This window comes from Vicugna pacos, chromosome 16 (genome assembly GCF_048564905.1).
Source record: "Vicugna pacos chromosome 16, VicPac4, whole genome shotgun sequence".
NCBI lineage: Eukaryota > Metazoa > Chordata > Mammalia > Artiodactyla > Camelidae > Vicugna > Vicugna pacos.
The window spans coordinates 62,499,564-62,629,530 of record NC_133002.1 but is presented as its reverse complement, the minus strand read 5'-3'; the positions used below and the strand labels follow the sequence as shown (position 1 = coordinate 62,629,530).

Here is a 129,967-nt window from a genome sequence, read left to right as displayed (position 1 = left end):
CTGAGCCCCCAACCCCCAGCTCCCCCGGGAGCTTCAGTCCACTTTCCAGGACCAGGAGCCCAGAGCATAGCGGGAAGGAGTGGGTGCAATTCCTCGGAGCAGGGGAGGGGCGAGGAAGACCAGGGGCACCCACCCTGGATCTGATTCCGATGCCTGGTCCCCCATGGTGGCCCTGGGCCAGTCCCCCAACGCGGGCTGCCCTTTTCTGAAAGGGAAGAGGATGGGTGGCCCAGGGGGGTGTAGCCATCCCAGGGGAGGTAGAACCAGACACTCTCCCTTGTGACCCAACCTGCTCCTGGCCCCACACTCCCCCGAGGCCCACCACACCCCTGCCAGGTGCCCCCACCTGTCCCGTCCTCCCTTCCATCTCCTGAACTCCCATTCCTCCAGTTGTTCCAAGCCACAGCTGCAGGTCCCACCAGGCCCTGGAACGTGCTCCCCGTCCCCAGCCAGCACAGCTCCTGGGGAGGGGCCTGGGCTCCGCCCTTCCCAAGAGGAGAGGATGGGTGTGGAGCCAGGATGTCCACCTGTCCCGCCACCTGTCCACATCCAATCTCCATTTTCCACCCAGACGGAGGATGGGAGCCAGGCTCCTCTGCTACCTCTGAAAATGTTCTTGGAAACCTGGAGAGACTTCTGAGGGTCTCGGCAGCAGCCCCCTCAGGGCGGGTCGGGGGACAGGTCTCCTGCTCCTACTCAGGACCAGATCTCGGGCGCCAGGGGACCTCCGGGGGCCTGATGAAGCCAGGCAGAGGCCCCACCCAGGAGCCATGGACACCGCCCCACTGGAGTCCAGGCCCCAGCCAGGGTATCCATCCTACCGTAGGCTGCCTGTGCCACCCAGCCAGGGCTGCCACCACCCCAGGCTCAGAATCGGGGTCCGCACGGGCCAGATTGCTTGAAGAAAGTCAAGTCAGGATGGACATTCTGGCCCTGCCAGGGCCGCTTGCCCTGGGGTCCTGGCTCCTGCCCCTGCCCTCCTTAGTGACCTGGAGGCGGGACTGTCACAGCCATACCTGGGGCCACACCACAGACTCAGGGTGGGGAGGCTGTCTTTCCAGATGACTGAGGCCAGCGGGACACAGGCCCCTCCCCCAACTAGGCCACTCTCCCTCCCCTCCCCTCCGCCCCCCTCCCCCTCAGCTTTTCCTTTTCCTCGAATCAGCTCGGGCTCCAGAAAAACAAACACATTAACCACTTGATTGGCCCAGGCTGTGAGCAGAGGCAGACGCAGGCTGCAGAGCCCAGACCCCTGCCCGGCCCAGCTGGACTCACCGGCCCTCGACCCCCAGGGCTGGTGCTGGGCACGGGGGTGAGGGTGTGGGTGGGGCCGGGGTGTTGGTGGGGGTTGGGGTGACTTGGGGGGAGTGTGAGCTGGGGCCTGGCTTGGGCCCTGGGAGGCGATCTCCCTGATGGCCGTTGTTTTTCCCCTAGGGACCCTGGCTGGCCTCGGCTCCTCAGGCCAAGGCTGGTCACAGAGGGCCTGGCCCAGCTGTCCACGCCTCCTGACCCTGCAGCTGCGCTGGAGGGAGGGGCCCACCTGGGAGCTTAGGAGCCCCGGCCCAGCATGGGGGACTGGGGCCGGCGGGGGGCAGCCCCCCTGGGTGCCGAGCAACCGCACCCGTGGCTCTGAGAGACAGAACTGAGCAGGGTCGCTACTGCCGCCAGAACGTTCAGAGCCCGAGGTCAGTGGGGCCGGCTGGGCAGATGTGCAAATGGTCAAGGTGGGTGAAGGAGCCCAGTAGAGAGGGAGACGTGCAGGCTGCCCTGCCCCACCCTGAGATCTCTAACCTCTGTCTCCTGTCTGTGAAGTGGGCACCGACGCCCTCCTGACCGCCCTGGGGAGGGTTGGAAAGCTCACCTGTTGGGGGCGTCCCCCTCCCACCCCATCATCCTGCCAGATGGGTCAGGCCCAGGCCGGGGCTCCCATGTGGATGCACCCACCCACCCCTCCTGCACCCATATCCATCCGCCCAGCTTCAGCCCGAAGCTGCCCTTCACCTCACCCACCCCTGTCCTCAGCTGAGCGCTGCTTGGATGGGCAGGGAGGGTGTTGAGGGTGGGGCACCTGCAGGACCAGTGAGGAACATCTTAGGACACAGGCTCTGAGGACAGGCAGCCTCGCCCTGGGGCACTACTTCCCCCACCATGATGCCCTCGGGAGCTTTTTGCCTCCCTACCTGCCTCAGGTGAGGAAATGGGCCTGGGGGGGAGGGGAAGGGGGCAGGCAGGACTCAAGCTGAGATGTGGGGAGGCACAGGGCAAGGTGGGCAGAGGCGGGATGTGGGGCGCAGGGAGGAGCCGCTGGCCTGGCCAAGTGTGGACTGCACTGCTGGGGGAGGTGGAGACCTGGGTGCGGGCCCAGGCCGAGAGGCTCCTGAGACTCTCCTGTCTGCTCTTCTCCAGGCCTCCGTGCCTTTGCACGTCCTGTGCCCTGTTCCCAGGAGAGGCCAGGGAGCCCGTGTGAGGATCCCAGGCGTGGTGCCCAGTACTTAGCCCTGACTTCCCTCCTGCAGGCCTCTGTCGAAACCCTGGTGTTGGAATATCCTGCCCCTCCCCATCTGTGGGTGTGGAGCCTCGGCTCTGGGAGAGGCCCCAACATAAGATAAGGTGCCTGGTGTTGGGTCCCCCCTCAGCCCCAGGACAAAAGCTGCATGTGTTCTCTATTGCTGCATAAGAAATCACCCCCAAAACCTAGCAGCGTAAAAAACAAGCGTTTATTATCTGCTGAGGTCTGAGCGTCAGGCGTCTGGGGGTGGCTGAGCTAGGCAGTCGGGGTCCTGGGAGAACCCTGCTTCTAGGACGGCTCCCTCCCTTGGCTGTGGGTGGGGGCCTCAGTTCCTCTGCTCGGAGGCCTCTCGGTCGGCCTGCTGCGTGCCCTCGCACTCGGCAGCTGGCCTCCCCAGAGTGACGGACCAAGACAGCCAGGGAGCCTTCGCAGACCCAGTCCCAGAAGTCCAGCTTCATCAGGCCGGTGGCTTCCTACTGGTTAAAGGCACTCTGTCCAGCCCACACGCGAGAAGTAGGGAATTTGGCTCCACCTTTGGAAGGAAGATGAAAGGATTTGGAGGCCCCTGAGGCTGCAGACCCTAGACCCTGGAAGGAAGGGGACGGGGCTGGCCGGCTGGAGGCAGACCAGAATTGATGTCAGGGCCACAACCACCCACCCCTCTGGTGGGCCAGTGGGCCGGTGTGGGCCGGGGTGGGGGTGGCCACTCCTCCCTCCCCACCCCCAGCCCGCAAGTCTCCAGGCGGTGCCCTTTCCAGGTGTGTCTCAGTGGGTGAGTGGACTCGATGCTGTGGCCTGAGGGCTGTGCAGGCACCCGCAGCCCCGCCGGCCGGCTGCTCAGCCCTGATGTTGAGCTGTAGGATGCAGCCACAGGGCTGACCCTTCACCCCTTCTCCTGGCCTGTCCGCGGTCCCTTCACTGGGCCCTGGGGCTTCAGATGTGACAGTTCTGCTAACTTTGGCCACTGAGGTCAGCCAGAAGGATGGAGGATGCTGCGGTCCCCCTCGGTTCACCCAGCCAGTCGTGCTTCTGAAGGAGTGGAAAGCACTGTGCAGAGTCGAGTCAAAGTAGCTCACATTTTTGCTTTTAGAAATAGACACAGGGCTCTGGAGAGACAGAGGCACACGCCCCAGGAGGGATCGGGGAGGGCTATATTCACTTTCCCCGTCACGCTTTTCCAGAATTTCCCAGTTTCCTGCAGGGAACATCTATTTGTCGACTCGTTTCTTCCCCTAGTTGAGATGATATTCACGTAACATACAAGAAGCACATAAAGTATACAACTCAGTTGCATTCAGCATACTCACAATGTTGTGCAAATTGCGAAAACTTTTCATCACCTACAAAACCAGCCCGTGCTCACTGAGTCATCACTCCCCATTTCCCGTGCCCCTCCCTCCGGGGACCGCTAACCTGTACCACGGCGACGGAGCTGCCCATCCCTGGTACACCCCACAAGGGGAGCCACAGCGGACGTGGCCTTGTGTCTGTCTGCTTTCACTCAGCCAACGTTTCCGAGGTTCATCCCCGCTGTGGCCCGTATCCCGTCACCCTGCTTTATGACCGAGTAGCGTCTGACCTGTGGTCGCCTGCTCTTCTGCCTTGGACATTTGGGTCCTCTCACCTCTTGGAGGCTGCGGGTCGTGCTGCTGTCTGGGAACACTCCTGTGCAGTGTCTGTGGGGACAGACGTCTTCACTTCTCTTGGGTTTACACCTGGGAGTGGAATTGCTGGGTCACGTGAGAATTCTGTATGCTGAACTTTTTGAGGAACCGCCGAACTTCCGTTTTCCAGCGGCACCATGTTCTCCCTTCCCACCAGTGATGTGGGAGCGGTCCCGTCCCTCCACGCCCTTGCCAGCCCTTGCTGGTTTCCGTTTTGCGAAACTCGGAGCCACCCAGTAGGTGTGAGGTGGTATCTTTCTGTGGTTCTGTCTGCATGTCCCTTCCTTTTTAAAACTTTCAGTTTTTATTTCTTTATTTATTTTGGAGGGGAGATACTTTTTGATTATTTTTTCTACTTATTTATTTTTAATGGAGGTGCTGGGGTTTGAACCCAAGACCTTGTGCACGTTAGGCAAGCACTCTCCCATGAGCTGTACCCTCCCCGCTGCATTTCCCTTCAGACTGCGGACAATGAACATCTTCTCATGAGCTGATTGGCCAGTTGTCCATCTTCTTCGGGAGAATGTGCGTTCAAGCCCCATAGCATTTTTTAAATGGGACTGTCTGTTTTGCTTGAGTTTTTAGAACTCTTTATATATTCTGGACCCTTGTCAGATACACGCTCCTCCTGTTTCGAGAGCTACCTTTGCACTCTCTTACACTGTCCTTTAATGCGGGGAAGTTACCTCTTCGCTTCTTGGTTGCTGTGCTTTTGGTATTGCATCTAATAATCCATTGCCGTGGAGGTCTAGCCCTGTGTCTGCCTCTAAGAACTTTCTGGCTTTGGCTCTTTGTGTTGGTGGCTGAGTTTCGAGTTGGGTTCTGTGCACGTGTGAGAGGGAACCAGGCTTCGCTCTTTGCACGTGGGGGTCCTGTTGTCAGAGAGCATCGCCTGCTGGGCTGTTACTTCCATAATTACAAAAACGAGTGACAAATAAGCCTGCTCTGGAGTTTAAACTGGAGTAGGCACTGCTGGGAAGGGGCCTCCCTTTGGGTCCAGAGGCTGCCCTGGCTCTCTTCTTCCTATTCCTGGGGGGGCAGCAGAGCCCCGCCCCAGCCCCTTGTCCCCAGCAGCACACTCGCCTCCGTGGGCAGATCACTGGCCAGGGCCTCGTGGTGGGTGTGGAGCCGGGGGCAGGCTTGCCTGGGTGCCGGTGCAGGAGCAGCCTCCCCGGCACAAAGGGCATGGGGTGTCTGGAGCCTGGGTTGCAGTGAAGGCCACTGGCTCTGTGGGGCTGGCCCTGCCATCAGAGGAACTCCTCTCTCCCAAGGAGAGGGCTGGGCAGGTGGGCTGGTGGATGGGAGGCACCGCCCTTCCCTCTCAGCTCAGCCTTTTGGCCTGGAGGCTGGATAGGGCTGGTCCCTAGGGTTTGGGCTCTCCCTGCCCCCACCTGCACCTGCTGCCCTTTGGCTCCAGTTCCCCCTCATCCTTTCTCTCTCCCTCACTCCAGTTCACCTGTGCTTGGCCGCACAGGCGGCCTCCTCAGACTGGTGCCTGGAACAGAGCTGGCGACTGCATGACCTCTGCTGGCAGTGGCCTGTTCCCCTGGCGGCCTGGGGGCAGCCGAGCTGCGCCTGCACCCGCACCCACTATCGGGTGAGGCGCAGCTCCCCATCACAGTCGGGGACCACGGAGGAGGCTGGCTGAACCGATGCTGCCCAGGTTCCTGCTCGCTGCCCCACGCCTCTGTCCAGGCCTCTGGCCCCAGTGCCCAAATGCAGTGGCCATTTCTCAGACCCCGGGCCTCCAGGACCCCTCTTCTCCTCTCCGTCCGTTCTGTCTGGGGAGTGGCCTCGTCCACTCTCAGGGTCCTTAAGACCATCCTCATGTGGGTGACCCCAAGACACCTTGCAGCTCAGGCTCCCTGAGGATCCCTCAATGCCCTGGCCCACGCAGCACTCTCAACCGCGGGCCCCCTCCGGGTCCTCTCCTTTCCTCGCTCCACATCCAGGCCCCGGCAGCTCCTGCAGTTTGTCATGCCCTGGGTGGTGGACCCCCAAGCCTGGGAGAGCCTTTGCCCACCTGGGTGCCTGGAACAGAGCAGGCACTCCGTGAATGCAAGTGAGGGAGAAATGATGGGGAAAGCGGCACCTCCGCACACTGTCCAGCCTCCTCCCCGCCCCCGTGGCCCGTCCCCAGAGGGGGCCTCCCAAACCAGCCCTGGTACGGGTCTCTGCCTGTCCTCCTCGGCCGCCGCACAGGTCTCACCCGCTCGGGCGGGCTGCCTGATGCCCAGGTAACTTAGTCCTACCCACATACTCTGCACCTGACTTTGCTTCAGCTGCCTCTCCTGACCTTACACCCCGGGTCCCTGCGTACCTGTGAGGGGTGACCCAGGTGGGGCCCACCATGTTACCTGATTTTGCTCTCCAAGGACCAAGCTCGGCTCATTTGGGCCGCCCCCCCGGGAGGTCCCCGTAGTCACAGCTCCCCACCAACCCTCCCTGCAGTCTCAACTTGGAGCATCCGGCCCAGGGGACAGAGGTCATAACCCAGCCCTGCCTGGCACAGGGTGCCCCGGAAAGTCCTCCTGAGGTGGAGGATGGGTGTCTCTGGCCACCTTGCCCGTGGCCTTCGCTAGGCCAGAATGGATGGCTGGAGGCTGCAGCCAGGCCTTGGCAAGGGGCCAGTGAAGGGGTCGAGGGAGTGGGGCGGGCTGCGAGCCCAGCTCTGAGCTTCCCTGTAGCCCACAGGGAGGGAGGGCGAGGCTTGCCCAACCTTCCCGCCCCGACCACAGGCCTCCTCCTCCCAGTGACTCAGCACAGTGAGCTCCCGGGTGCTCGGGGGAGCTCAGGGAGGGATGGGGGATGCCGCCCATGGCCCGCTGACAGCCTGGAGCCAGTCCCTGGCCCCAGCGGCGACACCAGCTTGCGGGTGGTCTCCAGGGAGGTGGGCGGGCGGGCCCTGTCCCTGCTCTGCTTGGCCACTCGAGCGACTGCGGGGGTTACAGTACGAGCTCCCCAGAAGTCCCGCAGCCCCCGGGACCCCTCACAGGCTGCAGTGCGCAGCAAAGTGAGGTGGACACCAGCCTCCTGCTCAAGTCGGCTGTGAGGGCCAGTTGGCCTGGCGAGGCGCACCCCGTCTTGGTGCCCCTGCCCCGCTGGGTAGCTCAACACTAGCCTCTCAGGGAGCACCCGTCTGTGTCCTGCCTGCACCCATCGCCCTGCCTCCGCCTCCAGGCCTTGACTGCTGGGAAATGGCCACAATGGGCCCCTGGTTCTCTTGTCCCCTCCAGGAGCCCTGTCCTTCCCACCAGAGTCCCTTCCTGGTTGCCGCCTGCTGCCTGGTTCACAGGGCACCCCTTGTTCTGGAGTGGCAGGGACCATCCAGCTGGCTGTCCGTGGCCTGGAATACACGGTGAGGGATGAAAGACATCTCCAACTGAAGCCCCTCATCAGGTCCCCGTTTCCTCAGGACCCCCCCACCCAGCGTATGTGCCCGTCCCCTTCTGGAGGTCCAGAGGCCCAGGCAGAGGGTGGCAGCTAGCCTCTCCTGCCCCGGGCCTGTGAGCAAGTGGACAGGTCACTGCAGCCCCACACAGACGTCTTCCTGATCCGGGGGCAGTGACTTGCTCAGGACCACGCAGGTCAGCGCTCAGGCCGGCCCCACCTAGATCCCTGTGCTTTGGGGAACTCATGCGAAGCCTGCATAGTTAAGGGGCCGAGCTCCAAAGCCCGAGTGACGAGACTGCAGACCTTAGGGGGCCATTGGGGTCCACCAGGAGTGCCGAGGCTCCTCCCAGGATGGTGAGCCCCTGTCTTGGCAGGGCCCGCCGCTGGCTTCCATCATTCTGTGGGCTGTGTGAGGTGCAGGAGCAGAAGCCTTAGCTGGGGCTCAGGGGAGGGGATCAGAAATTCCGGGGCTGTTGGGCCACTGGAGCGGAAGAGCTCATCCTGCCACGGGGATCAAGGCTGCGCTGTGCCTGAGCCACCGCAGGGTTAATGCCAGGGTCAGGGTCGGGGTAGGGGTGGGGGCAGGTTAGGGTTAGTGTGGGGTCAGGGTCAAGGCTGAGGGAACTGCAGGGGCAGGGTTAGAGGCCATGGGTGGTGAGGGGCAGGGCTCATACCCCTTGTGAGGAGTTGTCTCCCTTTCAAGGGGCGTATTCTCTTGGCCCTTTTGGTTTACACAGACACCCCAGAGTCCCTTCATGGGTGTGAACCAGCACCCCCGTTGTTCACGCGTCGTTTCTGACCCTCAAATCTGCGGGGAATGGAGGGTGCCAGCCCTACTTCATGGAGAAGCAGGGTCCCAGGAAGCTGTATCAAGGCAGGAGCAGAGCTGGGATTTGAACCTGGACTGTCAAGCAGGCCATCCTGGTCTGGAGGCAGTGAGGGTGCCCAAGGCCTGTGGGATGTAGGTGAAAGGTCATGGGGACCCCGTGGCTTCTCTAGGCAGGCAGGGCTGTTTTCACTGCACTGGTAGGATCACATCTTCCATGAGGCTTGAATTATTGATCTGCCTGGTATTTAATAACCCCTGGACCTCTTGCCAAGAGCTCCCTCCTAGAGCAGTCTTTCTTACGGCTAACTGAGTTGAGTTTGTGCACTATGGGCAGGGCCAGCTAGGGGACTGAATGCCATCAGGGTGGAGAAAACACAGAAGAGAGGAGGGGCTGGACCAAAGACTGTGCCCACCGCTGCCTGGAGCCACAGCAGTGCCACCGGCCAGCAGGGTGGGCATGGGTATCTCCACTTGTTGGGATAACTGGATCCTCTTCAGCCTCAGTGGACCCTCAGATGTTGGGGAAGGGTGTTTCTAAGCCTGGGATGGGGGTCTCGGCATAAAGGTTTGCCTTTGGCCTCTGTGAGGTAGTTTTGCTTCTTTATTTCAGCTTAAAATTGAACACACAAACACCAGAGCACACAGGTTGTGAGCGCACACAAACTGATGAATTTTCACCAAGCAAGCACACCAGGCAACAGTACCCAGAACGAAAGACCACTCCAGCGTCCTGCGCCCCCAACTCCCGGCAGAGCCTCAGTGCTTGCCTGGCCCCCTGCACCAGTGGAGTCGCCCGGCGCCCCCGTCGTGTCCGCTTCTTCACTGCTGGAGGAGCCACGCGTGACGCGGCATCACTCGCGGCCTCCCGCTTTTGCCCCGCGTCACCTGCGCTCCAGCCCCACGGGCAGCCCGGGCCCCTCCCCTCCTGGGTACAGTCCAGCCCCCGCTCCGTGCAGCCCCGACCCCGCCCGGTCGGAGTCGCCATCACCTTCGGGGCTACGAGACCGGCGGCATCACAGAGCCCGGCGGGGCGAGCGCCCCACCCGCTCCTCCGCACCTGCGCGCGGGCGGGGTGGGAGGGGCCCGGAACCCGGCTCCTCGGGGCCCGTGTTTCCGGCCGACGGACGCGAGCGCTGCACGGAGCGCGCCCGGACGGCGACCGACGGACTGAGGTCACCATGGCAACGCGGCGGGACCGGAGGCCGCTCGCGGCGGGCGTTCCGGGTGAGGCGCGGGCGCGGGGGGCGCCGCGGGGCGCGCAGCGCGGGGGGCGCGGCTTGTCACAGGCGTCGTCGCTTTCCTCGGAAAAACCCGAGGCGTCCGAGCCCCGCTAGACGCCGCCGCTCCCGCGGGGACCCGGCCGGGCCGACCCCGCGGGGCTGCGGGGCGCGAGCGGTGTCCGGCCCGCGAGCCCGCCCGAGCCGCGGCTCTTCCCTGCTCGTCTGTTCCCTGCAGCGCCCGCCCCGCCGGCGGGGTGGGGGCCGGAGACGTTCGCGGCGCCCCGCCCTGTCCGAGGGCTCTACGGCCCTCCCAGCGCCGGATGAGGTGGGCGCTGCAGAGCTGCGTTTGCCCAGGCTCCGCGCGGGTGAGGATGGGTTCAAACCCAGGCAGTCCGGTCCAGGGCGATTTTTTTTTTTTTAATTAACCGAGACATAAAAAAGTTGCGAAAGGGGTACGAAGATTTCCTCTGTCCCTTTTGCCGGGATTCCCCCAGATGGTAACCTCTTACGTTACCATGGTTCATTTAGCAAACTGAGGGAATTAACACTAATACAAAACCATGATCTAATACACAGGATTTATTCAGACTCAGCAGTTATCTTACGGATGACTTTACCCTTCTGTAGGGTCCAATCCAGGACCATCCTTGTTTTCTTATTCTTTAATCTGGAGCAGTTCCTCAGTCTTTCCTTGACTTTTATGAGTCAGTTGTTACGTAGAAGGCTCCTCGGTCTGGGTTTATCTGATGTTCCCTTAGGATTACTTCCAAGTTATGCACTTCTGGTAAGAAAAACCTCACCAGTGAAATTGTGTTTTCTTCTACGCATCTCATTAGGAGACACCTGATGCCAATTTGTCCCATTACTGCTGATGCTGATTTTGGTCGTGTGCTTTAGGTGATGTCTACAAGGTGTCTCCATCACAAATTCACCATTTTCCTTTCATAAGTAATATCATGGGGAGATGTTTTGGAACCATGCAAACACCTTGTTTCTAACCACACTGCCACTAATTTTAGCATCCAGAAGGGAGCATTTTCTGAAACAGTTATGAATGTTGTATTTGCCAAATGATAGTTTTTTTCCATTTCCATTATTTCTTCTACTTTTATTAGTTGGAATTCTACTGTAAGGAAGAACCTTCCATTTTTTTCTACTTAATTATTTATGTTGGTACAGACATTTCGATTTCATTTTTATTTCATAGGTTATAATCCATTTCTGTCATCTATTTTGTTGCTCTTTTGCCCAGATTTGGCCATGAGGAGTCCATTTAAGTTGGCTTCCGTGTCCTTTTAGCCTGTCCCCAACATTTTTGAGCACTTCCTTATTTCCAGACGCATCCTGTGCTTTCCTTGACCTACCCTGGACTCAGTTATTTCTCTAAGGAGTGTTGGTTCCTTTTAGTTTAGAAGGTTTTATTTAAGAAATCATAATCTGGGGGAGGTATGTCATTGCTTTTTGTGTTTCTCAGTGGGCAGAGGTAGGGAACATATTTGTATATACCATATAATCCATGCCTATTTCTATATTCATGTATCTGTGTGGATCTTAAAAACTGAGTTTATATTCATACTTCCAGTTCCCATCCATCACCACAGGTTCATTCCACATTCCTTTTCCTCTCTCAGTCTGGCTCCTGTTGTCCTCAATTTGCACAGTCCTCAATTTACTCATCTGCTCAGGCCTAGACTACGTGTAGTGTCAGAATTGCCAGCCCATATTTCTGTGAAAACCAAATTTATTCACCAGAGCACAATACTTGCCTGTGGCTGTTTTTGTTTCTGTTTTTAGAATATAGAGTCAAAGACTGTTTCATAAAGCTGCTTTAGTGCACTGCATCTGTTACTCATTTGTAATAAATTTAGTTTCACTTGTTTCTGATTATATTTCAGCTTGAGTCCTTGATTTTGAGTTGTTGTATGTGAAACATTTACGTGGTTCTAAAAGTGAGCAGAGTAACAGCTCTTAACTACAAAATTATTTAACTTCTCTTCCATCTTATCTCTCATTTATTCACTTTATGGGGATCAGGGGGCAAGAGAATTTGGCGGCTGTAAATTCAAAGAAAAAAAAGCACCATGTTCCCCTCACTGTAGTGGTGTCCCTCCCCCCGCAGGTTCCAGGGATGGGATCAGGTTCTGTCTGCTGCTCACCTCTCGTTTCAGGTTCTCCAAGTGGTCATGAGTGCTATGTGGCAGTCAGTGTAGGACAGGGAAAGGCTTGGGGTCCCAGGCCCATAACACTCATCCCCCGGAGCCCCTCAAGATGACCTGTACTGAGCGTCGCTCGCACGGTCCGTGTTGGGATTCAGACGGTGCCCGCAGTGGGCCCCCTGTTCTGGGTGTGGAGATGAGCCACCTCTGGGCTTCCCTTCGGGGCCCACAACACTGGTTTGTGAATTAAGCGTACTAAATGCATTCACAGAGCAACAACTAGACAGCAGTCCTGCTGAAGTAGATTTGGATCCTCTGCACGGGACTGGCGGCTGAGCGGGGCGCCCAGCGCACCTGGGGCCGCGGTCCGTCAGAGGAAGATGTAAAGGAAACCCCTCCTCTGGAGGCCTCTGCGCAGCCAGTGTGCCCAAGCGTCTGGGGACTGACTTTTAGCCTTTACAAACATCCTTCTGTGTCAATGTTGGCGTTTGCAACAGCTTTTGTTTCATTTAGGTCATACGGCGCTTTTCTAAGCCCTTACCAAGCGTCAGTCTAAAACAGTTGCTCTGCATTCTTGGTCGGCTGGACACAAAGGTGATTATTTCCACTGTCTCATCTGCAGTAGAGGAGCGGAGCCTTCCTCTCGGACTCTAGCGTGTGGCGCTTCGATGATCGGGTCGTCTCGGCGAGGGGTGAGGCTGGCCCGGACAGAGGCGTCCTCTCAGCCTCCTCCTGAGGCCCCGCTGGGACGTGATCTGTGAGTAGGTGCCGCAGGGTCTTTCACTACCCAGGAGTGCGACTTCGGAGCCTCCTTCTCGCCGCTGCCTTTGATCTGAGAAGGCTGGGCCGGCACGGGTGGGTTCTGGGGGCAAGTGCCCTGGGTGCCCCACTCTCCACTGTGTCGTGTGCGGGGGCGCGTTCAAACTCACTGGTGACGGAGGCTGTCAGTCGGGGGCCTCTGCTGCTGTGTCTGTTTGCAGACAAGGAGTTGTTTCCATCTTCCCATGACCCAGCGATTTCCAAGTGCCTTTCAGACCTGACACGTGAACATCTGCCTTAGATTTAAAAAGGAAAAAAAAAAGGTTAGAAAACTCAGATTTTGCAGGTGAGAAAGTCAGAGTGTTGGCATGGCGTAGCTCAGTCCTGATCCATCCCCGCTGACCCTGGAAGACTGAACGACATGGGCAAAGCTGGCTGACAGTGCTCTGCCTCCTGGAGATTTCCATGGTTTCCCCAAAAGTTCTGTGTGGTCCCTCCTGAAAATTGGGTGCTTGCTGGGGACTTCTGCTGGATGACAGATTGGGTCCAGATTTTGAATCTGAGATGTTTAGTGAAAGCCAGTTAGTCTCAGCCTTGGGGCTTTCAGGGTTTGTGAGATTTTTATGGAAGCAGGGCATGCTGTCTGTGTCTGGAAGGACAGGAGCCTGAGCCCTGGGCACATAGCCTTTGTGTGTCAGGGTACAGTGGGGCGGACGTGGTGGAAGCTGGTTTCTCTCTTCGTGGGGGGCAGCTGGAGGTCCAGAGGGAGCAGTAGAGGGCGTGGGGGCTCTGTACACGTCGCCAAACAGGTTGGGGTTTATGTTGAAAGGGGCCACAAGCCCCAGGCACAGCACGCTCGGGGCAGCTGTGGGACTGGTGCATTTAAGGGGCGCGCCGCGGGCAGGGCGCCCAGCGGGGACAGGGTGCTGACGAACGGTCCTCAGAGGCAGGGGCCTGCTGGCCCCACAGACACAGATGTGGGCACTCCCTCTGTAAAGACTGCAGTGGTGGTTCACAGGCACCCCATCCGAGATCACAGTAACGTCGGCATCACGGAAGGCTGTGGATCTGCCTGAATCCTGACTTTGCTGTGAGTGTGCACCACCCCGTGGGGCCTGTGTGGGCGTCAGCTCCTGCTGACAAGACCGTGCGGGACCCCAGAACGCACTCATGCAGCGCCACTGCAGTTGGCCGGGTTTGTGTGTGGCTGGGGCTTGGGGGACAGCCGTCAGACGTCCTGTTATCCTGGGTGAGCCTCCAGCCGTGGAGGCCCAGTCGCCTCGTTATTCCGCACCAGCCTTGCCCTGAGCTTGGTGGCGGCCTGACCTGCTGGAACCCTGGTTTCCCAGTGGTCCTGGCCGCCAGCGCAGGGCCAAGGGCTGAGCAGGATGTGAGCCTCCGAAGGCCGAGCAGAGCCCATCACAAACCCCTTCCCTGTGGGTGGGGCCTCCCTGACCCGGGCCCCCGAAGCCCTGGGCCCCGGCCGCTCCGGCCACATAGGAGCTGCCTCCTCGGTGCCCTCTGCATCCCAGCAGGGGTGCCGGCCTGTCGGTGCAGGGCCTTGGCCCCACTGTCTCCAGCAGGGGAGACAGCACCTGGCACGCAGGAAGTGCTGAGCAAACACTTGTTAAGTGAATGAATGAATGGGTTTAAGGAAGTTTGCTGTGCCGGGGGAATTTACATGGCCACAGTGACGTCGCACTAGATGAAGTGGCAGCAGACGTCTGCTGTGTCCTTCACTGTGCCGGGGCGGGGGGCCAGGACTGAGTGAGGGGACCGCAGGGCATCCCCGGGGAGTCCCCTTAGCTGTCTTCTTGGGGGAAATGCCACGCAACTGACTGAACTTGAAGTCGATAACCCTAATTTTCACTGAATTCAAAACTTGTTAAAGTAAATGTACTTAGTTTTCCTGTAATTCATCGATACATCCATTCACACACCTGAAGAGCGAGGTGTCAGAGATCAAGAGTGACTGAAGCCGGAGGGCTGCCGGCCAGAGCGCGTGGGTATTTTGGAGCCAGAGAAACCACGGTTGGGGCAGCTGAGGCGGCCGGCGCTCTGTCGGGGAGCCTCCCAGGGCTGAGCGGTGGGCTCTGAAGGCAGTGCGTAGGGAAGCCAAGGCCGAGGCTTCGGTGGGGGGAGGGGAGTGGAAGGAGGGGCCAGGGGTGGCCGGCAGAGACGCATGCCTGCCTCGCCTGCTCCTCTGCTGGAGCCCTGGAGCTCATGCTGTGTTGGCCTGTGGTAGTTTCTCCGTTTAGCTGCTTAGTGCTGAGCAGCTCCTGTGTCCTGGGGCTCCAGGGCGTGCTGGGAGGAAGGAGACTCAAGCAGTAAGCCGCCCCCAGGGAACTGGAGTCCGGTGGTGGCTGCTCGGTTCTGGAAGGAAGGTTAGGGGGAGTTCCTGGAGGGACCCTCTAGGTGGTCTAGTGACAGAAGGGGCCTGCATGCCGGTTGGGAGGAGCATTCCAGGCGGGGGCAGCTGGGTCGCAGACGGACAGCGTGGTGGCCCAGGCCCAGGCGTTGCAGTGGACAGAGGGGCAGGAAGCCCGGGGTGGGGGAAGGCTTTTTTTTTTTAAAGATCCCTTTGTTGGCCATAGAAGGGCAAGGGCAGAGCAGAGGGGCCAGCTCAGGCCGCCAGATGACCCCTTCCAGTCACCAGTTGCAAGTCCAGGTTGTCGCCTGTCTCTGCCCAAGTGCTGTAAATCGAGGCTCCCCCCACCAACTCTCCTCGGTTCAGAGCCGCTGGAGCAGCTCCCAGCACTCAGGAGAGCGCTTTCCCTGCTGGATCACTAGGTTATTTCCTGCGGATATGACCCAGAGCCGCCCAAGGGAGGAGCGGCGCAGGCCCCGTGCTCGCCAGCCCGCAGCCCGGGCCTCTGCAGACCTGGGAGTTCACGGGTCTCTGGACGCTTCTGAAGCCTCGCAGGATGGTTAGTCAAACCCATCCAGCTGCCTTCACTAATCAGGGTCGTGTGAGACGGGCCTGCCCCCAGGCTGCAGGCCGCCTAAACCGTGAGGGGTTTGCCTGGCTGGTTCCCAGGGGCTTGGAGGCACCTGCATCTGCTTCCAGCTGAGCCAGTTAACATTGGGTGGGCCATGGACCCTCCCACTGGGCTCCAAGGAGGGGGACTGGCCGCTTGGTGACCTTTTCACATTGGAGAGTCGGAGACACCACCCTCAAAACACGCAGAAGCCCGGACAGGTCTGCGCAGAGCGGTTACCACGCCTTTTCCCAGTTACCTTTCCGCGCGCCCCCGTCTTGGACGCCCTGCTTCTTTAGTCCGGATCCTACAAATACCCGAGCCCCTTGCCTCCAGGGAGGTGGGACTTGAGATCCATTCTCCTTGCTTGGCTACAGACCTCGGGGGCTCAGCGGTTTGGCTTGCTGTGTGGGAGCAGAACGAACCTGCTGGGTAACATTTGGTGGTAAGTCAGAGAGACCTGCTGCCCGAGGCTTGCTGGCCCCTTGCCGGAGCTGGGGGCCTGTGGTGGGTCTGAACAGCCGGCTGGTCCGTTTGTTCCAGGGACCGTCCCCTACATTTCCCCAGCCGGGTGCCGCCAACCTTTGGCCCTTAGTTTCATTTTGCAGCAAAGAAATGGGTCTTGGGGTTTGGGAGACATCTTAGGTGAGTGATCTTGTTAAAGAAATGCCCCTCTGCTAGATTGGCAGTCCTGTCCAGATTGTGGGTTGGAGGCCCACCTGGCAGGATCTGGGCAGTCCCGACCAGATCACACAGGCATAGTTGATTAAACTGTCGGCTATTGGTGATTGATTCAGCCTCCAGCTCCTCCCCTCCCCCTGAAAGGTGGGCAGTGGGGTTGAAGGTTCCAACCCTCTAACCACGTGGTTGGGTCCCCTGGCAATAGCCCCTATCCTGGGTCATCCAGGATCTTTCCAGAACCACCACGTTAACAGAAACTCGGGTGTGGTTGGAAGAGGTTTGTTACCAGTACAAGGAGACACCCTTTCACCTGGAGTCATTTCAAAGCCAGAGATAACTACAGAAGCCCCGTAGCTGCTGCCACTGAGGAAGGTTTCAGGAGCTTCGGGCTGGCAGCCATGGCTGAAGGGCAGTGTGGCATCTCCCACTGTCACAGCACACGGGGCCCTGCGGGCTCCCCCCGCCCTCTCAGCCTCGGTGCCCGTGGCCCCTCCTCCGGGACGTGCGCCCCCTCTCAGGTGCAGTCGCCCCAGACGGGCTGGGCTGCAAGTGCGTGCCCCCCGCCCGAGCAGGCCTGCGGCCCGGGGATGCAGAGAAGAGCTGTGGGCAGGTGCTTGTGCCGGGTGAGCTTGGGGTGGGCCCCTGAGGACTGGGGCTGCAGGGACCAGCCTCGAGACACAAGAGCCCTGTCACGGGTGCTGACAGCGGCTTCCCCTCCACGGGGCCTGGGCGGCCACATGCCTCCGCCCTCTGGCTGCTTTCACACGGGGGCCCTGTGGCCTGCCAGCCCCACGTGCTTACCGGCTGGCCCTGCACGGAGAGAGCCTGTCAGGCCCTGCCCTCCACGGCTCGTTGCCCTTAAAGCAAAGCTACACGAGGAGTTCGTGTGGCTCTAAGTGCAGTGGCTTCGCCCGAGGAGCCGCCTGCCCGTTTCCTCGCAGAGGGCGCCCGCCCTGCGGCAGCTCGGTTTCCGGGCGCCCCGCGCCCCAGCGGGCCCTCCGCCCTAGGCGCCTTGAAGGCCCAGTCCTGCTGCTGGTCAGGGCCCGCCTTCTCATCATCCTGTCTGCGTGCTGAGCACCGCTGTGCTGCGCTCAGAGGCAACGAGTGTCAAAAGCTTCTTTCGTGTTTCCAGCGCGTACGTAACACACGCCTTCTCCCAGAAGACATACACTGTTGTTTAGTCCTGACGGAATATTTTGAGAGTCTCCGAATTCTAGCCCAGACCTTTCTGACAATTTCTCCTTTACTTGCTGTTGTTGCTGTTGTTACCAAGATCTTAACAGTAATAGTTCTGGTTACACAGATAACCTTCTGGTGGGGTGTGCGCGTGTTTTTCCCTTCCTCCAGGGCTTTGTGTGCTCTGCTGTTGGTGAGCACCTTAGGCAGGGCCGGGTGTTCAAGCTCGTACACTGAGCAAGGACTTGGTTGTGGACAAGGGTGCTGGTGGCAGCAGCTCCGAGCAGAGGGCTGACTTGAGGTCCCACAAAGAGTTCAGTCACCATAAATCTGATGCCATCGAAGCGTTGTGTAAAATGAAGAAATTGTCCGTTTGTTATGTCCACTGGGCTCTAAAAAGCAGTGTTTCATTGTAGAGCTGTTGTTGGTATTTGTCGTCAGTGATCTCAGGAGTGAAATGGTCTTCACGTCTCTAAAGAGTAGTGTTCTTCCTGATTTAGAGAGTGTTTGCAGGCTTAAGCATTCCAAGAGTTAATGTTTAAAAAGAAGAAAAGAAAAACCCCTCAGGCTGTCCTGTTCCATCTGCATTTGTCTGTGGACATTTGCTTTGCATTGACCAAAGGGGACCAGTATGGATACTGTTAGTGTCCGCTCAGGAGGGGGCTGCGTGGAACCTCTACAACGTGCAGGGCGTCTTCAGAGGCCCTGACATCTTGCTCCTGTTAGAGATCTCCGTCGGCCCCGGAGGGCTTCCGTGACTGCTGACCCTGTGAGTTGAGAGGACCTGGAACAGGGTGTGTGTCTCTTCTTGAAAAAGACCTACTTAAAATTAATCAGACATTTTAGATCCTTTGGGGACAAAGATACACAAAAGCCACTGCCAGACGCCAGCCTCAGACCCCATGCAGCCCTTCGGGAACGCGTTCAGAGCAGGTATCGTTCGTTCACACGCCACCCTCTGCCCGGAGATGCCAGCCTGAACACCCTCTGGGCTGTTGCGACGCAGGCGGGGCCTGACCCATGGCCTGGGCCCATCGCAAAGGTCAGGCCTGGGAGAACCCCCCAGGTGGTCTTACGCTTCCAAATCCACTCCTCCCCTGCCAGGTGACAGAATGGGGCCTGTCGTGGGGGTGCCCTGCTGGGGAGCAACCATCAGCAGCCCCGCCCCTAGGGACCAGCCTTGGCAGATGTGGGGAGCAGGTCTTGAGACACTTGTTGAGAATTTGATGAAGTTTTATGCTGTTGAATCTAACTTAAATTAGAGTTGTATATTATATATCTTTGTGTTTTTAGTTTTGTTTTTCCTAGGACGTTATTGTGTTTTACGAAAGTATCCATCCACGATGGTCAGGAGCAAAGGTGCCTGCTCCTGGGGGTGAGCCTCCCAGGAGCCAGAGGGCAGCTCCGGGGGTGAGCGAGGGGCGGGACAGGGCAGCGGCCTTGGGTGTTATTTGCAAAATGGAGAGAGCTTTGGGAAACCATTTGAAAGAGCCTAGCTCTCGTTGTTGAGCAAACACCGTCTCCTGTCTTTCCTTCCTCTCTTCCCCCTGTGATCCTGTACTGACTGCCCTGTTCCCTCTGCTTTCGGGTCAGGATAGGTAGAGAGAGCCTTTGGGACTGGGCTTGGTGTGCCCCTGGCCTGCTGGGCCCTCGGGTGCTGCCTGTGACTCTCCAGAACTCAGGCTGTGACCAGACGGCTGGTACCCCGCCCAGAGCACCCTCCTGCTTCCGTGACAGTGGTCACCTAGATGGGGACCTGTAGTGGGCATCGTGGGAAGATAGCCTCCCTCCCGGTGAACCTGATGCCTGTCTTCTCTTTGCTGTAGCTGCCGAAATGCGGCCCCCGCCCTCGGAACAGGCCCTGGACGCCCTACTGGCTCACAAGGAGGAGGAGTGGAGGGCGCTGCAGGCCCACCGCTCCCAGATGCAGGAGGCGGCCCTGAAGGACGCGCAGGGCCGGCTGGAGGAGGCGCAGGGGAGGCTGCAGTGCCTGCAGGAGGACTTTGTCTACAACCTGCAGGTGCTGGAGGAGCGGGACCGGGAGCTGGAGCGCTACGATGCCGCCTTCGCCCAGGCCCGCGGGCTGGAGGAGGCCAGGCAGGCTGAGGCAAGCCAGCTCAAGATCGAGGTAGCCAAGCTGAGAAAGGCACTCGCCAGTGAGGCCCAGCGGCTCAGGGACCTGCAGCAGCAGTACCAGCGGAAGCTGCAGGAGCACCACCTGGAGCTGGAGCGGACCCACAGGTGAGTAGGGCGCCGCTCCCCGGCCTGCGCACCGCCCCAGCTTGTGGCCCGAAGGCCGACGAGCCCACACCTGGGTGTCTCTCTGGGTCCCGGTGCAACTGAAGTTCGTGGAGATGGATTTAAGTATTTGTATTTTCCCATAAATTTCAGATCTATATCATTTTCACAAAACATATATGAGTTTATTACTTTAATGATGTGAATATGTGTTAAATTTGAAAGTGAGTGAGCTGACTTGAGGCTCTGCTCAGGGTAAGAAAGAAGACAGGCCTCACCTACGGGATCTGCTGCCGCCTTCCCCTGACTTCAGGGCGCGTGTTCCTGGTACCACGTTCCCGAGTGGGGCCACCTTTGCCTGCAAGCCCCTGACCTGTAACAACACAGGGTCCCTGCAGCGGACACTCCTGTGCCAGGAGCCATGGTCCTCAGGGAGGCTCGAGGTGCTCCCGGCTCCCCTGCAGGCTCCTGGTCCTTGTGGGAAGTGTCATTTATCTAAGTGGTGTGGCTTGGCCCTCCACCAGGCTCCAGGAAAGCGCTCGAGTCCAACCCACGTCAGCCGGTCCTGAGTGGAGCGGGGCCGGTTCCTAGCTGCTGGGGCCCAGGCCATCCCGCCCGCACTGTCCGGGCACGCGGGGCGCACGGGGAGGATCAGAGGCAGGTGTGGTCGATGCTGCGACCTGTGCGGCCGCGTCGCCCTCCATGGGGACTGCTTTCTCCCTCTTGGCTGTTGGAGCGGTTTCAGTGTTCTTCAGGTGCTTTACATTATTCCGAGAAGTGCCTCCTGGAGTATTTTACTCATTCTTTTCCACCAAATTTAGGGCATTTTCAAGCATTATTTCTTCACATGAGTTTCTATCTCCAGGCTCTGTTTTGTGCTGTTCCGGGGTCCCAGTGACGGCGATGTGAATGCTTGCTCTTTTGTTGCCCCTCAGGTCCCTGAGGCGCTGTTCATTTTTTCTCAGCCTGTGTCTTCCTGTGGTTCAAGTCGGGTGACTTCTGCTGCCCTGTCTTCAGGCTTCGTGACTCTCCCCTCCGCCGTTTCCTCTGCCCCTGAGCCCGCCCAGCATGTGCTCTGTTTCAGTTTTGTACTCCTCAGCTCTCACATTTCCATTTGACTCTTTGTTATATTTCCTCTCGGCTCAGAGTCCTGTTTCCCATGTGTCTCATGTGTGTGAAATTGCTTGCTGAAGCGCTTCTCTGGTGGCTGCTCTCAAGCCCTGTGAGGATCCCAGCATCTGTGTCATCGTCACTGGCAGCGGCCGATGGTCTGTTCTCATTCACGTGGAGACTTTCCTGGTCCTTGTCCGCCCGGTGACTTTGATTGTATCCTAGGCACTTCGGGAATCCTGTTGTGAGACTCCGGATCCTGTGTCATGTTCTCGTTTGCAGGAGTCACCCGTCACCTCATGTCTGCAGGGATGGTCTGGCAACTGTGTAGTTTGGAGAATGTTGAGTGTGACCCTTCTTAATGCTGCGTTTTCCACATAGTGACAAGAATGGTGAGATGGACCAGCAGCGGGAGCTGTACGAAAACCTCAAGTGGAAGCTGGAGCGGAAACTCCAGGAGCTCGACGGCGAACTTGCTCTGCAGCGGCAGGTAGGGTGCAGGGTCTTGTCCCTTCTCAGGTGCCCTCCCTCTGGCCCTGAAACCAGTGTTGTACCAGGTGAAGGTGGGCACCTTGTGGTGTCCTGGGATCACAGCAGATTTCCGCTTGGTGCTGACCTGTAGGGAAATGCGATGGGGTGTCTGAATCTTCCTCAGTGGTGACCCCCTCCAGGGTTCCTTTCCTCCCTTGTTTTAGAAAGAAGTATTATGAAGCTAGAGTTATTTACTGTAGAAAAGAGCCGACGTCCACGTCTGGCAGAGCTGTGTGTTTGCAGGGGATGGGCCCCCGGCCCCTCTCCTGCAGGGCTGCCCGAGCGCTCGCCACAGCAGGGGCCGGTGTGCGTGGACTCTGCCTGCACGGAGCTCCTCGGGCGCGTGTGACTGTGTCCGCTCAGCACGACACACACAGGTTGGATCCATGTCTGACAGGCGGGGCTGAGGTCCAGGGATGTTAAGTGACCTGCCCAAGGTGCCCCAGGAGAAGCAACAGAACCATAACTTGACTCCAAGACGTCTTTGGCGGGTGAACTCTCGGGCCCCAGGGCAACCGCTCACGTCTTATTTTTAGACTTGTGTCTGTGATGCTGGAGAGGGAGCTGGTCTTGGGCTGGCCCCCACTTCTTCCTGGAGCGATGCTGGGTGGGCCGCCGAACTCGGAGCTTGCCCCCATCTCCCAGTGGGGACCTGCCTGTGCTGGCGCCGCTCCAGGCCCCAGGGTCGGCAGTTCTCAAGGACAGACCTGTGCCAGTGGTTTCGGTGGCCAGGACAGGGCAGCGTCCCAAGAGGTGCTGCTCCAGTGGGGGCGGAAAGGCACCTGTGGGCCTCCCGGTCCCTCCAACTGCGCTCACGCATGCTCACACCTGCTGGCCATGGCCCTGGCCTTCCGGCCCCTCTGGAAGCTCAAGTCCGCTGTCCGAGCCGCCTCTGTTGCTCAGAGTGTCCTTCTGTGCTCTTGAAATTTCCTGCAGGGGACTTTCTCTTGGAGTTCTCAGGGACCAAAGAACTTTATGTGTTAGGGGCTAACTTGGAAACAGCTGGAGGTCACTGGGGCCTGAGCTGGGCAACCAAGAAAGAGCACCTGGGACCATCCGAGGCATGAGGAGTCTTCCTCAGGTGACGCTAGAGCCCCTTCCAAAGAAGGGGTGTCAGGAAGGCTGTGGGCAGTGGGGTCCGTCCCAGGCGGCAGGGCGGGCAGGGCCCTTGGAGGCACCGGGCCCCTGGGGCAGGGGGGTGGTGTCGCCGGGCTGGGTCTCAGGGTGTCTCCCCAGCCTGTCCAGCCCCACCCCCCGCGTCCATGAGCGCCCTGCAGGCGTGGGTGTTTACCAGCCGTGCGCCTGGAAAGAAGGAGCCTGGATGTCCGTCCCTCTGGCCGTGGGCTCTGTGCAGGGCCGGGCAGCTTGTCTAGTGCGGTTCCGGGACAGCCGGGCCTTGCCGGGCTCGGGGTGCCGCGCGCCGTCCGCTCCGCGGCAGCCTTCACGCCTTCATAAAAGAAACACAAGACAACAGGAACTGAGTTAGTCTGTGTGATGCTGATTGTGTCTGCTGGTTGTGGACAGTGGACTTGAGGAAGGGTCTTCACTGTCAGTCAGCAGTCACAGGACCAGAAGCCACTGGAGGAGAAGCAGAATGTTTCACTGACTCGCTCACTCATTTGACAAGCAGTTTCTGTCAGGCGCCCTCCTGGGCTGTGGCGTTAGGGCTGCCCCGGGAGCGCACTGGCCTTCGGGGGCTGCATGGACGCCTGAACCACGGTCTGGCTGGAGCTCACCTCCCCTGCGTGACCGTGAGGAGGGGCGCACTGCGGAGAGTCCTTGTGAGCCCGAGTCTGCGGGTGGCGAGGGTGTGCAGAGGGCGGCAGGTGCCCACGCATCTAGGGTGTCTCTGGGCCAGGTCTCCGGTTCAAGGGGCTGACGTGGGGCGGCGTAGGCCTCCCAGCCCTTGGGAGGATGGCCTTTGCTCCAGGTGAGGTGAGGATGCCTTGGAGGCTCATGAGGTTTTGAAAGGTCACCTGCTGTTGGACTGGGGACAGACCGTGCAGCCAGGGAAGCAGGGGACGGCGAGGGGGCTGCTGCAGCCCCAGTGGGAGGCGGGGGCTTGACCACTGGCCTGGCCAGGCCAGCGGACACACTGGTCTCTCAGGTGGTGTGAGCGGCGCGCACGAGGACGCCCCGGGGGGGCAGGTTGCTGTGTGTGGAGCTGGGCCGTGTGGGGAGGGTGGGGGGACGCCTGGGGGCTGCCAGGGAGGTGGCTCCTGGGCTCCCGCGGGTGTGTTGGGAGATCGGGTCACAGGGTGCGTCCCCACAGGGTGAGTGGAGACAGGGGCTATCGAGCTGAGCCTTGCACGCGAGGACAGGAAGGTGTGGGGGCGTTGGCACAGGGCGGGGGTTGCTGGGGGAGGGGAGACGGGAGCTGCGTGTCCCCGGGAGGGGAGGGGCGGAGTGGGCCTGAACGCCGCAGGGCGAAGCGCGGCCGGGCTTTCGTTGCCGAGGGCTCCCTGCCCCCTGGTGGCTGCCACCTGTAGACCCTGGAGCGGAAACCAAACACTTGCTTGCTTTGTAAAGTGTGGGGGGAGTGAATCTCCACGATTTTCACTGTCTGATCCCCGTAAGGGTTACTCGTATGGCTCCTCACACTTCTCCCTGCTTCTCGGAGGATAAGGAACGTGCAATGTATGTGTTCAGTTGTCCTTGAGCACAGGATCTCTGTGGCCCCTTCGACCCTTGGAGACAGGGAGGGAGCCCGCCGCGTGTGTCCCAGGAGGAGGCGGTCGCGCTCCGCTGGGCCTCTCCTCCCCCAGGTCCCGCCTTCAGGTGACTGAGTCTGTCCAGTCCCCTTTGAAGCAGGAGCCCCAGTACTTGGGCAGAAATCTCGAATCCTGCTGACATGCTGTGCTTTCCGCGTGCTGGGCGGGGCCCTGGGTGGTCTCTAAGCCTGTCCCCACCAGCCCCTCTGTGGATGGCTTCCCGCACTGGCCACTGCCTCGCAGGCAGGTGTGGTTGTCACCTGTGCCCTGCTGCAGCCACAAGTGCCAAGTCAAGTCGCTGTTTCATTGAGATCGTGTCTCTCACTGTGAGTTCTGCGTCTCCATCCTTCATGTGTGGACCTGGCTGATGAATAAGCCTACCCAGACCTCCAGTCCCAAGGCCAGGTCAACCACGCACGACTCCTGCTCCGGCACCACTGGGAACAGGAACTGGGAGAACCCACAGCAGTGATGGGAGCGAGAGAACGGCCTCGGCCTGTGGATGCCTGAGCTTCTGCCTCCCCCAGAAGCGGGCGGGGGCTGTGGGCCTGCAGACCCCGAGAGCTTAGGACTCAGGGCGCCAGGGGCTCCCACGTGCAGGACATCAGGTGGCAGTCTGTGTTTGGGGCAGTGACCTCCACCCCACCCTGCCCCATGTGCGGATGAAGGACCCAGAAGCCGGGAGCCCCTTCCTCAGACAGGAGCTTGGCAGTTTTCCTTCAAGAAATGGAATTACCTTCCCAGGGCAAAGGAAGGCCGCCGTGTGGGCCCTGGTGTCTGCAGCGCAGATCTGACATTAGAGGGTCAATGCCCTCGGGCAGCTCTGAAGAGCCAGCCTTGCTGAGCTGTGATTTACCTGCAGTCTGCACACCCGTTGTTAAGTGTCCGTTCAACAAGTGCTCGCCGTGTGACAACCAGGACAGGACTTCCCTGTTGCCCAGGGTCCCCCGTGCCTCTTCGCAGGCAGGGAGCACCCCCCAGCCCGGCCACCGGCCGTCTGCTCTCTGCTGCCTGCGGGGAGGTTGGTCTTTCTGAGCTGTGTGTGTGTGGTGAGCCTCGCGGCAGCGCTCTTTCTGGTCCGGCTGCTCTCCTCATGTCCCCGAGGCTCTTCGTGTCGTGGGGTCCGGAGCTGGTTCCTTCCCGCCAGTGCTGCCATTCCCCGGTGCACATCCCGGACTCGCGGGTTGCTTCCAGTTTGGGACTTCTCTCTGGGTTGCGACCAGGGGCGGGGTTTCTGGCTATAAACCACGTGCCCCTTTCTCCACTGGCTGTCTTGGTTCCAGGAGCTGCTGCAGGAGTTTGCGTCAGAAATGCAGAAGCGGGAGCACGAGTTCCGCCTGCAGGCCGACAGCATGAGCAGCGCGGTGCTGGCGCAGGAGCTCAAGGTAGCGGGCACCCTCGGGCCGTGACGGCGTCCGTGTCTGCAGGGAGGCGGCCTGCAAGTTAGGGTTCACGCGAAGGCCTGCTCCTTCCTGCATGGGCCGGGGTCTCTGCCACGTGGAGCCGGGGTGACGTGCAGGTGACACACTTGCCACTCTGCCCGCCAGGAGGGCGCTGGTGCCACCCGTCTGCAGCCAGTTAGCCCGACCTTGGGAGGGTGCCTCCCCGGGAAAAACTGCCCCTCTGACCCCAGCTGATGCCCGGGACCCTGCAAAGCCTGTCCGTAGCCTGTGTCCTCCCGTGACGCCCCGAATGGGCCTGTGAGGAGGTGCCACTGGTCCCGGAGGAGTAACATGGGAGGGCCTCCTGGTTTCTCAGTTGGTGCTTGGGCTGTGGTGCCAGCCGCCTCTCCTTGAACACGGCTCTAGAGCCCTGCCGGGCTCCCGTGAGGAACATGTAGGCCTGACCTTTGGCCCTGAGACAAGGCCCGGCCTCAAGGGGAAGGGGGCCTGTGCAGGAGGATGGGGAGTGGCGGTGACACTTGCCGGGCCCTGCTGGCCCCAGCTGGTTACACCTGGCAGCATCCAGCCAGATGTTTGCAAGCTAGACACTCAGCCCTTGTGATCAGCAAGGGCCCCTCCGCCAGGCCACCTGAATCCCCCCAGGGGGGCTGCTCCCCCAACCCCGACCCCAGGGCCAGCAGGACCTTGAGGCTGGAGCTGCCCCACAGTGCCCCCTTGAGGCCACTTCGGGGACTACTGACCACCACAGCCTAGGGCACCCCTTTCAGAGGAGGGGAGGAGTGGCCAGGCCCCCCATCCGCTCTGGGTCGGCTTCGGTGCCCTGAGCACTGCCCCTCGAGGGCATCACGTGCAGGTGACACACTTGCCACTCAGTCAGCCCCAGGAGGGCTGACTTGGCGCTGCGGCCTGTGTTCCCAGGAGACAGAGGCCCAGAGCAGCGGCTGGGGTGTGAGCTGCGTTCTTCCAGCCTCACCTGTAGGTGTGGGCTGGTGTTTGTGTGAACCTTGGACGCCCAGGGGCTCACACGCCCTGTTATTTTGTGCGGCCACAGGAGTCCGAGTCCAGTCTCACTGCTTTATTGCTTCTTGTTTTTTTTAATTGGAGCACAGTCGCTTACAACGTGTCAGTTTCTGGTGTGCAGCGCAGTGTCCCCGTCATGCACATACAGACATACCTTCGTTTTCATGTCTTACTGCTTCTTGAATCACAGCTTTTATTGTCTCAATCCTGGTAAAACGGTAAAGCTTACTTCTGACGGCTCCTCTTGTACCACTTACATCTGGTTTGAACCCTTTCCCTCTCAAAGGTTAAACTGTTGAACAAAGAGCTCGTGGCCCTGAGAGAGGCTGGCGCGAAGGCCGCGGAGTCCCTGCTGGGCGCTGAGGCGGCCAACTCGGGGCTGGAGGAGCAGCTGCGGCGCAGAGACTGGGCGCTCAGGGACCTGGCCGCCGTGAAGGACGCCCGGTGCGCAGCCCGCCCAGGCTGGGGGCCGTGTGGTGTGGTCTGGACGCTGGCCCACTTTGCTCTCGGCCGGCTTAGCCACTCTCGTCTTTCCCCTAACACTGGACTCTTTTCAGGATAAAAGAGCTGGAGGGTGAACTTCACTCTGTGCAGCTTACCAGGAGAAGAGAAGAGGAAGCACTGAGGAGGAAGTGAGTCTCTCTGGCGCCCGCTTCGGCCTGGGGAAAACACCCCTGGTTCACCTCGGGGGCAGGGCCCAGCCTTTCTGCAGAGCCACTGCTGGATCAGGCCTGCTCCCTGGGAGTCTGCCTCCACCTTCCAGCTCAGATGAGCCTGCTTGTGTGTGTGTAGAGGGGGACGCCACTTCCCTGAGGGTCACAGAAGACGCCTTGTGAGTGAATCAGGGAAGCCCCCTGGGCTAAGAGCGTTCAGTGCCAATGCTCTCCTGTGTTGCAGCAGGGCGCCTAGGGCAGGGGCGCGCACAGGCGCCCGGCCCCCGCGCACAGCCGCTTGCAGCCTGAGCGGCGTTGTTCACGGAGCCCCGGCGACCCGGGGCCTGCGCCCCTTGGCACGAGGAGGGCGCTTGCGCCCTGCGGCCTGGCTGTTTGCCTGCTGAAAACAACCAGCCGGCAGTCAGGACCCGCGTGGTTCAGAAATGACTCCCTTACCGCCCTCGTCTTCATGACCCAACCTTTCTTGAGATTTGGTGAAAAAAGTATATCCTGCTGGAAACTAGCGGGTACAGCACCTGGCGTGTGTGTCCTTTTTTGCTAACAGAAGGTGGAAAATACTGAACAAGACGAGGACTGGTTGTAACTGGGATGCGGGGTACGTGGCGTGGCTGGGTGAGCAACGCTGCTGGGACTGGAGAGAAGTCACATAGCAGTGTCTTCTTAATGGCTTTTTCTTCTTAGTGAACCAAACAGAGTAAAAGCATAGAAAGCCACAAGCGTTGTCAGTCAGTTGCCAGCAACACCTAGCAGCTCGGTGTGTCATCCAGGTGGCCGTCGGCTCTGGTGACAGAGTTCCAATGGGTTTGGCAGCTCCTGCAAGACAGACACGCAGCCAGCGGACTGCGTGGTGGAACGCTCGGAGTCTGGGGGGAGCGGCTGAGAGGAAGGGCCGTCTACCCTGTGTTTTGCCCCTGCTGTTGGGGAGGCTGCTGGTGGCATTTCAGCAGAGCACCTGTTCGGGGGTCCATCTCCTGTGGGATGTGCTCCGGGGGCTGGCAGGGCCTGGTGTTTGCGGCTGCGCGGTGTCTGTGGAGAGAACGGGCCCACAGAGTGCGACCGGTGGAGAGTGCGACCGGTGGAGGGTGCGCCCCTGCAGGGGCCTGGTGGTCGGGGGTCCCTAGCCGGGCCTGCTTGCTGCCCCGGGACCATGTGTGTTTCAGGCACAAGGAGCTGGACCGTCTGGCGAGGGAGAAGGACACGGTGCTGGCGGCGGCCAAGGGTGCCCACGTGGAGCAGCTGCAGGCGCTGGAGGCCAAGGTCCTGGAGCTGCAGTCTCACAGCGACAACCTGGAGGTGCAGCTCCGCAGGGCCGAGTGGAGGCAGGCAGACGTCGCCAAGGAGAAGGACGCCGCCATTGACAAGTGAGCCCTGGTGTTTCCGCCATGGGGAAGTGGGCCCTGGGCAGCCGCTTTCCTTAACCATTCCTGTTTTCTTTTCTTTTTCTGAAACTGCGTAGCTGGTATGTGTGGACGTGTTTATTTGTAGTAAAATACACGGAGTGTAAAAGTGGCCATCTTAACCCTTGTCGGGTTCAGTGACATTAAGTACATTCACACTGGTGAGCAACCGTCACCCCATTCACCCCAGAACTCTTTTCTTTGTAAAACTGAAACTGTGCCCACTAAACAGTAACTTCCCGTCCCCTCCCCTGGCCCCCGGCACCCTCCTTTCTGTCTCTGAATTTGACTCCTGTAAGGACCTTGTGCAGGTGGAGTCCTACACTCTGTCCTTCTGCGACTGGCTTGTTCCACTTGAAGTGGCGTCTTCAAGGTTCATCCCTGCTGATGCCGGTTTTTAAGGCTCGATAATATTCCGTTGTTTGTATGTAACTACATTGTGTCTCAGTGGCTCATCTGTTGGTGGATTTCGGTTGTTTCCACCTTTTGGCTGCCGTGCACAGTGTTGCTGTGCATGTGGGTGTGAGATATCTGTTTAGGCCTCTCTCTGGTTCTTTTGGACGTACACCCAGACGTGGAGCTGCTGGATCACGTGGTGATTCTGTGCTTAACTTTCTCAGGAGCTGCCGGACTGTTTTCCACAGTGGATGTACCATTTTGCCTTTTTTCAGAAGGGTTCCAGTTTCTCCATAAACTAGTTTCTTTTTAAACCCAGTTTTCTTTAGGCATCTAAGCCAGGCCACAATGCATAAGCAGCCCTGTCCTGCTGCCTGGTGTCCGGGGAGGGGCCAACACGCGGGGGCCTTGTGTCGGGGGGGGGGTGACACGCAGGACCTCGTGTCCGGGGGGAGGGGCCGACACGCAGGGCCTCGTGTCCTGGCGGGGACCGACACGCGGGGGCCTTGTGTTGAGGGGAGGGCCAACACGCGGGGCCTCGTGTCCAGGGGGGAGCAACACGCAGGACCTCGTGTCCGGGGGGAGGGGCCGACACGCGGGGCCGCTGTGCCTGAAGCTCTAGTTGAAGCCCGTCTCTTGGCTGCCGTTAGGGGTGGATCCTTAGAGAAGCTGGTTCGCTGAAGAGTTAGGACAGTTAAGTCATTTGTAGAGTCTGCTGTGTTTAGCAGCTGGCTTTTCCCTTTTGTTGGGGAAATATTTCTGTCTCTTCTTCGCAGAGAATTCTCTGCCAAGTTGTATTTCTCGTTAAGGGGGAAATAGCTCTTACAACTGTGAAACACCAGGAGATTCAGGCTTACCAGGGGTGGCTTCCCCAGACGGCCTGTCTGTAGTTCGACCTGTGAAACGCAGGCAGCAGCGCTGGAGGAGCGGAGGCGACCGAAGCCTGATGGGCGTGTCTCCCGGCCCTTCCTCCTGCTGGGAAGGCTCTGTCTCTGGGCCCCGCTCCTGGGCAGCGGCTCAGAGGCCAGCGTCGGGGTGCACAGACCGCCCTCATGTGGAGGCCTCTGTCCCTCTGCCCTCGCCTCGTGGTGTGTCCGTCCTCGGGTTCCTTCCCGCCCCTCCACGCACCCGGTCAAGGGGCTGTGACGTGCAGCATCGGGGCCCGTTAGGCCAGGGTGCTGGGGCCCTGGGAGGGAGCATCGGGGTCTGTACCCCACGGGGACATCGTCGTCAGCAGGCAGCATCGGAGCAGCCCGTGCTGTGAGCCGGCTGTCTCTTTGGGCCCGTTTGTGATGGTTTTCCTGGGCGTTCATTCCTGAATGGTGAAGAGAGAAGCATGACCCGAGACAGCACTGTGGCAGCCAGGTCACCTGTCACGCAGACTGTGGTGGGGCCCCACGGCACTGTGACTTCCTGGGACGCACAGCTGAGACACAGAAAGAAATAGGGGAAATTAACTTTAGTGACACTTTATTTAACCCAGTATATCCAGAATGTCACGTTGCATATTCCTAAGTCATCAACGTGAAACGACTGAGGAAAAAGGGTAACTGAACTTGTATGGAGGAATGAGGATTGGGATATTTTGCATTTCTTGGCTTTAAGTTTTGAAGCCGCAGCTCAGTGCAGGCTGGCCTTTGCCGAGGGCATCTCAGCAGGGGCTCCAGCCTCGCAGTGGAGGCTGCTGCAGCTGGGGTGCCTGAGAGCGTCTCCCCCGAGGCGGACCGCTCCCTGCTGTCGCCCACCCGTCCCTGCCCGCGTGTGGGTGAGTTCTCAGGCTCTGGCAGCTGCGCTGGGCTCTGTCGGCTGGCGGTCCTTTGCCTTCCCACGGCCCAGTCACTTCCATGCGGCACTCTGTGGCCTGCCCATGGGACGTGGCTCTGGAGTGGCTGACACCTGAGCACAGCGTCCACCCTGTGGCACGCCGAGTGCGGCTGAGGAGGGAGATGGCCCGGCTGCAGACACGGTGAGCCCCACGAGCTTTGTGTGGTTGGCATCGTGGCTACTCAAGTCAGCACCTTTAGGGTCTCCTGTAGAGTTTTTCTTTTTGAGAGGTTCATCCAGTTTTTGGTGACTCTCCCAGGGAGTATAAGGGTTCCTGCAGAACCTCGTCTTACTACTCAATTTGAAAATGTGTGTTGAACGTCTCTGTACGGCAGCGCTGTGCCCGGCATGGCGGGGGTGTCAGGGTGAGTCAGGAGGCGCTGCCTCAGGACTGGAGGCTCCGAGAGGCGCGGCCCGCCCTTCCCCACGCGCCTGGTGCGGGCCTGGCACGGGCTCGGCGTGCCGCGGCGGCGGGCGCCCGGGCCAGTGAGGTGGGCGGGTGGGTGTTTCTTCTTAGGGGATTTTCTAGTCTGAGCAGGAAGCCTCTGCCCTGAGGTGGGGACACGAGCATGGCAGCGACACTGGGCTCCGGCTTCTCCTTGGAGGGCTGCGCACACGTGTGTTGTGGAGGAGGGAGTGGGGGAGAACCACAGCCGCGTTCACGGGGCGCCCCTTCTTTGCTTAGACTTCGGGAAGATGCAGCAGCTCTCAGATCCGGCTGGGACGCCCAGATCGCCCAGCTGTCCAAGGAGATGACCTCCAAAGACCTTCAGGTCCAGTCACTCCGGGAAGAGGAGATGAAGCTGAAGGCACAGGTGGCCAGATGCCAGCAGGACATCGGAAGGTACCAGGTGGTGGGGGCGGGAGGCCTCTCCCCCGGAGCAGGGTCCTCCGTCTGCACCACGGCCGTGAGAGCCAGTGTGCCATTCAGTCCGGGTCAGGAATCACCCCTGAGGCCTTTCGTCTGATTGTCGACGTCTCAGTGTCTTTTCCTGTCCGTTGGAACGAACTCTTGAGTGAAGAGAATGCTCTGCTGTCTTCCTTGAGGATCACTGAAGTACAGCCAGCGTCCTCGCTGACACTGTGCACTTGCTGAATGTTGACAAACGGGTGCGCCGGTCGGCAGTCTAACCGCAACGCCGTTGGGGCGCAGAACCCTTGCGACGCCAAAGCCCCTCGCGCCTCCGCCAGCCTGCCCTGTCGCTGGCGCCTCCTGATCTGGGCTTCGACCCGCCTGGGGCCCGGCGCTCGACACGCTCTCGTGTCTGGCTTCTCTGGATGTTTACTTGAATATTTGTGTCAGGTTTTCTGTGTTCCTTTTTTTTCCCTGTCACCTTTGGTAATTTGTGTCTTTCGATGAGTTTGTCCATTTTACCTGACTGTTGACTTTCTTGGCGTAAAATCGCTGTGGTATTTCTTTGTCCTCTCTCTCCGGTGTGTGCGTCTGTAGCAGTGTCCTCTCTCCCTCTTGATGTTGGTGATTTGTGTGTGCTTTCTTTCTCCGTCAGTCTAACTAGAGACCTGCCGGTTTTACACATCTTCCCGAAGAGCCAGCATTTGGTTCCTCTGAGTTTTCCTGGTTGCTTCTCTGCCTTCAGTTTCACTGCCACCTGCTCTCACGCTTGGTGTTGCCTTTCGTCTGTTTCCTCTGGTGCTGATCTGATGTCGTTTCGGCAGCTTCTAACGCTGGAATCTCAGATGATTAATTTTGGACCGTTCCTCTTTTCTGAGAAATACAAGTATTTCCTTTCAAGCGCTGCTTAGCCACATCCCACAAATCTTGATATTACTCAGTTAAAAATGTTTCCTAATTTCCCTGTGACTCCTCTGGTCTGTGGATTTAGACACATGGTGCTTAACTTCCCATTGTTGAGAGATGCCCAGATGCCACTTTGTTGCCGCCTGGTCTGATTCTGTTGTGACAGCGAACACGGTCTGTGTAGCTTTGGAATGTGTCCTGTCTCGGTGACTGAGGAGGACCTGAAGGATGTGCTCCTGTCAGTTCCAGGGCTGGAAAGGGCATGGGGCCAGGCTGGCGTGTTCTCGCCACCCGTGTCCTCCTGTGGGCTCGTCTGCCTGCTACTTGGGAAGCTGAAGTCTGCACCTGTGGAGGCTGGTTGTGGCTTTCAGTTCTAATGGATGTGACTTCACATGTCGGGAGGTCTTTTAAAAGGCGCTTCTGCATTAAGGATCGCTGTAGCCTCCTGTCGGATGACTGCTCATTGTAAGCAGCAGCACCCCACGCGTGGGCCCACACCTCGGTCCTTGGGGTCCTGGTCTCCCGTGCGCTCGCCGGGGCTTCGTGGTGAGTTTCCCCCTTTCCCTGCCTGCTCCTGCTCTGGGGGCCTTGCTCTGTGAGCTCCTGTGACGTTGCTGCCTGTTCACTGGAGCGTTGAGATAATCTGATGCTGTTCCTGCTACGTCTGGGTTTAAATATCCAGTGTGCTGTTTGTTTGCTGTTTTCCTCGAGGTTTTTGTGTCTTGCTTTTTCTGCCTTCTAAAAAGTCAGCTGAGTATTTCTAGGAGTCCATCTTCTTCCCGCCTTGTCTTCTATAAACCTCTTTATTTGGTGACTGCCCTGAGTGCAGGGCGCACGGCCTAGCTCTAAGTCATGCTGCCTGTTTCCTCGCGCTTCTGGCCTCTCCCTGCTGCCGCCTGTGTGGAAACTGCACCTGTAGTCACAGGTCACTGTTATTTCCACTTTGGTCAAACAACTGTCCTTTAAAATTTTTTAAATAAACAAGAAGGTTCTGCTGTGTCACACACGGAACTACATTCAATGTCTTATAATAGCCTATGATGAAGAAGAACAGGGAGAAGAATCCGTGTGTGTGTGTGTGTGTGTGTGTGTAAAACTGCACCGCCATGCTGTGTACCAGTAACACTGCAAATCGCCAATGCTTCAATTAAAAATCACCTTAAAAATAGGAATAAGAGCCTTGTATTTTCCCCAACATTTATTTCTATTGTTCTTCATTAAAAAGTTAAAAGGGAAAATCAAGCCCAGGTCTCCACTGGGCGCCCAGCTCTGCAGCCCGGATGGCTCCGCGGCGGCGTTCGCGGGCTCTGCTGCCCTGTCGCTCTGAAGCCGCCCCGCCAGCGGGAGCGCCCAGGCTGCTGCTTCCCCTCCAGCCCTGGAGGTGGGTCTGCGTCCCGGCCCTGTTTCTCTTGTGCGTTTCCCGTTCCCCCGTGTGCCACGGTCCTCCTTCCTCCAGGCCCACGGGTTTCTCTGTGTCGCTGGTGTGCGGTCAGCCGGCTGTCCAGCGTCTGGGGCAGGGGCGGACGTGCTCATCTGCCCCCCACCCCGGCTCGCGCACCCCGGGTTGCTGGCACCCAGCTGGGCTGTCTCCCCGAGTCCCCTCTGCCAGGTGGGCAGGGCTTCCGTCTCTCCTCCCTGTGCGGCGGCCTGTGCTCTCCCGGCACGTCTGTCTGCAGTCACTGCTGTACAGAGTCCCTCCGTTCCAGGTCTGTCCCCGCGGCCAGAGGCCACGTCTCGCAAGTGTCCGGGGGTCCAGCACGTGACCACCGGCCCCAGACCTGGTCCTCCTCCTCTCACAGGCACCTGCTGCTCGGCTGTGATTAGCTAACTGGTCAGCTGTACCTGCTGAGCAGAGGCGTCCTTTGAGGTGTGAAGTCTCTGTTAGGGAGGCTCCAGGGCCTTCTCCTCACCAGGCCAGTTTAGCCCTGTTGCTGCCGCGTTGGCCCGGGGTCTCCCCGGGCGCCCTGGTCATCCCCTGCTGACCCCCAGGACCCGCACGCCCAGCCTTTCTCAGCCCCACAGGCCTACAGCACGTGTCCGCTGAGTTTCAGGGGGGCCCCAAGCAGATTCGGGAGCTCCCTCCTCTGCCTCGGGAAGTCCCAGAGCTGTTTCATCCTCCCAGCTCTAAACACAGCCAGGCCGCTACGCAGCACTGGGGCCTGCACGCCCCCCACCCCCGTGTGGGACTCATCCCCGGAGGTCTGTCTCTAGGGGCCCCGGGCCTACCCTGCCTGCCGCCTGGTAACTGGAGCCGTTCGGGGTCTTCATCTGAGTCCTGGATGTCCCTGTGAGAGGCGGGGCTGGTGGCAGGTGCTCTGACAGCCCAGTGCTACTCCAGAGGCTTGCTCACACCTCACACCTACGCTGCCTGTGATCCCGGTGGGTCTTTGTCTGCTCTGTTACTCTCTGTTGCACTCAGGTCTCTCCCCACTCCTGGCCCGGCTTTGAATGCTGGCCTCAATCGGGGCCCCTAGGCCTGCGTCCTTCCCTCTCAGCCTGGGGAGGGCGCAGGGCACCCTGCACAGCGTGGACAAGGCCAGCACTTGTGGTTGGTGAACCCACAGCACACGAGGGCCTGGACCGGAACTGGGAGGGGGCCCTGGAGCCTGGACCTGCCCGGCCGGTCTCTGGACAAGCCCGCGTGTCTGTGACAGAGGTTTTCTCCCTTGCAAAGCCAACAGTGACCAACGTGATTTGTCTGGGAGAGTAGCTTCTATTAAGTACTTCCTGCTCGTGGGAGTGAGGCCCTGTTTCAGACACTGGTGCAGAGTCCACGAATGGCGTCCCCTCCCTTGGGGCCCCCGCAGCCTCCGCTCTGGGTGGGCTGGCTGAAGCTCTGGTCCTCAGTGGCCTGGGTTCAGAACTCAGGACCTGGCCCTTCCCCACAGTGTGACACGTTCTGCTCTACTGTGTCCTCTGGTAACTGCCTCTCTGGAGGGCTCTGTCTAGCTTTGAGCCTTTGTGTTTTAAAATGTCTTTATTTTTGCCTTGCTGTGTGAGTCTCATTTCACTGGGTCAGGACACTAGATTCTAAACCCTTTTCCCTCCGGGTTTTAAATCCCCCGAGAGCTGTGTGACTGTTGCCCTGTGACCGAGGGCCACCAGTGGAGCGGCTGCCCTCAATGCCCGCCCCCTCCCGGCTCTCCGTGGTCGGCGGGGAGGGTCACGGGGCTGCCTCTCTCCCAGGGCTCGGGCTCCCCTGCGAGGCCCATGGCCAGGGTCGGTGTAAGTCCAGTCCATTCCAGGGCTGGGGGGCGTGGTCTCCGTCGCCTTGCTGGCTGTCAGCCGCTCGTCCTGGCCACATGGCCCCCACGGCCCAGCCGGCAGGAGAATCTTGTTTCTCCCACGGAGCCGTTTTCTGCTTGTCCGGGTTCGTTGTCATTCTCCTCCCCTCCCCTTGCTAGGTGCCCTTCTCTTTCTCAAGCTTGAGCCCTTCTCCCGGCGCTGGGTTTTCCCTGCTCCCCTTGGGACCTGAGCTGCGCACAGGTGCTCCTCCGGTGGGTGCAGCCCTGCCATCACGCACATGGGGACCTCGGGACACTTGACGTTCGGCGGCTTCCCACCCTTAGGTACAAACAGCAGCTGTTGCTGGCAGCCGAGAGGGAGCAGAGCCTGGAGCGGGACAAGGTGCAGCTGGAGCTGGACTGGCAGCGCCGCTGCGAGGGGCTGGAGCGGGAGCAGTACCAGAGGTCCGAGGACCTGATCCAGGCGCTGACCGCGGCCCGAGACCAGGTCTGCGCCCCTGCCCGGCCCACTGCCCTGTCCCGCCTCCTTCCGCGGGAGGGCGGGCTGGGAGCGTCCGTGGCAGCGTGCAGGGGCTGGCCCAGGCCCTCCCAGGTCACCTTCTACCTCTGAAAACACTCAGCCTCACCGAGCAGTTCCACTTGTAATAAGATTACAGGCCACCGGCCAGGGCAGCAGGGAGGGCACCCTGGGCAGGGGCGGCCCCAACGCCTGCTGTGCTCCGCCGGCTCCGAGGGCCACGTGTCTCCGGGGTGCCTCGCCTGCATGTCTGCTGTCTGCTTCCCAGGAGGGTGGGGACCCTGGCCGGGACCCTGAAGGCTGGCACTGCTCCCTCGTAACCCTCCCATGCCCCAGATGGACTGAGTCAACCTTTTTCCCAGGAGGCAGCCAAGCTCCAGGAGACAGAGCTGGTGCTGCGTGAGCAGGAGGCAGCGCTGAAGGCTATGACCCGAGAGAGAGACCAGGCAGTGCAGGCGCTGAGGGCACGCGGGCTCCACCCCAAGGAGGAGGCACAGGTGAGGGCCCCTCTCCTCCAAGCCCCCCCAGGAGGAGGGCTCTCTGAACCCGCTCTGGGTGGCAGCTGTGGGAGTCGGCCCAAGGAGAGCCAGCGCTGGAGGCAGGTCTCTGTGGCCCCTTGGGACCCTGCACAGCGAGGGCGAGTCTGCACCTCAGCCAGTCAGGGTGACTCTGTGCTCCATCTGCTTGATACCTTGAGCCTCTGAAGCCTCAGCCCTGAGTACACGTGCTACTTGGGGCCGGCAGTTAATGTGCGTCATGGCGAGAGCTGTCTCCCGGCGCTGTCCCTGACCCCAGGCTGGTTCTGGGCGGGCGGCGTCTGCAGTCCGCGGGTTCACAGTGCTCATCTGGTCCCTGCGCCTCTGCAGCCAGGGGCAGGTCCCCGTCCACGGCTCCCTCGCGCTCCAGGGCAGGAGTCTGTCCTGCGTCTCTTCCAAGGGCTGCTCGCTCGGGCTGGACCCGCAGAGACAGGGTTGCACTGTTCCAGCATCTTCCAGGGCTCACCGTGAGAACGGGCCAGGCTCTCGCTTGCCCTCTGCTCGTGACGTAGCACGTGGGAGGGTCTCCTTTGTCGTGGTTTTCCAGCAGCGTGGCTGCGATAGACCCTTTGGGGTGACCTTCTTTGTGTTCATCTTGCTTCAGGTTTGTCAACCTTCTTGGATCTGTGGACCTAGGTTTTCATCAGGTTTGACACTTTTTTTGCCGACGAGTTTCTGGTGCTTTTCTGTCCCCTCGGTGCCCGGGTCACGAGGGCTCTGCTGCCCCGGTCCTCCTGGGCTCCTTCACGCTGCTCTGCACACCCGCCTTCTCCCGCCTTTTCTCCTGTGGTGTCCGATCTGCTCTCAGTCCCATCCTGTGCAGGGAAGTTTCTCTCAGATAATGTGTTTTCATCCCTGAAGATGCTTTTTGCTTCTTTTTTTCTGTTTGGTTTGATTTTTTGTTTTTGTTTCGGGGAGGGGGGCAGACGATTAGGTTTCTTTATTTCTGGAGGAGGTGCTGGGGATTGAACCCAGGACCTCGTGCCTGCTGAGCACACACTCTCCCACTTGAGCTAGACCCTCCCCCGATTCTTTTTGTCTCTTCCATTTCTCTTCTTTTTACGTTCATGTTTCTCTTTAAGTCCTTGAGCATATTTACGGGAGCTGCCTTGAAGCCCTCGCCTGTACTGGGCGCGTGGCATGTGTCATAGCGCCCTTCCTCTCCCTGGCTGAAGAACACTCCTTTGTGTCACGGTTTACTGATCGTTTGCATGTTGGCGGGCGCCCAAGTGTTCCCACGTTTTGGCTGCTCTGAACACGTGCACAGTCATCGGCTCTCTGAGGTCTGCCCCTGGGCGAGGACCTGCTGGCGCTCTTGGCTCTGTGGACCGTGTGGGGACCGGGGCCGCCTTCTGCAACAGCCGCACCACGTCTCACTTTACCACCCGCACCCTGGGCAGCTGCAACCTTTACTGTCTACGGTGCGCAAGGCCACGTTTCCCCCTCCCCCTCGCCCACGCCTGGCCGTGTCTTTTTATCATAGCCTCCCTAGTGGATGAATAATGGCTTCTTGACCAAAAAGGAAGGGCCCCCAAAACCCCAATAAAAGTTGTTTTGAAAAGCAGTGGTCTAGAGTCTTTACAAAACCTAGAATAAAAAGAGTTTTCTTGTAGTTCTGTCAACCTGCCCCACGTCGAGGACAGAAGGGGGGCAGGGGCGGAGGAGCGGGAAGACACAGCTGGCCTCAGACGCATGGGGAACCATTGGTCCTTGGTTGTAACTTTGTGCTTTCTTTCTCTTTTCTTCTCTTTCTTTTTCCTCTTGTATTTGACAGATGTTTCCAAGGCATTGTGAAGAAGACACAAGTGCAAGTTTTCCATCTAGTGAGATCCAGCGACTGCAGGAGCAGAACAGAAGCTTGCGGAACGCTATTGCGCAGATGAGGAAAGAAATGGAAGCTCTAAGTGATCAGGTTCTTCCTTCTGCCCGGTTAGGAGGGGAGACCTCAGGAGCAGACCCACCTGGCCCACAGGCAGCAGCTGACGCCCCCATTCCCGGTGAGCAGAAGGGGGACGGGGAGGGTGAGGGCCAGGCTCCTCGGGGTCGAAAACAGGCTTCGTGTGGTGTTTTGTCGAGAACATCCCCTGTAATAAATTCCTGCAACGTCTGACGGCTGCCTTTCCTCCCAGGGAAGGGGTCTGAAGTCAGGTGTTAATATGCAAGACTTTTTATCGATAAGTGGAAGGAGCAGCGAGGGGGCACGGCGCCTGCTAGGACGGCTGCGCTCGGGACACAGCTGCTGTGTCCCGAGGGACTGGGGAGCAGGAGGCGCCCCCTGCTCGTGCTTGGGCCTCCCTGGGGAGCCCGGCCAGCATGACTCTGGACCCTGCGCTCTGTCTGGGGGCAGCAGGGCGGCCTGAGGGGCGGGCGGGGAGGGCGCAGATTGAGGGTGAAGGGCGAGGGTGTAAACACATGCGCCCTGTGTTTACTGGTTTTTTTGGAAGGTTACGTTCTGGCCCTTGAAGCAGAAATGCAGAATCTAAAGCATAAATTCAAAACACTGGAAGCACAACTGGAGGACGTAACAGACCCTTCGAGGACGTCCGTGCCCTGTGCTGGCCTCCAGCCCAGTGTCCCGGCCCCCGCAGACCCCACCGGTGAGAGTTCTTGTCTCGACGTGCTGTGCCGCTGCCCCAGGGCCGGCAGCCAGGGCCCGGTGCCCCTCGGCCCACCGTCCCGACCCCTCACCCTGTCTCCACGTAAATGGTGGGCTCCATCGCCGAAGGCCTTAATTTACAACAAGCTTACTGGTCGGTCACTTGCTCCGTGGTCAGGCCAGCACCACAGGGCCCGTTCTGGCCTCCTTCCTCCTTGCTCTTGGTTTCCTCCTCTAACAGCCGAAGCCTGGCTCCCAACTCCGTCCGCTTCCGGTGCCTAGGTGCGCACGGCCCCCCGTGGAGGCCCTTCTGCCGCCCAGGGGCCCCGCCCTCCGTGCCAGGCCCCCCGAACGCCAACGGCCCCACCAGGCAGCCCGGTGCCCCGCGTGGTTTGTGGGCCAGGACGGAGAGGCGGGCGAGCGGGGCGTCCAGCTTCCTCGTCGTCTTGTCCTAAGTTCTGGAAGCCCCCTCCGCCCCGACGCTGGTGTCTCCTGCTTCTCTCTCTGGTGTTACTTCCCCTGGTGGAGTCTCCAGCGAGACGCTGATCACAGCTGGCTTGCTTCCCGATTCTGAGGAAAACGTTCAACATTTCACTGTTAGATTTAATACTAACTTTTTTAAAATCAGTCAGATTAAGGATATCCGTCTCAGCTCCTGTTGTAACACAGACCTCTGCTCGCTCTCACGACTCTGTCGGGCTCTGCTCTGTGTGTTTGGAAGCTTTGCCGTTAGGCGTGTGCTTGTCTAGAGCCGTTGCGTTTCCTGGGCGAGCCGACCTTCACGTGCGTTTGTGACGCTCTGCTTCCTCCCAGGTCCTCCTCTCGGGCCGGCCCCCCCACCCTGCGCTGTTCTGACAGGCGTTTGCCTGTGTGTCATCATCCGCCACTGACCTTTAACCCACCTCCCTCTCACACTCGAAGGGAGTTTCTCGTAGGCAGCAACTAGTTAGGCCAGTTTTTAAACCCATCTTGCTGACACCTCGACGAACCGCCGGGACCGTCTGCACCCGGAGGCTGGTGCTGCGTCGTGAGCCTAGTCTGCCGTTTCCTCTTTGCTCCCTGCCAGGCGCTTGGGTGTGCTTTAGCGTTCCACTTTAATTCATCTGCGGTTTTGAGTGTGTCTCCCTGGGTGCTTTGCAAACAGTGTCTGCTCCAGAGACCACAGTATACTTATCACAGTCAGCTGGTGTCAGCATGTTGCAGTTTGAGGGGGAGCGTGGGGGCACCACCAGGCAGGCCGCCCCGCCCTTATTGCCGCAACTGCTGCGTCTCCGCACGTGGCAAAATCAGGCAGGGTTTCCATTTTTGCTTTCGATGTCCAGCATGATTTTAAACCTCAAGAGGAAAAGTACGGTCCGTTCTCTTACCCAGATCCTTCTCCTCGACTCTTTCCTGATTCCAGGCTGCCAGATGGCCTTGTGTCTGAAGTTCTGTGGTTAGCAGTTCCTTCCAGCAGGGCTGCCGTGACAAACTCCCTTGGTTTTTCCTTCATCTGAGACTTCTTCACCTTCACCCCCGAAGGGTGCAGTCACTGGTGTAAAATGATGAGTTGACAGTTCTTTGCTCTCAGCACTTAAACTGCACCGTTTTCTTCGGGCGACGGTTCCTTCTGAGAAGCCCATGCCGCTGGGGTCCTTGTCCCCACAGATCCAGCGTCACTTAGCTCTGCTGCTCTCGAGAGTTTGTCTGTGGTTTCAGAATCGGCTGATGGCGGTCTGGGCGTAGGTTCCTTGGCTCATCCGTTTGGACATTGACTCTGAAGGTGTTTGTCTTTGGCCAGGTTTGAGAAGGTCTCAAGCATCACTTCTTCAGGTATTTTTACAGCTCCTCTCTTTCCTTTTGGAGCTCGAATGGCGAGAGCGTTGGACCCCGGTGTCTGTCCCGGTGTTCTCTCCGTTCTCAGGCTAGAGAATGTCTGTATCTTCAGGTTCTCCTACTGAGCCCATCCAGTGAGATTTTTACAACATTTCAGGTTTAAAATTTCCATTTTTTCCCTTTGTATCTTGCATTCCTTTGCTGAAACTTCTGTTTTTACCACTTGCCCTAAGGGTGTGTCAGATTGCCTGTTGGGGCAGCTTTAATTCCACAGTCACCTTGCTGTTGTCTCTTCATTCAAGGGGAGATTTTCCTTGCTGTTGATCCACTGAGGAGCTTGGATTCTGCCATGGACGTCGAGGATCACGTCGTGGGGCCCCGGCCCTCGCTGAGCCTTTTGCAGCTCTGCTTCTGTCCCGCCGGCAGCTGCGGGGCTCCCTTTTCCTGGTCTCAGCTCAGTGGTGTCTTTGGCCTGTGCAGGAAGACGGGCCGGGGGGGACTCCCTGCGGCCCGGCCCCTGAAGCCCGAGCTCCCAGCCTCCCTGCCTGCTTTCCCTCACCATCCGGAACCTCCTCCCGGAGCAGAGCGTGTGGTGTCTGGGGCTCCCGCTGTCTTAGGGGAGGGCGGGTGGGGCACACTCACCTCGTCCGGAATGAGAGGCTTAAACTGGCCTGCGATGTGAAAGCAGCGCTGTGTTTCCGGAGTAAACTCAGAGAGGTGTGCTCCGCGAGCGCTTCGCTGGGAACGAGCGCATCCATGTTCACATGTGAGGCTGGCCTGCGCCTCCGCTTCCTCGCGGCGTCCACATCGGGGCTCGGAGTCGGGGTTGTTCTGGCCTCGCAGACCTGTTGGGAGAGGCCCCTCTTTCTCTGCTTTCTGGAAAAGCTCGTGTTAGACCTAACGTTAATTTTTCCATAACCAGTGGACAGACTTCAACCGTGAAACCAGCTGGGCAGAGAATTCTCCTTGTGGGAAGATTTTAAACTGAGTTCGGGCTTTTCACAGGTTTAGGGCTGTCTAGACCTGCCTTTCTGTGTCATTTTTTGATGTTGTGTTTTGCTAGAAAGTTGTCTGTTTCACTTAAACTTCCAAAACCTCGGCGTAAAGTTGCTTATGGGAGTGTGTTCTCCGCAGGGCTTCAGAGCCTCCGGGCTCTAGAGCTACAGCCCTTCCGTTTGCTGCGCTGTCTCTGTCCCTGTTTCTTGGCCGGCCTCTCCCGGGACCTGGCTTTTGCGAAGAACCGCCGCTGGTCTTGCCGCCTGCCGCACTCAGCTTCCCGTTTCCGCAGCATTCAGCGTCGGCTTTGTCCCGTCCTTCCTTCTACTCTGGTTGTCTTTTCCCCCTCACTTTTGACATGAATGTTCAGCTCATTTGTCTTCTTTTCTAAAATAAGCTTCTACGCCTAAATAAGTAATAAGTAGTTTTGAAAGGACGCTTTAGATGCATTCCTCAAGTTTTAATAGTCATGATTTTGCAATAATTCGGGTCGAAATTTCTGACGGCCTCTGTGATTCCTTCTTTGAGCCGTGGGCCACACGAGCCCTGTGACCCCAGCCAGCCAAGCGACTGGCGGTCGTGCAGACTTGCCCCTGCTGGACACCAGCTGGGCAGGCTGGGGTTTCTCTCTGCAGAGTCCCGCTTTCCCAGCGCAGGGAGCACTCTTCACGGGCAGCACCTCTCAGTCTTCGTTGGGACCCCACCATGCCCGCGAGGCCTGGGGGACAGTGAGCCAAGAGGCCACGCCTGCACCCTGGTGACAGGATGCCCAGCTCCGCGGAGGTTGGTGGGGAGGCCCTGGGCTCGGGGAGATGTGTCTGACTCATCTGCTGTTCCTGCAGGAGGGGCTGCGTTGGGCCATGGTGCATCCACGGGGCTGGCGCTCAGGCGGCTTCGAGACAGGGCACATCTCTTGAACTTCCTGGTGGCGCGACTCAGACAGAAGGTACGGCCACCCTGATGCTCAAGCTGGGGGTCTCCTGACCAGAGAGGGACCTGGCCATGACCTCTCTGTGCCTCAGGGTCCCTCCCAGGAAGGGGTCATGGTAGGGGCAGCCGCTTCCCCTCCTGTGTGTTCCTGGAGGGCACGCGGTGAGGCTAGGGAGCCTGGGGGACACCGGGGCAGCGCCTGTGGTCGAGCACTCGGAGCCCGGTCTCTGCCTGCCCTGGCGGGTCCCCGGGCCCGAGCCCTGCGGGAGCCCACGGCATGAGTGCCGAGCGCAGTCCCCGCTGCCGTCTGGAGCCCTCGGCGGACGCTGCCTTTCTGCTTCCGGTGCAGACGGGCCAGCGGGACAGGCTCCAGCGGGCGCCACAGCCCGCGCCTTGCTGCTGCTAATTCACGGTAGCGCTTACTTCAGTGGGGTTTTTAGCTGTGGCAGAACGTCCACAACAGAGGTCACCATTTTCACACGTACAGTTCAGTGATGGCGAGTGTAGTCACTGCTGTGTTCCCAGAGCTTTTCATCACTTGCACAGAAACCCTGTCCACGCTCAACGCCGACGCCCCGCTCCCCCCGCCAGCCCCGGCCCCTCTGCTCGTTCTGTCTCTGCACCTGCTCCTCCGGGAGCCTCCACGTGGAGTCATGCAGAATCTGTCCGCCTGTGACCTGCTCACTTCACCCAGCGTCCGGTCCTTGAGGCTCATCCACGTGTAGCCCGTGTCCCAGCCTCTTCCCTCTGGAGAAAGGAGGACACCCCGCGCTGTCATTCCCCCAAACTGCTGGGCCCTGGGGCACCATGGACGGGCTGCGCAGGTGTCCGGGTGCACACGTGGGTGGAGCTGCCGGGTTGCAGGGTAGTTCTGTCATTAACTTCTGAGGACCCGCCAAGGGTTTCTGCAGCGCTCCGCCCCCAGCTGCGCGTGGGGAGCTTCCAGCGAGTGGTCCTCACCTGCGCCGGCCCCTGGGTCCTCCGGACTGCAGCTGTCCCCGCAGGCCCGAGGTGGACCTTGACGCGGTGAGATTTGCATTTTCCTGGTGGAAAATGACGTTGAGCATCTTCTCACGTGCTTATTGGCCATTCATCTGTCATCTTTGGAGAAACGTCCGTGAATGTCCTCTGCCCGCTTCTGACCGGGTTGTCTGTCTTTTTATTGTTCAGTTGCCAGAGTTCTTGGCATGTCCTGGACACAAGGCCCTTGGCACGTGCGCTTTGCAGAATCCCTCTCCTGGTCCCTGGCTCGTCCTCACAGTCTCGACAGAGCCCTTGGAAGCGCAGTTCTCACTGCTGGTGCTGCGGGATCACACGTCCTGCCGCCTTTGCACCTGTGTTTCCCGTGAGGCAATTTTCACATGTCCTTTTAAGTCCACGAGTACATGAAACACCATCCCGTAGGCCCTGCGTCTTCCGTGACACAGCTCCTGGCTGGTGCAGACCACACTGAGCTCTCCATCCCCTGCAGGGAGCAGGCCGTGCGCGGAAGTCAGACGCCCTGTCGTGGTTCATGAAGCACGTTTGTGCTGCTGTGACGGAGGCGAGTGCGCCCCCTTTCCTGCTGCTGTCTGTAGGGCTGCAGACCTCCGTCACCCGCCACACGTGAGGGGAGGGTGGTCTTCAGGTCTGTGGCCTTTCCCAGCTCTGCCCCACCGTCGCCAAACAGGAAGTCAACGGTGAAACGAGAGCTGTGACTTTCTCTTGGTGCCCATGAAGGTTACCTGAGAAACACGGCCCGCCTAGAAGTGCCACTTGTTTCTTACTTGCCAGTGTCTGTGTATCAGATGGTCACCTTTTCCGGTGTGTCTGTGACAAAGAACGAGACACTCACCGCGAGTCCTGTGTAGGAGTCCCCGGAGCAGGAAGGTCACGTTTCTCTCCCTGAGAATCGAACGGGCCCGTCGAGGGTGCGGAAAGGTGTTCCTGTGCCCCTGCCCGTCCTTCCCCCCGTCGTCGGGAGAGGCGCTGCAGGCAGGGATGGCCGGGCTCTGGCCGGGCCCCTGCGTCGGGGTCTCCTGGCCACCCTGCAGCCCCCAGCTCGTGCCCCCGGCCAGGCTTCTCCTGCCCCTTCGGTCTACCTCGGCCTTCTGTCTGCTCACCGGTCGTCCTCTCCCTTGGGACAGGCTTAGGACTTCGTCTGTCCATGCCTCCCGGGACTGGAGCCCAGGAAAAGGGTTTTGAGGCCTCTGTCCAGACCCGTCCGTGCACAGACCCTCCCCGACCAGCCTTGGGGTCCAGTGTGTGGGCGCTGCTGCAGGTGCCCACGTCCCCATGTGTCCACTCTGGGGGCGTGAGTGGAGCTGCCTCGGGGCCTGGCCCAGTGGGGCCAGAAGAACAGCGGCTTTGGTGGTGGGGGTGTGGGTCTGCGGGTGGTGGAATTAAGCCAGAGAGGAGACTGACGGGCCTGTGTCCTTCTGGTTTTCCTGTCCTCCCCAAAGATCTGCTCCAGAGCCGACGTCCTCCTTCCTAACTCTGACTCTAAAACGGTCTCCCAGGTGCTGCGGGGGCCCCTGGACATGGACGCCATCCAGCGAGAGCTTCCCCACGAGCTGGACCAGGTGCACCTGGAGGTTTTGCAGCTGCAGAAGCAGGTGGCCAAGCTTGAGAAGCATCTCGGGTCAGCCTGGAAGGAAGGCGGGGGCGCATCCAGCAGGCAGCAGCCGCCCGCCTCAGACACCATGGCCCTCGGGGGAGAGGTAGGTGCCCTGCCGGCTGTGCCCGCGTTCCCGCCGGCCGGCCGGGGTTCTCCCCTGTGGGCTCACTGCGTCCCGAGCGGGGCTGGTCTCGAGGACAGGTCGGCCGGCGGTGGGCCTGCCCCGCTCTCCCTCTCCTTCCCCACCTGGCTCTGCGTGGGGGCGGACAGACACGCTTGCCCTCCAGTCTCGGAAGTCTCTCCATTTAAAGCCAGGCAGGAAGCCTGCACGTGTGAACGGGGCTCTTCTGTTTCCTCTGACACAAGAGTCCTCGACTGTGCACTTCGAGGGCCTGTGAAGCCCTGAGACGGATGCCAGGCTGTGGCTCTCGCTTCCAGAGGCTCCTCGTGGGTGGGCTCCAAGGTGAGCTTCTGCCTGGAGCAGGGGAGGCCCGGCCCCCTGGCATGGGCGCCCCGGACTCTCCTGTCCTGGGCCCGCACCTAGTGCCAGGGCAGCCTCGTGGCTGGGGTGAGCCAGGGTCCCTGGAGGGAACATCATGGTCGCACATATACCTGGGCCACCTTCCCGCCCAGCGTGCACCGGGTGGAAATGCTGTGAAGACCGGCATCCGGACCCGCCCCCTGAGACAATCAGACACCTGCGGTCACCTGCATGTCTGCCCCCTGCGACTGCATGTGCCACCTGGGCTGACCCACAGCTGCCTGTGATCACCCGCGTTACCTGTGTTACCTTGGGCTTGCAGACAGTGACCTGCTCATGACGGAAGGTTTCAGGGCAGTAAAGTGACGTCTGGAAGATGCTGGGAGTCCTCAGGCAGAAGCAGCTTGGGTCACGTGTGTCCCAGGGGCTCTCGGCCCACAGGCCAGGCTTTGAGAGCGATACTTAGGGACACAGGAGCGCCAGGGCTCCGGGACCTACTGTCAGGGGCTGGGAGGACTTGGATGGGAGAGGCAGCCGACAGCCCTCTCTGGCTCAAGGAACACAAGGGGGCCAGCCGAGCCGTGGTGGGGTGCACGTGTGAGGAGTGCCTGCTGCGGGGGACAGGCAGGCGTTGGGGAGGGGGCACCAAACCCTCTGTACTGTCTCCCAGGACCCCAGACCTCCCTGTCACTCAGGGTAAGTCCAGGGGCCCTGGGCCCGGCTGGGCAGCAGGTGCCAGCAGCGATGCCGCCGCTTCTCCCGGTGCCACCGGGGCCCTCCCGTAACTCACCAGTCCCGAAGAGGGACGAGACCGTGCACGTGAGAGGAAGTTAAACCCCAGGTGTTGAATCCCAGGGCAGCAGGGCTGGGAGCTGAAGCAGCGTGAGGCCGCATTGCTGTCCCAGGGTGGGTGGAAGAGCGAGCTCTGGGGCCTTAGTTTCTGCACGACTACCAGGGTCCCACGCCCCTTCCAGGTCTCACCATCCTGTGATTTTAGTGGGTCTCTCCTGGGTGAGAAACTGGAGGCACAGAAAACCTTCCACTTGGCCCAGACCCACCCCTGCTCCCAGCCATCACAGCCCAGCGGGTGTGGTGCCCGGAGCAGAGGGTGCGGGCTCTGGGCTTCCAGGGCCGGGCGAGGCGGTCAGGAGGGCCAGGATGCCCCGTGGGCTGGGGTTGGAGTCTCCAGAGTGAAAGCTGGGGTTAAGAAAGAAGGAGGTGTTCACACACCCGGCTCTGCCCACTGGCGCCCGAGGGGCTGTCTGTGCCGGCGGTGAGCACTCCCTGGGCCCGGAGCAGGATCCTGAACTTCTGGCTCTGCTGAGAGTAACCAGGGTACATGGCTGATTCCACCATGGAGACATGACAAGGAGGCAGGAACCAGCCTGCAGGGGTAGAGGGCTCCCACTGACCTGTTCCAGGACCATCAGTCCCAGAGCCAGGGTCACAGTGCATTGAGTAAGACAGGGAATCAGTCACGCCGGTGCAGGTGTGCGGACAAGGAAGGAAAGGAGGACAGAAAGCCCTTCCTCACTGACCAGGTCGACTGCAGATGGGCAATGGGAAGGCCTCAGTGGATGCTGGACAAGCTGTTTGAGTGGTGGCACCCGCACATTTGTTTTCACGGAGGTGCTGGGGATGCACCAAGGACCTCGTGCATGCTCAGCACACGCTCTGCCCCAATCTGCACCCACCCCTACCCCCAAATTCTCAGTCGCGAAAGGAAAACAGTGCCTTTCCAGTAGGGTAGCCTGTGGACCACCCCCAACCAAGGAATCCGCTTCCACTGCCAGTGCAGGACAGACGGACACAGCCTCACTCCAGAGTCTAAGCACAAAGCTTCAGACAGGCCCAGACCCAGGACACACTGAAACCCACAGACCGTCCTGCTGGGGGACTGAGGGCACCAGGAAGGATGCTTGCTGGACTGCTGGGCAGGTGCCCGTGGGCTTTGCTTTAAGATCACACCACCACGTCCCTGGGAAGCTTCTGGTTCGGGTCAAAGGTTACTGTGAAGATGTGCTTGCTTTTGGGTGGCGCACGTGGACGTGCTCAGGTGTAAAGGCGCACGATGCCTCCAGCTTACCCTCCAGTGTCTCAGGGAGGAATGTACGTGGCGGGGTGCGGCTTCTCTGCGGGCCTGAGACCCTGCCCCACGAGGCCCGTCCCCCACCGAGAAAGTCAGGGACCTGCTGACCCCAGGAGCTCCCCATAGTCACAGGAGACCTTGGTGGGCAGGCGGCTGCAGCCTCCTGTTTCTCAGCCCGGTGTCCCTCGGCCTGGTGCGCACTCAGGCCCCGCCCTCCTGCGGGCCGCGCTGCCAGGTCCCCGGGCCTCCCCCACCACTGGGGGGCAGTATTGGCTGGCGAGCCCTCCCGCTGGCTCTGCCTGGAAGCTCGGGACCTGCTGCCTCTCCCCAGGCCTTGGCCTGGCCTCCCGCCTCTCTTCTCCCTGGAGCCCACTCCCTCCGCACCTCCCTTTGGGAACAGAATCATCGTTAGGACCCCTCAGCTTTTCCTCCGCCTCGCAGACGTTTCCCTCTGGCTGAGATGCGGGACCAGCGCTCAGCGCAGGGGAGGGAGGGAGGGAGGGCGGGAGGGCGGGCGGACAGGGTGGGACCCCAGACCCTAAACACAGCGGTTCAGAAGCTCCTGGGTGTCTCAGGCCATCATGAGCATCTTGTCCATGCCGGGGAGCTTCTGGAGTCATCAGAACAGGTTTCATCTTGCCAGGAACTGAGCTGGAGAGAGGTGGATCCCCTGCCTGCAGCCCCCGCCCCCGTGTGGCCACGGTGATCAGAACCTGAGCCGTCAAGACCAGGGCTCAGCCCCCAGCCCAGCCCCGTCCTGGACAGTCCCAGCTCCTTGGCTCTGTCCGGGCTGACTCTGGGGTGGGGGCAGGGGCGCCTGCTTTTGGGATTTTCCAATCTCTGGGTGTTCTGAGGTTTGCAGAGTTTCTGTTTTCAGTATTGCCCTTTCTTGACTTAAAATAACACGAGACCCCAACAGCGTGTCCTTGTAGAGGATCAGCCCTGGAGAGAGGGTGTCCTGGCCAGTCCCCCAGAGCCAGGCTACACACCTGGAAGCTGGGAGGCGTTCCCGGGGGATCAGCTCAGCCACCGGGGCTTGTGCAGCCCTGTATGTGAACCCACACCTCCGAGACGCTGCCAGCCTGCGGCCCAGCTCACGTCCTGTTCCCTGGACCCCCTGAGCCAGCCGGCCCGGGGCTGCGGGCGGAGGACTTCCTCTGAGCCCCCGCCGTGCAGTGTCACCTCCACGCCCTTCATGCCGCAGTCAGGCACGTGGGAAGCAGCGTCATGCTGTCACTTTGGCTCCCAGGCCACCCGAGGGCACATGCGCCTGCCAGCCCTGGAAGGGACACCAGGAAGCGGGGCCGGGACAGGGCGTGCTGGCCTGTTCCAAGGGCACAGAGCCGGTTCCTCGTTAGGCGCCAGCTTGCGGGCCGGATCTGCGCAGTGTGGCTTTTCACAGGTGTCGGAGTGGCCAAGCCTAAGTAGGCCACCTTCTTCCCTCGGGGCCCTGGGCCTCGGACACCAGGCTCTCTTGGGCCCCCGCCCAGCCCAGAGGCTGCCACACAAAGTCTCCTTTTCCCTGTCTCCCCGACACCCCACCCCGTTCCAAAGGCCCCTCACACCTGCGGGTGTGACCTCGCATCTGCGTAGGAGCCACACGGTTGGACCTCAGGTCCAGGCTGGGGTAGTGGGGGCACTAGTGGGACAGGGGGCCGCACAGTGCTGCCCAGCGAGGGGGCTCAGGCCTCCGTGTTGGCCCAGGGCAGCCCCAGGCCTAGAAGCTAAGGCCCCAGGAGACTGCCGCTCCCTCCCTCAGCCTCCTTTGCTTTCTCTCTACACCTTTGTCAGGGTCAGGGTGGTGGGAACCCTGGGCGGGCCTGCAGCTGGGGACGGTGATAGAGACATGGAGCCGAGAGAAGGCAGGGCGCTGAGTGAGCAAGGCCAGAAGGACCCGGGGCGGGAAGAGGAGAGGGAGGCTGGGGTCCCAGCACAGGCCTCCTGCAGGGTCTCTGTCAGCCCCCTTCCACACCAGGAAGGCAGCACACGGGTGGCTGGTGACCACGGGGCCCCGCGAAGGGGTCCGATCATGTGTGTAGCTCCCACGGTCCGAGGGCACCACTGGAGGCCAGGCCCGGGTGCCCACTGGCTCCTCTTCGCTGGAGCAGGGCACACGGAGTGACTGAGGGCAACAGGCCTTGGCCTGGGAGACTCCAGGGCCTTCCTCACCCCCGTGAGAGAGACGGCCCCAGATGCCTGGCGGGTCTCTGTCTCGCTGCTGGAGCGGGAAACCCTCGTCCCTCTTGTCTGTCGTGCTGGAGGGGCGTCCCCCGTGGTGCCAGTTCCGGGACAGCAGTCAGGCGGCAGCCCCACCGTCTGCAGGCCACACTCGTGTCCCCTTTTCCAGCTGAGGGCTTGTCCGACACTGACTGATGCAGGGGTTTGTTCACAGGGCAGAGACGCAGGACCCACGGGGACCGAGGACCAGGGGGCGCAGACCCCGAAGGCCGTTTTCCTGCAGAGGAAACTCAAGGAGGCAGCCAGGAAAATCCTGCGGCTGCGCCAGGAGAAGGAGCAGCTCCTGGAGATGGGGAACCGGCTCCGCGCGGAGCTTGGCCACCTCGCCAGTGAGTCCCGCCCAGAGTGCTGCCTGCCCCGCCGGGTTCCCGCACGGTGGATGCAGAGCGCCCAGAGGTGCCCTGGGGAGGGGGTGCCCAGCGGAGGTGGGGGCCTGACCCAGACCCCCCGAGAGCCGGAGGGGGAGCAGAAGTGCAGCCAGGCGAGGCCCCACGCAGAGCCCCGTGAACCCACTCCCCTGGCAGCGTGTGTGAGCGGAACACGGCAGGTCCCTGTGACGGCCGCAGAGGCGGCCTGTCCCCAGGGCGTTCGGGCCGTGCCCTCTGCCCCTGCTGCCTGCGTCCAACAGCCCTTAGGGCTCCCTGTCTTGTCTTAATCCCATCGATTCCCCGCCCACGCGTCTAAACTTTGCTGTTCTTTGACCTTGGCCTCCAAGCCAAGCCCTGCCTCTGCCAGGGTGACCTCCTGGGTCCCCAAGGCCCAGACCTTCCTCCTGCTCCCTCTGGCTTTCCTTCCAATGAACTTTTTCCGTGAACCTATGCCTAGTGTGCAAGAAGAGGTCCTGGGTTCAATCCCCAGCTCCTCCAGCAAACAGACAAACAGGCCTAATTTAAAACAGCTAGACATGGGAAAGTCAAAGATCCACAGATCTGACGCCATTACGTTTTAAAGCGTCTCTAAGGAAGAGCCGTCGAGAACACAGAGAAAGCCCGTAACAGGCTGGGGGAGTGTCTCCCACACACCTGCTGGGAAAAGGACCAGCGCCCAGAAAGGGCGCCCGCGGGGGGCCCGGCGGCACATCCAGGAGGAGCCCCCAGGACTGCCAGGCGCGCGGGGCCGGGCGCTCTCGCCGCGTGGGGAGGACCAGCTTGGCCCTCCGACCACACTCCGCGCGCCAGGCGGCTCACCGCAGCGTGGTGCACGTGTGCCCGGGGGCCTGGGGGAGGAGCGCGGGGAGAAGACAGTGGAGGAGGGCGGGCTTTGCTCTGGGAACCTCTGCTTCGCCTGCAGTTTGTGTCAACGGCACAGTCTGTTTCCTTCTGGGTCAGCCACCCCCCCCCCCCCGTGCACCACGGGGCCAAAGGTTTCTAGGCTCCCCGACGGGTGTTTGGACCTGACAGCAGGGGCGTTTGGCAAGACTAGTCTATGCATTTTTTCACAAAGATGGTTTATCTGGTTCGTAAACTGTGTGGCTGCCGTCATTCAGTGGGACAGAATGACCCGCCATGACAGAAGTATCTCGTCGTCACCGAGCAATATGAAAACCTTAAGACCGTCCAGCCACACCTGCTCTGGCTACCTCTGGTTTCAGCGCCGCCAGGCAGGACCCGCCCTGAGGCTTGTCCTCGCTTGTCTGCTGCTGGGAAGGGACCTCATTCCTCGGGGCCCTGGCGGAGCAGACCCAGACCTGCCGCCACCTGTCCAGCCTTCAGTCCACATCCCCCTCGGACCAGGTCAGGCCCCTGCGCCAGCCACGGGCCTCCCTCTTGGGTCCAGGCCCCCAGATCCACGTTTCCAGACAGGCAGAGGGGGTGGGGGCAGTGTCCGCAGGTGGCCCAGTCCCTGTTTACGTCGCATCCGCCCGGCTCTGAGTGCCCCCCCACCTCCCAAGTAGAGACCAGCACACCACCTGCTGTGGACGAGGCCCAGACTGCAGCGTCTCCAGCACAGCCTGCGGGGGTGGGGGCCCAGAGACGGGCGGCCAGCGGCGTGGACGGAGGCTCTGGCGCCCTCACACCCCTGCCCCCTGCCCCTCCTCCTGCCCCCGGCTCTGCTTTTCCTTCCTCGGACCCAGCACACAGCCGGGAGTCCTTGAGGTGATGGGTCGCAGGGCCTTAACATCTAACAGGCCTCGAAGGCTTTATTTTGGGGGGTTAGTTTCAGGTGCACAGCACAGTTAAGCAGAAGGCGCAGGCTGCCCACACACCCCTGCCGCGCACACACAGCCTCCCTGTCACGACGTCCTCACCGGCTGGGGCGTCTGTCACAACCGTGAGCTGCTTCGATGCATCGACACCTGGACCCTTGGTCCTGGCGGGGTGGGTCTGGGCTTGGACAGAAGCGTGAAGACAGGGTCCCACGATAGTGTCATACAGATGTTTCCACTGCCTGACGCCCTCTGCAGTGCCAGGTGTCCCTCCCCCACCCCGGACGACCCCTGACCGTCCCACTGGGTCCGTGGTCTGGCCTTTTCCAGAATGTCAGAGAGACGAGGCACGGGGCAGCTAACGTGCTTTAAAAGGCCTTCGGTTTTCCTCTGATTATAAAAGCTGTTTTCTCACTGTAAATATTATTTTTCATTTAATTTTAGAAACTTTTGAGGGGTAGAGAATTAGGTTCGTTTATTTGATTATGTTTAGAGGAGGGACTGGGGAGTGAACCCAGGACCTCGTGCGTGCTAGGCACGCGCTCCACCACTGAGCTGCGCCCTCCCCCTGTAAAAATTTAAATGAAGGCTGAGAAATTGTTCAGCTGTACGGAAACACAGGTTCCTGACTGTGCTCGGGCTCCCACGTGGCTGAGCCGGGCGCACACGCCTGCCGAAGGACGCCACACACGCGTGTCCCGCGGCCCCAGTCTGCTCTGCAGGCCATCCCCTCGGGGGAGCGCCGGCCATCTGCGCAGGGAAAGCATGTCACAAAAGCTAGATGTTCATTAGGAAATGGTTTCTGCCGACTCCGTGAGGTGGCGTGGTTCATCGCTGTAACTTGTGTTTAAATTTGCGTCTGTGTGTTCTGGCCGCTGGTGTCTCAGTACCGGGTCGTTCTCCCAACTTGGTGAAAAAGAACAGACCGGGGTCTCGCATCATTCCTTCTGAGTGGCTAGGGGCCACCGCGTGCTCTCTTAGGCACGGTTACACAGGTAGTAAAACACTCCTTCACGTTTCAGTCATTGACTGTAGTCACACATACGCACCCAGAACCCCACGGTGAACCCTACTGACTCCGAAGCAGTGATTTCCAGGCACATTTATGAACTGGTCAGCTGAGGCTCTTCCCACGTTTGCTCCTTGGCGTCAGCGCCCTGCCACGCTGCGCGTCTTCTGAGGGTCCGGGGAGGGAAGGGCCTTCCGTCCGGGGAACGGGTCTTTCTTTCAGGGACAGTCTGTGGGCAGCGAACTCTCTGTGTCTTCCTAAAACGATTTTATTTTGCCTACTTTCTGCAACGATGGTGCAGCTGGAAAGAGGCCTCTGTGTTGGCCTTTTCTTACAACATTCTTAAACACAGCACTCCTCTGTCTTCGGAGAAGCGGGCATCAGTCTGAGCCCCTTCCTCGTTGGGGGCGGGAGTGGGGCCCCCCCCCCGGCTGCTCTGAGGTTTTCCTCCTGACCCGGTCCCGCTCCTGTCCCGCAGACCCGTGTGCCGTCCCGCGTCCACCCGGGGCTGCCCGCCTCCATCTGAGCTGCTCAGGGATCCGTGTGTGAAGACTTGAGACTTGCTGGTTGCCTTTTCCACTCTTTAAAATTCTCAGCCACTGTTTCTTTAAATGCTGCCTCTTCCCACTTCTTATCTCTTCTGCAGCGTGTTAGACAGTGTTTCTTTCTTTCTTTCTTTTTTTAAGATCCCCCCCCACCCATTAAACCATTGCACTGGGCTCTTTTTTTTTTTTTATAAGTTTCTTTGAGTTATAGTCATTTTACAGCTAGGCAGCGTTTCTCAACTTACGCACGGATGTGTATGGAATTTCTCTGCGCCTGTCCGGGGGCTTCCTCAGAGGCAGCTGCTCGGAGCCGGGGGTGGATTCCTGTGTCTTTATCAGAAGGTTCCGTTTCATCTTTGTTCATTCCTTTCCTTGGGTTTACTTGGCTGTTCTTTCCCTGTTTTCTTAAGCATTTATTTTATTCTCTCTTGTTCACTAGCTGCACTTTCTAAGGTGGAATTTCCTATCGGAGTGAGTGGCCACACCCAGTGGTGTCGAGGGCTGGCGGTATCGGTGTGCTCAGTCGCTAGATGTGCTGCCGTTACAGGCTCAGGCTTTCTGTCTCACTCACGTTGACTGGGAGTGTTAACCCAGACAGAAAAATGGCCGGTCACTTTCCGAGCAAAATGGCTTCACTGGGGAGCAGCAGAGAATTGCAGTTTGGGACGAGCACCCGCGGTGAGCCACATGCAAGGGAGGGAGCCTGGGTTTTCTCGCAGGTGGAGGAGGACGATCACAGGCCCTGGCGCCAGCCTCAGAGCCGTGTGTCGGGGGCTCTCTGCCTGAGGGCTTCTCTACTTGCAGGGCCCTGGCGGGTTCCGGGCAGGGGTCTCAGGGGACGTCTGAATGTGGACAGGAGGTGCACTGTGGACTTTGCCAGCATCAGTTGGAGATTTTGCAGTTGATTCTGGGGACAAAATGATCAGTGCTTCCAGAATGAGCTCCAGGACTGTTGGGGACGAGCAAATAAAAGAGGCCAGAGGGCCGTTTAATTCACCTGTTTGGCTGTTTTCATGGCAACTGTCAGATTTTAAAACTATTTCCCTGTTTGGAGAGAAAGAGGTTCCCACATGATACTCTCCCAAGAAGTCTCAGCCTAGTAAACGAATGGGGTGGAGGAGCTAAGGGGAAAGGTGTGTCTCTTAGAGGGCCTCAGCGAAGGGAGCAGGTTCAGATCCAGGGCCCCGTTGAGGTTCCCTGGGGACCCCCAACTACCTGGGCCACGTTAGCGTGTGAGGCAGGGTCTGCTTTATTGCGGGGCGTGTGGGGAGCGTCGAGCGCTGAGAGAGGCTCTGCTGTCAGCAAGGACAGACAAGTGGGTTCCCAGTCTGCAGAGGGGCTTCTCTGAGCTGATTCAGAGACGGCTGGAGGGGCCCCTGTCGTTCCTCGGAGCCCCTGACTGGGAGTTGGGAAGAGGCTGGAAAGGCTGTCTGGACGCCTGAAGGCACCCAGAATGCCTGAACTTGTAACAGGCCTTGTCCAGCATCCTGGCCCTTTGCAAGACAGCAGAACCTAGAAGGTGTTTGGCTTCGTTCAGGGGCCTTTGCAGGAGTTGAAGATTAAGAATTTAGTGGTCTTTCTTCTAGATGACTTCTTGGGTTCGAGTGAGCTGGTTTGCCAGGTTAACTAAATCTAGAGTGAATGTCATTTCCCCACCTTTGTCGTTTTTTTTTAATTTTATTTTTTATTGAAGTGTAGTCGATTTGGTGTTAGTTTAAAGTGTACAGCAAAGCAGTTCAGTTATACATACATTTTTTTTCAAATTCTTTCCCATCATAGCTCATTACAAGAAATTGGATACAGTTCCCTGTGCTCTACAGGAGGTCCTTGTTGTTTGTTTTATGTACAGTAGTGTGTGTCTGTTAATCCCAAACTCCTATTTTATCCCCCTCCCCCACCTTGTCCTTTTATCTAAAAGAGAAAGATCTGGTTCAGCCCATTTGCTAGTGTGGAATTAAAGGCTGTCTGAGGGGCTTCACTCTCTGAAGGAAAACCAGAACTTTCTTTAAAAACAATTTGAAGTCGATTATAATAGTCAGGAACAGGTTCATCAGATTTTTGTGTGCAGACCTGGATTTTGTTCCCACCAACAGGCTCAGGAAAGGCCGCTGTGATTGCAGTGGAGGTTCTCAGCGAGTGTTCTAGCTGCTTGCCTGAAGCCAGCGTTTGTTTTACTAAATCCCCTCTAGGGTGTTTCCATCGGGCTAGTTTCAACTGATATTTGGCTTGCCTCTCACCAAAAGTGGACTAACTGATGTAAACCTGAGAAACCAGATTGGTAGGTTTGAATAACCACAATAAATTCTTCAGCAGACCCATCGGGGTCTCCAGTTCCTCTAGGAAACTTCCAGTAAGTCCGGCGGTTCAGCCTGCATCAGGGGCCATAAGTAATCTGGGCTTGTTTGGAGCCTCAGAAGGTTTCACTTCAAAGAGCGTGTTCTGATAGTTCTGAGGGTGAAGGTGGCCCTGGTGGCAGAGCCCAGGGCAGAGGCAAGGGGGTGGGGGCCGGAGAGATGACACCAGAGCAGTCAGGGGAGATGGGCGGGAGGCTTCGGAGGTGTTTTTGTCTTTCTTTGATTGTTTGCCTCAGTTATTGTAATTGTTATATTTGCAGAGAGACGGTTGCAGATTCCTGGTAATGTTTGGAAGTCTCAAAATAGGTGTCCAATTTAATTCTGATGATTTCAGAGCCATGGCTGTCTTTTTGTTTGTTTGTTTGTTTTAATGCAGGTGCTGGGCATTGAACGCAGGACCTCGTGCATGCTAAGCACACGCTCTGCCACTGAGCTCCACCCACCTCCCCGCTACCATGGCTGTCTAATACAGTTTTAAAAGCTTGAGAAGTCCAGAAGTTCACCATGATGGCCTTTGATGTTCTAACTTACTTTGGGCTAAGTCAGTCCATTTTGTTAGAAATGTGCATGAAGAGGGACCGTGGTTTTTAAACATAAAATCAGCTGGGACCCTTGGATGGGGGGTGCCCTCGGAACATCTGTATGACTGGAATCCCGTTTTTCAGAGTTTTTGTTTTTGTTTTTGTTTTCTCTAAAGCAAAGGGGGTAATTATTAAACAGCTTGCAGACCAAATACCAGCTCAGTTCCAGGAGGACCAGCCTGATCCCAAAGGTATCAGGCCAATGGCTGAATGGCCCAGTTCCAAAAGGAACTGGACCAAAGGCCAGCACAGTTCCAGGAGGAGCAGCCTGACTTCAAGTCAGGCCGAGGTGCCAAGTGAGAGCTCACAGACAAAGCAGGGCCTTGATGGAAAGGATGAAGCCTTTAGACAGATCCCAGGGATCTCTAAAACGCAAAAAGACGAGCTTGGATCTGGGAGCACTCACCCTCAAACTCCAGGGCTGCCGAGAAAAAAAAAGTCGCGAAGCTCGCTGGGCTCTGGGTGCCACGCCTGCTTGCACGCCAGCTTTGGGGGTCTTCGGGGTCTGCTCTGCATCTCTGGGGGACCTCTGTGTAATGTTACCTAAAACAGCTATTTTACCAGCAAAATGGGTTTATTCAGGAGGCTCAAAGAACTTTAATTTGGACATCCAATCACGGCGAACCGCATGCAAGCTGGGTGAAGCAGGAGAGAGGAAGCTCTTTTACAGAGGAGCCGGGGAAGGCGGGAGGGGCTGTCGGAAACAAAGAGCCCATTGGAGGAAGCCGGGAGTTGGAAGTGCAGTGGCTTTTCGTTGGCTGAGCTGCTCCCAGGCCAGGACAGTGGCCTTCTCCCTCCCGCTGGCGGCTGTGAGGCGCTTCCTGTGGGAGGTGCGAGTTGGCCTCCCTGTTGGGATCTGAGTTGACGTGTGGGACACGTGAGAGCTCCCCGTCTGGCCTCCCGACCCCGTTTTAGTGAGGTTTCCCTTGGTTAATTTTCGAAAGAGGGGGTTTCAGAACTCCTTCAGTTACCTTTAAGCATGAGCTGAATTCCGCTTTTGACTCTGTGCCATTGGGCAGCCTTGTTAAATGTGATTAATAGCATTCTGAGCTTTTGATACCTGTCGACTTGGAATGCCAAGAGCTGTGATCTCTGTGTTGCAGTTTGCACGGCACCTGTCTCCATCCGTGCCTCCGTCTGCTCTGCATCCCAGCGCTGTATCCATTTCCACGCCACGCCACTTAGAGCAGGCGTGCTCACGACGGTCGTAGCTCACCGTGGCGCGTGTCACTCAGCGGCCCTTCCGGTGTTTAATCATGGTTAATGTTATTTTTTTAAACCAAGTGTGAAGGGGTAACTTTCAGAAAAAAGTGGAGCACAGCTCTCCAACAGAAACCAAACCAGTCGGATGTTACAGCCAGTTCCTGGGAAGAGTCAAGAGGTCACCCATTTAAATGGAGTAAAGGAACTGAATTGCGAAAGGAGGCAGAACTGGTTTCTCTAAAGAGGGAGGGAAGCCGAGGAAGACTCTGCAGGACGAGGGACGGGCGCAGGGCGCGGGGGAAGGCAAGACCCTCCCAGCTCCGGGGCTGTGCGGGAGGCAGTGCGTTTCCACTGAGGCACAGTTTTTTCCCTTTTGATTTAAGAAAAAACAAACTCAAAGAAAGGTGATTTTTGATCACAAAACGAGGGCCTGACTGTTTCCTTAGGTGCAGCAAGAGGTGACTTCACCGCGTTGGCCTTGAGTTCACTTTGCTGGAAGTTTGTGTCAGGGTTTCAGATCAGACTTTTGAAAGCTTCTTAGTCCCAGAAGCCAAGAGCTCGCCATGTTTCATCGGCCCGGTGATGTTGAGCAAATCCCATTTTCCTGAGGTTTCCAAAATATCCTGAGGTTCCTGGACCCGCTGGGAGACGGCCTTCCTCTGTAAGCCTGGTCCCTGGCCGCTCTCCTGGGAGGGCTTTGTGGGTATCGGCTGCTGACAAGCGGTGGGTCCTGACGATCCAGTCAGTATCATTCTCACATCTGGCCGTCCAGGCGGGGCCCCGGCTGCAGAATCCGTGTTTCCAGTCCAGTTCTCGTGAGAACACGGACAGGTGTGAACCTGCGCAAGTGGCTCTATTGCCAGGAGAGCGAGGACACCGCACAGGACTCTGGGGGACTCAGGCAGGGAGACTAAGATATCACTTAGAAATGTTTCAGTTTAGCGTACAAAGCCAGGGACCGCTAGGTTTTTATGGACTACACACAGCTTAAGAGGTAAGAGGAAGGTTTCCTTGCGTGCCTAGAAGGTAGCACACTGAAGTCACACCCACAGTGTTCCAAACAACCGCTGCGTCTTCCTCATCAGTGCCTTCCGTCCTGGGCAGTTAGTTCTTGTGCCGTCCAGTGTTGGGGCCAAGTCTCAGCAGCACACCTGCTGCTGCTGCTGCTGCTTTTTTTTTTTTTTAACTTTTTTTTATTGAGTTAGGGTCATTTTACAATGTTGTGTCAAATTCCAATGTGGAGCACAATTTTTCAATTATACATGAACATACATATATTCGTTGTCACATTTTTTTTCGCTGTGAGCTACCACAAGATCTTGTATATATTTCCCTGTGCTATATACAGTATAATCTTGTTTATCTACTCAACATTTTGAAATCCTAGTCTGACCCTTCCCACCCTCCGCCCCCCTGGCAACCACAAGTTTGTATTCTATGTCTGTGAGTCTGTTTCTGTTTTATATTTATGGGGTTTGTTTTTTCTTTTTAGATTCCACATATGAGCGATCTCATATGGTATTTTTCTTTCTCTTTCTGGCTTACTTTACTTAGAATGACGTTCTCCAGGATCATCTATGTTGCTGCAAATGGCGTTATGTTGTCTTTTATGGCTGAGTAGTATTCCATTGTATAAATATAACACCTCTTCTTTATCCAGTCATCCGTTGATGGACATTTAGGCTGTTTCCATGTCTTGGCTATTGTAAATAGTGCTGCTATGAACACTGGGGTGCAGGTGTCTTTTTGAAGTAGGGTTCCTTCTGGATATATGCCCAGGAGCGGGATTCCTGGGTCATACGGTAAGTCTATCCCTAGTCTTTTGAGGAATCTCCATACTGTTTTCCATAGTGGCTGCACCAAACTGCACTCCCACCAGCAGTGGAGGAGGGTTCCCTTGTCTCCACAGCCTCTCCAGCATTTGTCATTTGTGCACTTTTGAATGATGGCCATCCTGACTGGTGTGAGGTGATACCTCATTGTAGTTTTGATTTGCATTTCTCTGATAATTAGTGATATTGAGCATTTTTTCATGTGCCTATTGATCATTTGTATGCCTTCCTTGGAGAATTGCTTGTTTAGGTCTTCTGCCCACTTTTGGATTGGGTTGTTTGTTTTTTTCTTATTAAGTCATATGAGCTCCTTATATATTCTGGAGATCAAGCCTTTGTCGGTTTCATTTGCAAAAATTTTCTCCCATTCCGTCTGTAGGTTGTCGTTTTGTTTTACTTATGGTTCCCTTTGCTGTGCAGAAGCTTATAAGTTTCATTAGGTCCCATTTGTTTATTCTTGCTTTTATTTCTATTGCTTGGGTAGACTGCCCTAGGAGAACATTTCTGAGATGTATGTCAGATAATGTTTTGCCTATAGTTTCTTCTAGGAGATTTATTTTACCTTGTCTTATGTCTTTGATCCACTTTGAGTTTATTTTTGTGCATGGTGTAAGGGAGTGTTCTAGCTTCATTCCATCTGCTTCTTGACCAGAGTTATGGAAATCCTGACTCTGTCCACTGGATGGTCTCAGAGTGGCCTCACCAGTCCGCCAGGAGCTGGCCCCAGCGTGCTTCCCCAAGGGCCTGAGATGGGCCTGGCTGAGGACAAGCACACTGGCCCGGCAGCCCGGCTTGCTCTCTTTTCTCTTTTTTCCCGTCTCTTTTTCTTTTTCTTTTTCTCATTAAAGTAAAACAGAAACTCTTTGTAGATGTTGACTGAATAAAAACACACAACCTAAAGGCTGAGAATTATGTTTTATTTGAGGACAACAATGAGGGCTACAGCCCGGGAGATAGCCTCTCGGATAGCTCTGCGGGACTATTCCAAGGAGGTAAAGGAGGAGACAGGGTGTATAGGAGTTTTTGCTGGAAAAAAAAAAAAAAGACCCATATAGTTGGACACCGAAAGATTACTGCAAATCACAAAAAAGCAGACATCTCCAGGTGACGATCTGAGCGCCCTTCTTGATACGGGAAGTTGGCGAGACTCTGGGCCCACCGAAACCCTTCCTTTGATCTCCTCTTAGCTCTCTGGGGCCAGCATCCTGTTTTCCTCCATCCTGTGTCCCCTCAGGGCCCACAGCTGGGGGCTGGTTCATGCTTCGGTGGCAGGCAACGTTCTTTGTTTCCCGAAATGGGAGGCAACATTTTTTCTCCACGTGGATGACAGGGCTTTAACACGTCGGTGGCTGACTTCCTCCTGATCATTTTCAAAGGGAAGGGTCTGGCGAGGGTTCATAACCAGAGTAACACAACTGCGAACGGCATTACTCAAAACTGCTGCAGCTGGCTGTTTCCGTGTCCTGCAAGACAAAGTTAGTCCTTGAGAGAAGTCTCAGATAAAGTTAATCTACGACGTCTATGCCTGTTTCCAAAGAAGACCGTGAGCAGTGTATCTGACATAAAAATGGATGAGCGTAATTTTTATAGAGGAAAAATTCGTAAGATAGAACAGAAAATAATCCTGAAACAATGCACTGTGAATACACCAAGAATATCAAGTGGAGAGTCAGGAATCGTGGAGCAGCTGGTCCTGACGGTCGGCATGGCAATGGAGCGATGCGGAGCCCCAGCTGTGAACGCCTGGCCTGGAAGATGCTGGGTTCCCTTGAGCGAAATCAGGCTGTCACCAGGTTCACACTTAGAGCAGTAACTGAGTTTTCAGCTCTAGGCGCTGCACCCGTGTTTTCTCACGAGGCCAGGCGAGCCCTTCAGGACCCTGATGAGGACAGACATGGAAGCAGCCAGGGCCCCGACAGAGTGCCAGGAAATCCCTCAGATCTGCTGTATGAGTAACATTTTACTGACAGATGTGACATGAAGTGGGGTGGCCCGAGCACCTCGTCTGATCCAGCAATCCCTCTTGTGAAACTCAGCGACCGTAACACATTAATAGACCTAATTATTTCCCGCACCCCTCTCTTTTTGAAGTACAGCCAGTTGCAACGCGTCAGTTCCTCGTGTGCAGCATTGTGTGTGTATTTTCATGTTCCTTTCATTAAAGGGTATTATATCCCTCTTTTTATAAGGACAGATCTTTGTGATTTTCCAGGGCCCTCTGGGAAATCTCAAGGATAATTTTAGGGTGAAAAGGGTACCCTGTACATTTTACCTTCTTTCACAGTCAGGGCTCTGTTTTGAGAAGGGTAGGATCGGGGGCTGTGTGGAGATCTGAGCGCTAAGCTGGGATCACGGGTGCCTGAGAAGCGGTGCTTGTCAGCTCAGGCAAGCGTGACAAGAAAACATTCAAAAAGAAGCAGAGGGGACTGTAACTGTAAAGACCTTTAGGGCGCAGGTGAGGAAGGGAGAGGCGGGGCCTCGCTGCTGGGCTGGGCACCGGTGTGAGCGGGACGCGTGCGAGCCCCCGTCTGCCTTCCCTGTATTGGTTTTCACGTAACCCACAGGCGGAGAACTCCTGGAGCCCTCACTACCGTTTGTAGCCAAGCGGATCTGTTCTGAGAAATGCGATTTCAGCGGTGATTGTTCCTTGTGGGACGTCAGCCTCAAGATAAATTCCAAGATTTTTAGGTTGAGTTAACGAATGTTCGTTTGATGCCTGTACCATTTCTGAGTAAGGCAGGACGTGGAAGCACTGAGCGCAAGACTCACCGTCCAGTTGACAAACTTGTGCTCCTTTTTTCCCTCTGCTGCAGGGAAGGTGTGCTCTGGGCCCTTGAATGGATGTGCCCGTCACTCTCAGGGGCTGCTGGGGTGTGTGCGCCGCTGTGGAAGGTTTCTGGGTGTTCGCGAGTTCTGCTGAAGTGCCGCCAGGTCACATGCCCCCAGTTGTCCTCCCCTGCGCCCTCTGTGGTCCTGGAGGGGCACACGCCCTTCTTCTCGGGTGTTTGGGAGAGCCCCAGAAGCGATGTGCACACAGAGGACAGACCCTTTCCCTCATCTCGTTTCTAGGGAAACCGCCTCGTCACCCCCTTCCCACCCCTGAGGCCCAGGGCCCAGGTGAGGCGCCCGACCCACCCCTGGGACAGTTGCAACCCCACCTCACAACTCAGGTAACACTCCTTTAACTAAGAAACGTATTTTTAACAACTTTTATTAATTACTTAAGTATTGCATTTTCAGTGGAGAAACTTCAAAGGATAGTAAACACAATTTTATTTCTTTCACTATATGTGTTTTTTCTTAGTTGAAGTGTAGTTGATTTGCAACGCTGCGCTAGTTTCTGGTGCGCAGCATGGTGATTCAGCTGTGTACACGTGTGTATACATGTTCTTCCTTACTCAAGCTCGTTACAAGACACCAGAGAGTCCCTTGTGCCATACAGCTAGATCTGCTGTCTGTCTGTTTTGTATAAAGTAGTGTGTGTCTGTTAATCCCAAACTCCTAATTTATCCCTCCCTCACCCCCTTTTCCCCTTTGGTAACATAAGTTTGTTTTCTGTGTCTGTGAGTCTGTTTCTGCTTTGTAAATAAATTCATTTGTGTCATATTTTAGTTTCCACATCTAAGTGATATCATGTATTTGTCTTTGTCTGACTGACTTAGTGTGATCATCTCTAGGTCCATCCATGTTGCTGCAAATGGCATTATTTCATTCTTTTTATGGCTGAGTAGTATTCCACTGTATAAATATACCACAACATCTTTATCCAGTCATCTGTTGATGGACACTTAGGTTGCTTCCATGTCTTGGCTGTTGTAAATATTGCTGCTATGAACACTGGGGTGCAGGTGTCTTTTCAAATTAGAGTTCCCTCTGGATACAAGCCCAGGAGTGGGATTCCGGGGTCATACGGTAAGTCTGTTCCTAGTCTTTTGAGGAATCTCCATACTGTTTTCCACAGTGGCTGCACCAACCTGCATTCCCTCCAGCAGTGTAGGAGGGTTCCCTTTTCTCCACAGCCTCTCCAGCATTTGTCATTTGTGGACTTTTGAGTGATGGCCATTCTGACTGGTGTGAGGTGTTACCTCATTGTGGTTTTGGTTTGGGTTTCTCTAATAGTTAGCGATGTTGAGCTTCTTTTCATGTGCCTGTTGGCCACCTGTATGTCTAACACAATTTTAAAAGCTTCCAACTTTCAGCACTCCAGCATAGTTACCAGTAACATTTCAGTGCATTTCCTGCTATTTTACTAAATTACAAACTGTATCATATGTATGTTTAATTAGATAGTTTTCCCCACCTAGGTATTTATTTTCGGAATCTTTGCCAGTATGCTAGGTTAAAAATGCATCTTTTAAAATTGTCTTCCTGGGCACCGGGGAAAGGATTGTGTGCTGTGCAAAAGCCCGGTCTCCTGGGAGGGTGGGGGTGACTTAGAGGCCATCACGCCCGTCCTGGCTGGTGGACCCCAGGAGGCCTCACCACCCTCTCTGGCTTGTCACAGAGCCCGGTAAGTCCCTATACCAGAAATCTGGGGAGTAGCATTTCTTCCTAACACACCCCATCAGTGACCCACGAACACTCAACTTCCTTTATTTAAACGCCCATGCCAGGACTCTAAGAATGCCAAGAGAGAATGTTTCTCTGAAGGCGTGGGAAAGAGCCAAGCTCACTTGGCACAGACAGTCTGCAGAAAGGACACTGGGCCAGGCTGCGTGGCGAGGCCCAGGCAGGTATGCAGGACCCACCAGGACCAGGGTCTCTGTGTGGCATCCCTGGGCAGGACTCACCCAGACCCAGAGCGCTCAGGGTCAGAGGGTGGCCACTGCCCCGAGTGACAGTGCTTCGGTCACCAGGCGCCTCCCTGGGGATGATGGGGCCTCTGCGGGTGGGTCCCAGTGGTGCATTGGTGGAGGGAGCACACAGGCCCCCCAAGGGCCCTCCTGGGTGTGGCTGCAGAGACGGGGCCTCAGGGCGTTGGTCCAGTTCCCCCGGGATCACCTCGCCCCAGGGGTCTGGGAGCCCTGTTGCCTTCTCAGGCTGGAGAGAGGGTGGCTTTCTGGGGTAATTCTCTTCTCTGACTTTCAGAGGCAGCACCCAGTCCCCACAGTGACTTGCAGATCGACTCCTCAGAAAGAAAACCAGTCCCCAAAGCCACGCCTGGCTCAGGAATTCCAGGAGGAACGTGGCCCCCATACCCAAGGGTCCTCATCAGTTGCCAGCAGTTCCCTCCAAGACACCTGGAAGTTACTCGACCTGGGATCCAGCCCTTCCGGCCTCACCTCTCCGGATGACGCAGCTCCAGGTAGGCGCCGCTGCCCAAGGATGGTGTGGGGTGGCTCTCAGGCTGACCTGCCGCAGAGTGAGCGGGGCTTAGGGGTCTGTAAATCCCGCGCCCTGAGCGTCTCCCAGGGACAGACTGCGTCCCCTAGCTCCGCGTCACGGGGACCAGGCGTACTCTGAGTGGGGTCCACGGGCCACGGGGACCATTGCTGCCCAAGGGCTTGGTGCGCTGTGTACGGTGCGACCCTAGGACAGGTGGCCGGGGCGTGTCCTTGGCCACTGGGAGCTCGCCCACCCTATGGTCAACCGTGAGGGTCTCAGGAATATCCATCTGGGGGCCACCTTTGTGGGGGCCACGTGAGACTAGGTGTGGTGGGAGGGCGGAGGGGGCGCCGTGTGAAGCCCAGAGTCTCTCCCAGATCAGCTCCTGGCGACCGGCCCCCACCACGCCGCTGCCTGGTGCGCTTGCTGCCGCGTCACCGTGACTTGCCGAGGGCGTTGCTTTGTCGGAGGTTTGGGCCCCATCAGCCACCCCACCGAGGCCGGCGCCGCTTCCCCCTGCCCCCCCCCCGCCGCACCACAGGCCCCCGTCACCGTCATCGGGGCCTCTGCCCTCACGAGGTGGTGGCCTCTCCGCGTCTGAGAGTTGCTTCTTTTCACTCGTGTGTTTGTGGGGGGCAGGCCTGTGTATTTACTTGTTCATCTTGAGAGGAGGTGCTGGGGGTCGAACCCAAGACCTGGCGCCCACCTAGCACGCGCGCTCCTGCTGACCTGCGCCCTCCCCCCGGACACACTTCAGTTCATAGGAAGCAGAAGCGCCTTGTGAGGCGGCAGGAACTCAGGCCACAGGCTGAGCGGAGGGCAGGGCCCAGGAACTTCGCACTTAGTGTGGCGTCTGCAGTAACACAGGCCCCACTCCTCTTGGTTTTGAGGTGGGACCCGAGCCGCCCCCGCCGCGCCCCCGCAGGCCTGGCCAAGTCCTGCTGCAGCCCCATCTCAAGGTGGGGCCCCAGCCTGACAGCACCGGTTGGACGGAACCCAGACCCCAGACCCTGTGGCCACCGCAGCCCCCTCCTCCAACCTCCTGAATCCATGGTCCAAGGGGTGTGGCCCCTCCAGGCCCAGCCTCCTCTCACCGTTGTTCTTCTCATCTTCTCATCGGACAGTCCCCTGCCCCCGCCTTACTTCCTGGCAGCAGTGGCTTAGGGACTCCCACCCTGTCCCTCCTCCTTCCCACACGTGCAGCCCAGCTCCCTCCTGCCCCCACCTGTGGACCTCCACCACACGTGGGCACCCTCCACCTTCCTCTCCCTGCACCTGCCTCTCCTCTGAAGCCCTCACCTCCTCTGAGGCTTAACCCCTCACCTGGCTCCCCCTCCCCCTCAGCACTGGCCTCCTTTATCTTCATTCTGTTTCGTCTGCTGGGAGAACTGGGGGGGGGTGTCTTCCTTGACCCCTGACCCCTGGCCAGCTCAGGCAGGACATGGAGGGAGATAACCCGGGAGAGTGGGAGCCCAGCCAGGCCCAGCTCCACCACCCAAGGACCCGAGGCTCAGGAAGCACCTGTGATTAGAGAAAATACGCTGCATTTTCCAAAGCGTGTAAGATTTGAAGAAACAGACTCTTCCTGGATGGAAGTGTTAAGTATTAGAGAGATACGTCTTCCGTAGACCTGCATCACTGTCAATGCCTCACAGAGTAACTGTGGTTTCCTTTACTCACAGAACTAACTACATGTTAGATCTGTGGAAGGAACTGCAAGACAGAGCTGCTAAATAAACTATGAAAAACCTAGTAACAGTCAAACTTTTTATCTTAGGAATTGGCGACGATCAGCACTGGTCTAGGGTGTGACGAGCTTAGGAGTAAATGATTTGAACTGAATGCATACTTAGAGGGTGCCTGAAATTCAGAGCCAGGCAGACCCGTCTTCCCCGACCCCAAACATGTGATAGTCCTGAAGTCAGCTGCTTGAGAAAATTGGATCCCCCAGGTTCCCGGTGAGGAGCTTTTGAACTGTGCTCATGTTCCGCTGGACATCATAGACGCCCGACTAGAAGAACTGTGGACTGACAGCTGCTGACTGAGCAAAAATCACTGGCAGGGCCGTCTTGAAGATTGTGACTCAGACGTTGGAGGATAGCTGTTTTCTCCAAACTGAAGCAACCCGTGAGTGCAAGTCTAACGAAAGAGGCACAGAGTTTTCCTTGAAGCTAAGAAACTAGATTTTGCACTATCTAGAGCAGTAACATGCTTGGGAAGAGGGTGGAGTGAGGCCCAGCCCTCATCCACATCGGCTGCTCTGGCAAACCGTGGGCCCAGGCTAGACACCAGGGCGCAGGGCAGAGGCATGTCGGAGCCGAGGGCGGGTGTGGGCCTCTCCCCCGCTTCCCACCTCTGACCACGCGCTCCACCGCGGCCGGGCGCAGTTAAATGCCTTCAAATCAAACCTGAAAATACACAGAATTGGAACTATTTACAAACGACTAGAAGGTGATAACCTTAAATGTGACCTAAAAATCCTGATTTCTAAGATACTTCTTTTTTAACCTCATAACTAACCCAACTAGAAAGATATTTCCCATGTGGCAAAGGTCAGTCATCCAGGCTGAGCAGGTGCACCGTGAGGGCGGACACAGCCCGGGCGGCACCAGAAAAGACAGGCATCTGACCTCGAGGCCAGGCAGCCCTTGAGGGGCAAGGCTGGGCCGCTCGGCCTTCTTGGAGGGCATTTATTGGTGGGTCTGTCCCAGGGGCTGTGGGAGTCATCAGCCTCCCATGTGTCCCCGCTGCGTGTGCAGGTGGCCCCGCTCGGCACCGTGTGGCACGTCCCCTGGCACAGAGGGGCTGAAGACCCGTCCAGCAGGAGTGATGCCCCACGTGGCTAAGAAACTAAAACAGTGCAGGGGGCTCCAAGTGACAGTCGGCCTCCTCCTCCCATCCCCTGTCCACCTGGCTGTCCGTCCAGCTCCCCGCTCCCCTCGGACGGGCCCGCACGCCACCCTGGCTGTAGAGGGTGTGTTGAAATGTGCGTGTGTGTCTTCTTCCCACTTCTGAGCCTCTGCGGCGTCGCTCTGCAGCAGTGGACGCGGAGCAGAGAGGTCCTGCGGCAGCCGAGTGGCCCGCCGTGTCAGCCTGCCTTGCGTTCAGGGACGCTGGGGTCCCTGGCAGTCTTCAGCTTCAGCAGCGCTGCAGTGAGCTTGCGGTGCCTGCGGGGAGCTCCTGGGATGGCGTGATCTGGTGAGAGTCTAAACCTGAAATTGCTGGGTCAGAGGTGTGGGTGGTTTGAGCTCTGAGGGTGTTACCAAATCTCCCTGCAGGCGTTGGCTCAATTCACGTCCACGGCCGTGGGGCAGAGCACCTATCCTCGCTCCAGCACTGGCGGGTCTTCGTCGGGCATTTTCCTGTTTGCCTATCTGATAGGTGAAACATAGTATTTCATCATTGATTTTATTTTGCAGTTTTCAAATTGTGGGTGAGGTTGGCCACTTTCTGTGTGGTCTGTGGGTTGTTCAGGTTTGCACCCTTTTCCAAGGTGACCGTGAAAGCCTGCAGCGGGAGAAGATGCATGTTCACGTGGTCGTGAAGTTGGGACACAGGAGGGTAGGAAAGTGCTCCGAAGGGGCGGCAGGCCTGCTCTGGGGAGGGGACTGGGCTCAGGGGAGGGAGGGGCTGGATACCGGTTGTTACCATAATAAATACGGCCACTGAGCGATTTCTCAAAGAGGGGAGTCCAGCTGGAGGCTCACCAGAGCGAAGGCCCTACTCCTCACGGCAAACCAAGGCACTCCAGCCACTGGGTCCCCGTCTTCAAGTGAGGACACCAAGGCCCAGGGCACCGAGTCACCTCCCAAGGCCAGGTAGTCAGAATTCCCAAGTCCCAGCCGGCATTCCACCCCCGCCTCCTCCTCAGGGCTCTGGGCGGATGTCAGGAGGGGCCAAGGTTGTCCCTGGGGTCACACGGATAGTGGGCAGGAGTTCGGGAGGAACGCGGCCTCCCGCAGAAAGACAGGCACCACTGGGCCTGCCCCAGGGGCCGACCGCCTTCCCCGCTGCATTCTGAGCAGTGCAGCACCCGGCTTCTGCTGCGGGGTCTGGGGAGACCCGCTTTCTCTGGGGTGTCCCCCACCTGCCTCCCCCAGGGATGAGGGAACGAGAGGGGATAAAGCTTTTCAAGAGTACAGTGTTAGGGCTTTCTTCTTTAAATTTTTGTTCTTTTGAAAATTCCATTTTCTTCCAAAATTAACTTTTTTCCCTTTAACAAGGGTTGCATAGGCTTTGTAAGATGAGACCTGCATGAGCCTGTTAACTGGCTGCTGATCCACAGTTATTTTTAACCCCCCTGTCTGTGAGAGAACTTTTCTCTGCAGATCTCACTGCACAGGTAGCACCTGAACCGCAGCTGCCGGGCTGCTCTTGATCTGAGGGCCTGGGAAGCCACCTCCTGTTCTCAGCCCCGCGCTTGCTCACACGGCGCCACCGTAGCTGTTAGCCCAGGCCTCCGTCCACCATGCTGGGTACCTTGCCCAGGAGCTCCTGGAGGCCAGCCCTCAACATCAGACCAAGACGTCCAGGCCTGGAGATGCTGGACAGGTTGCCCAGGGTCACACAGCCCCCAGTTCCTGAGTCACAACCAGAATCCAAGCCGCCTGGCTCCAGCCCCTCAGCCCACCTGGCTGAGGAGAGTCCAGCTGTCAGTGTCCGGGTGCCAGGCAGCAGGTGTCTGCCTCCCTGGCAGTGCTGACACGGGGCTGGGGGCTGGCCGGCTGGCCTGTCCAGCAGAGGCGGCTGGCGATGCCAGCCCACAGCTGCCCCTCCCTGGCAGTGTAGGCCCAACGAGCCAGATCTTTCCGTTTCTTTAAGAGATGCTGGATATCTTGTGTTTTATATGGAAGGTTTCAGCTTTTGAATATTGGCAACTAGTTAAAAAATCAAAGCACCGTCCAAATTGCAGCTCAGCCTGTGAGCTCCATGCCTGGGGAGCCTGACCCCGGCCCCAGGGGACAGCCTCTGGCAGAGTGACCTCCAGCGCTCTGAGGTTCTCGTGCCCTGGGAGGCACACGTGACTGTGCCGCAGAGCACGTGCAGCAGGTCTGCCTGGCCGCAGCCTCGCCCAGCAGGACGTGCTGCGGGGTGTCCCTGGCCTCTGCCGAGCGGGCCCCAGGACACACCTCTTCCTGGCGTTGTGTGTGTCTGAGAGGAGGTCGGTCCAGGCCTCTCCCCTGAAGGCTGCTTGGACTCAGAAGCAGGGTTCTGGGCCTTCCTCTAAAGTCGGGCTGTGATCCAGCGTGGCTCTGCTGTCTCAGCTGTGCTCTGAGGACGTAAAGACATCCTCTGAACTCGAGACCTTCCCATCACCTGCCCGCACCTGAGACCAGGCGTCTTGCCATCTGGCCTCCCCACAGGTGCTTTTACTTTGTCCTGAAACTCAGGGGCTGAGAGAAGGGGAGCAAGTTCAGGTGCCCAGGGCTGCGCGTGGTGCGGACCTGTGACACAAAGGAAAAGGTGACAGTCACACGGGACAGGTGGCCTCGGAGGACAGTCTGTGATTCCAGGGTAAACACACCTGGAGCCTTCCACTCTGTTCTTCCCATTTGTGGTCCTCACACCTATGTGCAAGCCAGGGACTTGCCCTCGGCTCTGAGCTCTGTTCTGGGAGGTGGACCTCAGGCTCCCGGTGCATCGTGGTGAGGGGGCAGACCCAGCGCAGAGATCGCCAGGCCTCACCCGTGGGGAAGGGGGCCTGTGTGAACCGGGGAGGCGTATCCTCCACACTAGGCGTGCGGGGATGGGACACGAGCCGCTGTCAGAAGGGCTCAGCGCTGGCTCACCACCATCACAGTGCCTGCACTGGGGAGGGGAATGTGGCCGGAGGCTCCTTGAGCGCTGTGGCAAAGGGGTCATGCCCTGTTGTTACCAGTGTCGCCTTTGTCTTTGTGGCTCTGCCTGTCAACTACTCTCAGTGATGCAGGAAAACAGATGCGGGGCGTGAGGAGGGCCGTGTCCCAGGCTTCAGTTGAGCCCCTGGGACGTGCCCCGCCAAGCGTGGGTCCTTGGCTTCGCACAGGAAAGAATTCAAGAGCGAACCACAGTTGAGTAAAAGTAGATTTAGTCAGAGAGATACATTGGAAGGCAAGAGAAAGGCCACGACGTGTGGGGGTGGGTCTTCTGATTAAAAGTAGGCACACACTCCATAGACAGAGAGTGGGCGAGGTGCTGTGTTGCCAGTTTTTATGGGCTTAGTGGCTTCATGTGCTAATAAGTGGAAGGGCCAGTCTAAGTAGCCTGGGGAAGGGGCTGGGGCTCCCAGGAAGGTGGCTACTTCCCACTCTGACCTTCTGTGGCCAGCCTTGGGACTGCCACGGCGCCTGTGGGCATGTTACTCACCCTGCTGATATATTACAGTGGGCCTATAAGGAAGCTCAAGGTCTGCTAGAAGTGAAATCTCTCATCATCCTGAGCCTCAGGGCCTGCCGGGGGCTGGATCTTCCACCATTTTGATGCGAACTGCTGTGTCACCCCTTGAACGGCTGTGCCCTGCCCCCTCCTGTCTCATCAGGGCGGCACTGAATGAGAGCCCAGGGCCCCAGGAAACTGTCCTGAGAGGAGTGTGCACACCCCGAAGCACCCTCTTGTGACTGCAGCCAGAGAAACGGAGGAAGCAGCGTTCTGTTCAAAGGAGGGAGCAGCGCAGTGTCTTGAATTAAGGGAGCAACTCCAGCTTCCTGCCTTTACCGATGCCCATAATCTGAGGCTTTGGGGGAAGTACTTTTCGAGAAACAGATGGTCAAATAGATCTTTGTTAGCTCTTCTCTTGAGGCTGTTATGATGAAACAAGTTCTGCCACTTAGGAAAAAACTTGTGTTGAAATAACTTTGAAAACAAAGTAAATACTTTAAGAAGTAGCCGGATCGGCTCATACTTTGGTGGTGGGTATTCTGGGGCCACAGCATGACTAGCGCCCACTCCTGCTTCTGAGCAGGCTGAGGACTAGACGTCAACACCTCTCCATAAACAAAATATACGAAACCACTGTTCTCAGATATCGGGAAATAGGCGGCACAGGACCGGGACTCTCGAAGGAAGGAGGACAGCCGGGGCCTTTCAGGTGCCCTGGCTCCCGGCCCAGAGGCCGTTTCTGGGTTGCAGGCACAGGGAGGGGATCGCCAAGCAGATCTCAGTGTCTTCCGGGGCGGAGGAAACAGCAGTCAGGATTCGGGGAGGCAGAAGGGCTGGGAGACACAGGAGAGAGTCCAGAGAGCGGGAGTGGTGTGCAGAAGAGAGCTCCAGAAACCTGCCTGGGGATTCTCTTGAGTCCTTACTGGGTACTAGCCCACAGATGTATGGAGTAAAACTCCGCAAATCCAGGCAAAGGAAAGACAGCTCGTAAGCGGAACCATTTCCAGAGACCTCAGGGGTAGGGAGGAAGCTCCAGCCGTCACTCAGCCGAGACCCAGAGAAGGCACACCTTGGTCGTAGCCCTGTCCCTGACGGGCAGGCCTGTCTAGACCTAGCTTGGAAGAGCTTAAAACCAGTCTTAGAAATGACCAAATGAGGCACCTGACTGCCTAAAGAGCAAAGCCCAACACGCTAGAAAAAAGACAAGAAAATGTGAGCACAGTAGTTAAAATGTCCAACAGCCAGTTAAAAATTACAAGGAGTGAAAGAGGGGGAATTGCTGCAGGGCCTGAAGATATTAAGGAGATGATCATGAAATAAGAACAACTACAGGCCAACAGTTTGATAAAACTGGCAAATTCCCTGAAAGACCCATGTTACCAAACCTGCTTCAAGGAGAAATAGAAATGTGACTAGGCGTCTGTCTATCCAAGCAGTTGGTGGTAGAACTTAAAGCCTTCCCACACAGACTCCAGGCCAGGTGGCTTCCCTGGTGACATAAACATCTAAGAAAGAATATTAATCCCATCCAAGCTCATTTGCAAAAAATAAAGGATGGCAGAAGACGTGCAGTTCATTTCATGAGGCCAACACTGCCCTGATACCAAGACCAGACAGAGACATTCCAGGAAGGAAAAACTATGGACCAATTTCCTTAAAGAACATAGACCAAAAAATTCTTAATGAAATATTAGAATATCAAACCCAATGATTCATGAAAAGGCTAGGATATCCAGACCCAGTGGGTGTTATTCTGGCAGTGACAAGTTGGTATAACATTAAAACATCAATATGCTAAATTAACAGATTAAAAAAAAAAAAAAAGAAACACCATACAGTTGTGTAAATACACACAGGAAAAGTATTCAACAAAATTGAACACCAACTCATGATTTAAAGAAACAAACAAACAAACAAAAAACTCAGCAAATTAGGGGTGGAAGGAAACGACTTAACCCTGACGGAGGGCATCTGTGCGAAGTCTACAGCTAACGTCGTACTTCATGGTGAAAGGCGGACGCCCGCGCGCAGTCCTTCCCCCCGCACCATGCCAGAGGCCCCAGCCTTGTAATAAAAGCGAGAAAACAGGGAGCATGGACATCCTCCTGCAAAAGAAGAAGTAAAATCGTCTTTACTCACACACTGTGTTATCTGGTACATAAAAAATTCTAAATAACCTATGAAACAAATCTAGAATGACAAAGTGACTTTAGCAAAGACCCAGGGTACAAGATCAATATACCAAATCAATTGTATCACTCTATCTAGCAATGAAGATTGGAAATTGCAATAAAAAGTACTATTAACAATAGCATCCATAACCATGAAATACTTGGGGACACACTGAACACAGTACCTATATCCTGCAAAAGAAATCACTGGGGGAATATTAAGACCCAAACAATGGAAATATATACCATATTCATGGATTGGAACATTCAATGTTAAGATGTCATGTCTTCCAAAATTTACCTATAGATTTAACAGAATCTGAATCAAAATCCCAGCAGGCATTAAAAGTTGAAATTGAAAATTAAAATGTACATGGAAATGCAAAGAATATAGAATATCAAAGCAGTCCTGAAGAAGAACGAAGTTGAAGGCACTTAAACTACGTGACCTTAAGACTCGCTGTAAAGCTCTGGTAAACAGCACAGTGTGTTGTTGGCATAAGAAGAGACGAAATAGAGACACATACGCACATACGTATGTGGTCATCGCTCTTTTTTCAGTGATGTTGGGCGCTGAAGCCAGGACCTCATGCACACTAAGCAAGCACCCTGCCACTGAGCTAGTGACCTGCCCACTGATTTTTCAGTTACCGTAATTTAAGGAGAGTGGGTGGTTCATGCAGTAAGTCGTGCTGGAACAACTAGGTATCTAAGTGGGGAACAAAGTGACTCTTAACTCTTACATCAGATGCAAAAATTAATTCAAAATCCATCGCAAGCCTAAGTTTAAAGCTAAAAAGTACAAAACTTCTAGAAGAAAGCATAGGGGAAAATCTTTGTGACTTTGGGATGGGCGAAGATTTCTTGGGACAAAAACAGTCCCAACCATAAGGAAAAAAAAACGGATAGCTTGGACATCATCAAAATGTTCGCATCCTGCTTCTCCAATGTCCCTGCCAAGAAGATGAGCCGTGGGCTGGGGTAAAATATTGGAATTCACACGGACAAAGAACTTGACAACTCAGTAGTAAACAAATAAGTCCAATTTAAAAGTAGCCAAGGGGGGGAGGGTATAGCTCCGTGGTGGAGCGTGTGCTTAGCATGCGTGAGGTCCTGGGTTCAATCCATTAAACAGTAAATAAATAAATAGCCAAAACACTTGAAAAGACACTTTACAAAAGAAGAGATGCTGATGGCCAGCGAGCCCATGAAAGGTGTTCATTAGTAGCCGTCAGGGAAATGGAAGTTCAATCCACAGCAAAGTGCCACTGTGTGTTCACTCAGACGACCAAACACACACAAAAGCATGGCGTCATCAAGGGGCAGCTGGACCTCACACACACCTGGGGGAGCGCCCTGTGCCCAGCTGCCTTGGGAAAGAGCGGGGCAGTTTCTTGTGAAGTTAAACATGCAGTGTCTGCTGACTCCACCACCCAGCCACTCACTTCCCTCGTGCACCCGCAGGCCTTAACACGCACGTCGGGCTGGGGACAACACAGACACCCACTGGCAGACAAGTGGGAAAGCAAGTGACTATGCAGCCACAGGGACCACCGCCCGCAAGGAAAGAGCCCTCGACACGTGTGACAAGGGGAGTGAGTCTCGGAAACGTCTCTATGGCCTCTGCAAGAACCAGGTATCGGGCAAGGCCTGGTGTCCTCCTGTCCCGGGAAACGAAACCATCCATCTTGGCAGTGATGATGCTGGTTGCTCAGGGCCGGAGTGGGGACACTGCGAGCGACGGAGGTGTTCCAGGTACATAGATGTGCACGTTTTCTACAGCCCCCTGAAATGGACACATCCAGCGGCTACACTTTATTGTATGTAAATTATAGCTCGATAGAAATCATTTAAAAAAAAAAAAACAAGTAAGGATCATCTGCGTTCAGCATCCTCCAGCTTGGGGCGCTGTGGATGAGCGTGGCTCCGATGAGCACTGCTGTCTGGGGCCCCTCCTGCCCCGGGGCCCCACTCCAGCCTCAGTAGCTCGTCTGGGAGAGCAGAGTCCCACACAGGCAGAATGAAGAGGAGCCAAAGTGGGAGAGACCAGGCCTCCTGCTGCCTCCGGATTCTTCTCATTCCTGTGTGTTTACTCACTCGGGCTCTTAATTATTCTCCCCTGCGGCGCTGAGGACTCCTGGGGAGGTCATCAGGGCAGGGTCTTCCCCGGGGGCGTCGGGTCCCGCGGAAGGGCCTTGAGAGAGGCTGGAGGCCTTGTACCCTCATGCAGCCAGAGCTGCCCTTCACTGGAGGCCGCACTCGAGATTTTCTTTGATGAAATAGCTCCTCAACTTAAAAAAAAATTGGAAATCAGTGTATAGCGTATCAAACCCCGCTTCTGTCTTCCTGATTCGCACAGGTTATTTGCTCCCTGGAGAACACTGCAAACTCCACACTCCCTCTGTAAAGAGACGATGGTCTGGGTCCCCCTTCGCCGAGTGGAGGCCACCAGGTGCTGGTGGCAGGAGCCGCCATGGAAACCAGCAGCCACCCTCCGGCCACAGGCCCTGACGACAGGGCGTCCGGCTGCGTCCCCGTGAGACCCCATGTCCAGAGCCTCCTTCTATTTGCTGCTTTCTGGGTGCTTGGGATGCCCGGCGGCCTGCCCCTCACCCTGCTGAGTCCGTGTCCACACCAGCAAGCAGTTCACACGTCTCCAGGGCTGCTTCCTCTGCGGGGACGGTCATGCTGTCTTCAGACAGCGACCGGTTCCTCCCTTCTCTTCTCACCCTCCTTACTTCTTTTGCTTTCCTTGCGGAGCTGGTTGGGGCCCTGGGAGCGTCACGGGGGACAACTTGTCTACCTCCCTGACTTGAAGGGACTGAGGCTGGTTTTCCACACAGGCTGTGTGTTTTACAAAATAGCCTCCGTCAAGTTAAACATTTCCCCTTGCATTCTTGATTCACTAAGAGTTTTCATCATAAATACTTGTTAAACCTCATCAGATGTTTTTTCTGCATTGATTGAGATAATCATATATATATATATTTTTTTAATTTGTTTATTGTGGTGAAAGATGGTGGTAGACTTTCTGATACTGAACCAGCCTTGCGTTACTGGGACAAACTTTACTTGATAATGGTATATTTTTAAGAACTTTATTAATAGTTAATTAAATTATTTGTTTATTTTTTTTAAAAATTGGAGCACATTTACAATGTGTCAGTTTCTGGTGCGCAGCACAGTGACCCAGTCATGCATATACACACATATATTCATTTTCATATTCATTTTCATATTCTTTTTCATTAAAGGTTACTACAAGATATTGAATATACATCTCTGTATCTAATAACTCAAGCCAGTTAGTTCCACTAACTGAATCTTTGCCGTCTCTGTGTGGCTTGTGATCAACAGGGATGATTAAAACTTTCATCTGCCTGTTTGGGATTATCTGTTTTGCTCTGCAGCTCTATCAGATGTCACTTGATGTGTTGTGAAGTTGTCCCTTCACCAGTGCACAGTTCTTCTTTGCCCGTTGTGACACTTTATGCCTAATTGTGTTTTTTTTTTATTTTCAGTTTTTATTCGTCTTTTGTTTTAAATGGGTCCTTTTACAACATCTTGTTGGATCTTTGCTTTTTTTTCAATAGCTCCAATTTGAGAATTTTTTTCTTCTTTAGTGAGCTGAACTCATTAATATTTATTTAACTCTTATATATTGGACTTCATTCTCCATATTATTTATTTCCAATTTATTTACGTTCTTTCTGTTTCATTTTTCTACATTCCTGCTGCTCACTGGCGACAGCAAGTTTTCTTCTGCTGTTTCGTAAGTTACATGTTCTGGTTTTGCCCTCGGATGGGTTCACCTGCTCACACCCATGTTCGCAGCCCTACTGGTTTCTCAGACTTGTGACCACGTCACAGGCAGGTTCTCCACACACTCCCCTCCTCCCACTCCGGCACACCGCCACCGTCCAAGCAACAGTGTCTGGAATTCCCATTTGGATTGCTGTGGGTGTCTGTACCTCGGAGTTCCCTGTTTCTCCAGCAGCTTCTTCTGGATTTGCTTTCTCCTTTGTGAGCTCTTCTTGTGGTGTGTTCTTCATGTGGCTCCTTATACAGAACCTCACCCGTGCCCCTGGAGGGACTCAAAGGTGTGTGTTCGGCACAGTTCAGTGCAGAGATGGAGGGGGCTACGTGAAAGCTTGGCCGCATCCACATTCTGTCACTGTGAGCAGCCTCTAGGAGGGCCATTCAGTCCTCAAGGAAGCGTCGTTGCAACATCTCTAACACTGGGAAATGAGAGTTTGTCCTTCCAACTCGGAGGGGGCACTCAGCGTCGGGGGCAGTGAGCTCGGAGCAGCCTTCCCGGGGCGCCCGCCCGCAGAGCCGCGAATGGCTCTGTTAGCCTGGGGAGCACAGTGAAGGGTTCCTGGGCTCCGCACGGCGGCTCTCGCGGCCGGGTTTCCCGCGAGCTGAAGGTTCGGCCGCCAGTGCTTGGGCACCAGCACACCTGCTCCGCCGTTCGTGTTTTAGTTTGGAATACAGAGCTTCATGTGTGAGCCGGCACTGCACGGCTCTGGAGAAGCCAGTCACCCTCAGGGCAACTCTGAAGGGAGAGGGCAGAAACCAGCTGGCTGCCCACAGCTCGGGGGCCCTGCCCCTAGGCAGGGAGCGGGGGCCCTGCCCAGCCTGTGCTCCCAGCGACCAGCGGAACCGCCTGCCGGGCACTTGGCTCCTGACAGCTGGTCACAGGGAGCTTGGCCTCCCAAGCCAAGGTCTTGAGACCGGGGCTGTCCCTTCTCCGTCCACCCTGCTCTCCCCAGGAATTCCTCAGACAGTGCCTCAAGGATGAACTCAGGCTACACCCACGGAACCCCTGAGGGGGAAGAGAGGGACCCCCCAGCATCAGAGCGTTCAGGGTCCTGTCCCTGCCCCTCCCCCAGGGCCACTGCATTCCAAAAGGAGACCAAGCAAACATGGGGCCCAGGTGGCAGGATGGAGCTGACCAGAGGTCCCTTTGCAGGTAAACCCACAGGTTTACTTGTAAAGGCATCTGGGCTGGGAGGGTCTGTGTGGAGGAGGAGTTGGTGTGGGGTTGAAGAACCAGAGACACAGGCATCTTCTTAATGAAAGGGAAGCAGCCGTGTCACAGGAGGCAGAGGGGAGCGTGAGGACGCCCAGGGACCCACCCTCCAGGCGCCCGGAGGAAGACAGGGCAGGCCCAGCTTTGGGTCTGAGGGTACAGCAGGGAGGCTACTGGGCGTGACCCTGGGAAGGCCCCAGGGAAGGAGGAGCGGTTCTAGAAGTCTCCAGATGCCAGAGGAGCAGGAGGAACACAGGATATAGGAGGGCAGGGCCCTGGGTGTGCCTGGCTTATGGCGCCCTGGTGTGCGGGACATGTGTGCTTGCAGCCCTGGGTCTTTTCCCCACCTCCCGGCTCCATGCCAGCCCTGTCCCTTTTGCCCTCGGAGGCTGTGCAGCCACCCCACTGGCCAGTCCTGGTCCTCAGGTCTCGCCCAGGTTGGTCCCATCCAGCGGTCCCCCTGTGCAGCACATGGCCATGTGCTGGGCAGGCCCTCCAGACTGTAACACCGCCAGGCCCAGGGTGGTGGATTCAGTGACACTGAGCACGCGTCGCACGGGTGAGCCACCCCACCTACCCTGTCTTCACGCCTGGGCAACGTTCTCCTTTGGTGTGGACCCTCCTGGGGCTCCAGACCCCCACCCTGCCTGTGGGGCCCACTGTTGGGGGAGAGCCGCCCCGAGCTGGCATCTCACAATTGGTTTTTAATAACATCGTCTTGGTATTTTTACAAAAGAAGTACATTCTGAGTTCTAAAAACTAGGGTACTAGAGAGAAGCTCAAAGGGCTTTTGAAAAATCACCTACAGTGCCGTGGCACAAAGGCAGTCATCGCTGATACTTGCAAGGGCTGCCCGTGCCCACGAGGTGTGGTGCAGCCCCCAGGTCCTTGGCCTGCGCCTGGCCACGTGTGTCAGGGCTGCTGGGCGGTTGGAGGCGCCTGACAAGCATGGCCAGAGGGCGGGGGGTGGGGGCATGACAGGCTGGGAAGTGTCATGAGTCAACCATTAACCTCTGCACCCCCGTGGGACCCGTTACGAAATGGACACGACAGGAGATGCCGTTTTAGGGGCCTCATGTCCTGAGTGCCCAGTGGACGGGCAGGCCCAGGCCCTGCAGAGCATCTGGAGAGCACGTGCCCACCCAGACCCTCTGTGCCAGGACACAGGGCCAGTTCCCCTGGAAGGGCCTCTGGCCAGCATGGGCTCCTGCAGCAAGCTGGGTGGGTGTAGGCTCTTGGTTCCCACCGGCCAGAAGCAAGGCCGCTCACAGTCCGCAAGCTCAGCTTTCTGAGTCCACTGCCCTTTTCTACCCTTCCCTGCCCCATAATGACTCGCTTTCCTTTCTGATTTCTCTTCACCTGCTAGAGCACCCAGCACCTCCAGCAGCCTACAGCCTCCAGCACCCCGAGGGGAGCCCCACCAGGTCCTGGGTGGCCTTTGCCATCGAAGGGATGAAGATGGAAGCCCAAGCAAGGGGCAAGCCCACTGGACACCCCAGGGCTCGTCCGGCAAAACCTCAAGGCTGCCAGCGGCCCCCCAAGATTCATAACTACAACTCCAAGGAATGAGCTCCTTGGCCGCCCTCCCTCCACTGCTCTCCCTCCCTCCCCTTCCCCACCCCCACATCCTCTCCCCGACCCTCACCTCTGCTTCTCCCCCTCCTCCTCCCTGGTGCTGCCTCCCCTCTGCAGGGTCAGGGACATATGTGGCACGCCAGCACTCAGTGTGGGGGAGCAGTGAGCTCGGAGCAGCCTCCCGAGGGCTGCAGGGAGCCTCACGGACAGCCCGCCCGCAGAGCCGCGAATGGCTCTGTTAACTTGGGGAGCACAGTAAAAGATTCCTGGGCTTTGCACGGCGGCTCTCGCGGCCGGGTTTCCTACGAGCTGAAGGTTCGGCCGCCAGTGCTCGGGCACCAGCACACCTGCTCCGCCGTTCATATTTTAGTTTAGAATACAAAGCCCGTTACAGTCCCGGACCACAGCAGCATGTAGCCTCAAATCTGGTGTTGAACATCCCGGGAACCCTGCCACAACCTTGTAGATTTCACGGTTCACTCCGTGACCAGGGCTGAGCCTTCCTGGTCCACAAGGAGAGGTATGAGGCAGGTGTGCCCAGAGAGCTTCATCTGGAGACATGCAGAGAGCTTGTGGGGAGCTGCCAGGCACGCGGTGCGTGGGTCTGCACGAAGCTCACTCCTGGCCTGAGCTGGCTGCCTGCCCTCACCTCTCCTCCTGGGGTTGGGGGGACTGAAGGCAGCCCGAGGGGCCCTCAGGGTCATGGCCTGGGGCCTGGTCTGGGCTCAGGGGGCCTGAAGAGAGATGTGCAGCTGGTGTGCCTGTGGCGGACAGGCAGCCCTCCTGAGGGGGCACATTTCTGTGGAAGAGGGAGGGTTGCCTCAATCCCGGATGTCCTTCCACCAAGAGGAGAGAGCAGCCCCTCACAGCATGTGGCCTGCACTCTGGCCAGGCACGAAGGTTGGCAGCCCCACCAGGTAAGGATGCTCGGGTGCCTGGCCCAGCTGGCCCTGGAGCAGGGCCCCTTCGGGCCCCTTGGAAAGTGCACCTTTCATGAACTTCGTCCCATTTATCTGGTCGTCAGGCTGCGATCTCTGGGGAAAGAAGGCAGATCAGAATTTATACGCCCATCCTGGGCGCACCACACTTGGGGAACTGTAGCGGCAATGGGTCACTTGTGATTTGCCAGGAGGCAGCAGGCTGGGAGCAGTTTTGCTGCTGCTGGTGCCAGTGGCCTCCGTGCTCCCCTGTTTCTTGCATGTGCCCCTTAAAGTGAGGGGTGGCCATGTGGCTTCCTTTAGATGAAAAAGTGAGGAGAGAGGCCCTGTTGTCTTCCCTAGAAGCACTTCAGAGCCCACGAGAGTCTCCAGCCCCCTGTGGTTCCAGCCTGGCTCTCAATCCCAGCCACCCAGCCCAGAACCGTCCCCCGTCACCTGGGCCCCAGGCAGGCTACAGTGAGCAGAGCCCCACCAACCAGCAGGAGGCGAGCCAAGGACAGTCTAAGGCACCAAGAGCTGGGGGTATCTGTGCAGCACAGTCCTGGAAGGAGAAGAAAATCCCACAGAAACGTTGTTCAGGACAGCACTTCAGCTGTGGGGCCTCGGGGCCCTCTCTTCCCTTTTCCTATCCTGCCCTTCGTCCCAGTGTGTGAATCAGCGGCCCCCAGTGACAAGCCAAGGCGAAGGCTGGAGCTGCCACTGGGACCTACCTGGGAGCCTGGGGGGGACACTGTGGGGTGTGTGTGTGCGGTGTGACCGTGTTCTCTGGGTTCTGGTGCCAGACCGGTTCTGTGCTGTTCCTCAACGCCCCTGGCCAGTGCCCTGCTCCGTTGATGATCCCTGAGCTCCGGAGGGCAGGGTGGAAGGGGTTGCCAGGGAGCAGGGCGAGGAGCGCTACAGAGTTTGAGATCATGACAATGAAGCTGCGGGCCGGCCCCAGGGACCTGCCAGGGCTCCTCTGGCCTGGGAAGGGTCTGTCTGCGGCCCAGAAGGGAGCCAGGGCGCCGCAGGGCGTGGCCGCCAAGCTAGGAGGGCAGGCTTCTTGGATTCTCACGTGACCCCAAGGCCGGCCGTCTGTTTCTTTTTGGTCTGCAAGTTAAGGGTTTTTTTTTTTTTTTTTGTAAATTCGGCAAATATTTGAGAAGGGAATTACAAGGGAGGGTGCGCGGATGAGCCGAGACGAAGGGCTGGGCCTCTGCTGGTGCGTGTGGGGCCCGTGAGTGCTAGTGGCCACGTGCGCGCGCGAGTGCCTCTGCCCAGGGAGGCTCCTTTGTTCAAATCACACCGAGAGGTGTCCGTGCAGAGCCGCCTCGCCAAATGGCCGTGCCCTGTCCCCGCGGCCGCCTCGGGGGAGCCGGAGGTGCGCCCCCCCGGCCCCTGCCCGGCCCGGCCCCAGGATCTTCTCCACTGGTTCCCGAGCCCGCCCCGCAAATTTGGGAGGCGGGGCAGGGAGGACCGTCCGCGCTGCGCTGCGGTGACCGGCAGTAACCCCGCGCGGGGCGCCCTCAGCCAGGTCAACAACCGCACTGGCCCGGCGGCGGCCGGCGAAGCGCCCAGAGCGGCCCGTCCCATCACCCTATCGCCTAGCAACGCCCACTCGAGCGCTGCCATTGGGTCAGCACGCACGCCCCCGGGCCCCGATTGGCTACGGTGGCGGAGTGAGCCACGCCCAGGCCCGGCTCCGCGCGGCCGGGACACGGGCCTGTCAGTCCGTCCGCCTAAGGGTCCGTCCGGCCTCCAGTGTGGCCCCAGTATGACCCTCAGAGTGACCCCAAAGTGGCCCGAGCACGACCCGTCCCGCTTCCCCCGCGGGCCATGAACACGTGGCCTCCTCGGCCCCGGAGTTGGGGGCGGCCCCGGGAGGCGTGGGGAGCGGAACGGAAGTCGGAGGGCGGGGGTGACGCCGCGTCCGCCCCGCCCCCCGCCCCGGCCCCCCAGCCCAGCACCCCTTCCGGGCGCGCCCCCGCGCACGGTCCCGGCGCCTGGCGGCAGCGCGCCGCATCACCCCACTGGCGGCGGCGCGCCTGATCCCGGGGCGCAGCCCAGACGCTCATTGGCCTGGGCGGCGCAGCCAAGCTGTCAGCCCATGTGGCGTGTCCGCGCGGGGACGGCCGCGGTTAAATAGCGCCGGCGCGGGCCTAGAGGGAGCCAGAGAGACGGCAGCGGCCCGGCCTCCTCTCCGCGGCGCACTCCATCCTCGCTCTCCCTTTGCCGCCCGCACCGCCGCCCGCGCCCAGACCAGGTACGAGCGGCCCGGCCGGGGTTGCGGGTTGGGAGCCAGGGACCGGGGTCCTGGGGCCCGAAAGCCCAGCCAGGGTCGAGGACCGGGGCGGCGCAGCCGGGATCCGGCGTTGGCGGGGGAAGCGCCGCTGGCTCGCATCCTCAGGCCTTGGGTGCGCGTGGTCTGGTGCGCGTGTGATGAGGGATCACCCCTCGCAGCCTGCTCTGGTCTCGGGGTCCGAGCCCCCTGTCTGGATAGTCAAGCCCCACGGGGCGTCCGAGGCTTGGTGGCGAAGGGCCTGCGCGCCGCGCCCCAGGCCCAGCGGGGCAGGTGGGCGGATGGCGAGGGGCGGACGCCGGGAAGCAGCGCGAAGCACCGCGAACAGCCATTTTGGTCTTGGGCTGGGCCGGGCAGCCGCGGACCCTTGAGGGCCTGTAGGAACCCTAGCTGCCCGGTGCGCAGCCGGTTCCAGGCGTCCACAAGAGCCTCCTTTCAGGCTGGGCCAACGACCCCCTTCACCCGCGACATCCCCCTAACTCCAGGTGCCGTATAGGCAAGTCTCAGCCAACCCGAGGGCCAGAGAAGAAAGGAGGGAGGGCAGAGGAGGCGCGGGCCGGAGGGGGGTGGCTTCCCCACCACGTGGGCACCGTTTGCAGCCCCCGAAGTTCTAGGGGGAGAGCGGCTGGCGCCCGTTGGAGCTCCGCGGTGGTGCAGAGGAGGCCCTGGGCGCTGTAGGGGTCTCCACCCCTCTGCCTTGCCTCGCGGGACTCCAAGTGAATAGCAAATAGGGGAAAACAGCCGGCGCTTTCTGCAGGAAGCAGCCGAGCCCGAGCTGGTGCCTCTGGGCCGGCAAAAGGCTCTTTATTCAGCGCTGGGGGAGGGAGCTCCCTCTCTGCGGGGACAGCAGGCCCACCAGGCCACCCAAGGACTAGGCGCTGTCTCCACTTGCTTGTACTCTTCCTTGTTCGGAGAGACCCTGAGAGGGCCGGCGGCTGGTGAGTCCACCCGTCTCCGTGTCCAGCGCTATGAGGCCTTGGGGCCTTGGCGGAAGTGGCAGGACCAACCCTGGCCTTGCCCTCTCCCTCAGGGGCTGCACAGGAGCCCCAGTCCTGGACCCACAGGCTCAGGCTAGCCCAGGCTCCCTCTGGCACCTGGGGGACCTGGGCCAGGGTGGTCAGGCAGGCTGTGTGAAGGTAGACAAGCAGAATCCTGAGGCCTCACCTGTGCAGGTGCATGGGTCTGGCCAGCACTTAACCTGGCACCTGACCAGGAGTGGTTCTGCAGGTTGGAGGGGCCATATTGGCTGGATCTGCCACTGTGGGAGGGACAGCTTTCCCCCTAGAGCCCGTCCAAGCCTTGCAGTGCCCAAGCCATGGCCCCAGCATGGAAGGCAGCGTTGGGTTCTGAGTGCAGCGCCAGCCGGGTATCGTGGGTGCTCCTCCCACCCCCAACATTTGCCCTTTCTCCTTTTCTTGGTGGATTCCCTGGGCCAGCTCTTCACTGACCGCCAGCCGGGTGGGCCCATCCTCAGAGGGGTTTGGGCTCTTCTCTGGGTTGGCCCTGCCGGCCTCCCACTGTGAGTCCCCCTTCCAGGAGTGCCTCAGCAGGTGGTCGAAGCAGCCAGCTGGGGTGGGCCCAGGGCAGCAGGGCTATGGTGGGGTCATCCCAGGCCAGCCAGAGCCAAGGCCCAGAGAACACAACGCTCCCAGTGAGAGGTGCAGGCAGGCTGCACTAGTGGCCCTCCCTCCCCCCCGACGGCACACTCCATTCACCCAAGGCATCCATCCGGGCTGGCGCACAGCGCAGGGGCTGGCCATGTGGCTCTCAGTCTCGGGGCTTTCTGAACTGCTGCCCTCAGACCCTTGGATGGGCTAGATGGAGGAAGGCAGGTGCCCTGGGGGGTCAGGAAGCCGGGGGAGGGGGAGGGGCAGCAGAGTTGCGAGGGTCCAGACCCCAACACCGCCCTCCCTGCAGAGAGAGCAGCCATGGAGGAGGTGGTAATCGCTGGCATGTCTGGGAAGCTGCCCGAGTCAGAGAACTTGGAGGAGTTCTGGGCCAATCTCATTGGCGGTGTGGACATGGTGACGGACGATGACAGGCGGTGGAAGGCAGGTGAGTGGGGCCCGGGGCTCCCCTCCTGCTCAGGACATTCTCCCCTCACTGCTGCTTCCGACACAGCCTCCCAGCCACCAGCACAGGCCTGCTCAGGCGTTAGCCCCAGTCCCACTTGCAGACCCAACCACCCAAGGAAAGGCCACGTTGCGGGCTCTCCCTGGAGACGGCACCAGAAGGCCTGGCCTGGGTGAGGGAGCTGGAGACTGGGCTGCAGGCCACAGGAGGCTGAGAGTCGTCCTTGGCCAGTTTGTCCATCTCACAGATGAGCTAGGTGAGCTGCGGGGGGCAGAGCCAGGGCTCGGCCAGGTGGGTGAGCACCTCTGGCCCCACCGCCCACCACCTCGTCCCTGCAGAGCCTGGCCAGCCTGGCCGGCCCACATGTCCCAGGCAGTCAGATAAGCTATCAGGCTCTCCCAGGAAGCTGGCTTGACTCCCTCACGCCCAGCACATTCTTCCGCAGAGTAGCCCTACCTGATCTACGGGATGTGAGTCAGTGTGGCAGAGCCTGGCCTGGCCTCAGCCGCTGGGCCAGCATCAGGCCAGGCGGAGGGTCCCCAGTGGCACTGTCCCCAAGGTGCTCTGCACTGGGGTCTGCCGCCCACCCCTCGGGACTGTGACATCCCAGGGTGGCCCCTTCACCTGCGTGTGCTCCACAGGACTATACGGCCTGCCCCGGCGGTCAGGCAAGCTGAAGGACCTGTCCCGGTTTGATGCCTCCTTCTTCGGGGTCCACCCCAAGCAGGCGCACACAATGGACCCCCAGCTGCGTTTGCTGCTCGAGGTCACCTACGAGGCCATCGTGGATGGAGGTGGGTCGTCGGAAGGCTGCTGAGGGCTCTGTCCTCAGGGTACTGGCCGCCCTCTCTGGGAAACATCCCTTTTTTGCTTCTCAAAGTAACACACGTTCGTAGCAGGATGTCCCTGACATCAAGCTGTTGAGGAGGGGCGGAGCACGTGTCTCTGCCCAGCCCTGGTCTGGGCCTGAGGCGCTGGGGAGGTGTGGGCCTCAGGCAGTTCACGCTTCCCAGCTGCACACCAGAGGTGTCCTGGGTTTGCCTTGGTGCCCTAGTTTCCTTCCTCTTGGTTGCACAGCGGATCTGGGGGCGAGGGCAGGGTGCCAGGCAGAGTGGGAGGCAGGATCCAGCCCCAGACTCTTGTCCTCCACCCTCCCCTCTGCCAGGTCACGTCTGACCTCAGACAAGTGCCTCGAGCCAGCTGTCCCTTGTCCCACAGCACAGACCTGTCCCAGGGGCACCAGGGGCTAGAAGGCCTGGCCAGTGGGAGAGGGGAGGCTGGGCATGGGGGTGTGACCCCTCAGCAGGTGGACGGCCGGAGCTCAGCCCTGAGAGGAGCCTGGGGCCTGCCCACTCCCACCCGGGCTTGGCAGGGAGGTCACCTGGCCTTGCAGGTCCTGCAGCAGGTGCTGGCTAGCCCCTGGGGTTGCCCTTGAGCGTGACCGGACATGGACATGCACTGCCTGGGGGGTGGGGGGTCAGGGAGGGGAGAGGACCCTGGTGAGTGGGGGTGGAAGTCTTCCCACTTCCCAGGCCCTATCCAGAGACCTTGGATGCCGCTCCCCGGGGGCTGGCCAGTGTTCCTCCCTCCTTCCCCAGCCTGGACACTCGGCTTTTGTCTTCCTCTGTCTTCTTATCTTGGCCCATCCCAGGGCAGGCCTCCCTTGGGGCTCACCAGACCCTGCCAACAATGCCAGGGGCCAGGGGAGCAGCCTGGAGACAATGCTGCCCTCTGTCCCCACCTCTGGCTGTCTCCGCTGCTGCCTGACCCAGAGCCTAGAGCCCCACCTGGCAGCCCGCCCACCCCAGACCCAGTTCCTTGTGACCTGGTTATCTGTTCTTGCCCCACCTGGGCTGGCCACCCCGCTGCAGCTCTGTTCTCTCTTCCCTGCCCTACCCCTGGCCCCATCAGAGTCGAATTGGATGGAGCCTCCTCACCCGAGCCAGAGAGGGGAGGCCGCACCCCCCCCCTCCAGAGCCAGCTGGCGGGCTGGGCGCAACACAGCTTCTGGGTCTGACCTCTGCCTCCCACAGGAATCAACCCGGCTTCCCTTCGGGGGACGAACACTGGTGTCTGGGTGGGCGTGAGCGGCTCTGAGGCCTCAGAGGCTCTGAGCCGGGACCCGGAGACACTCCTGGGCTACAGCATGGTGGGCTGCCAGCGTGCCATGATGGCCAACCGCCTCTCCTTCTTCTTCAACTTCAGAGGTGGGTGCTCACGCAGCCCTCTGGGCCTCAGGCTCCCGGGGGGTGGCCACGGCCCTTCCACACTCTGGCCTCCCCTTGCCCAGCAGGCCTGCAGGGCCAGGGTTCCGGTGTCCTGGGCTCCAGGCTGGAGGCGCTTGTTCAAGCAGCCAGGGCCCCGAGCTGGGGGTGGGGTCCCACTGCCCGCGTTGTGCCTTTGCCCGCAGGGCCCAGCGTCTCCCTGGACACAGCCTGCTCCTCCAGCCTGATGGCCCTGCAGAATGCCTACCAGGCCATCCGCAGCGGGGAGTGCCCCGCAGCCATCGTGGGCGGCATCAACATCCTGCTGAAGCCCAACACCTCCTTGCAGTTCCTGAAGCTGGGCTTGCTCAGCCCCGAGGGCACCTGCAAGTCCTTCGACAAGACAGGTGGGGGCAGGGGGGACACAGGACACACCCCGACCCCAGGTTCCCTCGACACTGGCCCGAGCTCTGTGGGGCTTGGGGTCGGCCGAGCCCCTCGGCCTGAGGTGCCCTCTGCCCCCAGGGAACGGCTACTGCCGTTCAGAGGCCGTGGTGGCCATGTTGCTGACCAAGAAGTCCCTGGCCCGACGGGTGTATGCCACCATCCTCAACGCTGGCACCAACACGGACGGCTACAAGGAGCAAGGTGGGAGCTCAGCCGGGGTGGGGGTGGGGCGGCAGGGCTACAGGCGGTGAGGGTCCACGGTGTGCTGAAGCCTGGCCCCGCCCACAGGCATCACCTTCCCCTCCGGGGAGGTGCAGGAGCAGCTCATCCGCTCCCTGTACGAGCCGGCTGGGTTGGGCCCCGAGTCGCTGGAGTACCTGGAAGCCCACGGCACCGGCACCAAGGTGAGAGGCCTGCCCGGCCCCGCGTACGCCTCCCATGGAGCAGCGCCCAGTGGAGTAGCTCCCGGTGGAGTCCTGACCACCCAGGTCCCCCACAGGTGGGTGACCCCCAGGAGCTGAACAGCATTGTGCGAGCCCTCTGTGCCACCCGCCAGGACCCGCTGCTGATTGGGTCCACCAAGTCTAACATGGGGCACCCAGAGCCTGCCTCCGGCCTCGCAGCACTGGCCAAGGTAGGTGGCGGGTCTGGGGCCGACCTGCCCCTGCCTCCTCAGCTTCCAGCTATCCAATAGCAGGAGGGTCTGCACGGGCCCTGCCATGGGGTGTGGGTCACCGAGGCCTAGGCAGCAGGGTGCACCTGTATAGCCAGTCCCTGCCCTGGTTCCTTGGCTCAGATGTCCTGCCCAGCACCTGCTCCACAAGTGACCCAGACAGAGGGGCAGGCAAGCAACAGGGCAGCGCACCCCCAGGGCCCATCCTTCCCCACGGCCTCCTGATCTGCTGCTGGCCTGTGGGGAGACCAGGTCACCACCGCTCTGGCTTCTGGGGGTGGCAGGGGCTTCCTGGTGGTCCAGGCTCCCTGGGCCACCCCAGCTACCCATCTGTAGCTCTTGGATCTGGACCAGGGGTGGGGTTTGGCTGAGGGGGCTTTGGATGAGGAGCCTTTGTGTCCAGACCCACAACCAACCAGGCTGGGAGGTGGCAAGGCTGCAGGTGGAGAACGGGTCGGAGAAAGGAAGGGCCCTGCACTGGGGAGGGCAAGGCTCAGGGGAAGGACGGCCACTGCAGCGGGCAGAACCATGTTGTGGCCTCAGAGGGCCCTCAGGAAGGAGGGTGCTTGAATCCCACCCCAGCCAGCAGGGCAGGGAGCCCAGGGTCCTCTGATCGCGAGCTACCCACAGGTGCTGCTCTCCCTGGAGCACGGGCTCTGGGCCCCCAATCTGCACTTCCACAGCCCGAACCCCAGCATCCCAGCACTGCAGGACAGGCGGCTGCAGGTGGTGGACCGGCCCCTGCCCGTCCGCGGGGGCAATGTAGGCATCAACTCCTTTGGCTTCGGGGGCGCCAACGTGCATGTCATTCTCCGGCCCAACTCCCAGCCACCCCCTCCCCCTGCCCCGCACGCTGCCCTGCCCCGACTGCTGCAGGCCAGCGGGCGCACCCTCGAGGCCGTGCAGGCCCTGCTGGAGCAGGGCCTCCGGCACCACCAGAACCTGGCCTTCGTGAGCATGCTCAATGACATCGCAGCTGCCCCCCCAGCTGCCATGCCCTTCCGCGGCTATGCCGTGCTGGGCGGCGAGGGAAGCCCGCAGGATGTGCAGCAGGTGCCGGCTGGCCAGCGCCCACTCTGGTTCATCTGCTCTGGTGAGCCCACCTCCAGGCCATCCCCGAGGGCCGCGGGGCCAGGGCTGCGAGGCCACACCTGACCCTTCTCGCTGGGACAGGGATGGGCACGCAGTGGCGCGGGATGGGGCTGAGCCTCATGCGCCTGGACAGCTTCCGTGATTCCATCCTGCGCTCGGACGAGGCCGTGAAGCCGTTGGGGCTGCAGGTGTCGGGCCTGCTGCAGAGCCCAGACGAGGCCACCTTCGACGACATCGTCCACGCCTTCGTGAGCCTCACTGCCATCCAGGTGCGCTCCGGGGCCAGGGCTGAGGGGGCTGGCAGGGCAGCTGGGCTAGCGTGACGCGTGCCCTGTCTCCCCAGATCGCCCTCATAGACCTGCTGACCTTTATGGGCCTACGGCCAGACGGCATCATTGGGCACTCCCTGGGCGAGCTGGCCTGTGGCTACGCTGACGGCTGCGTGTCTCAGGAGGAGGCTGTCCTCTCCGCCTACTGGAGGGGCCAGTGCATTAAGGAGGCCAACATCCCGCCAGGGGCCATGGCAGCTGTAGGTAGGTGTCACCCTGTGCTCCCCCGCCCCACTCTGCCCACAGGCCCGAGGGTCTCCCTGGGAGTGGGTATCGGCCCTGGGCAGAGGCAGGGACCTGAGGGTGACTCACCAGCTGCTGTCATCACTGTGGGGTGAGAGCGACCCTGACGGCCTGCTCAGGTGCGCCCTGGATGGCCTTGGTGCCTGGCACACTCACCCACAGACATTAGTAGAGGGCAGAGTGGTTTTCACCTGGTCCTGAGCTGAACTTGTGGGATGAGAACCTCCCCCCACACGAGAAGCTGTGAGGTTTTGATGAAGTCAGGGTGTTGGGTGACTCAGCCCGCCTTCCTCTCTGTCGGCACCTAACCCTGGGGGAAGGAGTGGGCCTTCCGGCAGGCGGGACTGAGGACAGGAGGGGACTCACGAAAGCCACTGCCCTGAGGGGCTGGCAGGAGAGTGAGGCGGGCAGTGGAGCCTTTGCATCAGAACATGGGACGGCAGTAATGATACCTCCGCCTGAGAGCAGACATGGCAGGGGCCGAAGTGCCTTGTGAAGGTGCCACTCTGCGGCTGCCATTAGGGCCACCACTGCAGCATCTTCCCTGTGGGGAGGCCTGGGGAGCGGGGGCGCCAGGCCCCACGGCCACCCTCTGAGGCTGTCTCTGCCCCCAGGCTTGTCCTGGGAGGAATGTAAGCAGCGCTGCCCCCCTGGCGTCGTGCCCGCCTGCCACAACTCCGAGGACACAGTGACCATCTCAGGACCTCAGGTGGGCCCTGGGAGGCGAGGCGTGGTCCCCACATCCCCTCCAGTCCCTCAGGGTGAGCTCTGCACGGGGAGCCAGGCGCTGGCCTAAGACTGCTCGTCCAATGCCCCGCCCCCCACCCCCAGGCCACGATGTCTGAGTTTGTGCAGCAGCTAAAACAGGAGGGCGTGTTTGCCAAGGAGGTGCGGACGGGCGGCATGGCCTTCCACTCCTACTTCATGGACTCCATTGCGCCCACACTGCTGCAGGCGCTCAAGAAGGTGGGCTGCCTGGCAGAGGCCTCCTGGGCGGACAGGGTGTGGGCCGAGCTCCCTCCCGCTGACCTGGCTGTGCACTCAGGTGATCCGGGAGCCGCGGCCCCGCTCCGCGCGCTGGCTCAGCACCTCCATCCCTGAGGCCCAGTGGCAGGGCAGCCTGGCCCGCACGTTCTCGGCCGAGTACAACGTCAACAACATGGTGAGCCCTGTGCTGTTCCAGGAGGCACTGAGGCACGTGCCCGAGAACGCCGTGGTGCTGGAGATCGCCCCCCATGGCCTGCTGCAGGTGCGCCCGCTGGGGAGGAGGGTTGGTTGGAGGAGAAGCTGAGGGTCTGGGCCTGGGGTGAGACAGGGTGGTCAGGCTCCATGTGGCCTCGGCAGGGTGGGGGCAGGCAGGGGCAGGCAGGAAGCTGTCAGAGGGAAGCCCAGCCGGTCTCTGCCTCCCTAGGCCATCCTGAAGCGTGGCCTGAAGTCCAGCTGCACTATCCTCCCACTGATGAAGAAGGACCACAAGGACAACCTGGAGTTCTTCCTCAGCAACATGGGCCGGCTCCACCTGACGGGGTGTGTCCTCCATCTGTGCTGGACCCTTGAGGCCCCTCACTGACCAGGGCACAGGCTGGCCTGGAGATCGTCCCCAGAAGTGGGCCTGTGGGGTGCCCAGCCACCTTCACCCCTTTTCTGTGGCCCCTGCTCGACCCTGTCTCAGCCATCTCTGGGGGTCTTAGGGGAGAACAGTTGGCAGTGGGTCAGCAGTGGGTTTAACAGGGTGGTCCTGGACCAGGTGTGCCTCTCACGCCTCCCCCATTCTCCAGCATCGACGTCAAACCCAATGGTCTGTTCCCGCCTGTGGAGTTCCCGGCTCCCCGGGGGACTCCTCTTATCTCCCCCCACATCAAGTGGGACCACAGCCAGACCTGGGACGTGCCTGCCTCCAAAGACTTCCCCAGCGGCTCCAGCTGCTCTTCCGCCACTGTCTACAACATAGGTGAGCGCAGGATGGGCGGGCAGGATGCAGGCGGGGGGCGACTTCTCCCCACTGGGCACTGGCACTGAGGCTCAGGCCTCCACAGACACCGGCCCCGAGTCCCCCGACCACTACCTGGTGGATCATTGCATCAACGGCCGTGTCATCTTCCCCGCCACCGGCTACCTGTGCCTGGTCTGGAAGACACTGGCACGAGCCCTGGACCAAAACATGGAGCAGGTACCTGTGGTGTTCGAGGACGTGATGCTGTACCAGGCCACCATCCTGCCCAAGACAGGTAAGGCGGGCAGCCTTCGGGCCAAAGGGGCGGGAGTGCTGGCCGCTGACCCCTGCTGCTGATCTCTGACCCTGCTACCCACAGGGACTGTGCCCCTGAAGGTGCGGCTTCTGGAGGCTTCCCACGCCTTCGAGGTGTCTAATAACGGCAGCCTGATCGTGAGCGGTGAGCAGGGGGGCGTCTGGCCAGGCCACAGGTCTCTGGCGAGGGGCTCCAGATAGGCCCTGGCTGCTCCACCCCGGCCCAGCCCACCCCACCCTCAGGTTCTCCTGCCACCTCTGCCCACAGGGAAGGTGCGCCAGTGGGAGGACCCCAACCCGAAGCTCTTTGACAGCCGGGATAGTGTGGACCCCGCGGACCCCGTGCCCACGCTCCGGCTGAGCCTGGGGGACGTGTACAAGGAGCTGCGCCTGTGTGGCTACGACTACGGCCCGCACTTCCAGGGCATCCTGGAGGCCGGCCTGGAAGGTGCGGCGCAGGGCTGGGAGGGGGCCCCCCTGGCCCCTGAGAGTGTGCGTCACGAGCGCACCGCTGCCTGGGCCAGGCGGAGGGAGGGCTGAGTGGGCAGGAGGGAGCCACTAGGGGCACCCCTGGTCGGGGCCTGGGGATGGGAGAGACCCCGGCTGGCCGAGCTGACGGCCCCTCCGCCCCAGGCAATTCAGGCCGGCTGCTGTGGAGGGAGAACTGGGTGACCTTCCTGGACACCATGCTACAGATCATCGTCCTGGGCCTTGGCTCGCACAGCTTGTGCCTCCCCACTCGCATCACCGCCATCCTCATCGACCCCACCACCCACCGGCAGAAGCTGTACACGCTGCAGGGCGAGGCCCAAGGTAGCCCAGCCCTGGCCCCCACCCTCCAGTGTCTCTGCACCAGGCGCTGCCCGCACTCACCCAGCATGTCCCCCCGCAGTGGCCAACGTGGTGGTGAACAAGTGTGTGAAAAGCGTAGTGGCTGGTGGCGTCCTCATGTCACGGGTCCACTCCTCCACGGCCCCTCGGCGACAGGAGCAGCTCTCGCCCATCCTGGAGAAGTTCTGCTTCACGCCTTACGTGGAGGGCGGGTGCCTGGCCGGGAACATGGCCCTGCAGGAGGAGCTGCAGCTATGCAGGGGTGAGGGCTGCGCTGACCACCCTCATCCCTGGGCCCCAGCCTCAGACGGGGAGCTCGTCACCTGGTCCCCTCCACCCAGAGCAGGCGCCAGCCACCTCCCTGCCTCTCACTGTTAACCATCCGCAGTCTTCAAAGGGGACCCAGGGCACATAGAGGACAGATGTGGCCCTCCTGTCTGTGCCGCCAGCCAGCTGCCCAGGCGTGAGACAGCCCCCTGCAGAGGGCTCACACCTGTGCTGAAGGGGGTGCTGGGATGTTAGGGCACCAGATCCGCTGTCTGGGGAACCCAGCCTCTGAGGGCCTTGTCCTGGGTGGGAGGCACAGCAGCCGTTGCCTCAGGGCCCCTCACAGCCCTTTGCCCGTCCAGCGGTCCCAGTGGCTGATGCCAGTTCCCAGCCCCGAGGACTGGGCTGCCACTCTGTCCCTCTGCTGCCAGCGGGCAAGGCTGGGTACTGAGTCTGAGTCACCACCGAGTCCCTGCTCCAAGCAGACACCTGATTCTGGGGGCCTTCGGGAAGCTCAGCTGAGGCTCCTCCCTAGCCCTGTCTCTCCCTGCCCAGGGCTGGCACAGGCACTGCAGAGCAAGGTGGCCCAGCAGGGGCTGAAGATGGTGGTGCCTGGGCTGGACGGGGCCCAGGCCCCCCGAGAGGCCCCACAGCAGGGCCTGCCTCGACTGTTGGCCACCGCCTGCCAGCTACAACTCAACGGGAACCTACAGCTGGAGCTGGGTCAGGTGCTGGCCCGGGAGAGGCCCCTGCTGTGCGACGATCCCCTGCTCTGTGGCCTCCTCGACTCCCCGGCGCTCAAGGCGTGTGTGGACACTGCCCTGGAGAACGTGGCCAGTCTCACGATGAAGGTGGTAGAGGTGGGTGCTGAGCACAGCAGCCAGGCACAGCACAAGCGGACCCAGACGCAGGCGGCCCCGAAACCTAAGGAGGGCCAGGGCCTGTTGGACATGAGGTCGTCCAACCTGAGGTGGTGCCAAGGCTGCCCAGACCCAGGAGGGGAAGGGGCAGGGAAGGGACTGAGGTGGGCCCTGGGGGTGCTGTGGACGGGGCAGCACTGGCGCTGGCCAGCAGCCTCAGAGGCATCAGTGGGTAGCTCTTCTGGGGGCGCCCGGCCGAGGTGGGGCTGTCTGCCCAGTGCAGCTGATCCAGGAAGCCGTTCCACCCCAGGTGCTGGCTGCTGACGGCCAACTATATTCCCGCATCCCGGCGCTGCTCAGCACTCAGCCCCTGGTGAAGCTGGACTACACGGTCACTGACCGCCACCCCCAGGCCCTGGAGGCTGCCCAGGCCCAGCTACAGCAACACAACGTGATCCAGGGCCAGTGGGACCCCATGGACCCGGCCCCCAGCAGCCTGGGCACGGCCGATCTCTTGGTGTGTAACTGCGCCCTGGCGGCCCTCGGCGACCCAGCCACAGCCCTCGGCAACATGGCAGCCACCCTGAAGGAGGGCGGTTTCCTGCTGCTGCACACCCTGCTCAGAGGATACCCCCTCGGGGAGACGGTCGCTTTCCTCACCTGCCCTGAGCCACATCCAGGCCAGCAGGGCCTTCTGAGCCAGGTGCGAGTTCGGGGCCGGAGGGGGAGCAGTGGGGCAGGGCTGGAGGTAGCTGAGCACTGACCACCCCACACATGCAGGACCAGTGGGAAGGCCTGTTTGCTGGGGCATCCCTGCACCTGGTGGCCCTGAAGAGGTCCTTCTACGGCTCCGTGCTCTTCCTGTGCCGCCGGCTGGCCCCTCAGGCCAGCCCAGTCTTTCTGCCTGTGGAAGACACCAGCTTCCGCTGGGTGGACTCGCTGAAGGTCAGTCCCCTCCCAGGCCTGGCTGACCTAGCTCCATATGCCTGGGGCTTGGGGACCCTCCCAGAAACCAGCCTCCCTCTCATCCTGCAGAACATTCTGGCTGACTCCTCCTCCCAGCGCGTGTGGCTGATGGCCACTGGCTGCACCACTTCGGGTGTCGTGGGCATGGCGAAATGTCTCCGAAAAGAGCCCGGCGGGCACCGGATTCGGTGAGATGCCAGCTGAGCTACGTGCCCTTCGCCCTGCCCCGCCCCTTTGCCCCAGCCTCCCCTTACTGGCCTGGCTGCCCACAGGTGCATCCTGGTATCCAACCTCAGCAGCACATCCCCCATCCCTGAGGTCGACCCAGGCTCCCCAGAGCTGCAGAAGGTGCTTCAGAGAGACCTGGTGATGAACGTCTACCGGGACGGGGCCTGGGGGGCCTTCTACCACTTCCCGCTGGAGCAGGGTGAGCCCCGTGATGTCCCCCACCAGACTCCTCGCCTCGCGGCTGGCTGGGCTGAGAAGGGGAGGGCTGGGGGACCCTGTGGCAGCCCCACTTCCTGTCACCCTCCAGACAAGCCAGAGGAGCAGACAGAGCACGCCTTGGTCGACATTCTTACCCGGGGGGACCTCTCCTCCATCCGCTGGGTCTGCTCCCCTCTGCGCCATGCCCAGCCTCCTGGCCCTGGCGTACAGCTCTGCACCATCTACTACGCTTCCCTCAACTTCCGAGACATCATGCTGGCGACGGGCAAGCTTTCCCCTGACGCCATTCCAGGTAGGGGCAGCACGCCGCGGGGGGCCGAGCAGCAGGGCCGGGGCCTGGGGCGGGCACTGACCCCGCCGTGCTCAGGAAGCTCGGACGCTCCCGGGGAGACCTGGGACTCACCCACCATCTGTCCCAGGAAAGCGGGCGGCTCAGGACTGCTTGCTGGGCATGGAGTTCTCTGGTCGCGATGCCAGTGGCAAGCGTGTGATGGGGCTGGTGTCCGCCAAAGGCCTGGCCACCTCCATCCTGGTGCCCCAGTACAGCCTGTGGGACGTACCCTCCAACTGGTGAGTGGATCTGGGCAGTGACCTTGGGGCCCCGCACGGATGTGGCCACGGCCAGGCCTGAGCTGACCCCTGTGCTGTGCCCGCAGGACCCTGGAGGAGGCGGCCTCTGTGCCGGTTGTCTACAGCACTGCCTACTATGCGCTGGTGGTGCGCGGGCGGGTGCGGCCCGGGGAGACGGTGCTCATCCACTCTGGCTCAGGCGGCGTGGGGCAGGCCGCCATCGCCATCGCCCTCAGCCTAGGCTGCCGCGTCTTCACCACCGTGGGTAAGCCCACAGCCCTTCCCGGAGCCGCGGCTGCCCCTCCGGCCCCCGAAGCCTGGACTCACCAGTGGCGCCTCTCCCCACCAGGGTCAGCCGCGAAGCAGGCATACCTCCAGGCCAGGTTCCCTCAGCTCAACGAGACCAGTTTTGCCAACTCCCGGGACACGTCCTTCGAGCAGCACGTGCTGTGGCACACGGCCGGGAAGGGTGAGCGGCCCCAGCACTCACTGTCGGCCATCCTTTAGCCTCCCGCTCCGCCCCGCCCCAGCCACCCCACCCCACCCACCGGCCAGGCTGGGACAAAGTCTGGCGCTTCAGACTTGTGGCAGGGCAGCAGCTTTGACGGTGAGGACCTCCTTGCCCCACCCCTGCCCCAAGGTGCTGACCTGGTCCTGAACTCCCTGGCGGAGGAGAAGCTGCAGGCTAGTGTGCGGTGTCTGGCCCAGCATGGCCGCTTCCTGGAAATCGGCAAATTCGACCTTTCCAACAACAACCCGCTGGGTGAGGCCAGGCAGCGGGCCTGGTGGGTGGCCGGATGGGCAGGGGGCTGAGGGACTGGGCATGGGGTCTGCAGGGTGGGCTGTGAGCCATGAATGGTGAGCCCCCACCCACCACCTGCCCAGGCATGGCCGTCTTCCTGAAGAACGTGACCTTCCACGGGATCCTGCTGGATGCCATCACTGAGGGAAACTCACCTGTCTGGCGGGAGGTGTCGGCCCTGCTGCAGGCAGGCATCCAGGAGGGCGTAGTGCAGCCCCTCCAGTGCACCGTGTTCCCTAAGACCCAAGTGGAGGACGCCTTCCGCTACATGGCCCAGGGGAAGCACATTGGCAAAGTGGTCATCCAGGTGAGTAGGGGACCCCAGGCGCCCCGGCTCCAGCCCTTGCTGGCAGGGCATGAGCAGGGATGCTGCTTGGGCCGCAGGTGCACGAAGAGGAGCCGGAAGCAGTGGTGCAGGGGGCCAGGCCCACCCCAACAGCGGCCTTGTCCAGGACCTTCTGCCTGGCCCACAAGAGCTACGTCATCACAGGGGGCCTGGGCGGCTTTGGCCTAGAGCTGGCCCAGTGGCTCGTGTTGCGAGGGGCCCAGAAGCTGGTGCTGACCTCCCGCTCCGGGATCCGCACAGGTGAGCCGGACAGTGGGAAGGGGGTCCCTGTCAGCCAGTCCTTGTGTCCTCATGGGGTGTCTGGGCTCAGGGGCCAGAGCCCTAATCCACCCACCCACTGTTCGCGTCCTACAGGCTACCAGGCCAGGCAGATCCATGCGTGGAGACACCAGGGCGTGCAGGTCTTGGTGTCCACCAGCAATGTCAGCTCGCCGGACGGTGCCCAGAACCTCATCGCTGAGGCTGTGCAGCTCGGGCCTGTGGGGGGTGTCTTCAACCTGGCCATGGTGAGGACAGCTCTGGAGGGGCTGGAGCCAGCTGCCCAGGGACGGGCCCCCCGGGCAGAGCCCTCCGAAGCCCTCGGAGCTGGGCGGGTGCTAAGGTTCCCTCACTGCAGGTGCTGAGAGACGCCATGCTAGAGAACCAGACCCCCGAGTTCTTCCGGGATGTCAGCAAGCCGAAGTACAGCGGCACCCTGAACTTGGACAGGTGGGCCCCGTCCCGCCCTCCCCGCCCACCCCCACACGGCACTCCCAGTGCCGGCCAGGGGCCAGGACATACAGGGTCTGGGAAGTGGGGGCGGTTCCGTGGGCAGGCAGGGGTCCCGGGCTCGTCAGCTGGTGGGCTGGGGTGGCTGGCTGGGGGTGACTCGAGAACCCACAGGGTGACCCGGGAGGCGTGTCCCGACCTGGACTACTTCGTGGTCTTCTCCTCCGTGAGCTGCGGGCGTGGCAACGCTGGCCAGAGCAACTACGGCTTCGCCAACTCTGCCATGGAGCGCATTTGCGAGAAGCGCCGGCAAGATGGCCTCCCAGGTGGGCCTGCCCTCCGCCTGCCCGCCTCCTGCACACTCCCACCCCCGCTCCTGCCCCTGCTCACCGGCCCCGGCCCACCATCGCTTGCAGGCCTCGCCGTGCAGTGGGGCGCCGTTGGTGACGTGGGCATCATCCTGGAGACCTTGGGCACCAACGACACGGTCATTGGCGGGACGCTGCCCCAGCGCATCGCCTCCTGCCTGGAGGTGCTGGATCTCTTCCTGAACCAGCCCTACCCAGTCCTGAGCAGCTTTGTGCTGGCCAAGAAGGCCACAGCCCATGATGACGGCAGCAGCCAGCAGGATCTGGTGAAGGCCGTGGCTCACATCCTGGGTGAGGGAGCTCGCTGCTGCCCCCCCCCTCAGCAGACGCTCCAGGCTCCCCCGAGCCGGCCTCCCTGGCTGTAGAGGGGGATGTGCTTGCTTGCTCACGGACAGAGACACGCATGTGGTCTGTGCAGAGCTGGGTGGGGGCCTCGTGCCGTGACTGTGGTAATGGGGGCTTGGGAAGACCCAGCCACCAGGGTGCCAGCACCCACCTGGAGCCCATCCCCAGTTGCCAACGGAGCACCCCTCCCCAGGCATCCGTGACCTCGCCACCGTCAACCTGGACAGCTCACTGGCGGACCTGGGCCTGGACTCACTTATGTCTGTGGAGGTGCGCCAGACACTGGAGCGCGAGCGCGAGCTGGTGTTGTCCATGCGGGAAGTCCAGCAACTCACTCTCCGCAGGTTGCAGGAGCTTTCCTCGCAGGCTGGCACAGCTGAGGGTACGTGTGTTCCCAAAGCAGCCTGGGGCTCCGCAGGTCAGGGCTTGTCCTGAGAGCGCTCAGTGGGGTCCCAGTGCACCCTACCCACCTCCCGCCTGGCACCAGCAGCCCAAGTCCTTTGTGTGTTGTGTGTGTGCGCGCGCACATGCACGTGTCCGTGTGTGGCGGTGGGCCTTTTGCAGCCCCAGCCCACCCTGGTATCTGCCCCTCTTCGCAGAGCTGGCGACCCCCACCCCCAAGGAGGACAGCTCCGCCCAGCAGCAGGCCCAGCTGAACCTGAGCACCCTGCTGGTGAACCCTGAGGGCCCGACCTTGACGCAGCTCAACCTGGTGCAGAGCTCCGAGAGGCCCCTGTTCCTGGTGCACCCCATCGAGGGCTCCATCGCTGTGTTCCACAACCTGGCTGCCAAGCTCAGCATCCCCACCTACGGCCTGCAGTGCACGAGAGGTGCGTCAGGACCTGTGGCGGGGGTGGCGGACATGGCCGGCCAGAGCTGAGCCTCACACTGTCCCCGCAGCTGCCCCGCTGGACAGCATCCCGAGCCTGGCCGCCTACTACATCGAGTGCATCAGGCAGGTGCAGCCTGAGGGGCCCTACCGCATTGCCGGCTACTCCTACGGGGCCTGCGTGGCCTTCGAGATGTGCTCACAGCTGCAGGCCCAGCAGAGCGCCGCCCCCGCCAACCACAGCCTCTTCCTGTTCGACGGCTCGCACTCCTTCGTGCTGGCCTACACGCAGGTGAAGGCAGCACCCCCACACCCCTGGGCCAGGGCCGGGGACTGGAGTCTGGCCTTTGAGCCTCGGCTGCAGCAACCCCTCCTCCATTGCAGAGCTACCGTGCCAAGCTGACCCCCCGCTGCGAGGCCGAGGCCGAGGCCGAGGCCATGTTCTTCTTCGTGCAGCAGTTCATGGACGCAGAGCATGGCAGGGTGAGTCCGCGGGGCGGGGGCTAGGTCCTGCTGTGTGTGACCCACGCGGCCATGCCTTCCGACCCGCTCCAGCGGCTCACTGGCCTGCCCCACAGGTGCTGGAGGCGCTGCTGCCCCTCGGGGGCCTGGAGGAGCGCGCAGCGGCTGCCGTGGAGCTGATCATGCAGAGCCACGCGGGCCTGGACCGCCGTGCGCTCAACTTCGCCGCGTGCTCCTTCTACCACAAGCTGCGCGCTGCAGAGCAGTACACGCCGCGGGCCACCTACCACGGCAATGTGACGCTGCTGCGCGCCAAGACGGGTGGCGCCTATGGCGAGGACCTGGGCGCCGACTACAACCTGTCCCAGGTGTGCGACGGCAAGGTGTCCGTGCACGTCATTGAGGGCGACCACCGCACGCTGCTGGAGGGCAGCGGTCTGGAATCCATCCTAAGCATCATCCACAGCTCCCTGGCCGAGCCGCGCGTCAGCGTGCGGGAGGGCTAGGCCACCGTCGGGCTGCGGGTGGGACCACCCCTGCTCCCCCGGCTCCCCCCACTCCCCCCACTCCCCCCACTCCCCCCGCTGGCCTGACGTGCCACCTGCCATGCCGCCAGCTTCCGACTCGGAGACCCACCCGGTCTGTGAAGAGTCGGCAAGCCGCCAGGCCAGCCGAGCATCCTGCTCTGCGTGGGCTCTGCCGCGCCGGTCTCTGTCGCTTCTCCTATTTATTGCGACGCCGGGGGGCGCCGGTCGGTCCCCCTGTGAGGCGGGCGCAGCAGCGGGGCCGGGCCCACAGTGCAGAGTGGGAGCAGAGTAGCCCTGGGCACCGGGCACCCCCATGCTCCTCTGTTCGTGTTTCAAGAAACCTGATTCAGATTGCTGCTCAGATTTTGAAATTCACTGTAATTGTCTGTGTAAAGAAACACATCTGGACCCTGTTTCATTTTTACACCAACCCGGTGGAAGTGTTCCTGCGGGAGCTTCCCTGTGATTAAACCGTATGTGTGCTCCAGCCTCCAGTCATCTTCCCTCCCCCATCCCGGGCCAGCACTGGGGCCTGGGGGCCACCCTCTGCTCCCGGCAGGAGCGGGGGCAGTGCCTGGCAGTGCCAGGCTCCAGAGGACAGGCTGGACGCTCGGGAGGGAGGGGGCCTCTACCAGGGAGCAGCAGGCAGGTGCGGGTGACGGGTCTGGTGGCAGCTGTGGGAGTCCCCCCAGGGTCCCCTTGCCAGAATTCCTTATTCCTCAGGGAACCCTTGAGTCTTCTCTCCTGGGCCTCACCTGAGGGGAGGACACCCACCCACGTTATTGAGAGTAATCTTTACTTGAAGTCACCAGATAGGTGGGAATCACACGGACCAAATACCTGCACAGTAACACCTAGGCCAGTGGTTCCTTAACTGGCCAAGACCAGCGGGGGAGACACCATCACACAGGGAGACCCCTGGACCTCTGAACCCCTCCAAGCCCAGGGGTGAGGTGGACCCACTGGGCCGGGGGCTTCTGGGCAGATGGCAGAGGTGAGCTGGAGCAGAGAGAGGTGGGCCAGGGGAGCAGGCCTGCTGCTAGGCTTCTAGAAGGGTGTGTTGAACCCAGAGACAGACCAGGGGCCTGTCCATGTTCCTTAGAAAGCTCAACACAGTTACCATGTGAGCCAACAATCCCACCCTAGTTAACAACCCAAAGGATCGGAAACGGGCTCAAACGCTCTTGTGCACCTACACCCGTGTGCACGGCAGCGTCTCGTGCACAACCGCTCAAAGGTGGGTGCAATACAGGTGTTCACAAACAGGTGAATGTACAGATGTGGTCCATCCACATAATGGATATGATTCAGCCTTACAAATGAATGAAGGTCTGGAAGTGCTCAAGACGAATGAGCCTCAGAGAGCAGAGTGAAAAGTTTTCTGGAGTAGGTATGTTACTGTCAGAGTGGATTTCAGAACAGAGGCTATACTCGGGATAAAAAGGGTCACTTCACCATAATAAAAACCAATCCGAAGGGTGTAAGGACCCTAAACATTGCTCCTATGACAGCTCCAAATTACAGTAAGCAGAAGTTACAGATCTGAAAGGAGGATCAGGCAGTCCACAGTTAAAGTTGGAGGTTTCAAAACCTCTCTCAATAACTGAACAGGTGGAAAATCGGTAAAGCTATGAAAGACTTGAACAGCACAGTCAACTGATCTGATCTTCCCGACACCTAGGGATCACCCCACAAGAGCAGCAGGATCCTTGTCAAATCTGCAAGGAACACTTGCCACGACAGTTCACATTCCAAGTCCTAAAAGCAGTCCCAGTTCAAAGGAACTCGACTCCTGTAAGATACTTTCTCTGTTCACAACTGAATAAAGTCAGGATCCACGGCCAAAAAACTCTCTAGAACACCCTCAGATATTTAGGAACCAAATAATGTACTTCCAATGACCCAGGAGTTAAAGAAATCAAAAGAGTAATTGGGAAGTATTGTGAACGACAATGAAAGCAGCATAGCAAAGCTCGTGGCACACAGCGAAGCAGCACCTGGGGGACGCCTCTAGCACCAAAGGCCTAGGGCACAAGAGAAGACGCTAGTCAAATTCATCGTTTCAAATTCTACCTTAAGGAGAAAAAAAAGTGAGGCCCAAACTCAGCAGAATAAAGGAAGTAACATGTATTGGAGTGAAAGTCAAATAAGAAACAAAATTAATGAAACCAAAAGCTACTCTGAGAAGACCAGTCATTTACAAACCTTAAAACAGACTGAGCTGGAAGGAAACAGAAGACAGATTTCCGATAATGTTAGGAACGACACGGGTGGCGTCACTAAGATTCTGTGCATACTGAAGGGCTGATGAAGCAGTATGAACTACTGTGCGCCCATCGGACAACCCAGAAATGAACAGGTTCCACACAAGGCAAAGTCAAGAAGCAGCAGCCTGAACACCCTTGCATCTATTGAAGAAAGTGAATTTGTAGTTACAAACCTTTCCACAAAGAAAATTCCAGACCTGAATGGCAAGTTCTAGTCCATACTTAAAAATACGACCAGTTCTACTCAAGGTCTTTCAGAATTTTGGTAAGGAAACCACTCTCAATAAGTTCAAAATTATCCAACTTACATAAGATATTCTGGGGCTGCCTTAGTCTGCTCAGGCGGCCGTGACAAAACACCAGACTGAGCGGCGCAGGCGGGCTGCTCAGACCACGTGTGTACAAGATGCAAAGACAAGTCCGCGGAGAAAGGGTCATCTCTTCGACAAATGACTCTGGATCTGCAGGAAAAAAGATTACGAAAGAACAGAGTGATCCCTCACAATACACACAAAAATTAATTCAAAGTGGATCGTAGATTTATGTGTAAACTGTAAAACTACAGAACTCCCAGGAGTAAATACAGGAAAAAGATCTTTGTGGACTTGGGTTAGGCACAGGGTTCTTAGATGCGACGCCCAAAAGCCCAGTCAGACAGGAGATTAAATTATTAGATTTCATCAAAGTTGGATCATCTCTATTCTTTGAAAGACACCGCTAAAAGAATTTATTTAAATTCAAACAAATTTAAACTAGCTATCTTTTTCTTAGTAAGTTTAAAAGAATTTTTCGGCGAGAGGAGGTAATTAGGTTTATTTATCTGCTTGCTTTTAAATGGAGGTGCTGGGGGTCGAACCCAGGGCCTCGTGCACGCTGTGTTCTACTGCCAAGCTACACCCTCCTCTTTTTTCTTCTTCAATTGGGGCAAAGCTGACATAGAATATTGTGTGATCTTATGTGGTGACGGAACACAGACATATTACCACATCTCTCAGCTCATGTGGTCACCATGTTTCTGTTGCTGTTACTATGAGAACTTTCAGCTGTACAATGAATGCAGTCTCGTTGCCCCGTCACCATGCAGTACCTTAGGTTCCAGAATGTCTCATCTTTTTTTTCAATTGAAGTTTTTTTGGTTACCATAAAGTCCGAGACTCCTTTTTCCCCACTGTTGACTCTGAAATATTTTGGTCATAACCTTTTTCATTAATTTTTTTTTTCTTTTGGGGGTAGAGGCAAGTAGGTTTATTTATTTGTTTATTCATTTACTGGCAGTACTGGGGATGGAACCCGGTGCCTCCTGCATGCTAAGCTCGCGTTCCACTGCTCAGCTATACCCTCTGCCCAGGACATCTCACCTTACAGCTGGAAGTCTGCACACTCTGATCAACATCTGCCTTTCCCCCAACCTCCAAGCTCCAGCAAGCGCCTGTCTAGTCTGTTTCTGGGCGTCTGGCTTTCTTAGATCACGTACGCTAGTGAGGCTGTTCTGTGTCTGTCTCTCTCTCTCTGTCTTGGCTATGTCAGTTAGCGGAATGCCCTCACGGTCCATCCACACTGTCGCAAACCGCAGGGTTCCCTTTTGATGGCTGAATGACAGTGCACATCACATTTTCTTTTTCACGGGGGGAAGTAATTAGGTGTATTTATTTATTTATCTTAATGGAGGCACTGGGAATTGAACCCAGGACCTTGTGCGTGCTAAGCATGAATTCTACCACTGAGCCATACCCTCCCCACCATATCATATTTCTTCATCCTCTCATCATCTGTCAGTGGACACTGAGGTCGTTTACATGCCTTGGCTATTGTGAATTATCTTTCTTTGTTAAAAAAAACTTTAAAAAATACATAAATACTTACAGAAACTTGCCAAACAATGTGCAGGATGTGCTGTAAACCCTCGCCTCAGTTTCCCCCATGATAGCATCCTGCATCTCGATGGGGCAATACAGACCCCAGGAGACTGGCACTGAGGCAGTCCTCAGAGCTTAGACAGATTTCACCGGTCTCACATGCCTTCCTGTGTGTGTGTGTGTGTGTGTGTGTGGTTGTGCGAGATGTCACCTCACGTGTAGATGTGTACAACCACCGTCACAGTCGAGACAGAATTGCCCCAAGGCTTCCTTGTGCTCCCCACCACAGCTGCCCTCGCGCCCTGGCGTTCTCTAGTCTGCTCTCCATCTCCACGATTATGTTATTCCAAGAGCACTGTATACGTGGACTCATACATACCTTTCAAGACTGGCTTTTTCTGCTCAGCAGTTTCCCTGAGGACCAGGCCAGCTGTTCCTATCGAAGGTTGCTCCTTTTTAACGCCGTGTGGTACCCATGATGTGAACATAGTGACTCAGTCTCTCCATTTGTAATAAATCTATTCAGATTTTACATCTGTTCTTGAGTCCGTTTTGGCAGTCTGTGTGTCTTAGGCATTTATCCATTTCATCAGGTGTCCAGTTACCAACATCAGGAAGGAAGGAGGGGAGGGGAGAAGGATAGCACCATGTAAGTGTCCGCATGCAGATCTTGCATGGGTTGTGTTCCACCCCTGCCTAAGTGTTTACTTTTCTCTGGAGCAGCTGTAAATGGAATTGTGCCTAAACTTCCGGTTTTCACATGTTTGTGGTCGGCATGTAAAAACATGATTGAGTTTTCCGGACTGGCCTTGCTGAACTCACTTGTTAGAATTTATTTTTTGTAGATTCCTTAGGGACTTCCGTTAAGACAGCCTGCCCTGTGCCCTGTTCACCGGTCTTACGTGCCAGTGAACATTTCTTTTGTTCCTATCCGTATGCCTTTCACTTCTTTTTCTTGCCTTATCATGCTGGTCAGAAGTGCCAGTACTATTCTGGGTCAGAGTGGTAAGAGCAGGCAAGCTTGCCTTGTTCCTGATCTCGGGAGAAAAGCATTCAGCCTTTCACCACTGAGTCTGATACAAGCTGCAGGGTCTTCTGTAGATTCTTGCTGTCAAGTTGAGGGAGTTCTCCCTCCGTTCCTAGTTTGTTGCAGGTTGTTTTTTAATCACGAGTAGGTGTTGGACTTTGTCATCTGCGTCTATTGAGATGATCGTGTGGTTATAGTAACATGGTGTACTACACTAACTGGTTTTCGGGTAACAAGCTAACCTTGCATCCCTGGGGTAAATATCACTTGGTCTTTTTATATGTTGCTGGATTAAGTTTGCTAACGTCTGGAGGATTTTTGCAACTGTGCTCATGAGAGATGTGATTGTGTAGTTTTACACCATTTCTGGTACCATTTTTGTATACTTATACCATTTTTAAACAATTATCTATGTAATGACCTTTACTACTGTTCCTTCTATCTTCATGTGATGTCACTTCCTTTATCCTAAAAGATTCGCTTTGGTATTTCACGTAAAGCACGTCTGCTACCAACACATTCTCCCTGTCTTTGTTTATCTAGGAATGCCTTTGTTTTGCCTTCATTTTTGAAAGATAGTTTTGCTGGATGTAGAATTATTGGTTGCCTGATTTTCTCTTTCAAAATCTTAAATACTCCTCTGCTCTTTGGTCTCCACTGTTTTTTAGGAGAAGTCATCTTTCATCTTATTGCAGTTTTCTTGTATCTGATGAGTCATTTTCTCTTCCTACTTTCAAGATTTTGTGTTTGTCTTTTAGCAGTTTGACTATGGTGTGTCCAGGTGTGAATATCTTTGTATTTATCCTATTAAAATTCTTGGATATGTACAGTAATGTTTTTCATTGAATTTGAAAAGTTTGGGGCCATTATTTCTTCAAAAACTTTTTCCTGCTCCCTTTCCTCATTCCTTTTATCTGGATGTGTATGTGTGATATATATATGTTAGTGTGCTTGTGGGTATCCCATGGGTCTCTGAGGTACTGTTCGTTTATGTTCTAATTTTTTGTTAAGGGGTAATTACGCTATTTATTTATTTATTTATTTATTTTAGTGGAGGTACTGGGGATTGAACCCAGGACCTTGTGCATGCTAAGCATGCACTCTACCACTGAGCTATACCCTCCTACCCTGTTCATTTTTCTTCATGCTTTTTTTCTTTCTGTTCCTCTGATTGGATGATCTCTACTGATCTACCTTCAAGTTCACTGATTCTTCCTGTTCCCAGTTCACGTTTGGTGTTGGACCTCTGTAGTGAAATTTTCATTTCAGGTATTGTGTTTTTCAACTCAATTTCTATTGGCCTTTTTAAATTGTTTCTGTCTTTGTATTGATAATCTCAACCTGGTGAGCCATTGTCGTCATATTTTTAAAAAATCTTTAACCATGGTTTTTTGTTGTTGTTGTTGTTGTTGTTGTTGTTTGAACATATTTACAATAGCTGCTTTGAATTCTTTGTCTGCTAAATCCAAACCTGAGCCCCCCTCAAGGGCAGTTTCTACAAACCACTTTTTTCCCCTGTGCATGGCCCACTTACATTTTTGTGTTTCTTTGAATGTCTCATAATTTTTTAACGAATGCCGGGCATTTTAGACAACATGCTTTCGAACTGCTGGACTCTGAGCCCTCCCCGCCTCACTGGCGGGCTGTTCCTGGCGCTGCTGTTCGTTTGCCCATACCTGGCTTGGATGAACTCCGCACAGCCTGTCCCCTCTGCAGTGTGTGACCCCTGGTAGCTACTAGATTTTTTTAAACACTTTTTTCCCTGCTGCAGATGATTACTTCCCATGAAGGAAGCACCCTTTGACCCTCACTCTAAAAAAATCCTTTTTTATATGTAAGTCTGGCTTCCTCAGACTTGTCCTTGGATCATTATAGTTCAGTGGCCAGCCAGTTACTGTTCAGAGATTGTTTAACAAACTGAACCAATAAAGCCTCCACCCTCTGCTGATGGCTCCGTGTATAGGCTAGTTTACGTACGCAGTTTGCAGTCTGGGCCTGGCTTTTACTTTTGGCTTGCACAAAGCCTCATATTCAGCCAGAGAGGAGTGTATAGCTGGGGCCCTTTCTGGTCTTTCCATACTGTAGGAACAGCCTTGCAGACTACAGAGGGCATCTTACCAATGTCCACCGTGGCTGTCGTAGTCACTGACCTTCCTTGTTAAGTTCTGCCGGGGCTATTGCTCCAACCAGCACCACGGCCCGGGCAGCTGAGGTCTAGGCCTCTACCCGGTTGTTTGCTACTGTGATTGCAACTGTTTTTGACAAACACTCTTTGGAGCTTTCCTCCTTCCCCAGTCCTTCTTCCAGTGTCTGTAGGAACTTCAAGTCCTCAAGGCCTACCTTGCTGTGGTGTAATTACCATGGGGAGGGAGCAAATAAAAGAGGCTGGATACTAAAACTCCAGGGACTCCCCCCCGTTCTTACAGATGTTCAATGCTTTCTTTTCTTTTCTTTTTTAGTAAGTGCTTTTCAAACATTGTATGTGTTTGGTCAACTTTCAGAGTCCTGGAATGGTTGCTTTTAAAAATTCTGTCCAGTTTCGTCATTGCTTTTTTGGGAGGAGATTTGGTCAGCCCTTCCATCTGCTACTCCAGAAATCTCCCCCACATACAAAAACTTAAATTTTCTAGTAGCTATACAGAAAAAGATAGAAAGATGAAGTTAGTTTTAATGATGTATTTAACCTAACTTAATATAAAACATTATTCCAACAGGTAATCAACACTTTAAAAATTACAAATGAACTATTTTACTTTTCTTCCTGCTCAGCCTTTGAAACCTGGGGTGGGGTGCCTTTTTACTGCTACAGCGCATCTTCGTTTGGACCAGCCACGTTCAAGCACCGTCGAGATGTGGCTGCTGGCTGCCACGCTGGCCGGGCAAGGACGGCGGTTTGGCACCGGGAACCTGCTGCTTTCCAGGCGTGTCAGTGACGCGCGGTCGTGCTGAGGAGCCCCGATCCGCCGGGAGCGTCGGACCCTTCAAGGCTGAGATGGTACAATGAAACTCGGCTCTGCCAGCGGAAAGACCTCCCCGCCTTTCGGGGCTGTGCGCGGGGGCTGCCGTCAGCCTGCGGAGGGACGGCGGCGCCGCTCCCCGGGCGCGCGGGGGCTCGGCGGTGGCTACGCAGCGGCGGTCCGGGGAGGGGAGCGCCCGCCGGGCCCGGGGCCGCCGGCCGGGGCGCTCGCGGGGGGTGGCTCCCGCCGTAACACAGCGCGTTCGGACAGGGGGGCCTTGCGGGGTTCCGCGCGCGGCCGAGGCGGGGCTTCAGCGCCGGGCCCCTCGGGAGGAAGGGCGGGGCGCGCGTCGGACGCCGGCCACACCCGGCTCGGGCGAGCGGGCGAGCCCCGGCGGCCCCGGCCGGACCCCCGCGAGCCCCGCCTCCCGCGGTGGGCGGAGCCGACCTCCGACCTCCGTGCGCCCCACCCCGCGGCCGGCCCCTCGGCAGCCGGGCGCGGTTTCCCGGGGACGCGTTTCCCGCCGCACCGCGGCCGCCCGGACCGTCCTGGCGGAGCACCTTCCGGCGGCCCCGGCGCGGAGCCCTGGGCCCGGCGGCGGCCCGGCGGCGGCCCCGGCGTGGCTGTCTCACGGCGCGGCGCGAGCTCGGGAGCCGCACCCCAAGGGACCCCCGCCGCACGCCCCCGGAGCGCCTGGCTCCCCCAGCGGGCCCCGCCCCCACCCCGGCTCCGGAGGGCCCGGCCCCGTCGGGAGGAGCCGCGGCCCGGCTCGGGCGCCCAGGCGGCCCGGCTCGGCCCAGGTAGGTTCCTGCGGGAGCGCTGGACGCGCTCGTGCGCTGGTGTGTCTGGGCAGCGCATGGGCGGCCTGGGTGACTTCTGCCTGTAACTTCACAGTTTCCGAAAATGTCAAACCTGCGGCTGGGCACTTAGTCGATTATTAAGCCGGTGGCCCTGCTTAGTAATTTCAGAACTAGGTAAGAGAACGCGAAGTCCGTGTTCTCGCAGACCGAGCCTCCCGCACACCCTGTCCCTCCTGGTCTTTCCTGTCCTAATCACGTCGCCGCCGCCGCCCACTGAATCCTCGTAGGGGAGGATGCCTCCAGCGAGGTTGGCCCGCCCAGGTAAAGCCCGAGGGGAAGAGTACTCTGAGTCCCTGTGCAGGACCACCTGACACCCGGGGGAGGGCGCAGAGTGTGGCCAGGTGAGCGCCTGCACCCACCTTGGGCAGGGAAGGCCGGCCTCCAGCGCTGTTGCCACAGGGTGATCCTGCGGTGGTGGGGTCCTTGGGCCTTGCAGGTTATAGCTGCTGCTTATGGTGGCCAGTTCTGAGCCAGGTGCCAACAGGACATTGCATTCACGTTTCATTGACTGGTCACAGCGGTCCTGCCAGGCAGACATCTTAATCCCGCTAACAAGTGAGGGGTCAAGGCTCAGAGAGGTTGAGTGACTTGCCCGAGGCCTCCACTGGAGCGGCTTCGAGGACAGTGTGTGCCTGCACCAGCTCTCCGTAGGCCGCACCTCAGCCCCTGGTTTCTCCCTTTAGTGTGGAGACCATGCCAAAGCTGCAGGGCTTCGAGTTCTGGAGCCGCACCCTGGGGGGGGCCCGCCACGTGGTGGCCCCCATGGTGGACCAAAGCGAGCTGGCCTGGAGGCTGCTGAGTCGCCGCCACGGGGCCCAGCTGTGCTACACGCCCATGCTGCATGCCCAGGTCTTCGTCCGCGATGCCAACTACCGCAAAGAGAACCTGTACTGCGAAGTGTGCCCCGAGGACCGGCCCCTCATCGTGCAGGTGGGCAGGGCGAGAGCCCTAGACGGCCAGCAGGGTGCCTTTCCCTCAGCCTTCCTGGGAACAGCTCCTTGAGATCCTCGGGGAGGCCTCGAGGCCACGGGCTGCCGTTTGTCCGAGACTGACCCCTTTCCAAGAGCAGTCTCTGACGTCTGGCGAACAGACGGCTTGGGTGCTGTGAAAGACACCTGGCGCCCTGACATCACCCACACGTGTCTCTTGTAGCTCCCTGCTTATCAGAACCGTTTGAAAGAACGGCTCTGCTCTTGGCCAAGTCAGCGATGCCGGCTTTCCGTGTGAGTCTCTCACTCAGCCTGCTGCTGGCCTGGGGACGCGTCCCAGCTCAGTCACACTGTGGCATTTGGGACGGGCTGCCTCCTGTGCTCATCCCCGGGACCACACCCCCACTGGTCACACGTGGACCCCTCGGGGCAGCTTGGGGGCTGGGGCCTGGCTGGGGCTCATGGCAACTTTCGTCTCCTCCAGTTCTGTGCCAATGACCCAGAGGTGTTTGTCCAGGCGGCTCTCCTGGCGCAGGATTACTGTGACGCCATCGACCTGAATCTGGGTTGCCCGCAGATGATAGCCAAGCGCGGTGAGTGCCTGCTTTAGGAAGAGGTGTGGCTCTGAGCCCCGGTGCCCTGGGAGCGAGCGAGGTGAGGGCTTGGCGCAGGCTTGGCCCTGCCTCAGGTGGTGGCAGCCCAGGCGGCAGCCAGTTGTCTCTTTGCTCCTCCCTCTGGATGGCAGCCCACCTCGGGTGCCAGGGTCAGGGGCTGGGGTTCAGCTGGCTGGTACAGGCCAGTCGCTCACTTTGTTGCTGGGTTATGTTGTTGGACTCCCTCTGGATAAACGGGTTTTGCTGAAAGGAGGTCCGCCCCAACACTCTCGTGTTGCCTTGGGTGCCAGTGGCTGCTTCCCTGGCATCTTGGCCTTTGTCCCTGGGCCTGAGGACGTGCCAGTTGACCAGAGACCGTGTAGGGTGGGCGTTCCGTTCAGTACTCGTGCGCTCAGGCCACGTGGAGAATAGAACCTGGCCAGGCAGCTCTTTGCCCGTGTGGCTGCGGGAGGGGTGCAGAGGCCATGTCTGTCCTTCATAGGTCACTACGGCGCCTTTCTGCAGGAGGAGTGGGACCTGCTCCAGAGAATGAGTGAGTTGGCCACATGCTCCCTGCGGGGATTGGGGCCACGCTGTGGACGGCAGCAAGCCCCAGCGACAGCCTGGCAGGGCTCGGGAAAGGACAGTGGCCAGCAGAATCCTGGCCGTGGCGCTCTCCCTGTGGTAGAAGGCAGCTGTGAAGAGTGGCCCGTCCCATGCCAGCCGCCCCCTTAGAACCAGATAGTGGGTGCTGGGGCAGCGTCCTCGCCCATTGCCGGCTCTCCTGGCGCCCGGGGGTGGGAGGCGGGGCTCTCAGCGGCCGCCTGCGGGTGGGCCCCTACAGCCTGCCTCTCGGAACCCACGCTGCCGTTCCCCAGTTCTGCTCGCTCACGAGAAGCTCTCCGTCCCCGTCACGTGCAAGATCCGCGTCTTCCCGGAGATCGACAAGACCGTGCGGTACGCCCAGATGCTGGAGAAGGCTGGCTGCCAGGTGAGGGCCCCGCGCTGTCCCCCGCCTCTAGGAGTGCCTTTGAGGGCTTACCCCTGGGGTGGGCCGGGTTCACAGTGACTTTTAGGTGATGGGTGGGGACGCCAGTACTGGGTGGGGGGTGTGAGCCTCAGCCACCTTCTCCCCACCCCCCCCAGTCCTGGGGTCAGGTGGGTGCCCTTTCCTTCCTCGTTTGTGCCTTTGGCCTTGGGCAGTGGAGCTGCTGGGTCTTTTGAGAAAGGGTCTGGACCTCACTCCGAATCCTGGGTGGCGTTGGGGGCGGGGGGGCCTCTGATGTGGGAGCCCCAGGTAGCACCCCCAGGGTGTCAGCGGCCCTAAGTGCAGCCCAGAGGACCAGGGTGGGGACTGAGTGAGCCAGGCACAGGACGGCCTCTGCTCTGCTCCACATGGGAAGCCGATGCCCCGTAGGCGAAGGTAGAGGGTCCCCTGCAGTTGGTTTGGGGGCTGCAGCGGAGAGCCGGGCTGAGCTGTTGCTGTTGTGCCCTAGTTGCTGACGGTGCACGGCCGCACCAAAGAGCAAAAGGGGCCCCTGTCCGGCAGCGCGTCCTGGGAACACATCAAGGCTGTGCGGTGAGTGGGCCCTGGGGGAAACCGGGGACCGGGGGCGTTACCGTCTGGCCCCAGGGCAGGGCACTCAGCCCTTTGAGTGTAGGGTTGGGGTGGGGAGGCTGGGGGCAGGGGGAAGGGAGAGGCCCTGCCTGGATGGAGTCTGACGGGTGGGGATGGGCCAGCATCCTCTTCTGAGTGTCTGCCCATCCTACTCCCAACAGGAAGGCGGTGGCCATCCCTGTGTTTGCCAACGGGAACATCCAGTGTCTGCGGGATGTGGAGCGCTGCCTCCAGGACACGGGGGTACAGGGGGTCATGAGTGCAGGTGAGGGTGCACCCTTGCCCATGGAGGGACCCATCCGCGTTGTGGGGCCACTGGCCCAGCTGAATGGCCTCAGGCTCATGCTGCCCGCACTGAGGGGCCCCGCCTGCTTGACAGGCCAGAGCTTTCAGGCCAGTGGCTGGCCTTGCCCTGGCAGGGGGTGAGGCAGGGGGCGCATCCCTCTGGGGTGTGAGCCCCTGAGCCTCGAGCCCCCTTCCCCTACAGAGGGAAACCTGCACAACCCTGCCCTGTTTGAGGGCCGCAGCCCCGCCGTCTGGGAGCTGGCCGAGGAGTACCTGGACATTGTGCGCCAGCACCCCTGCCCCCTATCCTACGTCCGTGCCCACCTCTTCAAGCTGTGGCACCACACGTGAGTTGCCCCCCAGAGCAAAAGTTGTCTGGTCTGAGCCCTGCCTGGGCACTGAGGGTTTTAAGACGGACTCAGGTCTGGGGGGGCCGCAGTGATGGAGCGGGGCAGGAGGCAGGGGGCCTGAGTCAGAGGAGAGACTGGCCTCTGTGCCCAGTGCTCGGTGGCTCTGATGGGCCGTGTGTCTCAGGCTGCAGGTGCATCAGCAGCTTCGTGAGGAGCTAGCCAAGGTGAAGACCCTGGAGGGCGTTGTGGCGGTGAGCCGGGAGCTGAGGCTGCGGTGTCAGGTGGGTGCCGCAGTGGTGTGGTGCCGGGCGGCGGGAGAGGGGCTGGGGCCTGGGGCCTCTGACCATGGGCCCTCTGGGGTTTTGCAGGAGGATATGTCCAGGCAGAAGGAGGGAGAGAAGCCTTCGGGCAGCTTGCCTTTCTCTCACTGGATCTGCCAGCCCTATTTCCGGCCAGGGTGAGCCTCTTGCATGTGGGCTGGGGGGCGAGGGGGGCCAGCTCCATCCCTCAGGGACCGGGCTTGTTGGGGGCGGCACGGGGCGGGCTCTCCCTTGTCAGCCTGTGCTTAGGTTTTAAATCATTTCTTTTTGTAAGCTGCTTTTCTGAGCTCCTCTGATCCTGGGTGAATTTGTCCTGGCATCAGGAGGTGACCCTCCTGGGCTTCCTCTGGGTTGTCATCTGTAGCCACAGCCCTGTTCAGTGGCTCAGACCCTGGTGCCCCACCGTGTCCCAGTCTCTGTGCCAGCCACTGGGGCCCAGCCCCGGCTTGGGCTGCCTGAACCGAGCCCCAGAGGAGCCCTGGGGCTGCAGCGGGCCGGCTGCCTCTCATGGGCATTCCCCAGCTCCACCCGCTGCCCCTTCTTTCCAGGCCCAGGGAGGGGAGCAAGGAAGGTGGGGCTGCCCGCAGCAAGCGGGCCCTGGAGGAAGAGGAGGGCAGCACGGACGTCCTGTCCAAGAATAAGCAGAAGAAGCAGCTGAGGAACCCCCACAAGACCTTCGACCCCTCACTGAAGCGTAAGCTGCTGCCACTGCTGGAGTCTGGGGAGGAGGCTGCCCACCCCCCTGGGGGGCCCCCAGGACAGGTGCTCTGATACTAAGAGCAGGAAGGGCCCTGTGACCTGTCCACAAGCCCCCAAGGAGGCTGTTGGGTCCCAGGAGGCCCCAGCCAGCAGCCCTGCCTGCCATCTTCCCTCAGGGCTGCCATCCCAAGAAGGTCCTTCCAGCGGGAGGCGTCTGTGGTGGGCATAGAGCCCGAAGACCATTGGGTGGGTGGGAGGAGGTTTCCCAGCAGGACCATACGCGCCGCGTCCTCTGCCCTCCCAGAGCCGCCCAGCCAGTGAGCGGGGACAGTCCCTGGGGGCTCTGTGGGGGAGATGGCCATGGTGGGTGGGCCTGCCTTCTTCAACTAGCACCTCTTTTTGTTCTTTTCCCAGCAAAATATGCCAAGTGTGATCAGTGTGGAAACCCAAAGGTGAGGCCTGGCCCAGGGCAGAGCTCAGCCCCTGGAGGGGCGGGCACCTGGGCGAGCGCCCTTTTCCTGGCTGGGAGGGGCTTCTTCCCTGTGAGGCTGGCGCTGCCCAGCCTAGGACAGCCCCTCCTGTGCTCCTGGCCGGCCCTGGCCACTCGCTGAGGCTCCAGGGCGGCCAGGGAAGGGCACCAGCCCCAGGCTCACAGGCTTTCCTCCTTCCAGGGCAGCAGGTGTGTGTTTAACCTCTGCCGCGGCTGCTGCAAGAAGCGAGCTTTCCGAGAGACTGCTGACTGCCCAGGTGAGGGTACCTGCTGCCCTCGGCACCCCTACCCTTGCCGGGCAGTTGGCCCTGCACCCTCCTAAGCTGTTTTCCTCCTCTTACCCCTCTGCCAGGTCATGGGCTGCTCTTTAAAACCAAACTGGAGAAGGCCCTGGCCTGGAAGGGGGCACGGCCCCAGCTGCAGGAAGCTCAGCAGGCAGGGCCTGGGGAAGCAGGTGGCTTTCCTGAGGTCGTGGGCAGTGCCCTGGCCTGAAGGGCAGCTGCAGCCCCCGTGCCACCCACCAGGCCTCAGGCCCGCTGCCGAAGCCGCGGCACATCCTGCTCAAGGAAATGCCTTTACTCAGGGAACCTCCTGCTATTTCACGTGGAAGCTCAAGCTGGTCCCCCTTGGCCCAGGCTGAGGGCCCGGAGGTGCTACACCAGGGAGCAGGCTCCCAGGCAGAACTGGCCCGTCCTCGCGACTCCCGTGTGTTCACATGGACAATAAATCACTTCAAAGTTGGGCGTGCAGAGAGCTGGCCTGCAGCCTTCCCAGGTCATCCAGACCTGGGTGGAGTCGGGGCCAGCAGGATGGGGGAAGGGTAGCAGCGTCCCACCTGAAGGGTCACACACTGGTGCAGCCCCGCACAGCCACGTGGAGGAGGCTCAGCTCCCTCCTGCCACCCGCATGGTGCCTGAATGTGCGGAGGGGGAGCCCAAGGGACTGGGGCCTGGGCCAGAGGACCCCACGGAGACAAGAAGAAGTGGTGCGGGGTGTTCTCAGGCTGCCCTTTAATGGACTGAGATTCAACAACTGTAGCCCCAGACGACACACCAACATGGGGGCTGGGCGGTGTGCTGCCGGGTGGGGCCCTGAGTGCCACAGGGGTGAGCCCTGCAGGCCCCCCTTCCAGCAAAGCCCACCTCTGCCCCAGGGCCCCCGGCACAGGGTGCAGCAAGGGGGAGGGAAGGGGCCGAGGGCTGCATCATCCAGCAGCCAGGTCCCACAAGAGGCCACAGTCGATGCCTCCAGACGTGCTGCGGGAGCAGGTGGGAGGCCTGGAGCAGGTGGGGCGAGGCGTCCTGGAGGCCACCGGGGTCCTCACATGTTGGTGCTCATGCGGGACTGGCTGTTGGCCGGTGTCAGCTCCCCCTGGCTCCCTTCTCGGGGAGGGGACTGTGGTGGAGACAGCCACTCAGCCCTGAGGCGCACACACGGTCCCCATCCCTCTCCCTGGGACCCCTGCCCGCACCTTGACATGGATCTGGTTGCGCAGCACGGCCGCCCGCAGGATCATGGCCTTGGCGCGGCGCTGGAACTCCTTGCCCATCAGCAGAGACTTCTCAAAGGTGGTGCTGCGCTGGTCCACGTCACGGGCGTACAGGATCTGGGGAGGGACAGGGCTCAGTAGGGCCCGGGGCCCCCTCATGGCACCCCCACCGGGGGCGGCCTGGCTACCTTGCTGTGGGAGTCGATGCGGGCGTTGATGAGCCCCTCCAGGATGAGCTGCGTCAGCTCGTCCTCCAGTGCCGCCACTGTGGTGTTGAAGGCTGTGGCCATCTTGCGCATGTCTGCCGACACGTAGGGGCTGAAATACTGTGGAGCGGAGGGGACGTGAGCTGCCCAGTTTCCAGTGCACCCGCGGCGCCCAGCCTCGGCCCCTATCCCCTTGTTCACCTGGATGAGGGCCCGGTTGCGAATCTGAGTGTACAGGGTCCTGACATGGGGGGCCAGGTACATGTCCAGGAGTAGGTTGTCCTGGTGAGGAAAGCTGGTCAGGGACGGCGGCCCCGGGACCTCTGCACCGCCCTCCAGGCCGGGCCATGCCCCTCACCTTCATCTCATCAAGCATCTTCAGGCACGAGGCATACTTGGACTCATAGAATTTGAAGATGATGTCCCGAACCTGTGGCTCCAGCTCCAAGAACAGCTTGAAAGAACTACAGATTGGACAGACTCCTCAGAACAGCCCCACTCACCCCCTGCCCACCCTGAAGGTGGGTGGGCGCAGGGCTGGAGAAAGGGCCTAGCAACACACACCCCCCCCGCTACCCACCTGCTGGAGATGACATTGCGCTGCAGCTCCTGACGGTCAAAGGTGGCCAAAGCACACAGGCCGCCATAGACGGCCACGTTGCTTGGAGAGAGCAGCTGAGGGGCAAGCAGGGAGGTGGGTGCAGAGACCCCAGGTCACAGGCAGGCAGGACAGAAGTCTGGATTGGGTCCCCCCACCCTACCCACTTACAGGACACCTGGGACCCACCCTGTGCAGGAGACACCCCAGCAGAGAGCCCTCACTCTGCTTTTTCAGCCACAGCAAAGGCTCCTCCCTGGAGACCCTCACCTCTGGGAAGTCGCAGTGATCAAAGGAAGCCAGCAGGAAGCACTTGGCAGCCTGTTTGTACTTGCGTGCAGCCAACTCCGCCAGGCCTGGGGATGGGGTGGGGGTAGGATGAAGCCCAGCACCAGGATGAAGGGGCCAGGGTGGCCTAGACCAGACGACCCTCAGCGTCAGGGACAGAAATGCAGGCTCGTGAGAAATGAGACCACGGGAACACCAGCGACACTCTGGACCAGGTGCCCTGGGAGTCTGGGTAGCTGCTGTTCCCACTGCAGAGGTCTGGTGGGCTGATATGCCCGGGGGCTGGGGGGCTGAGGGGTGGACATGGGACACGGACGGGACCGCCTTGGCAGCAGCTGTCAAAAAACCACACTGCCACTCCCAACCACAGGTCACACACTAGTCTCCCCATGCAGGACCTGAGCTGGACAGTGACATAGGTGACACAGGTGTGGGGGCCAGGCGCTTCCCCAGCTGGGACAGGGTCTGCTGTGGTGCCCTCACCTGCCGCACACTTGAGCTTGGTGAGGATGGCCTGAGTCTGGGTATCTCGCTCCCCACGCTGCTGCAAGGGTAGGGGGTACACATGAGCAACCCTGGTCCCAGCCTCAGTCTATGAGGACAGAAGGGCGACTCCGGGAGGATGAGGGCCACTGGGGACAGAGTCTGAGGGGCACAGAGCCAGTGTTACCTCGGCAATTTCCGGGGTGGACTCGGCCTTGCTGACGTAGCTCAGCACATGAGACCAATTCTGCAAGTAGACACTGACCTGCGGGTGGGATGGACTCAGCCTGGGGCACCCGACCCTGGCCCACCGACAGTGCCGCCCTGCGGCCCCGCTCAGAGCATCCATCCCAGGGCCCACCTTGATGACGTTGAGGCACATGTTAATGACATGCTTGGCGCTGGTGCAGTAGTCCCGGGCCCGGGAGTAACACTTGAGGGCGTTGCTGAGGTCCCCACAGTCCAGATAGTGGTCACCCAGGTCATCGTGGCCGCGCCTGTGGGTCCGGCCACAAGTGACGCTGGTGGGGCCTGGGCCTGGCTGCTCCCCCAACGAAGGTGCACCTGGCGCCCTCAGTGGGCCCCTCCGCTACCCCGCGCACCTGACGCTCTCCTTGAAGAAACTACCCCCACCTCTGCCCCTCGCACGCCTGGGCCTGGCTGCCCCCACCTCCGAAGGTGCACCTGGCGCCCTCAGTGGGCCCCTCCGCTACCCCGCGCACCTGATGCTCTCCTTGATAGAGTTGCCCTTGTAGTTCTTCAGGTCAGTGTCCAGTTTCTCCAGCTTCAGCAAGGCCTTCTTCCTGGTGGCCTCCACCCAGGCCGTGTCCAGGGGCGGGGGCTCCACACCACTCTCTGGGATGGCGTCGGGTGTGTTCTGCAGCTCCCTAAGGGAGGACCTGGCCATCAAGGGCCCACGTGCAGGAAGGCGGGTGCTCCCAGCAGCCCTCACCCCTACCAGGAGAGCGCCCAGTTGGCACAGGGGCAGTCCCAACCACAGGAGCCTGCAGCCTGGTGGGGAAGCCCAGCGGGAAACGGGCCCTGTGGCCGTGCTGAGAAGGAATCACATTGTCTTCTCCACTGGCTCTGTTCAGTGTCAGAACTGCACACACATAGGTGTGCAAAAACAGCCCAGGATGACATGGAGAGAGCCTGAATTCTCAGCTGGGAGAGTGAGAATCTAGCCCAATGGGCCATTTACTGCCCCTCCTGGCTTTTCAACAAGAAAGCCCTCTCACTGTGTCGTGGGATCAGGCGCTGCAGGAGCAGAGGAAGGGCGCCTGCCCAGACTGGCCCCGATGGAGACACACCACACCCAGCCCCTAGTGCCTGCGCCCCTGCCTGTCTTGCGGAGCCCCAGCCTCACCTGGCAGCCTCTGAGAGCTTGCGGTGGATCTCCTCATACATGTCCACGTTGAAAGTCCTCTGCACGAAGGAGAGGGCCATCTTCAGGGCCTCCACCCGCAGCGGGGGGCAGTGGTCAGCAATGAACTGCAAGCGCTCAATGCGCATCAGGCCGCTGTAGCTGGCCGCGTACTGCTCCAGGTCCTGGGGGTGGGGGGATGGTGCAAGCTGGGACCCCAGACCCCAAGCCCTGGCCAGTGAGTCAGGAGCAAGGACCTGAATGCTAACCCTTCCGTGTCTCGAGAGACTCTGCACCCACTATGGGAACAACTAGGCACGTGGGCACCAAATAAACCACTGTCTAGGTGCCGAGAGGCCACTCAAGGTGGGCCAGTGCAAGGGCCTCGAGTGGAGCGCCACCCAGGGGTGAGTGGCCAGAGCCACACAGGCGCCGGCCCATAACTGCCAATTATGAAGCTGAGCAGCAAGGAGATGGTGCTTCCCAGGCTAGGCCGCGAGGAAGGCCTGCCCTGGTGGTGAAACTCCACCTGCGGGGCGGCCTGGCACACAGGGCTCCTCCAGGGCAGAGAAGCAGGTGCAGACTCTGGAGCTGACTAGGAACCCATCATGAGACCTAAAGGTTCTGGGTCAGGAAAAGCCATGGTCAGAGTTGGGAGCCTAGCCTGGACCTCCCAGCAGGACACACCCCAACAACCTCCCCCCCAGCACCTGCCAGGCTCCGTACCAAGGTGGGGTTCTCCACCACGTAGTTGACATCGGGCGCGTTCTGCGGGTCCTCCTGGGGGTCCACGTCAATCTGCATGGGCTCCACTGCCCCCTGCAACACAGGCCAGCACCTTGGCACCTCGAGCAGGGGTCGCCCAGAGAGGGCAAGAGACCCTCAGTGTGCCCCAGCTCAGCCCGGCTGCCATCTCCCGGGTGGGCGGGCTCCTGTCCCCCAAGCCCCTCCGCACCCCCCACCACATCCAGCGCGGCCACATAAGGGGAGCCTCCTAGCAAGCCTGGCGGCTCAGGAGCTGAACCCTAGGCCGGACTGCGACGGCCCATCTCCGGGGCTGGAAGCAGACGCCGGAGGACCGCTACCCAGGGACCCCCGAGGGTCCCTACGCGTTCCCAGCCGCTATCCTGACGCAGCCTCCTCCGAGCAACAGGGACGAAACAGACGCGGCCTCGACCCGGGCGCGTCCGAGCAGCCAGAGAGGCAGCGCCGGGCCGAGTCCCGCCGCGGGACGGGGCCGCGGCCGGGAGGCGGGAGGCGGGAGGGGGTCGCCTGGGCGCCCTGGTCCTGGCCCCTGTCCTGGAAGGTACCTCATAAAGCAGCGTACAGGCCGACAGGCTGGCACTCAGGCTGAAGTCCCCGGCCGTGCCCGGCTGGAAGAGCTCTGACCTACCGCTGGGAGCGGCGCAGTGCACATCTGCCACTGACGACGCGGCCGCGCGGGGGGCCGGGCCAGCCCTCATTCTTTCCTGACTCTCTGCACCCCCCGACCCTGACACAGAGCTGGCTGGCTGCTGAAGGAGAGAGAGCGTTAGCGCGCCGGGCCTGCGGGGCCGACGGGCGGGACGCTGCGGCCGGAGGCCGGGCGCGGGGAGGACGCCGCGCGGGGGGCGCGCACGGCCGGCCCCGCTCCGGCCCGGCGACGGGGGCGCGGAGGGGCCGCCGGCCGCGGCTCGTTACCTGCAAGTTAAACACCTGGACCGGCAGCGGCATCTTCGCCCACCCCGCCGCAGCGCGCCGTCCACTTCCGGGGCAGCGCGACCGCCGCTTCCGGGTCGTGGCGCGGGCGGGGGCGGCCCTTAAAGGGGCCGCGGCGCGCCTGGTCGGGCGGTGCCCGCGGGTCCCGCGGCCGCATGAGCCGCGCGCGGGGGGCTTTGTGCCGGGCCTGCCTCGCGCTGGCGGCGGCCCTGGCCGCGCTGCTGCTGCTGCCGCTGCCGCTGTCCCGCGCGCCCGTGCCGGCCCCGACCCGGGCCCCGACCCCCGACCCCGGCCCGCGCGCGTCCCCTGCCCGGCCCGCCGCCTCCCCGCTCCTGCGGCCCGAGGACGTCTTCATCGCGGTCAAGACCACCCGGAAAAACCATGGGCCGCGCCTGGGGCTGCTGCTGCGCACCTGGATCTCCCGCGCCCGACGGCAGGTGGGCCCCGCCCGCCGGGGGATCCCGCCGACCCCGGCCGCCTCTCACGCCCTGGGATCCCTGCCCCCCGGATTCCCGACCTTGGGACCCCCATCCCGGTACTGCCACCAACCCCCCCCCCACGAGTCCTGCCCTCTGGACATCCACCGTCGGGATCCTCCACCTGGGACCTGTACCCGGCACCTCCGCCTTGGGACCCCCCCCTCCTTCAACCCCGCCCAGGACCCGCTGCCCACCGCTGTGTCCCCAGCAGGGCAGTCAAGCCCCAGGCCATGAGTATGTCCACCCTCTCCCGCCCCTTTCTGGGCTCAGGGTTGGGTGGGTTCTCCGGCTGATACAGGATGAGACCCCAGAAACTTCTCCAGTGACAGCAAGCCCATCCCCAGTGGCACCAGGCGTGCTGAGTGTTCTGGCAGGCTATCCGTGGAACACTGCCCCCCCTTTTCGGTGACCCCAACCTGTTTGAGCTCAGCCTGCCCCCCTACCCCGATGCCTCACAGGCTGTCTCTCCGCAGACATTCATCTTCACCGACGGGGACGACCCTGAGCTGCAGCTCCAGGGAGGTGCGTGCCCCCCAAGGCCAGCCCTGCTGGCCTGCCTGAAGGCCTCCTCCAAGATGTCCCTCAGTCCAGTGCCACACGGCCCCCTGCTGTGTGCAGGCGGGTTGTGGGGGGTTGAGGCACCTTCCCAGGGTCACACAACTGGTAGAGAACAGAGTCAGGATCCCCACCTGGCACTGACCCAGTGTCCAGGGCCCACCCTGCCAGCCATGCTCTGCCTCCCTTGCCTCCCTCGGCCACTGGCTGACTTCCCAGGGTACCTGGCTAGAGCCACGTCCCATGAAGAGGTGCCAGTAAAGAACCGTGCCTTCCAGGCCTGCCTCAATCAGGATGGTCTCACCTCAAGTCCTGTTTCCGGGCAAGTTTCTCCTTGTAGGTTTCAACGGTTGTCGTCTGCCTGGACCTCAGAGGTCAGCAGCAGGGTCATCCGAGTGGGGCCACGACAGGTCTACAGTTGTACCCCGCCTTGGAGCCTTGAGCAGGACAGCTGCATTTTGCCCTGACTTCAGTGGGGTGGGCTGGCAGTGGGCCTCGCCCTGGCCTCCATGCTTCTGTGTCCCCACCCGGCAGGCAGCCACGTCGTCAACACCAACTGCTCGGCTGTGCACACCCGCCAGGCTCTGTGCTGCAAGATGTCGGTGGAGTATGACAAGTTCATCGAGTCCAGACGCAAGTACGTGGTGGCCGCGCGCCCATGCCCTTCCCCCAGAGTGCCCAGGGCCGAGGCTGGGCCCACACACCTGGGCCCAGGGTGGAGGCCTCTCCCCCTGGGCCAGGCCTCGCTCCAGAGACTCCTGCACCTCTCCCAGGTGGTTCTGCCACGTGGACGATGACAACTACGTGAACTCAGAAGGCCTGCTGCAGCTGCTGGCCACCTTCTCACCTAGCCAGGACGTCTACCTGGGGCGGCCCAGCCTGGACCACCCCATCGAGGCTACCGAGCGGGTCCAGGAAGGTGGCACCGTGAGTGCTGGGCCGGGGAGGGGCAGCTGAGAGCATGGAGGCCCCAGCCGGGAAGAGGCAGGTGTCCGATCCACCCAGAGGGGCTTTTCGGGAGCTGGGCCAGTGAGGAGGGGCCGTGGGAGGGGCTGGGGCCACAGGAGACCGCATGGGAGAAGTCTGGGTTCCCCGGCACTCCGAGAGGCCTTCTGTCGCTTGCCTGGGAGCCCTGAAGGGCGGCTTAAGGACAACCCCCGGGGTGTCCAGGCGAGGAGTCAGGGTGGGGAGCCCTGACTGCCAGCCCCCTCCACCCAGGTGACCACCGTCAAGTTCTGGTTCGCTACAGGCGGGGCCGGGTTCTGCCTGAGCCGGGGCCTGGCCCTCAAGATGAGCCCCTGGGCCAGGTGAGTGGGGCAGTGAGAGCACGGGCTGGGGGTACAGAGATAGGGTGGCGCTGACCTGTCCTCCACTGCCCACCCCCAGCCTGGGCAGCTTCATGAGCACCGCCGAGCGCGTGCGGCTGCCGGACGACTGCACGGTGGGCTACATCGTGGAGGGGCTGCTGGGTGCCCGCCTGCTGCACAGCTCCCTTTTCCACTCCCACCTGGAGAACCTGCAGAGGCTGCCGCCCGACTCCGTGCTCCAGCAGGTGGGCCTGCCCGGCCCCTGCCCTCTGCCGGGTCCCATGCGCTCATCCCACTTGGCGCCCAAGTGGGCTCCTGTTTGAGCAAGGACTCAGGGGTGGGTCCCAGCACTCCGGCAAATTTGCCAGGCCCCAGGATCCTGGGTGTAGGGGGCTCCCAGACTCAATGTTGGGGCCCGTTTGCAAAGGGTAGCATCTGGGCTTTCCGAGGCAGGTGGGCCCAGGGCAGCGGTCCTGGGGTGACGGGAGGGAGGATCAGCTTTGGGCAGAGGGTTGCAGAGCCCTCACCCCGACACGTGCGCCAGCCACCTCTCTAGGTGTCTTGCATGCTGGCCGCGGCCCGCGGCCCTCAGCCCACGTCGCCCTCCAGTGCTGCTCCTGAGTCTGCCCTGAGGGCACCGGGTCAGGGGCTCTGGGGAACTGGGAGGCCGAGCAGCCTCTCCCCTGGAGGACACAGCAGGAGACGCTGGCCCGAAGAGAGCGACTCTCCCTCCTCCTCTTCCCCAGGTCACCCTGAGCTATGGGGGCCCTGAGAACCCTCAGAACGTGGTGAACGTGGCCGGAGGCTTCAGCCGGGAGCAGGACCCCACAAGGTGAGGGGCGGGCAGGGGAGGCGTGCTGGCACCAGCCCTCCCTCCCTGCAGCCCTGACCCCCACTTCCCTCCCAGGTTTAAGTCCATCCACTGCCTTCTCTACCCGGACACGGACTGGTGTCCTGCGCGGAAGCAGGATGACCTTGCTTCTCGGTGACCTTCGACCCGTGACCCAAACGTGGCTCTGGCTCTGCCCCCAGTGTGGGTGGGTGACGGCTGCCCAAGAGAGCAGGAACTGCCCGCCCTGGGCTCAGTCAGCTGCCCCAAGTGGCTACGGCCACGGCCTCATCCAGGGGGACACTCGGGCTGGCCTGCCAACTCCTACATGGCCCCTGGCAGGCCTGGCGCCGTGTTCCTGCCCTGGGGTCCACACTTTGCAGCCTGCAGGATGCTCCTCCTCCCAGCCCAGCCCCCACTGTCACCCGAAGGGCCTCCACCCAAGGGTGAGGGGGCCTGGGACGGGGCTGGCTTCCGGTTCCCAGGGCTCCGTCCTGCTCCCCTCCTTGCTGGAGAGGGGACTCCAGGCCGGGGTCTTGGGTGGGGTCTTGCAGCCAAGCAGCGGGGACTGCAGCGGCTGCGCCAGCTGTCCTACCAGGGGGGCCGCCCTCCACATGCCAGGCTCGGAGCCCAGCCAGAGCCGCCCTGCCTCTGAGGGGAGCTGCACACTGGGATGCAGGCCCCTGGCCGGCTGCACTTGGCACAGATCACTCCTAGCCCAGGCATCTCCACTCAGGGGCTGACTCACTGCTCAGTGCTTCCCCATCCCCTCCCCCCACCCCAAGTCCTTAAAACAGCAGGAGCCTCTTGCCTGGGGTCCCCCTGCAGTGAGACATCCCCGTCCTGCCAGCGGACTCACCTTGATGGTACCTTTCCAGGGAGGAGAAACAGACAGGGGAGGCAGTGCCTGCCCCCTGCTCCTGCTCGGCTGCTGCAGCGAGTGAATAAAGGCTTGATTGTTATTCTCTGGTCCTTGTCTTAGTTAACTGGCTACACATGGAAGCTCAGCTCCGGACGGGGCCACACAGCATTCAGCTCCTCCCTGTGAGGCTCTGCCCCGAGACCAGCTCCACCTGGGCAGAGCTGCCTTCCTCCCGGCCTCCCAGCCAGCCTTGAGCTGCCCGCTGGACTCCCCGACATGACCCGGAGCGTACATGGGGGTGGGGAATCCTGCAAAAACGAGGGGAATATGACACACCTCGCTCCAGGAGGCAGACTTCCTGGGTGTTTTCAGAACGCTGTGGCACGTGTGTGTGTCTCACAGGCACAGAAGCGTCCATGAGTGTGTGTGCATACGTTCACAGGTGTTCACGGGTGTTCATGCGTGTGTGTGAACTGCTGTGTAAATGAGTGTACGCTGCTATGTAGGTGGGTATGAATGTGTGCGTGCTGTGCAGAGGAGGGCAGACGTATGTGTCTGTGTGTTTGGGCAGGCCAGCAGTACCCAAAAAGGCAGCTTGGGGTCAGCAAAGGCTGGTGGTCGGGCACCGGTCCCTTGGAGAGGTTTCTGGCAGGTCACCGGGGACTGTTCGTGCTCAGCGGCCACTCCCCCTCACGTTCCCAGACGTGGGATGTGCAGCAGCCCCTCGAGACCTAGACATGAGCTGGGCCTCCCAGGCCCCTGCCACGGGGGCGTCCGCAGAGCACAGACTCAGGGCAGCATCACATGGGACCAGACTGCCCCTCCCCAGCTGGGGCAGCCTCAGCCTCCCACCGGGACGGCCAGCCTCAGAGGTGCAGGCTCCCTCCTCACCAGGTCCAGGGGAGCAGTCACCCCCAAGCCCAGCACCCTCCAAGGGGAGACGGAGCCGGCCGGCACCCTGACGCTGCCAGGTCTCCCCCAGTGGGTGGTCCGTCTACTTCTCAGAGAAATGTTTGCTTGATTGCCTCTGAAAAATACACAAGAAATTGGTAAAAGATGTTTGTCCACTTTTACATTTTACAAGTAACAAATATGTTTCATAGTAGACATACAGTAGATGCATAATGAGAAAAAGTTAAAATTCTGTTAATAAGGTTGAAAATGAAGTTGCATGCATTCGGCCCTCCCGCTCACACTTTCTGGACAGCCACTTCCGGAGCGTCACTGAGCAACCAGGCACTGAGCGAGCGCTGGGGGAGGGGTGAGCCCCAAAGCGGGCCAGCCCTCCGGGGGCGGGGCGGGCGGGACGGGGCTGCCGCGGGGCGGGGCCTTTCCTGGGGGGTTGGAAGCACAGTCTGGCCCTGTTATCTGCAGATTCTGTATTTGCAAGCTCACCCTCAAGATAAAATTCATCTGCAACCCCAAAATCAACAGTTGCTTTTCTGGTCACCCTCAGACGTGGGAAGAACGGTGAAAACCTTGGGTCGCCAGATGCGCCCACCCCAGCGGCGGGAGAACCAGGCCAGGCTCTGCCTCAGAGATGCCGGGAGAGGATGCAGACAGCAGGGGGCAGTGCGGAGCAAGCAGGCCGCGCCGGCTCCGGGCCCGCGGGACTGGCTTGAATCCCAGCTGTGTACCTCTGGGTGGGGCAGCCTCCGGCAGGTCGCTTCACACCTCCGAACCTCCCCGTCTCTTTTGTGAAACAGGGGAAACAGAGTCTACAGGGATGAGTTGCTTGTAGGGTTCGAGATCATAATCTCGGCGAAGTGTGTGTGTGTGTGTGTATTTCCCCAAGAGCAAGGGCCCAGCATTACGTCATTCAGTATTCGTAGCGACTTCGTACTTCCGCCAATAATGGGAATTAATGATGTTGATATCTGAATCTGCCTCTCAGGGATACCAGGCTAATCAAAATTACATCTAGAAAATGAAAAATATACTGGGAATTAACTTCATTCTGGAGTTAGATTATGGTGGTGTTATACAACTCTGAATGTAAAACTACTGAGTTAAGAATAAAAACAAAAACAAAAAGGAAAAAGTTTTAATTAGAAAAACAAGAAAATAGGGGAGGGTGTAGCTCAAGTGGTAGAGCATGTGCTTAGTATGCACGAGGTCCTGGGTTCAATCCCAGTGCCTCCTCCAAATATAAATGAATTAATAAACGTAATCACCTCCCTCTCATAAAACAAAAAGAAAAAGAAAAAAGTTAATTTTTTAATAAAAGAAAAAAAGGAAAAAATTTAAAACCTACCGAATTATATACCCTTCAAAACTACACTTTTTGATATGCAAATGGCATCTCAGTAAAGATGCCACTTAAAAAGTGAGCCAATATATACAGTATAGATAAACAAGGATCAGCTGCAGAGCTCAGGTAACTAGATTCAATTTCTTGACATAACATAATTGAAAAGAATCTGAAAAAATATATATGTATGTAGATGTATAACTGAATCAGTTTGCTGTACACCTGAAACTAACACTGTAATTCAATGACACTTCAATAAAAAATAAAATTAAAAATACTTTTCTTCAAAAAAAAAAGTGAACCAAGATGAAATTAAAAATTGAAATAGCCCTGTATTACATAACTTGAACTTACTGACAAAAACATTCCCACAGAAATCTCTGGGGTCAGAAGTTTCCACTGGTCAGATTAAAACGACAGTGAGGCATCACCTCACACCAGTCAGAATGGCCACCATTCAAAAGCCCACGAACAATAAATGCTGGAGAGGCTGTGGAGACAAGGGAACCCTCCTCCACTGCTGGTGGGAATGTAGTTTGGTGCAGCCACTGTGGAAAACAGTATGGAGGTTCCTCAAAAGACTAAAAACAGACTTACCATATGATCCAGCAATCCCACTTCTGGGCATATATCTGGAAGGAACTCCAATTCGAAAACATACATGTACCCCAGTGTTCATAGCAGCACTATTTACAACAGCCAAGACATGGAAACAGTCTAAATGTCCATCTACAGATGACTGGATAAAGAAGATGTAGTATATTTCTACAACGGAATACTACTCAGCCATGAAAAATAATAAAATAATGCCATTTGCAGCATCATGGGTGGACCTGGAGAATGTCATTCTAAGTGAAGTAAGCCAGAAAGAGAAAGAAAAATACCATATGCTATCACTCATATGTGGAATCTAAAAAAAAAGACGAACTTATTTACAAAACAGAAACAGACTCACAGACACAGAAAACAAGCTTATGGTTAGCAGAGGGGAAAGGCATTGAGAAGGGCTAAATTGGGAATTCGAGATTTGCAGATACTAAGTACCATACATAAAATAAACAGCAAGGTCCTACTGTATAGCACAAGGAATTACATTCAATATCTTATAGTTACCTGTAATGAAAAAGAATATGAAAAGGAATATATGCATGTGTATGTATGACTGAAACATGATGCTGTGCCCCAGAAATTTACACAACACGGTAAACTGACTCTACTTCAGTTAAAGGTGCCAGAACTTGGAGGGCATTATGCCAAGTGGAATAAGTCAAACAGAGAAGGACAAATAAAGTAAGATATCACTTACATGTGGGAACTTAGAAAACAGCAAACTAGTTATTGCACAACAGAAAAGAGAGAGACTCACAGATGTAGAGCAGGAACTCTCAGTGACCAGTGGGAGAGGGAAAGGAGAGGGGCAAGATGGGGGTGGAGGGTTAAGAGGCACAACCATCAATTTGTCCCTGACAAGCTACCAGGATATATCGTACAACACAGGGAATACGGCCAACATTTTATAATAACTGTAAGTGGAGTGCAGCCTTTAAAACTGTGAATCACTGTATTGTATACCTGTAACATATAATATTGTACATCAACTATATTGCAATTTAAAAATATGACATTGTAAAATAAATACATAAGTAAAGATTTTAAAGGTGCCAGAATTTGTTTATTAATCAATTTTTCATACTTAAAAGAAAAGCTAAGCTAGAGATGGAACTTGTCAGGGCGGGCTGGGCTGGGCAGCAGGGACCACTAAGCCAGGGAGCCCACGTGTTCACATCCCACTGCGATGGGCCCGGGCGGCTCCGCTGTAGGTAGTGAGCCCAGAACCCAGACAGCTTCCTTTTTTTTT

The 129,967-nt window shown here is 59.1% G+C and overlaps 5 protein-coding genes across 32 annotated transcripts; 4 read left to right on the top strand and 1 right to left on the bottom strand.

The window, feature by feature from the left end:
• Positions 1-9,499: 9,499 nt before the first annotated feature.
• Positions 9,500-81,003, top strand: CCDC57 (coiled-coil domain containing 57). Of its 16 annotated transcripts, XM_072939912.1 has the most exons (20): positions 9,500-9,619; positions 12,394-12,528; positions 19,192-19,606; positions 21,095-21,203; positions 25,239-25,340; positions 26,665-26,822; positions 26,936-27,010; positions 28,213-28,413; positions 31,355-31,513; positions 35,998-36,160; positions 36,553-36,687; positions 38,501-38,723; positions 39,171-39,323; positions 42,976-43,079; positions 45,562-45,762; positions 50,622-50,796; positions 63,207-63,307; positions 64,751-64,870; positions 65,226-65,442; positions 80,389-81,003. In XM_072939912.1, the coding sequence occupies exons 3-20, from the start codon at positions 19,200-19,202 to the stop codon at positions 80,589-80,591; spliced, it is 3,006 nt and encodes a 1,001-aa protein (XP_072796013.1). In that variant the 5' UTR covers positions 9,500-9,619; positions 12,394-12,528; positions 19,192-19,199; the 3' UTR covers positions 80,592-81,003. The 16 variants fall into 16 exon arrangements, 13 of the variants coding, with proteins under 13 accessions (XP_072796013.1, XP_072796010.1, XP_072796012.1 ...); XM_072939909.1 differs by lacking the exon at positions 12,394-12,528 and having other exon boundaries at positions 9,517-9,619; XM_072939911.1 differs by lacking the exons at positions 12,394-12,528; positions 80,389-81,003 and adding an exon at positions 76,350-76,842 and having other exon boundaries at positions 9,517-9,619.
• A 2,609-nt stretch (positions 81,004-83,612) lies between these two features.
• Positions 83,613-101,937, top strand: FASN (fatty acid synthase). Its single transcript, XM_072939908.1, has 42 exons — positions 83,613-83,777; positions 85,731-85,868; positions 86,528-86,680; positions 87,920-88,093; positions 88,297-88,497; positions 88,616-88,738; positions 88,826-88,941; positions 89,037-89,171; positions 89,841-90,303; positions 90,384-90,571; positions 90,646-90,835; positions 91,489-91,583; positions 91,706-91,840; positions 91,920-92,123; positions 92,286-92,401; positions 92,653-92,825; positions 92,911-93,102; positions 93,187-93,267; positions 93,391-93,570; positions 93,756-93,935; positions 94,015-94,215; positions 94,776-95,080; positions 95,391-95,783; positions 95,861-96,025; positions 96,116-96,234; positions 96,319-96,473; positions 96,582-96,785; positions 96,913-97,063; positions 97,150-97,328; positions 97,413-97,532; positions 97,704-97,826; positions 97,949-98,172; positions 98,250-98,451; positions 98,566-98,717; positions 98,828-98,919; positions 99,094-99,245; positions 99,336-99,578; positions 99,826-100,014; positions 100,232-100,462; positions 100,533-100,753; positions 100,846-100,944; positions 101,040-101,937. Exons 2-42 carry the CDS (start codon positions 85,742-85,744, stop codon positions 101,427-101,429), a joined length of 7,536 nt encoding a protein of 2,511 aa, XP_072796009.1. The 5' UTR covers positions 83,613-83,777; positions 85,731-85,741; the 3' UTR covers positions 101,430-101,937.
• Positions 101,938-109,576: 7,639 nt separating this feature from the next.
• DUS1L (dihydrouridine synthase 1 like) lies at positions 109,577-116,444 on the top strand. 2 transcript variants are annotated; one of them, XM_072939906.1, is made up of 14 exons: positions 109,577-109,595; positions 111,101-111,347; positions 111,831-111,939; positions 112,442-112,492; positions 112,818-112,930; positions 113,436-113,518; positions 113,719-113,822; positions 114,045-114,189; positions 114,377-114,473; positions 114,561-114,649; positions 115,061-115,206; positions 115,626-115,663; positions 115,883-115,958; positions 116,054-116,328. In XM_072939906.1, the coding sequence occupies exons 2-14, from the start codon at positions 111,111-111,113 to the stop codon at positions 116,191-116,193; spliced, it is 1,428 nt and encodes a 475-aa protein (XP_072796007.1). In that variant the 5' UTR covers positions 109,577-109,595; positions 111,101-111,110; the 3' UTR covers positions 116,194-116,328. The 2 variants fall into 2 exon arrangements, with proteins under 2 accessions (XP_072796007.1, XP_015090875.1); XM_015235389.3 differs by lacking the exon at positions 109,577-109,595 and adding an exon at positions 110,058-110,357 and having other exon boundaries at positions 116,054-116,444.
• A 247-nt stretch (positions 116,445-116,691) lies between these two features.
• On the bottom strand, positions 116,692-123,383 carry GPS1 (G protein pathway suppressor 1). Of its 12 annotated transcripts, none has more exons than XM_015235387.3 (14): positions 123,165-123,383; positions 120,855-120,947; positions 120,132-120,313; positions 119,488-119,664; positions 119,127-119,262; positions 118,953-119,030; positions 118,766-118,826; positions 118,265-118,350; positions 117,977-118,071; positions 117,755-117,860; positions 117,598-117,678; positions 117,379-117,516; positions 117,173-117,307; positions 116,692-117,096 (listed from the first exon to the last, which is right to left on the bottom strand). In XM_015235387.3, exons 2-14 carry the CDS (start codon positions 120,930-120,932, stop codon positions 117,022-117,024), a joined length of 1,428 nt encoding a protein of 475 aa, XP_015090873.1. In that variant the 5' UTR covers positions 120,933-120,947; positions 123,165-123,383; the 3' UTR covers positions 116,692-117,021. The 12 variants fall into 12 exon arrangements, with proteins under 12 accessions (XP_015090873.1, XP_072795996.1, XP_072795997.1 ...); XM_072939895.1 differs by lacking the exon at positions 123,165-123,383 and adding an exon at positions 121,809-121,889; XM_072939896.1 differs by lacking the exon at positions 123,165-123,383 and adding an exon at positions 121,809-121,889 and having other exon boundaries at positions 118,766-118,823.
• Positions 121,905-125,958, top strand: RFNG (RFNG O-fucosylpeptide 3-beta-N-acetylglucosaminyltransferase). Its single transcript, XM_072939907.1, has 8 exons — positions 121,905-122,263; positions 122,779-122,827; positions 123,395-123,497; positions 123,634-123,787; positions 124,079-124,167; positions 124,247-124,412; positions 124,914-124,999; positions 125,075-125,958. The coding sequence occupies exons 1-8, from the start codon at positions 121,982-121,984 to the stop codon at positions 125,154-125,156; spliced, it is 1,011 nt and encodes a 336-aa protein (XP_072796008.1). The 5' UTR covers positions 121,905-121,981; the 3' UTR covers positions 125,157-125,958.
• The last annotated feature ends 4,009 nt before the right edge of the window (positions 125,959-129,967 follow it).

Bases quoted from the DNA above. Each gene is read 5' to 3' on its own strand.
- CCDC57 (XM_072939909.1), top strand. From the start codon at position 9,574: ATGGCAACGCGGCGGGACCGGAGGCCGCTCGCGGCGGGCGTTCCGG. The intron at 26,823-26,935 runs GTGCGCAGCCCG...GACTCTTTTCAG, and splicing joins GCCGCCGTGAAGGACGCCCG to GATAAAAGAGCTGGAGGGTG. The intron at 31,514-35,997 runs GTACCAGGTGGT...TCCCACCCTTAG, and splicing joins TGCCAGCAGGACATCGGAAG to GTACAAACAGCAGCTGTTGC.
- FASN (XM_072939908.1), top strand. From the start codon at position 85,742: ATGGAGGAGGTGGTAATCGCTGGCATGTCTGGGAAGCTGCCCGAGTCA. The intron at 88,942-89,036 runs GTGAGAGGCCTG...GGTCCCCCACAG, and splicing joins CCCACGGCACCGGCACCAAG to GTGGGTGACCCCCAGGAGCT. The intron at 93,936-94,014 runs GTAGCCCAGCCC...GTCCCCCCGCAG, and splicing joins GCTGCAGGGCGAGGCCCAAG to TGGCCAACGTGGTGGTGAAC.
- DUS1L (XM_015235389.3), top strand. From the start codon at position 111,111: ATGCCAAAGCTGCAGGGCTTCGAGTTCTGGAGCCGCACCCTGGGGGGG. The intron at 115,207-115,625 runs GTAAGCTGCTGC...TTCTTTTCCCAG, and splicing joins CTTCGACCCCTCACTGAAGC to CAAAATATGCCAAGTGTGAT. The intron at 115,959-116,053 runs GTGAGGGTACCT...CCCCTCTGCCAG, and splicing joins AGAGACTGCTGACTGCCCAG to GTCATGGGCTGCTCTTTAAA.
- GPS1 (XM_072939903.1), bottom strand. From the start codon at position 121,591: ATGAGGGCTGGCCCGGCCCCCCGCGCGGCCGCGTCGTCAGTGGCAGAT. The intron at 117,679-117,754 runs GTGAGGGGCATG...TTTCCTCACCAG, and splicing joins AGATGCTTGATGAGATGAAG to GACAACCTACTCCTGGACAT. The intron at 117,517-117,597 runs GTGAACAAGGGG...TCCGCTCCACAG, and splicing joins GCAACCGGGCCCTCATCCAG to TATTTCAGCCCCTACGTGTC.
- RFNG (XM_072939907.1), top strand. From the start codon at position 121,982: ATGAGCCGCGCGCGGGGGGCTTTGTGCCGGGCCTGCCTCGCGCTGGCG. The intron at 122,828-123,394 runs GTGCGTGCCCCC...CCCACCCGGCAG, and splicing joins TGAGCTGCAGCTCCAGGGAG to GCAGCCACGTCGTCAACACC. The intron at 124,413-124,913 runs GTGGGCCTGCCC...CCTCTTCCCCAG, and splicing joins CCGACTCCGTGCTCCAGCAG to GTCACCCTGAGCTATGGGGG.